Source organism: Strix aluco, chromosome 2 (assembly GCF_031877795.1).
Source record: "Strix aluco isolate bStrAlu1 chromosome 2, bStrAlu1.hap1, whole genome shotgun sequence".
Taxonomy (NCBI): domain Eukaryota; kingdom Metazoa; phylum Chordata; class Aves; order Strigiformes; family Strigidae; genus Strix; species Strix aluco.
In genome coordinates, this window is record NC_133932.1 from 71,601,757 (window position 1) to 71,745,935 (window position 144,179).

A 144,179-nucleotide genomic window follows, 5' to 3' on the forward strand; every position below is an offset into this window, starting at 1 on the left:
TATTACTGGAGGTATTAAAAAACATGTTAGACTGGCGTCTGTTAAAAAGGAATTGGGATGCTTGAGCTTGCTTGGGCATAGAGTACAGGGGTATAACTGGGATCCCACCAGTCCTGTGGTTTTATGACTGTAGAAATAGTCCATAGAGATAACGGGAATCAACACCAGACTAGAAGGTAGGTCCAACCTTACCATTCTTCATGAAATAAGCAAGGAAAGAGGTGCTTTACTTTTCCCCCACCCCCACCCCTTAAAAGGCATTGGTGATTGGAGTATTTGAAAGCTCTACTCTAACTTGCAAAGGCAGAATTTGCTTTCCTGCTGCTTTCATAGACACTATGTGATGGTGCAAATGTATTTCTGAGTTTCTATGTAAAAGCATACAGGATAAAAATAAAATTACATTATATCTGGATCCATGAAAGCTCTGGGTGGGTGGGAAGGCTGCTGCCAAAGCCCTGATTTTAAGCTTCATGGGAGAATTGGGGAGAAATTGCTGCTCCTCAGTGAGATTGATTCCATGACTGCTCAGCTTGATAAGCTCAGCAGAAGATCAGCAGGAAAAAAAAATCCTAAAAGCTGTAGGGGTTTTTTGTTTGAATAAAAGCCCATGTTATGAAACTGTAGTACTGCTTGTTAGTAGCTTTGCTGTTTAACACAAACATTACCCATCAAGTGATAGTGTTAGTGATTATTTAGTATTTCAGCCTCTAATTAACAAATGTAATGATAAATTCCTGCAGAAAATAACATTGTACTTTGCACTGGATACTTTTTAAAACTTGTTTTATGTTTTCTAGTTAGGCATATAAATAGGATTCAGTAATAGAAAGGTTTTTCTGTGTGGTTGGGGTAGAAAAAAGGGTTGTGTACATTTACTTCATAGTTTGAGAATTCAAGAGAACAGAGGAGGTTTTGGCATGTACATCTTGGCTTTAAAGAGAACTGGGAAAGCTACACCAGGCTTCGTTGTGTTTTTCCTGTAGATCTCCATTCCCTTTGCCATCTCTCCTCCCTCTTTTCAGACGGGCTTTGAAACTCCTTACGGACCTGATACAGCATTGCTCTAGGAGTTTCCTCATAACTAAATCCTGTCACATGAGGATACTGCTAAGAGGAAAAAAAGCCCTAACAAGTTCTAGCAATGCCAAATTACATTCAGTTCTTGTATTTTCACTTGGCATGGTAACACTTCCAAAGAGCAATTGTTTCACAATCAGAACTTCTGCAGCCTGTTCATTTCCTTTCTCTTACTTAGCTGTTTAGAGACCATCAGACATCAGGCAAGCCAATAAATGTCCATCCGAGCAATTATATAGCATAAACATCAAGTGAGACAAATTATTTTTTTCTTGCAAGTACAAAGAGACAAAACTGATAGCATCACTAGAAATAATTCATTTGCATGGCAACTCTTTTCCCTTTCATGAGCTTCAGGTATTAATTAAGTTTAAAATTCTGTTTTTAAGAAAGCTTTTCTCCTAAAATAATCCCTCTGTCATGACAGATATGGGACACAATTCTCTTAAAGAAAACTCAGTACTTGCAGCCATGATTCATGCGACCTTTTCAGCAAAGTACTCAAGAATATGCTAGTTATTCCTAGGCTGCTTGGACTTAAACTTATGCTAAAAGTTGTATTTATAAATCAGGAGCTCGTGTGTGCATCAGTTGGAATAGAAGCAAGTCTCTTTTTAGGCCAGTCTCTGGAAGAAACACTGCTATGCATAGGGATTTCAATGGCTCTTCCATTAGGGATCACCGGTAACACCATTTAAGATGCTCTTAATAAAGAGATTGTGTGGTTTACAGCTCTGGCTTTTCATTGACATTTAAAGAAAAGAAATTCCTTTACGCAGCACAACACTGATGTTAAATATCCATGCTGATAGCCATGTTACCCACAGGAAAGTCCTGAGCAAGAGGGATTTCTGAATCACAGAGCTCCGAGGGAGAAGGAAACCTGATTTGCTAAGAAATTGGGTTTGGTAGGATAGTTGCTAAAGAGGTCAAAAACAGCTGGGTCTGGTTAGCATGTCTTGCAGTGAATTGCAGAGATCTGCAGGCTCTGTCCTTTGTTTCAGGGTCTGTGTGCAATATGGAAGTGAGCAAATGATATTAAGTGAATATTATTTGGAGTCTCAGACTAATTGCTGTCTTTAACAGGACACTGACATTCAGTCATTCTCATCCCAGTAAACTCCAGGTGTTCAGCAAAGGGGTCTATGCTGATGAGCCACAAAGGCTAAAACTCATATCTACTATCTTTAGATATCTGCACTATAAATGTCTTTGTGTACTAGTATCCCTAGGCTCCCTTTATATTAATCGGAAGAGAATTTGACCTGATTTTTGGCTTCTACTTCAAGATGGCATGAATCACACCTTCAAACACTTCTTTGTCTTTTTTGATTAGAAAAGCAACCAGTGATGACTAGCTCAGTAACAGACATTTAACAGACGGATCTATGAAGTTAGAAGAGATGAATCCCAGACAAAAACACAAATATACAGAGTATGCCTGGACACACATCCCTTTTGTCATGGTCCTCTGCTGATGCCAAGTAACATCTGGCTGGGCAGTGACATGGGGCACTCCTGGGCTCTATGTCTGCCTTTCACCATGAAAACGGAGAAGAGGAAGGTAGGAGAGGGACTGACTGCTGCCCAGCTCTAGTCCCAGTATGGAGCAGGGATGTGGCTGCAGAACCCACCAGGCCCGAGAACTGACACATATTTTGGGGTCCCCACAGTGCAGAAATAGACAATGTGCCTGTTATGAAATAGCTGTCATTCAATTCCCGAGACTCCAATTAAGCACTAGATCAGGACCCCTCAGTTTCCTCCTTACATGGTGCTTGTCATAGAAAAAGAAGTTAAAGGCATCAAAGTTGAAAATCAGAGCACCAGGTTTCTTCCTGTTTTAATTTTCAGGTGTAGGAAAGTATTGCTCAGCAAGGGAGGCAGTATTAAAACAAAACCTCCACTTAAAGGCCCAAGTATCTTCTCTTGTTGCAGATCTATCACCACATTACCACTGGCAGTCTGGTAATGCACAAGGTGTTGCTCCAGCTGAGGTTGTTTGGTGGGGGTGGCAATAACAAGGCAGGTCATGCTTCTTCGTTGTGCTTTGACTTTGCTTTCAGGTTATTTCAAAAAGAGGTTAATAAAGACTATTTTTCTTTGAGCTAGGCTTGCTTTCTGTGATCATTTTCTGATAATATCATTTGTTTTCAACTTGGCAGTAGGGTTGTGTAATGGGGTCCCTCTGGACCTCCATGACTTTGTATTTTACCTGGCAATAAACATCTCATCTCCTTCCCTTGCCACTTGATCTGGAATAAAAGAAATCTACCCCTTTCTTAAGGACAAACAAAAAACAAAACCAAGAAAAAATTCCTGAAGGAAGGAATGATTATAGGGAAGATGGGATGTATAATGTACTGGGTGGTCATTTTCTGGCAAAGCAAATCAAGCCCTGAACTCCAACTCTGTTTATTAAGCAAACAAAATGTTTCACCATGTGCAGTGTGCCCGATTCTGCAGCAAATGGAAAAAACAACCTTGAAATAACCCTGTGTGTCAGGCAAGGGGTGAGATAGCATTACAGTTCTTCAAGCTCTAAAAAGAAACCTTTGTGCCAGCTTTGGTGGAATATTTGGTTTGCTTGTAAAAAATCCAGTCTTCTATAATTTATTGTAGGTGTAATGAAATATGTTTAATTTGATAGAAAGTCCTTGATAAGATACCAGCATTGGCAATCTGTGGGTGTTTCCTAACTGGCATTTGAGAAAGCCAACATGATTTAATCAGGGCTCATTTTAAGTTGACTTGTAATTGCCTGCACAGGAAAGGTAAAAAGTGAGTTCCTCTGTAACTATGAGATTCTGTTCTCCACATCCAGCTGGAATATAATATTGCTGCATTGGCTTGTAGGCCTGTGGGGTTTAAATAGTGCCTGCAATCTGGTGCCATGCTGATTTACTAATCCTTGATCTTAGTTGAACATGATCACAGTCCCTGCTTCTGTTCATAAGGGATAGGCTTACTGTTAATTGACAGGCTTTGGCATCCTACCAAAAGAACTGCTATGTAGAGAAGGAACTAAAACTGAGCAAAGGATGTATCAGACAAGCCAACTGGGGGGGGGAAATCTATTTAGTAGATCTTTATGCCAAAAAGTATTTTCTATTTTATTGTTTCATTAAAACTACAGCATGTGATTTGCATTTTAACATGAAACTAATAAAAACAGAGTAATCTGAAATGTGTTTGCAGGGTGATTAAGTAACTAAGACGTGGCATTTGGAATCTTCCCAGCTGCTCTGCTTTCCACTTATTTAATTATTGTGTGAACTTTCATGTTTGTGCTCACAGAAACTTGTGTGCAATTGTACATGCTATGCATACCCAATTTCATATTTGTGATATTTCTCACAGATTTCAAACAGATTGTATCCAGGGGTTGGGGACAGCATACCATTTTATCTAGCATGTTTGAAATTCAATGGAAAAATGTTAGTACACTGTAGTTTCTTTTCCAGTAACTCCCCAGAAGTTTCAGGCTGTCTTCTTTTTATTCAGAACTATGTGTGCCCCAAGTTTTGATTCCTTTCTCTAGCTTTCTAAACTTGAGAAACTTGAGAGAAAAATTATTGTGAGGGTAGACTGAAATCCTTTTAGATACATCTGCCTACATTTCTGCACTGCTGGCCTTGCAGTCCTCAGACATGCTAAATTGAAGGGCAATATTTAGATGTCCGTGGTACTCTAGGAGAAGACAAACTTTTGCCAAACCATTTTGTAGCCTTCAGGATGGCTGAACTTGCTAATGTAGGTGTGCTTGTTTAATAACTTTAAACCTTTCTTGGGTTTTGCATGTGTCACTCATGTTAACTTTGAGCCCACCTACCTACAGCCAAATATAAGTGCTTTGAATTCCCTTGAATCTAGTTTTTACACAGTAAGCCAAACTCTGGGGAGTTTCTGCCTAGTTTCAAAATTTCATCTAACCAAGGGAAAAGACAGGTGCTGGTTTGGGGTTTTGGGGATCAGTTGTAACAGACCTTTCACTGCTGTACAAATGAGGAGCAAACTAGGAGCCTTCATTCTTGTTAGGTAATTTTTTTAGGTTTAACGAAGGGGAGTGTAAGACTGAAAGCTGAACAAATTTTTTCATGCTGAACCAGGGCTAAACTGTGGAGCAGGGCAGCGTGTGGCATCTCTAAAAGTCTCAGACCAAACTCAAGACAGGTGAAACTAACAGTGACCTGGAGTCAACTCTGAGCCTTCCCAGTTCTTGACTGCTTTGGATGTTCAAGTATCCCTCAGATAACCAAAATTACTCTGGGTCATGTCTACTAATAGCCTTCCAGTTTTGTCCAACTGATTTGACCACTATGCGGTATTTCAGCAACATCATCTTTTGCTTCTTCCATGCGAACCATCAGCTGGTGTATTCTCCACACTAGGCATGCAGAAGATTCCTTCAAAAGTGACTGTATAACTACCTTGAAATCCTGATGCCAAATAATTCATCCCTGACTATGTCATTACATAGGGTATTTGGAGAAGACTGTGATGTCAACTGTCATCTCATGAGTGTATGTATAACCCACCTGTGAAGCCTGTGGATAATGGGCAGATTTGTCCACATCAACATGAGATTTTTGCTCTCAAGATACATCAGTCCCATAGAAAAATCAAAGCTTCCTCCAAGGCATTCCATGGCCTCTGTGGTGGTCCTAGGCCTCAGTATACACAACAGGCTACCAGAGCTATTGTCATATAACTGCAGGTCCATGTAAACCTCTGTCTTAATGACTGGGGTCAGTTTATACTTCCAAGTGTGCCTATGGATGAAGGGTTAATGTTCACTCTCATGCATTTTCCCAAGTCCTGTCAAGGCCTTCCAAACTCTGAGGTCAAAACCTCACTATCTCAGGGTTAGTTAGCAGTGCCACAACAATTGTTCCCTTGTCATCTGACCAGCTGAGTGATGTCACTGTCTTGGTGTCTGCAGGGTCACTGTATGCTTCACTTGCTATTGGCCTAGCTGGTTTTAGTAAAACCTCATTCTCATCCCTGTCATCTCTGCCAGACATAACCTTATGGAAAGGATGGCTCTCTTTGTCCACCTCCTGTGAAGGGTTTTTACAAATGTGCTCTCTCATGCCTGGGGCCTTGGTCTTCTATGGAACCTGACTTTGGTGTCAATCAGAATCAGAGAAGTCCTTCTTCAGCTTACCTGTGGTGGTGTCCAGGACTTTGCCCCAGTTATTCTGCTGCATATCTTTTTCTCTGGCACACCGACTGTCTGGATTATGCTGGAATGCGGCACAGCTCTTTCCGGTCTGTGAGCCCTTGTTTTTGTCCATGAAGACAAGTGCACTGAAGTGAGGAACTGGGGAGAGGGAATGATGTACACCTGATCCTCACCCTATCCTGGATTTGGATGCAGCTGAGGTGCACAGCTAAACGCAGGAGCTGGGAAACATTCTTGGATTCAACAGCAGAGAAATGAGCTGGACCATTTTTCTTACCCTCTAATTATTCTTAAGCAGGTTAAAATCAACGAAGACATAAGCATTTCCAGTTGTGACAAATCAATTTACACAACACTTCATAAAGTGATACTTAGATAGCAGTGCAACTTCAAGACAGAAAAGCATAATATTTTTGCATCAGACAATTGCCAGTGGTTTTACTGGGCATCCTGTAGTTGTGACAATACAGGTATTAAAAGACTTTTGGCTTCTAATGAGAGAGGCATGTGCTATGGAAAGACCAGATGAACTGTTTCTGGAGCTATAAAAGAAGCTGGAGCCTCCCAACTTGTATTAAGGCTACCAGACTGTCCATTTAACTCTGAACTGATAATAACAGTTGTGGATTTTTGAATAATCTAAGAATAATCTTGTTGTGATCACTCAGAAGAGATCATCTGAATTAATAGAGGTATGAAATTGAAGTGGATTAGCTAAATCACATTAAACCTCTATGTGTACATTCCCATTCAAAATTAAAATGGCTTAGTTCCTAGTTTCATTTATTTCCTGCTGTGATGGTTGAAAAGTGTTTCAAATCAGGGCAACTTTAATTCTGAATAGGAAAGCCCACAGGGGAGGTGAATATGTTTTACCTAAGGTGTATTAAAAAGTTAACTTGAATTAACTTTTTTAAGAACATCTCTTATCTTGAATGAGAGAATAACATATTTGCTTGATGCTAAAAGTTGAAAAATGGTTTGTCATGAGAGGAACATAAAAATGTGAGGTGAAAAATAAGGTCTATTCTCAAAAAGTTATTTTTTAAAAATCCCTATAAAATTTAGGAGAGTTTCTAATTAAATAAATTGCCTGGAAAATTCAGCTATCCCCTAAAGAGTCGTTGTGTTCAATTTGAAGACAACACTCTGCCATTACAGTGTGAAACAGATTTGCTTTAATTGCCAATCTCAGAGCAGTCTCCTCCAGGAAGTTGCTTCCCACCTTTCATTAATAAGACTTGACTGTGAGGGGTACCTGCAAACAGCTGACAACTGCCTTGTTATAAATATTTTATTAAAAGTACTTATTTTATAAATAGCTTTGTGTATCAGCAGCGACTTTTGACTAATGTTGGTAAATGTTAGCTACCATTAAGTAGCTAACTAATAATTCAAAGCTGAGGAAAGTTACCAGAAGGATGTTTAAGAAAAAAATCTCGAGTTAGAAATGAGGACATGTATGTTTAAAGACAGCCCTGGGGAAAAAAAAAAAAAAAAAAAAGTATTGTGGTGAGAATGTAATGTATTTATAGAGCTCAAAAGGGTGTGCTCTGTGAAGGTATTGATAGGCAGTCTGTCCTTTTTTCAAGTCTTATCTTCAGGGTAGCAGAGCTCAAATGTGCCAAACACTTCTCATGTTCAACTCTGATTGCATCTGTGCAATTTTCTCTGAGATTTATGTCTGGTGCCAATGAAAGCAGTGGGCATTCGATCTCATTGTCTCACTATATTTAACATATTTGTTAGATTAACCGATTGCTTAAATGTTTTTATTCTTATCGCATCTTCAGTGCCAAAACTTCACTGATCAACAAAAGGATGCTGGCTGGACGGATAACAAAGTGACTGCTGCTCCAGGCAAGAAACGCAGGCTCAGAAGTGTGACTGCCCCAGCCAGGAAAGAAAAGAGCCCATGTGCCTACTGAAGTCACATTCCTGGTATTGAGAGGGAGGGACAAATATTGTTTTAAGATTTTTCTAAGGATTTTTGGGTATTCATCCCCTCACACACATGTTTTGCTTCTTCATTTAGGAGAGACTGTAGAAAAGACGAAGTCATCTAGAGCAGGGAAGGCAAAAGAAGCAGTAATGGAGCAAAAATATTCACACTTTGACTTTTGCTGGTGCTCTCTCAGTTAAAATGTTCTTGCAGAATATTTCAGTACCACACTACTTGCATGTGTTCTGCTACCCCAGCTACACATCCAAGTTAACTGAATCTAGTCATCAATCACGGATATAGGAAATCAATTGTTGTTGCTGTCTTTGTTTTACAGTTTCTAATTTTACAGGCTGCAGCAGTTTGCTTAAAGTCAGGCTTCTTTAGCTTTCTGATGTGGCTTGTGGGGTCTGGTGTTCTCAAGGCACACATCTGGGTCAGAAGAAATGATGCCTGCTGTTTGCTGGGTGCTCCTCAATCTGATGCAAGTTGGTGCTCCAGGACACTGTGCTGCTGGTGTTTCAGAAGAGCTAAGTAATTTACTCCTTGGCTATGCTTGGTCATAAAAAACCTTTCAGCATTGCATAGCATGACTCTATGCTCTGGACTATTGGGTGACTGAGGTGATCTTTATTTATGTATTTGCTATATTGCATTTGCCAGGGTACTGTGAGACTGGATGAAATACTGCATTTACATGTCAGGTTCTGCTCTGAGAAGTGAGTTGTAAATGGTGGATGTGGGAGATAGAAAGCAACAATATACATTCCTATACACTTTTGTCTAGTTTCAGTTATCAAGTGCCCCTTATCCCTAGCATTAACCACTAGTTCATTTCTTGTAACTGCTGTGGTAGAGAGGGGCTTGATAGGGGTTTGAAAGAGAAGTAAACGTAAGCCTTATGAATCAGCTCACTCTGAGACCTTCTAGAGCAAAAAAACAGTTACTGTGGTAGAAGGTCAAACCAAGGCTGTCATCCCAGCCAGCAAGGGGATGAGATCAATGGGATGAGAGGAGCAAGAGGGAGTAAACAGAGGAAGACACAATTAGGAAGGATAAGACAAAAGCATTGAGCTTGACAGAGTGAAAGAAAGGTAACTGGTAAATTGGTTATGGGGCAGAACATCTGCCAAGGGAAAGGACATTAGCCATATTACCTGTTAAACTGCAGTTTAAGGCAATTATTCTAACTTCACGTTTAGTAATTTTAGCAAAAATTTTTTGCCTAGGTTGTCCCAGATTTTACACTACGCTCTTCATGTTCAGGATGACCAAGGATTTCCATTCCCTCTAGACTTCAAAATATGTTTTTCTATTCATGTGAACAAGAGAAGTTTATGGAGACATAACAGGTATCATTGATGCAGTGGCACAGGACCAGAGGCAATCTGTTCCAGTATCGGGCTCTGTGTGGCTAATATTGAGCTGCATGGCTGCAACCTTCAGTGGCCTGACTGCACTTCTTTCAAAATACATGAAGAGTGTGGAGTCTGATTATTGGAAAGCCTCAGTAATTTAAAATCTGCTTTTCATCCAACTTGAATGTCATTGTTTAGATTGTGTGGGCCTCCTTTATGTTCCTACATAAGATGTACTTTCTTACCCCCAAAAAAACTGATAAACTTTGAAACCATATACATGTCATAATGCCTACAAAATTCACACAAAATGGACATCTCATAATGCCCAAATATGCTCATTTAAAAGTTGGTGGGGGAATTGCCCAGGATGAACAATATCACACCAAGGTTTTGTTCAGAGCAAATTTTTTTTAATGAGGCTTTTGTTGTTGTTGTTGTTTTTGTTTTAAATCTTTGAAAAGAGGATTTGATGCTGATCTACTGAAAGACTTTATCCAGCAGTACTGCTGGCACTAAGTCACAGTGTAAACACAGCCTGGCGGTACAAGTCACAATGGACCACAGCTTGAAAATTATTGGCCCAGCAGCCTGGGAGCAGGAGCTCTCAAAGCTCTGCCTTTGAATCTCTTTTCTATTTCCTTTCTGAATTTCATCATGAACGGTACTAACCAGCATTTCTGCTTCTTGCTTTTGCCTGTGTAAAGGGAAAAGTGCAAGCACAGAAATGTATTACTTTTTTCCCCCCCATAAAGTCTTTATTCAGATGCTCGTCAACCTAATTTTTCCACCCTTCTTCTCTTTGCTCGCGGGCTTTCAACTCTCCTTCACCATATCCCCCTGCTTCTGTTAGCATTGCTCCTTTGTGCCTCACGTTGTTTCTCTTCTCAGCGTGGCCCGCTGATGTGCTGTCATGCTGAGCAGAGGGGCTGGAGTGAGCAAGAGCCCTGCCAGCAGTGGAAGAGGCAATGCTGTGCCTCAATTCAATGCCACACTTATGTTCACTGATTATCAAGATGTGCTGGATCCAGCCGAGCCACTTCAGCTTGGTGTGACAGCATATCAGCAGGGTAAGGAGGGAGCCTGAAGCCCTGGCGCACCTTGATTCAGGAAAGCATCCCACAGCAGACATAGGCTTTCTTTCCTTCTGGTCAAAGGGGACTTGATTCCCCTTGTGTCTGTCCAGAGAGACACTTCTGAGATGATGTGTTTGTACTGCATCATTTGTCCACCTGGTAGCACACAGAAGATGGGGCTAAGGGTTTGATCTCCTGTATTAGTTCCTTGGATGCCCTCCAAAACTCATCAGCTTAGGCTTTTGGTTGAGAACTTCACCCTGCAGCAAGCATCCCCTGTCCTGCTGAAGACCGGAGCATTTCACCTTCCTTTCGGGTGCTGTGCCAGATGCTGTGTCTCAACTGGGAGACACTGACTTGTTAAGCTGCTGTAACCTTTTTTACATTTGGCTATGACTGTACAGCCTTGAGAGAGGTGATGCTCTCCATCTCCAGCTGTTGCTCCAGTGTTGCCTATTTTCACCAGCAGTTTGCGGCTGCTGAGACTGCGTTTGCCATGAGGCTGGCTTTACTGTGCCACCGCGGTCACCTGCAAGGGTGGCAGTTCTGTGATGGGCTTTCAGTCACTCTGATCATTTGTACCCCATTTGTATGACACTTTAGTATCTTGATTGTTCCTTGGGTTTGTGTAACATTTATATTCTCACTCAAAATTCAAAAGTTTGTGTTATTTAGCCTATTGAGACTGCTAAGAGTACACAGAATTTTCATTTGAATTTTTGTTTGGGATGTTAATGTTTTCCCATAAAGGAAGTAATTTGTTACAATTTGTTGCTTTGGTTGATTTGGCACGTGGTGTTGAGCTATCTTTGCATGTTTATTGCTGGGCAGATGCGCATAGTTCTGTCCCGCAGTTGATGATGCCACAAACCTTGTCTTCAGCTTCTCTGAAGACTGCTGCAACACTTCAAATTCCATGCTGATCAGAAAGACATGGTAAGCCAGACCTCAGCTTTATGCATGCATGGTATAACTGTTTGGATTGTAATCTGTCAAATAGTTTCCTACCTTTTTTTCCTTGGCATAGTATGTTGTACACTTTCATAGATAGCCTCAAACTCCCAGAAACCTTTATTGAGAGGCATGTGATTTTGCATGTTCCTAGTCTCTGTATCATTTTTACTATGATTACTTTTGATGTGATTGGTTCAAAGTTTTTTCTCCCAGAGTCCATCTTTTCAGATGTGTGTATCTTTGGCAGCCATTTCACAGAAACAGTAGAAAAGTCGGATCACTGATACCAAATGGACATTTTGTCTTCGAATTAGTAAATGGAAATGTTAGGTCTCCAAGCCTTCCAAAGGATTAGGAGAACTATGACAGAAATGTAAGACAGAACCGAGGAAAAATTGCAGTCTCTTTTCTTGCATGACAACTTCATATTTCATCACAGAATCTCTTCTGCTGACTTTCAAGATTCTGTTTTAGTTTCCAGACCAAATCTAATCCAATAGTCTTTTCTTAAATTTTGGGCTAGGCAAATGTATTGAGGACCACTGGTAATACAAGGGTTTAGGATCTTGTTCTCACCTCAAGGAGGAATGGTGTTTGTTTTAATGGATTATTTTGTGGCTGGTCAGATGCCATTTTTATTCACAGGTGATTCTGCAAAACATTTACTTAGTGCAACAGAGAGCTCCCAGCTTGTGCGCAGATAATCCACTGACTCACAGACATACTGGCTGAAGCAGAAGGTCAGACCCAACCCTACAAGGGTTAAATTGTCAGGTTTGCCCAGCAGTACCAAAGAGTGAGGGGGGCAGGAGGTGTTAGCAATGAAGAAGAGTAAAAGGGCTTGATGGTCAGTCAATCTCAAATGCTTCTGAATCAATTGGACTGTCTAAGGTGCCAGCTCAGGGATAGCAATACCTGTGATGGGATGGGAGCGCATGAGCATGCAATTCTCCTTCCAGGTATGATAATACAGTTTCCTTCTGTGGACAACTGCCAGTGCCTGGAGAGAGCAAGGAAGAGCTGTTAGTTCTTGAGGACCTTGTTCGGGGTGGGATTTCTAGGGCAAAGGCTGTCTGCAAACTCCCTAGTGTTCCCAGGAGAAGCCATCTACCCTTCCCCTGACTCAGCCCAGCGTGGTCTTCTATTCTCTGCTGGTACTGCCCTTAACAGGGTTTTTAAGTTAGGAGGCCCTTTTTGATAACACAGGTAAATCTAAAAAAAATCCATTAGCATTGATATAGGTTTTTCATTTTGATGTGGAGTCTGCCACAGAGCAAGAGAGAGAAAGATAAAAGTAGAAGAAAAGAACAGAAGGAAAGCAAGAAAACCTGACCAGATCTGACACCAGAGACTGACTCCACTCACCTCAAAACTTAAGGACAGGTGTAATTCCCCTCACTTTACCTCAAGTAAAGTTTGCTTGCTCTCACACACTCTCTCACACTCTTTCTTCTCTTTTCCTAACACTCTCCATGACTTCTGTCTTTAGTCAGTCATCCTTGCTGTAAGTTTCCACAAATTGTAATTGGACAATCTTCCAGATGCTGGCGGACACCTTTTTCAGAGATGTTCCTGGAGATATAGCTCCTATTTGATGAGATTGAGATCTACAAAATTAACAAAAGACTAGTAAAGATATGATTATTTGCTTGTAGGAGAAAACCTGTTTTACCAGCATCTATTTTTAAAGAACCCTATCACAAAATATATCTGCTTGTCCATTCATGTTCTTGTATTTTATTTTCTGTATGAATTTATGAATGTCGTGATCTGCCTGTGTGTCTTTCTGGGAATTTGGCATTAGCCTGCATGCTTACTACCCTTGATCTGAAAGATTCCAAGTGTGTAGGCACAATTTGAACTCATTCCCCCAAATCAGTTTCGTTTTTGCACTCTCTGTGTGTGTACAGGAGGCTCTTAGTAACATGCAAAAGCCCTACATGTAACAGTGTTGAGCCAAAACCAAATATCATTGTAATTTGAGCTTCAGGTATTCCACTTTTATGTATCGTAATTACTTCACCAGTTCTTATCTCAGTAACCTTATTCATTCCTACCTCGTCATCTTGCTTGCTACAGGTTTTTGGCTGCAAAAAACTCTTCTGGGGGGTCTTCCTTCACATTCAGTATTATCACATGGATATTTGTGGACTTTAATAATTTTTTCAGCTGTAATATTTTCCTCATTATGTTATGGTATTCCCATGCTGAATTTCTGTGGTGCATTCCTTTATAAATGTCCTGGAAGAGCTTCTTTCCCTTTCAGTATTACTGGGTTTTGTTTCTATTTGTTTGCCTTAATTTTTACGTTTTTTTTTTTTCTTTCTGGCACTGCAAGTAGAAAATGGTGTCTATCTTATCTTCAGTTTGCTAATTTTTTTCTTCACATGCTGTGACTCTTTCTGCTAGAGCACTGATTTGTCATGGTAAATTATACATAGCTCAGTGTCATGTGGATTTCTGTGCTTTAAGTTGCAGAGTTCCTTCATTATTTTCCTTAGTCTGGCACCTTTCATCAAACACTTTTCTTTTGCAGCTCAAAAAAGAGTAAATACTGCTCTGCGTTTTCCTTAGCTGCTTTGTTGCAGACCCTACAGAAGATTTTTGCAGCAACATCTGTGCAAACTACTGTTTATCCAGAGCGTGTGCTGAGAAATATCACAAATCAGTATTCAGTGAGAAGTGGGAATTTGAGAAGTACTGTTATATTCTCCTTTTGACTCTTGACCCTGGCTATATTTCTCAATTACTCTCTGAGGATTTTGTGGTGTGATTAATGTTATTGGGTATGATTTATTTTGGCTTCAGGCTGGTGAGCTGTGGGCTGCTTGGATGGTTCAAAGCCACTGAAGCCTTGCCTGGTGGAATGGAGCCATTCACAGGACTGCTCTTTGCTGAGTTACAAGAGCTTTGCCCATACTGTGCTGTGTAACTGAGCCCATGTTGTGCTGAGCAAATGGTGGAAGTGTCATCTTGTTCCCATTGAGATGAAATTGCATGTGGGGAAATTTGCTATTGGGAAAGGACGGATGAGGAAGGAAATCATGTTGGTCTGTTTTTTCCCTTAGAGTGTGGAAAATGCATTTCTTTTGATAGGTAAGTCAACCTTTTGGCCAGGCCAAGAGAGGAACCAAGCCAATGTTTGCTGGTGTAGGTACATGGTAAGGAAGGCTCATAAAGAGCCTCACCATAGCCCTTGTGATACTGGAATGGCTCTGAGTATAATTCCGTTAGGTGTTGCAGATAGTGCTTCTTGAGCCCTTGCTGCTGCAAGAGGGAGATGGGCTCTTGGTCCTTTTCTGCCCTAACTGCAGACTACGGGAGGCAGAGGGGATGGGGAAGAGGAGGCTGTGCCCATTTCAGAAGAGGTGAAGTTCCATCCCCAGGAAAACTGAGTTGCTGAAGAATGGAGTGATGTTCCTGCAAAGCTACATTGGCCCTTCATGCTGCCCTCCACCCATCCCCTGACTACAAAAGCTGAAGCCAACTCTCTCTCGTATCCAAAACAACCAATTCAAGGATTATTTTATACATGAGATAATTGAACAGGTGAGCTGAAGAAAATAATTTTTCATGGATTTCCTAGCTCTGAGTTATAATCGCTGCCTTGTAACCAAGCAGTTCTTGCAGTGGCAGAGGGAGGAGCAGATAAATACCAAGTAAATAGTATGTACATCTCCCTAGTTTAGTGTAGTAGGACAAAAGACGAAGTAGGAGCTGCGTATTGAAAAGCTGTAGCACCATGATTAAAAGTGTCCTGATTTGCTTTAAAGTGAGGGTATAAGCTTTGGTCCTAACTCTCAGAAGGGGGTGCTATTACCTCATCTGATTTCTTTGTATTTTATATGTATATCTATATGTTTTACATGCATATGTATGTATACAGAAACCCGCTGAGGCTTTAAAAGTAAGCTAAAACATTTGTTTTCCTTTGCCCTCTGCTTTAGTTCAAGTTTTTTGGAACAATGATAATAAAGTTGCTGCTTTTTTCGTTTTAATGACTCACTAAAAAAATTTATTAGATTTCCAGCAATATGGGATTCTTTTGAAAAGTATGAAAATCCTTGAAAAAGGAAAACCAGAGGAACAAAAGGAAGAAAAGGCACAGAAAAGTGGGGCATTTATTTCATATTATACAGTGCTTATCTACTGTCTTGTGCAAGAAGTGAAAAAACTGTATTCATACTAAGTGTGTATGAGAAACGCTGTGTTGAAATCAATGTATTTTACTAAGCAAAAAATGTGATATTTTAGATTATGCAAACTGAAAATTTAAAAAGTCTGGATATTGTTGTAGTATTTCCACTATTTTTTAACTTCTGAATTTCATTGTTCCAGTATTAAAATGGACTTGTTAATTTCTTACATCATTTGATCATTTATTTAATTTACACCTCTAAATTAAAAAACAACAGTTGCATATATCCGTCCTGGACACATTGCTAATGAATGTGACTGGCTTGCTTTCTTTCTCTCACACCTGCCTACCCATGTCACACTTCTTCCCTACTGAAGCCCTGCTTTGGAAACTGATACCTGGATCAGGAACTTCTCTCTCTTCATTGGGCAAGACGGAGCTCAGGTACTCCATACCCCAGTTAGACTGGGCACAGCAAACAATGAAAGCTGTACAAGCAAAGGATCCTGCTTAATCTGCAAAATTCCCTCAGTATCCTTGGCAGATACTGGAGCAGGAAAGCCATGCTCCCTGGCAGGTATTCACCACCATCCATGAGGGAACTCGACACAACTTGTTTATGGGCTGCAGCTGTACATTTGAAGAACATGCTGCTGGTTTGCAGGGCTGTGAACTGCCTCGTATATGACTAGGTCACAATCCTGACATAGGGGCCGAAATACAGCCTTTGTATTAACTGATAATAATTAAAAGCCATATCCTGTGGTGATTAGCATCAGGATTTCTGTTTATTTGAGATTAAGGCCATAGTCATGTTCTGGGTCTTATGGGTGAACACAGGTCCTCCTAATCTTTCCAGAGTTTGGTGCACCACTTCCCACAGATGTCTACAATTCAGACTTCCTGCAAAAAACAACCATTGGGTTCAGTGGGTCTTTTGAAAAGAAGAATTTTCAAGATGACCCTTATGTAAAATCTTCTTTTGCAGATATTTGGCTGTGTGCTGAGGATTGTGCCTTCTACGTTTCTTATGCCCTATCTCTATTGTGGTAATTTCATGGAAATGATGACATAGAAAGGGGTATGAAGACAGTTGTTAAAATGGCATGAAGACAACAACTTTGCCTTTTATTCCTCACTTATCCAGAGGCCACGGTTGAAGTTTGGATGCAGAAGAAATTGAATGTGGAACTTCAGAACAGTAGCAGCTCCTTGTATTTCCCAAATCCTAGTCTTGTAGGTCTGTGTATTGTTTCTTCTCACCAGGGATAGAAGATCACAACCTTAGATACCTGAGTGTGAGATGAAGTGCCTCTGGATATGCATATTTCTTTTCAGGATGATAAAGGAACCCTAATTTTAGATCTAGACAGATGACTTTTAAATGCTAAACCGGATTAATCCTACTGCATCTGAGACCTCTGTGAAGACAGTCTGGCAAGTTTCAAGTGATTTTAAAAAGTGTCTTAGTCTGGTCCCAGAGAACTGGCTAGCACCATGCTGACTATTCAATTTTTTTCTATATGCTTCCTAAGTGACCTCTGTATGTTGGAACTAAGATAGGACAATAACTATACACACACTTTATATATGTATTTAAGCAAACACTCAAGTGTAAGCAAGGGACTACTCACATACAGTTAAACCCATTTTTGCAGGGCCAAGACCTGAGGGGGTTAGTTTTTATGCTCAGGCAGTAAACTGATTTCTTCATGTCTGGGATGTGGCTGGGATTCTGGACATTCCTGAAAATGCACAAGATGAACATAAAATGGCCTTCTTCAAGGACACAGTGTCTAGAGAGAGTCAAAGGTGGGTTTCACTACACAAGCTCCTTGAATTTCTCCCTGTGGAAGAAGTGGGGTTTTAAGGAGATGAATAAGAGAAGGCTTTGTTGTGCCTTCAGAATAGTTGCAGGAAGACTGAGGGGGAATAAAGAAAAATGGTTCAGTTTGATAGCTTTATTTTCTTTTACTTTGTGTATATATATTTCAAAAAACAGTGACTGTTTTTTAGGGTCTAAAAGATCATCCTGTGACGTCTGTCACAATCTCATCTAGAATTGTCCACTATTAAGATTTTTGTGATTTGTTCCAGGTAACAATGACCTTGCTTGCACTTTGTTAGTAACTTCTAAATACAGAGGTTAAAATCCTTGGGAAGTTTTAGAAATTTGATGGCCTGTTGTCTGAAAGAATTACTCCATCTTGCATTACTGAAAAAAGCTGCTCATGAGAAGGGCGTTCAGACTGTGTGTGCAAGCCTCTCTAGGTGCTGGAGACTCACCACTGGCTGGATGCTCATCATCCTTGGAGCACAGCATGTGTGCTCCTCTGCCTTGTGCTTTGTGCCGTGCTGTGAAGACTCACTTTATGTCTTCATGTCCGGGAGCTGGGTGAAGCTAAGCCCAGCTCCTATCCTGCACAGGGAGAAAGGCTCTAAGAGATGCTGGGCTAGGCCATGCCTCTTGAAGTACAGAGGGGGTGCTTGCTGGGGAGCAATGCAGCCCTCTCAGTTTACACTTGGCTGTGCCAAAAACACATAGTCCAGTCCTCAATGTGTGCATGAATGGCACCCTCTCCTGTTTGATCATCAAGGTACTAATAAGCAGGTTAAGATGAGACTTTATGCTAATGAGATAGTTAGTTAATAAAGAGGATGTGATAAAATCAATGTGAAACAGAACGTGCAATCTCCTTCTCTCTTTTGCTAATGCCAGCAGACTACACAGTAGTTGCTCAGCTTGAACACCTGAGGGTGGAGAGCTCTGCTTCTCATCACTGACAGCATTGGAGGATGCAGGAACAAAACCTTACGGGAGTCCCTGACTGATAGGTAGGGTGGCAGGAAAAGTAGGTGAGTCCATGTTGGACAAATCCTCATAGATACCTGAGTGCAACACAATGATGCCTTCTTACTGCTTTTGTCGCTTCTTATAGCCATGTGATAGTCTTGGGCATAATCACCTTGGTGTTCTGGTACAGGCCACACAACTCAGCTCATAAAGCTGGTACAGCATCTGTTTTTCTCTCTGACACTTATTTGTACTTTTTTTCTTAGCTCCAGCTGCAACCCACATCAGATGGAATAATCAGGCCCTTCATGTCTGATGTTTCTTTACTACAAGGCTGAGTTCTCCAGTATAGGTTGATAAGACCGTGTTATAGAACAGTCCATGAAACTTAGTGTAAAGTGATTTCAGATACCTTCCAGCATTTTGCCAGCACATAAACAGTTAGCTGCTGTTGGAAATCTTAGGCTACAGACAATGGGAGATGGTAACCTCTTGTGCACAGGATTTAAAACTATAGGATCATTGACCTTGAATCATGCATGTAGCCTGGGAAATCTAGAGTTAAGCAGCTTGCAAAACCATAAAAGCCAGCCACCAGTCTGAAGAATAGAAGCCTTCTTCTAGTTTTCCTGCTGATATTCAATGTTGTTTCAATCAAAGTACAGGTAGCACTTGAAGAATGACAGATCTTGTGAGCTTTATATACCAGTATAATGAGATTATGCTTCATGACCTTACTGCATTTGACTTTTACATTAGAGATTATGATTCAAGAATTCATTTGAACAATCCACAAAAATATAAATGAAAAGATTTTTTTTTTAAATTGCTGGTTTCTCATTAATTGCACATTGTAACTGACTCACAGGAAAGGAAGAATCATAATGAAGAAAATCAGAAATAAAAAGGGAACCACAATCTTAATGTGTATCAGTACTGAAAAAATTACAAAAAAATATAATGAAAAGCATAGAAAACTATATTTCTCTTCCTAGCTTTATTCTTATAGTATTATCACATTTAAAAAATACAATTTTAGAAAAAAAAATGAACTATAGCTTTTTGCAGTGATAGGCGACAGGTCAGAAAAGCATTTCAGAATAATTTTACACCTTTTAACCTTAAAAAATACTTTGCTGACAATTGAGAAAGGGCCTTAAAAGAAGCGCTGATAGGCATTCTCACAGCAGGGTTGCCATGTCCCATCACATAGCAGAGGGTTTCTGCATAATGTATCCTGTAATAAGAAGTGTACTGCAAATCACAAGGCTTGAGTAGCAGTTTTAAGAAAGTAATCCTTGGCATGAACTGCTATTAGTGATGACACTGAAAGTTTGTTACATAAAACTCTTTAGAAGACACAAAGAAGGTAAACTGTTTAAAATTTTGATTCAAGCCTTGAAAGAACTACTCTGTCATAGAAATTTGTCTGCATTTAAATATATATTTAGTGTCCTCTGTTTTTTAATTTTTGCTTATGATTGGACAGGCTTGTTAAACGAAAACTGCAGAGTTTAGTTAAATGAATGTCACTTTTCTCACATTCTGTGCTACAAATGGTAATTGTTCAAAAAGTGTCTTAACAATTACTGCTGTTAATTATGAATGCTAATACAATCAACGATCACTGAGAGTCCCCGTGTTGCAAACCCTTTACAAATGGGATAAAAACTAAAAAAAAAATAAAAATTTTCCACTATAACAAAGAGTAAATCAGTCCATCAAAGCACAGCAAGCTATATTCATGTTTTAATAGCTAGACTAATCAAAATGGGATATGAATCTAGAAGAAATCTTCTTGTTGAAATTAATTTTATTTTTGTCTGGAAATGTAAATAAAAGAAAACGTGAAGGGGCCATTTCCAGGCAAGTTCTTTTCAGTGTTAATGATGCAAATCAGTGAAGTTTCTCAATCCCTGGGGAATCTTTTTGTCTTTCTCATTTCCATAAGAATGATTTTAGGTGATTAAAATAAAAATCTAATGGAAATAAAAATTCTTTATACTTTTCTCACAATACAGTTTAGTAGATACCTGAAAAAAACAGAGCTGGAATTGACTTTAGAACTATAATAAACCTTCCTAAGAGAGGATTGGTCACAAAATGCTTTTGTATTTCTAATGGAGACATTTTTGGTTGTCTTTAATAGTATTTGAGAGAAGTTGCAGTCATCTGAAAGCTTGATGTTTCAATGTGTCTCCAGCATTTTCTCAGCAGCTAGTAATGGGGAATGAAACGTTTCATTGTATTGTTTTCTAAGTAAGCAGTATGAGAAATGGGCATCCATATAATAATTAAAAATTTGGCTTGCAATGTTTTTTGGAAAATAGTTTTTTTCAGAGCTAGATTCTTGTCGAATATCAAGGACTGGCCTGATAGTGAAATACTGGAGAAGCATTGATAATTTTAAATTACTTTTAATCCCATCCTTCCTCCAGAAACTACTTGTGTGACTCATTAAAGGGCTGTTATTAAACTGTGGCTTTGCTATAAGCTCCATTTAAGGCAGGATACACCACATAGTGGGTTAACGTTGGTTTTACTTTCCCTCTTTTTCCAGGGAACAGGGAATGGCAAAAATGGAGATTAATGTAGTCCATGTCAGTCCCATGTCCAGCACAGATAACATCTATGCCAGTATGTAGGGGAAGGACTGAATGATGCCCTGCCCTATCCTGACCCACTCTGCACAGAGAGAGCAGCAATGTCACAGACTCTACTCGTACACCCACACATGCACACATGTGCACACACACTCCTTCTCCTTGTACAACAGAAGAAAGTGATAGCCTGTAGAGGAGGTGGAAGAGCACCAGCCCTGCCACCTGTTTCCCAGCACGCAGCATAGCTCACCCCCACGCTGGTGGGAGAGGGCAGATAACAGTAATAGCCGTAGAGGGAGCTTGGGGTGCCTTTCGCTCATGCAGGAGCTGCTGCTGGGCTGCACGGCCAGGAGTAGATAAGATGACACAGGAGGGAGTATGTTCTCGTTTTCCAGGCAGTGCTCAGCAAAAGCTCTCCATCCTCACATTCACTAGTTGCTATAAACTGCCTGGGTCCAAGCAAAGAAACAAGACAGTGTCTTTGGCGTGCTTGCAGCCACAGTCTCCTGGAGAGTAGAGGAGGGATGGGGAAGACGAGCTGCTTTCATCCCACCAACAGCTTTGTGAGGGTTCAGGGCTGCACAGGGACGCTGGAGGCAGGAGACACAACAGGGAACCAAGTCTCCCTGCTAGCCTCAGTCCATGCAATCTTGTAGGTTTGACACCAATAATTAGGGAGGCTGCAGCCCTTCAGGAGTTTCACATAAAAATGGAGCTGGACATTACTGTGGCTTGTGACTGGACTGCTTCCCTCTGGGTCCCCTCTTCAGCTGCTAATGAGCCACCAAGGAGACTCAAGTTGTCCCCAGGGCTGCTTGGGTCCTGAGTCTGAGTTGTGGAGGAAAGAACAGAACTCTAGGGCTGGGGAAGACGGGGAAAAACTGTCCAGGGCAAATACACAGGTGTCTGATGCCTCTGTGACTCTGGGAGGTGATTTTCCCGTTGACCTTCCCATAGATCTTGACTCAAGACTTCCACCCCTGCCCCCGTCTTCCCAGGCCCTGAAGGGACCCTCCCCCATTGCCAAAGGGGGAAACCCATGAAATGTTCCTGGCCATGGTGAAGTGAAAAGATTCCCAAGTTCTGCCATTCAGCAGCTGTGAGTAAAAGGCCACAAAACCTAAGATGGGATCTAAAATCTAAAAACGAAACAAAAAAAATAGTTCTTTATAATGTTTTTTAATCAACAGTACTTTTAAGTACTTTTTGATGTTGACTTATTACCTGTTGTTTGCTATCTGATATTATGCTAGAAAGGTGGCGGTCTCCAAGGAGTTCTCTAGATCCTGAGGACACTTCATTTTTTGTTTCCTTAATATTGAGAGTCCCACTAATTCATCTGAATCCAAGAGCCCAAGCTTTAAGAAGAAGTACTGTATACCTGATGAAATCATGAGTTGTGGCCACACCATCAGTCTGTAAGGTTAATGTTATTCTTCCTCTCTGTGTTTGAGTGAGGTGAGGACCAAATTCCAGGAAAGCTCTTTGAAACTTTTAAGGGAAGAAACAGACTCTATGGGGAACTCCTTCCTACCACCCACTCCTCATAGCAGGGTTCTGAGCCTTATTGCCATGCCCCTATGTCCCCACGCAGTGTATGGGACACCCTGAAACGGCCCACACTGCCTGCCATATCCAGCAGGGAGAGAGGAAGATTGGAGTGAGGTGCTTCCCAAGGCATTCTCCTGACCCCTGGGGGGGTCATCCCTGCCTGCCTGTGTGCACACCCTTGCTCACCTCTCTCATCGTGGGAGACAAAAAGACCTTATTCCAAAAAACTAAATAGCATACATTCCTAAATGTGGGACACAGCCAGTGTTTTATATAATCCTTTATAGACATCTACTTTCCCAGGATCTAATTTGCCCAGGATTTAGGAAGCTCTGGTCCCTCCCCTTTCTGGGAAGACATCCTCCCGTTACCAGGGTGTGCTTACTGCCTAGCTAGGTGCTTGCTTGCTGGAGCATTGCCACAGGGCATCCAGACATCCATTTTTGGTGGCATGCCAGAGAGAAGGAACATGACCCTGTAGCCTAGGAGCTGAGTGGGGAAACCTGGGATCTAATCATGTTTCAAGGAGAGATCTGGGGGGTAAAATCAGTCTTGTTCCCACCTTTCCTGCTGAGGACATACAACTATATAGAGCTTGAGTTCCCCTTCAGGAAGAATAAGACACAAGTTTGATTTATGGATGACATTTGATGACAGAGGAAAGATTGCACCTAAATGCTCCATTTCCTAGGAAAATAGAAGAACATTGTAGATACTGGACAGATACTGATGCTGCATTTTGCAGGGATCCCAATCTGCCCGTGTAAAGAACATCTTACATACCAGGTAGGCAACTTTCTCAGCCTGCTGGATCCCTTTGCCGGATGCGATTCGAACTCTTCTCCCAAAATGGCCTGGGTCTGGAGGCATTACATGGAAGGGGATTTCAGGGGCAACTTGTGAGCATCCCATTTGGTCCAGGACTCACTGTGGCTTGGTGTACTCCTCACGTGACATGTGGCTAAGCGACACTTTGCGATCTGCATCCTGCAGTCTTCCCCTGCCAGCTAGGTACAACTCCAATGCACTTTCACCTTTGTCTTCAAAATGTAGCATTATGGATTGCAGCCTCATAGATGCCAGGCGGGGATGGAGCCTGTTCTGGGAAAAAGGTCCAGCAGACCTGCAGAAAGCGTTACTGAATACCACACAGCTGACATGAGCTGGTGTGGAAATGCTGTCAGCTCATCTACTCAGAAAGCTGTTTCAGACTGTGCCATCTGCACATCTCCCTGACTGCTTCCAGCCGGTGCCCACTGCTGATTGGGACCTGAGACAGGATTGCTTCTCCTGAAGCCCTCTGAGGGGTGATGTCAGGCTGGGGTGAGCTTTCCAATTAGATGCAAGTTGCATGAGCACACATTGCTCAAGACATGAAGAGGCTCACAGTGTCTGCCCTGCCCATTCCCTATATTCATCCCGGCCATTCATTAATTTCTCTATGCTAGTTTTATGGGTGATATCCCTACATCTTTAGTGGGGTCTTTGAGTAGTGAGCCACAGAAAAGACTTTGTTTCCCTTACCCTCTACTCCAAGACTGGATCAAGACTTTCTTCATGTGAACCCCAGGAGTATCTGCAAAGTTAAAAGAGCATTTGCTAAACTACTCCACTTGCGGCAGAAAAGCAAGTGGCCTGGCATCTTTTAGAGCAAAATTGGAGAATTCTGCAAACATTGATGTTTCCCCAGGGCTAGGCAGCCTCTAGGCAGGAATTACAATTTTGAATTTAGGCATCTTAAAATGCTTTTGTGCTGTTTCAGGGGCCTAAATCCCACCTGACTCTGTCAGGGTATGGAGAATCCTCCTGTGAAGAACTTCAAGGCACAGAGGTAGTGAATTCTCACCAGACTTTATGATATCACAGGAACGAAACATCTCTGGATCCACTGATGACATTCTTATGGTTTTCTAGGATAGATCCTCTCTAAGTTTTCTGGGGCAGTCATTTCCAGCTAGATCCTGCACACATGTTATATCCCCCAAAGAACTGATATGAGCTCAGACAGCTCTGGTAGATGCACTAGGATTGCTGTAAAAGTGTTAAAAAAGTATGTTCAGAAATGTGAAACTTTCTTCATCAACAAAGTAAATCCACCAGGATAAGGAATCCTATTATAATTAATTAGTGTATTAATTGGGAAGGACTATGAAAAGTCTAGCTGATTATCCTAGAAAATAGACTGAAGCCAACACTGCATTTACATTTCAATAAGAACAAAATATATCCTAAAGAACATGAGCAGGAAGAGCAGCCTGTCTCATATTTGCAGAAAGATGTAGCTCTGTTGTTTTCCCTCTGCTCTCAGGTATTCCCAAAAGAGGAATTCTCAAGAGGAAGCCCCTCTTATTTGTGTTTCTCTCTGATGTTACCTTACCACAGTCTTTCATGGAGGAGACTGGAAATGCATCATACATTTACAATGGTTCTAACGGGTGGTTTTGACGTACTTCCCAGGGAAAAATGTAGCTGTTGAACAAGCCATGTTTGTGGTAGAGATGGTCTTTGTTTTTGTTTTAGAAATTTGATTTAAAAACTCAAATAAATCTTTGCATCTTTGGACATGCTTTGCTTTTTTTGTCATTGGCAGTAATACCTCAAGCCACACAGCCCGACTCCTAGAAAATTCACCCACCTCCCTATCTTAAAAACCACACTTGCCTTAGGTCCGCAGCCTCTGAAAAAGTTGTCTTGGGAAAGATACCCCCCTCCCCTCCTCCTCCTCCTCCTCCTCCTCCTCCTCCTCCTCCTCCTCCTCCTCCTCCTCCTCCTCCACCCTGCAGCAGGACCCATTGTCCGTTGGCGGCAAGGCATAAAGGAGTTAACGAAGGAGCCAGCAAGGAGGTATGACGGGGTGATGTCAGAATATTTCCAGGGAAAGAATGTGTTGGGGGCGCTGGCCGGGTGCAGGGGCTGGGGCTGGCGGCCCCCGGCCCCACCCCGACATTCTTCTTGTCCGGTTCCCACAGGCGGAGAGTGGCACGGGGGGTCAGAGTGGACGAGCACAAAGGGAGACCCCCTGCTGCCGGGGCCATCGTGCTGGGCTGTCACTGCTACTAATTCATGACTTCACCTTTAATCTCACTGATCCATTATAGGTTAAAAAGAGACCCATTTTACAGCTGACAAGATTGAAGGGAGCACAACCCAGGAACTGGGGGGGGGGGAGAAAAAAAAATAAGGGAGGGGAGGGGGACAGAGAAATAACCCCCGATAAAGTTGGTACAATTAGGACCCATCTGCTAAAAATAGATTTTGTGCTTTTTGCTTGTCCTTTCCCTTCACTATGAAGCCATGTATTTTAAGAGATAAACTGATAAATGCAGCTAATTCAGAATTTTAGCACACAAGGTTGGAGGAAAAAGGAATGGGAAAGAAAGGGGGGACCAAGAGAGGAAAAAAAGTAAGATTTTTAGGAGCAGGGCTGCACAATGGAAAGGATGGGAAGCATTCAAATGGCTTAGCGCTGCTTTAGAACATGTTTTGTGAGGTCATCATGGGGAAATGACTAAGAAATTTATGAAATGTTGATGTCAAAGGTAAGCTGATCGAATCAACATTGATTCAGCAGAGTAATAAATATACATGTGTGTCACTTACAGCATGTTTATAATGACACAAATACTTAATGAATTCTCAGAAATCATTGGACCTACTGTGCTGTGAGCTGTAGATGAAGCCTCCAGAAGTATCCCGCTTTCTATTTTCACTAGTAGGGTAATCGCTTTCAATTTGTCCTTTAACAAAGATTTTTATGCTATTAGTTTGAGGCAACTAAAATGCATGTTCTCAGTGATTTTCAGAAAAAGGCAAATAGGAAAGAAAAAAGTGTAGTCTCTGAAAAAAACAGAGGGGTAATAATTTACCATAGACCTGTGAAATGCTTGCTAGATTTTTATTTTTTTAGCATATAGCAAAGAATTCAATATTCTTGCATTTCCTGGTTTTGTCCTATGTTAGTGAAGATGCTGTAGGTATCTGTGTGCATTGTTAGTTCAAGGAGTTGGGGTACTGGTCCTTAGGTTTTTTGCTTTCTCTATCTGTTCCTTGATAAAAAACTGTAACGCCAGAAGCAATTCTATTAAGTCCACCAAAGTAGTCTATCCCTCCTTCTACTGCCCTGATGGTATCAAAGAGCATTGAAGCCCATGAAGGAGACTGTTTGCTGGATTCTCCCTGTTTTTTGTCCTTGAACCACTGGAACTGCATCTCACAAGATTTTGCAATGCAAGTATGGAAATTTATACTGGCAGACATGCACAGTTTTTACATGTGCTACAGCACCCTATTCGCTCCTTTCTTCCCTCCCTGCAGAGGAGCTCTGGGAGTCACTGGCATCATGGTTTCGTGGGTGCCTCACTGCCATGAGGCAAGGGTGGAGAGCAGGGAACATTATTGTGAGGATGCAAAGCACTGCCTGAAATTTGCAAAGATTTTTGGGTTTCTGGGATTCCTGGACAAAGTCTGTGAAGGAGATCAGCTGCTGTTGTCTTTTGTGGGCAGATATAAGAGAGAATGGGGACCTTCGCGTGAGGTACTCTGTCAGTTGAGGTCGGTGATGAAAGTCCTATTGAAAAGAGCCTCGAATCAAATCAAAACCCGATTTCTTAAGAGTGACATTGCCTGCAAATGGAGGCAGATTGAGGTCCGTAACTGGCCAGCGCTTTGGACACATTCTGCTTGCTTTAGTCACACAAAATGACGTATTGATGCAAGTTTCCAGGATCCAAACAGGCAGCTCTTTCATAGGCAAAAGCCCTAATGAAGTCACTGGCAAGCAGCCTTGCTGGCCTAAGGCCTGCAGGCTATTTCCCCAGTCAATACACTGGACCTAATCTTATACCCCTTGAGCATCAAACTCCATGTGTATTTTCTGCAAGTATTTGTTCTCTTTCTGCAAAAGCACAAGATTTGTGTGCTGCAGAGAGCAGTGTCAGTGAGCAGCTGCTTATCCTTCAGCTTCAGTTGTTCAGTATATAGACTTCATTTGCTACTAGTTGGGCAAAACCAAACTGCAAAGCTGAGGCACAGAACAGTGAGGACCTAGACTGCCAAATACAAATCTCCTATTTTAATTTGTAAGTGTATGTTTGAAAACAAAAAAAGGGATTAAAGCAGAAGTTTTTAAAAAGGCTTCAGAGGATGTCATGAAAAGATGTATTTTTACCTGGTAATCTTATGACTGCTTCTAATTTAGTGGAACACATTAACTCTTCTTGTAAATCGACTGCACTCAGTGGAGCTGTCTTAACAAAGAGTTAGAGCTATCTTGTAGAGTGGATTTTGTTAGCTTTTTGTAAGCATAGTCCTAGTTTCTGATCAATCAGTGGCATTTATTCCTCCCATTTCTGAGACTGTTAGAAAAATGGATTGGAATGGCAGCTTCACATATTACCTTGGTTCCAAACTGTCATCAAATACTAAGTTAACATGATAAAAATCATAAGGATATTTCCAGGGGATGCTTTGTTTTAGTGAGGTACCTGTATTCTTCCTTTCTGAAATTTTTTAATAAAGTTTTTCCCACAAGCGAAAGTTATAATGCAACATCCAGGTAATAAAGTAAAAAGCAGATTTTAGAGCCAAAAAATTACCATCTCTTTCTCCATATTCCTCAGAAAATCAGAGAAGAAATAAAATCCTTCTCAGCTAAAACATTTTTTCTTCTAAGTTTCATACAGCTTCTGTAATACACCTGCAGGCAGGTGTTCAGAGGGAGCCAGGAAAGCAGCCTCTGTCTGTATTGCCTGAACTGGGGCTGAACTGGACAGCAACAACTTAGCCTGAAAGTAAAAGAAGAGGGAAAGAAGGCGATCCAGATTAACGATTAATTGTGAGTCCTCCCTGTAACTGCGTCCCTTTCACTCAGGAAGATGGGCGCTTGCAGTTCATGCAAAAAACCTCCAAAGGCTCTGCCTCTGGCTGCTCCCACCTCTGGCTGCTCTAGATCTGGTTTAAACCCACAGTTGGGCTTAGAGCTCGAACTTGTACCCAGAGCCAGAAATACAAGCATCTTGGGTGCTATTTATACTTTTACAGGGAAAGGTACACTGTGAAAAATCCTCAGTGGTAGGTCTGTCTCCCTGAGGCTCTCTCAGAAATGGTGCTATAAAAGTAGCACGATGCACCTTTTGAAAGGCAAGATATCCTAGACTAAAGGTAACAGAGACCACGATTTCATGAGAGAGGGTTGGAGACTCAAGCATATTTGAAAATGTGGTCCTTAAATATTTAGCTGTCTTTTTGGGAACTGACTTCCTTTGACAATCTGCATCCATGTCATCTTCATGCTTGATATGCTATAAATATATCCGTGATATTTGATGCCAGTCAACTAATACCAGGTCCTTATCACAACAAGCTCACAGTACTTTGTTCAGTGTACTCAAGGATTTCTCTTTCTATCTCCTTTTTTAAGACGAAACTAATGCATTGTAAACCCCATAACAAGGAGCCACTCACAGGATGAAGGTATAAGCAGTGCAGTTTTTAAATTATATTGTATATGTCTCATGACTCTTGCCATTAAAGCCACAGATATGAAAAGATGCTCTCCGGTTTTATGCGGCACTACTGTGGAGATAGGGTAGGATTTTCCTTGTGCTTGCCACAGGAGTTGTGCATGGTGTAATTAAAATGTATTATTATATTAGGGCTTTTTCTTTTTTTAAAATAAAGTCAAGGACCCTCCTGAAGACAGGGACATTCATGCACCAAAATCTGTATCAGAGTCCTGCTGGCAGTAAGAGCTTTTGCACAAACATCTGATTGCAGAGTCAGAATTCAAAAAGCAAGAAGAAACAGGCTGAAGAGCAACTATCTAAATAGATGCAGTATCATAGAGTGGGAAGTGGAATGGAGAGAACAATAAATGAAGAAACAATGAAAAGGTCAAGCAGTTATTCAAGATTCATAAGTACAAATGTTGTAGTTCAAGCAGTGCATACACAAGGTGAAAAATGTAATTCCTTCTTTTCACTTATTTTTCTCTCCCTATTTCTTTTTTTCCAGCTTATCAATGCCACTGAGAGAAAACTTGCTTGCAGTGGAAAAAAACAAATGTGGGATGAGAATACTGAAGGCACGCAGGGGGCATCAGGATGGGAAGGAGCACCATTTTCTTGACCAGCTTTAAGAGAATACACTGCATTCAAAGAGAGATACATTTTGTGCAAATGGTGTTGAGAATAGTTGATGCAGAAATATGGCCTTCCTCCATCCCTCCTTCCGTATAGTGCTGGCTCGGTCAGGAATAGCTGTATGGGGGAATCCCTACTCGCTGTGTAAATGAGCTGAGGCAATACACACATGGTGATCATGATTCTCCAAACTCCAGAGTTTGCAGAGCAGCTGCAGTGGCAGGAGCAGAGTGTTTCTCACCTCATGGGTGGCTCACAGGTGGCTCGTGTGCCAACCTGTGCACTGAGGCTGTGTGGGTGCAGGAGGCAGGTGTGCCCATGTGTGGGTGAAGAGTCTGTGAGGAGAATGGAGGAAGCAAGTTGTCACATTGGTGGTTGTTTAGTCTAGTACTACTTGAACTACTTTTAACAACCATCAGATCAAGCTCTCTTGAAAAGGATGAAAGCAAGCCAATATGGCACACTGCTGCTGTTGAAAGTCCCGTATGTGGTACCTTCAGCAATTCTCTTCAGCACTGGTGTGCTCCATCACTGCTTCTTACTCGGGAAAATTTATGTCCTTTTCCTGAGACTTGCCCTTTTTTTAAAAAAAAAAAAAAAGTCCCAAACATTCTGCAGTGCTGTTTACATTCTTGTTCTTCTCTATGCTTTTCCTGCTGTGCATATGTTCCTCTACTCTCCGGTGTTTTTTCCTTGGTACATGCTTCTTTGGCACATGGTCCCCTCATTCTCTGGACCTCCTGCCTTGTCACCTTCTCCCACTGGCAGTTCCAGCCCCTGCTGTTTGTCTACTGCTTGTCTAGTGCTTTCTTCATGCTCTGGGAAAAAAACAGTGCAATGGTGTAATGTCAGACAACTCTTAATGAAGAAGCAAGGGATGGATCTGACACCTCCATGCACCTGTAAGTCACCCATGTATGGAATCCTCTTAGCTCTTGCTGGGACTGGTTACAGTAAGTAACAGGGCTGCAGAGACTAGTTTATCCGGGTTTGACAAGGCAGCAAACAGAGTACCACCGCTTTGAGAAAGAAGTGAGATTACACAGTGGCATAATTTCTATTTAAATATAATTCTGAATTGCTTCTGCATTTCTCTGACAACATGCAGGGGAAAAAAATATTTGAATTTGTTTAAAAAAAAAACCCCAAAAAACCCAAGTAAACAAGTTGATAAATTAATCCCCATACTAACTGCATTGCAACTAACAGTTACATCAGGGCTTCCTTTGGGTCAAGATGTTTTTTCGCCTGAAGGCCAAATATGCATTTAAGCATTGCTTAATAACCAAACAGCAAACATAAGCACCGGGCTGACGTGTCATCCATTTCCCACCCTCTCCAGATTGTTTCTGTCTGTCTCATGCTCTTCAAATGGCAATGCAAAGCCCATATGCCACAGTGTCAGGGAAAAATTCCCAACACAGCATCTGGCTGTGTGGCAGATCCCAAGGCAGTTGGTGTGTCGGCTTTGGAGCTGCCTCTGCTTTTGTCATGTACAGGGGCTTGGTGATGGGACTGCCTTGTCACCCCACAAACTGCTTTGGATTCCAAGGAATCACTAGGTTTGTGTTTGTCAATAAGCTCCAGCTTAAATCCCTCATGAGATCTCTATACAGGCTTTCTTTATGGTGAAATAATGAGAATTTCTTAATGCGTGTGTGTGTGTTTTCGCCAGAAACATGTGGGTTTAGTTTAAAGTGGACCACGGCCTGGTACGTACAGGTCACTGTGTACTGGGATTTCTTTCTCAGAAAACTCTTGAATGGTCTTTGAAAAGGTCTCTTTTTCTTTTCTCCCTTGCTCATGAGTGTACAAGCCACTTCTTGATGAATAGGATCCATAATGCCTGGAGATATTTGAGATCAAGCATATGGTCCATTGAATATGCATGTAAGTGAGGTGGGAGGGAATTGGTGTGTGGCACCGGGGAAAGCGTGTCTGAAAGTTAAGCAGTGCAGAGTTCGAAGGCAGCCTTTCTGCACATTTTGGGAAATGTAACTTTCTGTTTCCTCTGATAAACTAGTTACTAGAAAGCAGTTTACAGTCAAAAGTGTAGCTGGGGGGAGCTTCAGCACTCAAATGTTTGGTTGTGACTTGTGTTAGACAGAATAATACCATTTCACTTTTGGTTTCCCACAAAATGCTTATTTTTGCAACCAACATGTACAACGATAAAATCTCAAGTTATTCAAAAGTACGTAAAGATAAGAAACTTCTTCAAGTGACATATGACCAATTCTTCACTAGGAGAGAGGCTCAGATGACTCTTCTTCACATTTAAATGAAAAGAGTGCTTGGAGAATACACATTCTGGTAAGTTTTCCTTACCAGTGGAGAGAGAGAAAGGGAGACAGCACTGAATAGAAGCGATTGGGCATGAAGGAGTAACTATGAGGTCCTGGAGGCAGGAGAACAAGAGAGGGAAGGAAGAAAAAAGAGAAGAGAACCCAGTAGAAAGGCAAAGGGGGAGGAGGGGGGAAGGAAAAGATATGTAGCGATTATTTAAGAGATGGCAGGGAAAACTGGGATGCGTGTGTGTTTGAGAAAAAAAGAGACAATCTTGAAATACAGAAATTGAACCAGGAAATATGAAGCTTTACTGGGAATAATCTTGGAGAAATAGTTGCATGTCTAAGATCTGAATAGGTTTTTTTCGGTTTTGGATTTTTTTATATCATTGCCACAGCATATTTTTTCATGCAACAAAATTTAAATTAATCTCTTAATTACAAATATGTTATGGTTAATTTACTTAGTGGGCTAAAATAATACATTGCACTGCATTTAGTTCTTACGGTTGCTGAAAATCCTAGAGAACTGAAGAATTAGAGGATCTTTAAAGAAGCCCCCTCCCTCATGTACATGCTGCAATATTGCAGGAACCACAATTAAGTGCACCATCATCAATATTCCTTCCACAGGAAATACTTTCTTTCTAATAGTAAGAGTGGGTGTGGGAGAAAAGAAAAAATGTTTTGTTGCAGCATGTAATAGGCCTGAATAAATAGCACAAAACTGACCCCTTGTACATCAGAATCTAGTCCTGCAGGTGTACCATTTTGTGAAGGACAGTGTGTGTGTTTGTCTGTGTCTGTGTGTCTGTGAAAAATGTCTGTGGAGGAACATGTTCTGATACAACTTCTGCTTCAAAACCAACATCAGCCTGAAACAAAACCCAGAGGAAAACCTCTGGACCCTCTGCTGTCTGCCAGGGGCAGGACTGACCCTTCGGCTTCCCCTCAGCATTCACCCATTTCTTAAGCCAGATTTAAGATTACAAAGATGAGGTGAAGAAAGGCATTAGCTCCATATACTGTCATTTTTGTCTAGTCAAGTAGGCATTTTCAACAGTGTCCTTGCAAGAACATTTCTTCCCAACCATGGATCTGCCCTGTGTGCATACTGAAGATGCCAGCTTAAAGTCAGACTAGTCAATCTATTACAAACAGTCCCTGCCCTGTGCAAATGTGTCCTGGGAAATGCTCATGTATGTATGAAATGCTTATATTAAGTAGGATAACTTGCTTTCATGTGAGTTTGTTTTATATATTCTTCTGAGGAAAACTATTTGTCTGTCTAAAGCGTTCCTACAGTAGCATGAACAGTCTCATGTAGGTATTTTGTAAGGTAAGCAAGCTAGGTTGTTTTAAAAATAAGTAAAAAGAGAGTAAAATGGTGAGCTCTTTTAAGGCATCTTAGTAGCAGGCTGCAGAATAAGCCCTCTGGCTGAGCTGCTCACTAGCAGTGATTTCTTCCTAGGAAATTCCATAGTGCAATGAAGCCAAATGCATTCAGCCCTTGGCCCAGTTGAATGTGCTGGAAGGGAAATCAGCCTTTAGTTGAAGTTATTCTTCCTAGATCTCTTAAATGACTTTAAATGCTGTGCCTGTGGTGGTGGGAAACCTGGGGCAGGTGCCCCTTGTGAAAGCCATATAGCTGGATAAAGTGGAGTGATCAGCCACTTTCCAAAACAGTGCAGCAATCACTCCAGAGACCTTTTCAAGTTAATTAATATCTCTGGGTATAGTGGTCTCAAGCATAAAATGTAAGGGTTAGTATCTCTTAACCACTCATTAGAAAAGTTTATATCAAGGGAAAAATGTGTAGATGCAGGGCACTTGTTCTCAGAAAATTCAGAACAAAGAAGCATTTTGGATATGTTTTTATTCAAATCCACTTACTGCAGTCCTGTGCCCAAGCAAATTAAGTCCAAGTAAAATATAATCTTCTGGTTATACTCAGGATGTTTTCTGGGGTCCTAATCACTGTGGATCCTGTTTTACAATGTTCTGAAACATGTGCTTGAGTCCAACATGCTTCCATGGAATTTAAGCACAAGCTGTAATGTAGGCCTGGCCTCAAGCAGTTGCTGAATAAGCACAGGAGTGCACACATGCCTAACATCAAGCAGGTGCTCGAGTGGTGCACTGAGTTGTGGCCTCCTTCTAAAACCTGACTTTCTGTCACTAAAGAAGATGCTGCTAAAGCTCTGGTTGCCTCCAGGTGCTCCAGTCCAGGAATGAGACGCCAGGGAGACCATTGTGAGGGGACTTGTACTGAAGGAAGCAGTTCTGTAGAAATACCTTTCTGGAGCGGTAGGAGTGACAGCATCCATGATCACTAAACTCATGCAAAAACCAGCATTTTTTTCTTAAGAAATAGGGAGAAATGTCTACTCCATATCACTCAGCCACTGAAAGCAGCAACGTGCAACTAGCACTCTTTGCAGATAAAAAGATATCATTTTCTGCACAGTATCTAGAACCCAGTGAATAATTGCCTTAATTAAACTAAAGAACATTAGGAATAGTAGGTGTATCTATATAAAACATGTCCCAGATTCTGATAACATCCTTTGTATTGCATGCACGTAGCTTATTCCTGTTTGCTTGCTTTTCTCTTCATTAAGTGCTTTTTACTGTGAGTGCTTTTACCTCCATTTCCCCCATTTTACAATAATCACTATGGGGCTGATGTACACATTGCAACATCTTGTCTTGCTGCTGTAAGTCCTTCAAGGCAGCACCAAGAACATGTGTGACTTGGGAAATTATGCAAGTCTGTACGTAGACATCAGAGATGCACTAAGGTAAGGATGGCAAAGCCAAGATGGTTTGTGCTCCCAGAACACTTTGAGAGAAAATTAAATGCTTGCCAAGTCTAATGGCAGCATATGTTTTGATTTATGGTAAAAGGGGGGCATGTGTACAGTGGCTGAAATGGCAAATGCCTATTAAAAACAGAAGTACAAAGCAAATGACTAGAATAAAACTGACTTCAGCTGGCAACATGTGATATAATTTATGGGTTTAGTTCTGTTGAAAAGTGTGCCTCTGGTTTTCCCTGCTTAGGTCTTTACATTCTTCCTAAAGATTTCATCAACACTGAGTGATTACAGAAGTTGTACTGCTTCATACAACAGTGTTTTGGTTTATATTTGGCTATCACTGATATGCAAGGAACAAGCTATTATCCTGCTCAGGATCACACAGAATAATCATGTGTTGGACACTGGGCAAATACACAGGGCTGGCTGGAAGCCTGCTCAACTGCTGCTGGTGGCCAGCAGCTGCTCTATGGCAATGACTGTAGCCAACAGCAGAGAAAGGCACAGGAAGACTCAAACTGCAGCCATATTTCTGAACTTGTTCCTTCTCTACTTTGTCCTCCCCATGCCCTTACAGCTCTCTTTTTGCCTGCCGTGAAGAGGAAGATGGTTCAGCAGAGCTGATATATTCATGTCATCCAGTGGTCCTAACCACTCAAATTCTTCCCTCGCTGAATCCTGTTGCCCACTTTTCTCATGAAGTGAGGCAACCTTTGTTCCTTTGCAAATGAGGCATCCATAAGGACTGTAACAAGGGCAGGATTTTTCCAAGAAAGAAGAATATGCACTTCTTATGTAAAAATCAGCACAGCCTGGACTTCCATTGTGTGAGATTATTTATGTCAGTAAGTGTTTGTAGAACCCGGGCCGATATCTCTCAGCACTGGTGCTGGATTTCCACTCATTTTGTACTAGGGTCTTCCTGTAAATCCCCTGTGGAAGTAGTTCAGTGGTACTTAAAGGGATGGCATTTCTGTAATTATCTAATTATTGCTCCAAGGTTCTTTCTTGCGCTTGTTAAGCCTTCATTCCAGTGAAAGTGTAACCCCATACTATTGAATTTGGATAAAATGTGATTGAGAAGCAACATTAATTCCCTGGTAGTCTTTGGAGTAGGTACCTTTGGCTTACTTTATTTTTTTCCTGGTCTGAAAACATGGAGTTCAGACCTGGTGATCCTGAATAGAGTGAAAGATTTCAAAAACAGTGCAGTGTGGTAGCGGGCCTGTGATTCCCCATTTGATTCTTTATGTTGGCTTAAAAATTTCATGGGACATCTATTTCTCTAATGAATTCTATAACAATTTTGGGTGATTACTCAATTATCTTAATTTCTGTTAATTGCTATCAATTTCATTCTTAAATTCTGAAATTTTCAATAAGGAATCAACTGTGAATTGGATGATATTCAAATTCAACAACCTTTCAGTTACTTACCCCTTACTTGATGTCAGTTTACACTCTTCTTTAATCCCTTTGTGAGTTCCCTCCCCCTGTGTGAGACACGGGAGTTTAACACATAAAAAAAAAAAAAAAAGAAAAGAAAAATGAAAAGTGAAACCTATCTCAGGTTGCTTTATTCTGGTTCCTACTTTTTAATTCTCTTCACTTTTCACTATCAGCCATGAATATTACATCTTCATTTGAATTTTCAGCTGCTGAATCATGATCAGTTGAAGATCCAGTAGCCCTGTGTTACTGGATATAACTCAAGGGGTTATGCTGTTTTTACTGTTTGGCACATACTCAGGAATGGGAACTTAGCTTAGCAGTTGGAACATATGGCAGGGGGAGATAGGCCAGCATCTTGGATGAAGATGCATATATTTTGTACTCTCATGGTATGATGCATTCTTGTGCTTTGCAGATGGCACCTCAGAATTGTTGCTCTGAAAACTAATTTTGCCCAGCCACGCAGGTCTGCTGACACAAGCACAAGGATCATCTGTTTCTGCGCAGACACTACTGCATGCTGCAGATATCCTAGGCAGGAATTTTTCTGAGAAGCACACCTGCATCTCAGTTGCTGTAGGGAGCAGAAAAAAACTCAGGAACCTATGACTAGCGTTTGGATCCAGAGAGAACAAATCAGCCAGGCACAATCATTATCTTCATGAAATACTTGGTTATTGCTTCTCCTAGAAGTTTATTACAGCACAGTTGTCAGGGCAAGCATAGAGGGAATACATTGATTTTATGACAGCTGGAAAGAGGGGTTTATTCTAATTGACAGAGACTTAACATTGTCTTTGATTTCCTAGCAGCCTCCCTGTGTACAGACAGGCCATCGGTCCTCAGAGAAACTGCTTTTGTGCCACACAGCTCATAGCACTAATAGTGCCACTCTCTGAAACTTGCTTTTGCTCCATCTTTGGCTCTCTGTCCTCCACAAAACAAACATCTTGTTATATGTACAAGTGGACCAAGGGCTTGCTAGAGAGGTGTCAGGCAATAGATTCTGTGCAGCTGACAAAACTGCAGATTGACATATGAGTACTTTCCATTCTCTGTCATAATTTGCATTACTTAAAATCACTTTGGAAATATTTTTTAAATGCACTAGGCTGGGATGCACTTTTTCTCAGAACTGTATCGTTTCCTCTCCAATCTCATTATTTGCTGTACTATGTCAGATATACATCAGGCAGATGTATTTTTAAAGATCAATCTCCTGCATGTGAGGTGGACTTCACACTAGCTACTGTCAGGTCTTCTTAGCTTTCTTTTTTTTCCACACAAATTTCTGTGCTCTCTGTAGGACAGACAGCCCTGAGTACTAGCCTGTGCTTTTTACTAGATATCCTCCTGAAAGAGTTTAGCATGAAATAAAGCCATGGGTGATGGACACAAACAGTTAAATTATATTGTCTACCTGGAACAGGAGAGTTAAAGGAGAAGCAGAAATCTGAATTAAAAACACATCTGTCAAGCAATGAATGGGATACTGTCTGAGGCAATGGGAAAATTACTGCCAACTTATTGTGTACTGAGGGGCTTTTCTGTTTTTTTTGGAAAATGATACCAAAGAACTATTATTTACAGGACCCCTGAGCAATTGTTTCCACATTGGGCTAAGACAAGAGAACAGTTGGTGGCACTACCAATAATATATGTCTGCCTGCTACCAGAAAGCTGGAAAGTTCAAATATCTGCAGTGTAAGGGATGGGTTTTAGGGAGGAACCTCCTCCCATCGGTCAACTTCTGTGGGACACAAAAGACACACAGTTTTTTGACAGCATGCAAGTAGATAAGAGCACTTGCTGCCTGCAAATGAAATGCTAAAACAGCAGAGAGGTGCCATAATCCCATCCTGCATTCAGATGTTGTGTAATTTAGCAAGTGGTTTCAGAAGGTCCCTCTATTACTCACAGCAGAAGAAGAAACCAATATGCTACGTCAGTAGCATAGATTTAAGGCAGATTTGAAGACTTAGAATAGAAAAATATCTGCCCTCTAAATTTATGGTGCTCTGTCTCCCTTATTTTTCCCATTTTTAGACTCCAGCTGACTACCTGGGGTGCCTGATTTAGGCTTTCTGACTATTATTTCATCCAAAATCTTCAGTGATTCAGACTGCTACTGACAAACCCTGGTTCTTTGTACAGTCACTGGAGAGAAGCAGTTTCCATGCCTAAGTGCAGATCTGACTAGGACCCATCATTGTATTTTCTGTTTTGTCTCCACAAGCAGGAAGAGTGAATAATTCTGAAGCACTGAGAAAAATCTTTCCTAACACCCTGGGTCTCATCTGCCATAGTTTCCCTGGGAAGAGACAAGAAGGGGATCACAGATTTTATTTTTTTCTGTGGGTTTTGTTTGCTTCAGATTGGACTGAGTTTTCTTTTTCTTTCTTGTCACAGCTGAGGGGCAGAAGAACATGAGTAGCTCTTCTCTCAAGCCTATTTCCAAAAGTATGTTATGTGCAGGAGCATTGCTGAAGTATTTGTTCATAGCTATCTTCTCAAGTGTATAGAGTTTAAAAATCAGTTCTGAAAGAGAGCACAGCACCAGAAGTAAAAATGTGTCTATGATAAAAACATTTTTAATTGGCTTATTTAAGAGAATCCATTTACTTACTCCTTATCTTGGTGACCAATTTATTTGCATCCAGGGACTTTATCAGAATGTGTTTTTGATAAAAGTCACCTGAGAAGAATTTGAAGTCTTCAGAGCAAATCAAGCTGAGAAACTGCACTGGGAGGCAGGTTCTCTGTTAGATGTAACAGCTCCAAATGGTGGAACAGGAAAAGTCTTGAAAATCATGGACAGTTTTATTGCGAGTTACATGTCTGAAAAAGAACAGTAAAGAAACTGAGAAAGGCTTTGAACTTTACCTTTGCCATAGTGATTTCTAGTTTCCCTGTTACTAAGCATAAGTTTGAACATGTACATTCTGAGGGGAGAGTTTTAATGGTAACTGAAAAGTGTATTGAAAACATTACGGGAGGAAAATGGCATGAATGGAAAGTGAAGCTCCACTTGGTATTTCCTTTACTGGTTGGACTATCTAAAGTGAAAACCTCAGAGATGAAAATAAAAGAAACAGTGAAGGCTTGGAGAAATCAAAACAGAGGATAAACAAAAAATGATATGTTAGCAGATGACTATAACAAGAAAGAGGCTGTTACTGTACTGAAAAATCAGAGGCTGTTTTATAACATTTATCCTCTGACACAGTACCTGAGATCTGTCATATACATGTTATGTACCTTATTTGAATGGTCCCTTGAAATTATTTGTGCTGTTTCATGCTGTAAAAAGTAAAAAAAAGGAAATGAAAAAGGAATGAGATGTCAGCATAGCACTGTGAACTGAAACTTGGTTTTGAGCATATTATGGAGGAGAAGACATGGCACGTGAAGCTGAAAATCTATGAGACAGCGCAAATTAGTTTTGAAATAAGTATCAAGAATAAAATACTTGTTAGACTCTCTGAGCCCTGGAAAGTGAGTCGATTAGTGCTAGCATTGGCACAATGAGGTAATTTTACCAAGTTGATAGACTGTAATGATTATCAAATGTGTTTAAGGAAATGGAATCCTGTATTCAAGTCAATCTCATCCAGAACCTGATTATATTTTAGAGCTCAAGCTTGATTACCTTGACTTGATTAGGTAAAAAACACCAGAAAAGTAACAGACACTTTGAGCCATCAAATGATTTTTTTCCCCAGTGTTCTCAGTTAGGGTGGATATCACATTAGAAAGCAACATAAGACTGCTGTAAACATCAATTCTTCTTCTTGAGATTTGCACAGAACTTGTTGACCATCTCTTGCCTGTGAAAAAGTTGCCAGATACACTTTTTTCTTGAGATTCTATCTATAAGAACATGTGAAAGATGTCAGTATACTCATGGAAATGGTTTAAACATTCTTGATAGATACGAGAGAAGAGTTTGTGCACATAGAACTGCTAGTGGTGCTTCTCACTTAGACTCAGACTGCTTGTAGAAGTTCTTGTTAGACTGTGTGTGATGCCCTTCCAAAGAGATGAAGAAGTGCTACAGTCTAGTGTCAACAGCCTATGTTGTATCTGTCTTTCTCTTATTGCCCCAGGTGAAAATTGTGTTTTGTCTGAGAACATTACGTGGTAAATGGATAATGCCTGCTTACTGCTGCCAGTTGTCGTATTGAATATACATCTAGAAGACTACACAGATTTAGAGGTGAGGAGATATTTTAAAATTATTTATATATAACTAGCTATTCAAAAGCTGTCTGGACATGGTCCTGCTGTAGGTGTCACTGCTTGAGCAGGGGGGTTGAACGAGATGACCCCCGGAGGTACCTTCTAACCTCGACTACTCTGTGATTCTGATAGCATCACAGAACCTTGTCTGATCATTGCCTTTGCTCAGAAAACAATAGTTCATGGCACAGTCTTATGATGAAAATGCTAAAAATGTGAGCCTTAATTTTTAGTGTCAGTTCTCCCTTTTAATATAAAGATATCAAGCTTCTTGCAGATAGTTGCTTGTTGGTGGTTGTCAGTTCAGGTGGCATCAGCAGATACAGTCTGGGCTGATATTACATCCCAATGAAACTTAATGAGCCCATTCCTCATTTATGCCCTGTACATCTGACATGGCTTCACAGAACTTTGTGAAAACATCATATTTACGTTGTGTGCAGACACCCTTTGGGAGCCAACGTGTCTCTGCACTGTGTGTGAGCTTTTGAAAGGGTAAGCAGGTGTTCCTCCTGCATACCACCAGGTCTGCCAGTTTGTGTGGCAACTGTGGAGCTATTGCACTGGAAAGACCAATCTGCCTTTGTACGGCCTTGTTCTACCATCAGTGTGGGGCTGGAGCTCTGCCAGCACCCACATTGCCATGAAGGCCAGCAGGTGCATGAGGAAAGTGGCATCCCTGAGCCTCTCCCACGTAGGTCCTCACAGAGCTGAGCCCTGGCTCTCAAACCGATGCAATTTAAACAATACTCTTTGGATAACCATTTTAGTGCCTGACATTGATAGATATTAATCACAAAAATTCTCTAATAGAGGCAGGCAGCAGGGACTGGAATTGAATCCAATCAGATATATTTTAAGTATACTGCTTCAGTGTCATAGTTTTGCCCATGGTGAGTTCCTCTGTACTTTTACATATCATATTTGCAAGCTGGGAACTGTCATGGCTCAAAAGAGACAACAGAGTTCAAGCAGTTAATGTATCCCTTAAATCAATGTCACCTCTTAATTTTTAAAAAGTACATTTCTTTGAGCTGTCACGTTGCCAGGAAAAGATGGTCATACATTTCACAACCATTCCTGAAAATAATTCTTCCCATTTCTCTGCTACCTTATCATGTTGGTAAAAAATAGTAACATTTCTGATTGGCACTGGGAAAAAAGAGTAGTATTTTAGGAATTTTTTTTAAGTGTTCTATTTTCTCCTACTTCCACTTTTGTGGGGCAAATTAACTTAAATATAATTGGGGTTTAGAACATGAAGATATTTTGATCTGTGAATGTTGGTGCTACACTCAACAATCTTCAGCTTCTCCCAGGTAAGTTCTTCTTGAGGACATTTACCACCCTGGGATATGGGACTTCATCAAATTGCATTAACTGATGAAATTGGAGGTTGCATGTGCCTACACTTTGTCACTTAACCAGAAAGTGGAGAAGACACTTGTGTCTTCTTCCCCTGGCACTCACATTCTCCTTATTTTTGAAATCTGGTACCTCAGAAATACACAGATGTCTGTGCAGTGATGATTGCTGCTGAGTGGTTCTACTGTGTTTAAACACAATATTCTTTTTTTGGTTGTTTGGATTTTTTTATATGAACAAAGAGCTTAGTTTCAGCATGGGCTTAGGAAACCATTGCTTCTAGGAATATTACGGCCTACCCCTGATGTAAAGAATGAAAGAGGAGGATGCAGCAGTGAAGGGTTTTATCACTAACTGCTTTTTATTTATATTTCTGAAGCTTAGCTTACATACTATTTAATGTAGTAGTTGTGATACATCTTCCAACTCCCACGTGGACATAGCTACTCTCCATACAGTTGCACAGAACAGTGAGCTGCCTACACTTACAGAAATGTGAGTTGAACTCATGTTTTCCTGCAGGTTGCTTTTAGCAGGCATGAAGAAATGTGGTATAGACTTGTCATGGGCTTTATGAGAACAATTCTGTATCCTCATGGCTTAGTCTGGGCAGCAAGTGAGGTTGCATCCAGACTGATTTCTTGTAGTTTTGCCACACTTCTCTGACCAGTGGGCAAGGAGGAGCCTTTTACAGACTCTCAGGACATCATTTAAAGTAATTTCTTAGTAACTAGCAATCCATTTCCGGAGCTGGAGGTGGCCTAAACTGAGCTCCAAAGTGACCATTAACTTCTTCTCTTTCAAGTAGAGCCAGTGACTATTTTTTCCTTCTGGGTGCACACTTGCATATCTTTACAAACAGGGCACTGTTAGATTTCTACCCTGCCATAAACTCTGACTGCAGTACCTCATCCGCTACTGACCTGAAGTGAACTCCGAGGAGAGGGAACAGTAATAAAGCAAAACCCAGCAAACAGTGTGAAGCTTTTGTAAGATCTTATATAACTGGATTGGCTATATTGGGAACTTGCCTTTGGTTTTAATTATAGATTTAAGGGTGCACTTATTGGGCTCTGTGCCATTTCTTTGCTCCCTCCCTTCACTCTTGATTTGCTTTATATAATAAGCAGCCACTGCAAAAAGGATGTTTTTCCCCCTTTCTTTCAGAAAGAAGAGAGGCCGACAAAAGTTCACTGGGGGATGGGGAGGTCTAACGTGTTAATTGTCTCGTGTGTCTCTCTGGTCTTGGGCTTTAGCCTGGTCCCTCCAGAAAGTTGCAAAGGCCAGTTGTGACAACCCAGCAAAAATCTGTGGTGTTCTGAAACTGGCCCATGTTTCTTCCCAAAAGCCGGGGTTGAGTGACAAGTACCTCTTTGAACTTCCAGAAAAGTGTCAAGAGAATCGAAATGCTCAGATCTACCCAAATCTCTCTCTTACATCTATTTCCCAGAATACACAAAAATTGCTTTCACAGAAAGAGAGCCAGGGTGGATGCAAAGCAATGAGGTCTTCTGAGGGCCTCTTGAAGCATTAATGAAAACTGAGTAGAGATTTGAGGAAACAGTGTTTGGGATGCTCAAAAATTTAAAATATGACTAAGTCATTTTAAGCTGCTTGAACATCACTTCTCAGTTTAATTTTTACCTTGATTACTACTCATCTTCCTGGTGACTTCTACCTTTCAGAGCATCTGCCATATCAATTGTTACATGTGTATAGTGGAACTGTAAAGCAATAGGGAAGCTGCCCAGAACTATCCTGGCTGTGCCTTAAAGGGTAGACACCTGCTGCCTCATTTGGGGCGTCCTACGCTCAGAAATCAGGTTTCTGAATCTGTTATTCATATCAGAAGTTGGTCTCCTGAATGGCTGACTGGAGCTAACTGCCTTGTCACATCCAAGAAGGTGATGATAAAGTTGGTGTCTCCCCCTGCTCTAGTTTAGATGTCTCCAGCTTTTTTTCCTTCTTGTGAATGGCCAGTGGCTAGCAAAATCAACAAAAGGTGTCACAGTGTGAGCTGAATTCCTTTAAGTCATTGAACTGACCAGTCTTAATCTCCACTATCCATAGTAAGTAGAGGGGGTCTGGGATGTAAGGAAAATAAAGGTTCTGGCGAGGAGAGCAAGGTACCTGGGCGGCTCAACACAAAGGCAGCCCAGATCCACTAAGGCTGGCCCACAACCTAGGGCTAAAAACTCTGCTTGCCTTCCTGCTGCTCTAAAACCTAGGTAAAACATAGCAGGGGAATTAAGACTTCACTGTATTAAAACCTTTTTTGGTCCTAGAAGGTTCAGAACATTGTTCAGTCCATCTCCTATATTACAAATGCAATGGCATATCTCCTGGTTACCCTTTCACCGAGACCAAGGTAGAAATATTGCTAAGAAAGACAGCAAAATTTTGGGAAGATGGTGAACCTAATTCTTCTATTCAGCAGACCACTTCTTAACAGCCCTGTGACCAGGTTTCTGCAGTGAAGCATTTGTCATTCCAGAGAAGTTGTACATTGTGCTGACATGTGAAATCACAAAAAGGACTGCTCCTAATGAAAGTGCTGCTGAACAGACAGAAAGTTTCAATCCTAAAGCCTTACAGAAGCCACTGCAAAACAATAGTCTAGGCTCCTTGGTTTATACAGGTGTGCATCCTCTGTAGCATAGTAGGTGTGTTCATCCTTGCTCCCAACTCTCAACTGATATTGCTGCATCCAGTTTTGCTTTCCTTTTTTATGCTTTTTCCTAGGATGTGACTCAGTGCTTTTCAGAAAGCAGAGCCTTTGTCTGCATCATTCTCCCTGCCAATCCTTTATATCACCTGCTTGATCCAGAGTTGGGAGTGACTCATTTTTCTCATCCAAACACATGTGCACACAATGAGCTGTCTCCCATCTAATGGCCCTTCACAGAAACTTATATGTAAGGTCATGACTGTGTTTTGTTGCAGATGCCCAGTGCCCATCTGTAGAGGACAGTCTCTGTCTGTCTCAGGATTTATATTGTTCTGAATGCTTTAAAAGCTTTGCAAGTGAAAGCAAATGATCTATGTTTTTTTCCCTTCCTCCCTCACTAGCTAATTTTGTATCTATTATTTACTGTGGGAAAGCTATGCCAAACAAGCAATCTCTGCATTTTGTTCTGAGACTGATTTTCATTCTGAACTGTTACAGAAGTGAGCTTGAACCTGTTTGTGGAAAATTTGCACACCTCTCACTCACCACCTTACCTTTGGTGTTTGCCCTGTGTGCAAAGATAAGGTTTTAATGGGTTCTCTTAAACTGCATGGAGATACTTGTTGTGGGGCTAAGTAACTCAATTTTATATATCAATGATATCTACATCTACAGTGCAGGCATCTGAGCTTGTCCACATCTTCTTTTGCCCTGTTAGAGTCAAGGGAAAGATATAAACCCTCCCCAGCAGTAATTTGGCTCATCCTGAATTAAACATCTCCCACAGGCCACATGACTTGCAATTAAGCAAAGTTAAACAGTTTTGATGCAGGTGTCTACATTTTGTAGATGTCTAACATTATGGTGCCTTACATAAACTAAAGGTAGTAAACCAGCTGGTCAATAGAGCAGAGGTGCTGCAAATCAGAGATTCAGGAATTATCAAACAGGCAGATTACAACATTGTCACAAAATGGTAGCATTTTAGATTTTAATTCCTCTGCTTAGAGTTCATTCAACCTTAGCCTTAGATATAGGCATCTCTCTATCTACTTAGTTACACATCCAAGTGTAAAGTTACATACTGTTGTCTCACAGATTCATCCAACAGCTTCTCAGAGCTGCTGGCAGGATCGGGGAAGAGGCGGACAACTGCATTTACCAGTAGCACATGATTGCACTGGAAGAACTGTGTTAGTAGGACTCAGATGAACCAAAGAGACTGAATGCATCTCCATGCACGTATTCTGATATCCTGGCTGGAAGTGGGATAGCAATGAAAGAATCGGACAAGATGAGGGCAAGGGCTTTACTCCTGGGCTCACCAGGATACTGGACGGACAAGTGAGATGGCTGTGACCCTTCCTATCAGGAAACATACCCATACAATCCTATCTCACACATCTTCTCTGTTCATCCTCTGCATCATTGTGAACTAGTGGTAATGTTTGTGATACTGTACTGTGCTCAGGCCCAGTAGAGAGGACCCAACATCTGGACCCTAAAATGTTGGCAGTAAAGAAAAGAAGTCCTGAGGTTTTCAGGACCCCAGAAAACTAACAGAAGAAGGCAAGGTTTTGCAGAAATATTTAAGTGATGCCTCAGAGAGCTGAGGATATCCACTTCCCTCTTCTGTCTCTCAACAACCTGAGGACAATGAGCTGAGAGCCTGTGTGTCGAAAACAAACCTTGACAGTTTATCACACTTAGGTTGAATTTTGATGATGCTCTCAACAAGGCTGAGCCAAACTTCTCACTGCTTGTTGTGTAAAAGAACCTACTTTTCTTGTCTTTGTGCTCTAGGGACCTTGGGAATAGATGGCCTTGGAGGAGCTTATTTTCCAAGAGAAAAAAATTCTAATGCCTTTTGGGGCTCCCTTGAGTGAGCCATTGGCAGCGTGTTTTGGTACTGCTCTAGGAACAGGCCAGAAAGCAGATGGCATTTTAGAGCGTGACAGTCTTGTTGCCTTATTCCAGAAGTGGCACGTCCTGTGCTGGCCTGTTGACAACTCGTCCTCCTGCTGACTCACTAGGATGCAGAAGATGGGCGGAGCCGCTGGTGGGACAAATGTCCTGACCAGCAGGCAGCATGTTCAGCACCTTCCTCTCCCCATCCAGGGTTGACGAGAGGTAGAAAGCACCTTTCATTTCCCCACTGCCCTTTGTGCAAGGCAGACCACAGACTACTGCGTGTGTTACTTAACATTTCAATATCTCCAGGCAATATTTTTTTCTCCTGCTTAGAAGACTGTCTTTTCTTTAATCCTTTTATTCCTGAACTGCCTTTCCCTAGTCCTCACACTCCCTGAACACTGTAACAAATCTGCTCTTATTTATTGTTAAAACAATGTCATTTTTTCACAAGACAAACCAGAAACAGGTGACACAAAGTTATCCAGCTCTTGTTCTACGTCTTTTTTTCAGGAAGCATGAACTATTTCAGAAATTGCTCTATCTGATTAAGAGTAAGCATTAAAGACAGTGCATAGGAGAGCCTCACCTTTTTTACTTTCAGCAAAAGCTTGTTTTCATGGTGGCAGCAAGACAGAGGGACCAGGACTCTCTCAGTAGAGTTGTTCAGAGTACTTAAGGTAGACATGATTGAAATGAGTCAACATAACATGGCCTTTGTTCATATAATGTCACATTTTTCTGCTTCAGGTTTTATCCCTTTTGTGATATGAAAAATTTTACTTTTCTCTTGAGTTTGGATTGTATCTCGATTCCATGCAGATATTTTCAATTATAAAAGAGGATAATGTAAACCCCTGTGAATAAATCTAGTGAGTATTAATATAAAATTGTTTTCCCTTACCTTTTCAAGCAGTAGTCTGAAATTCTATGAGGAGGGAAGATAACAAGAGAGAGACATGAAATGGAGTAATAAAAGATGAATTTTATGAATCTTTGTTCTGTTTCAAGAAATCTTTCAGGTTTGCAATATAACACATCGGTATTGAACTCTCGGGGATATTAAGGGATGAGAAACCACTTCTCTAAGACGCCTTGGAACCGCAATGCTCAGCAGGAAATGTGGCTTCTGTTGCTGCTGCCCTTTTTGGAATTTGCTTCTTGCTAGTAACTTGATTTGTGACAGACCTTTCAGTGCCATTTCTCCAGACTTCAGAAACCTGATCACTGCTGAATAGGACCATATCAATACAGCTGGACACTAATTTTAATGAGCTGTATTAGCAGCTCAGGGCAAGAGAAATTATAGAGTCATAGAATGGTTTGGGTTGGAAGACATCTTTAAAGGTCATCTAGTCCAACCCTCCTGCAATGAGTAGGAATATCTTCAACTCGATCAGGTTGGTCAGAGCCCTCTTCAACCTGACCTTCGATGTTTCAGGGAGGGGGCATCTATCACATCTCTGGGCAACCTGTTCCAGTGTTTCACCACTCCCATCATAAAAAATTTCTTAAATATCTTGGTTCTCTGTCTGTCTTGATATTGGTTTGGTAAGTCTTGTACTTTACAGCCATGCATAAATGTATGTGGTTCTGTTCTGAGAAGACGGCAATGCCTGCGCTCACTGCATGGTTTGGAAGTTAAGTCCCCAAATGGCCATACCATTGAACTCACTTCCACTCCCTGTGACTTTACTACCAGTGAAAGTTTCCCAATTAACCACAAGTTGTAAGAGTGTGAGTCTGCTTTTATAAAGTTGCAAAGAAGAGAGGGGGAAGACAGAACAACTTCTCCAAAGGCCCTGTCAGTGTACCTGGCCCCAGTGAACCCCCTCTGTGGGAGTTCATTCCTGGGATGTGCCCATGGAGTCAGCTGACCACAGCATTGCCACCTGTGGCAGCATGCTGGTGAGGACATCTGTCCTTCAGAAATGGAGCGGGACCACCAACTGTTCCCACAGGTCAGTGAACACAAACCTCAAGATAGCTATAGGTATTCCTCTCCACTGACCTGCATGATTTGGTCTGGTGACCTACTGCTTTTGTTTATTATTTTAGGTTATAAAATATGCTTATCCAGCCTCTGTAAGCAAGTGTGAAAATCTGAGAGTTGCAGTTCAAGAAATCCACTCAAAAATGTCAATTAAAGGACTATGAACCAATGCTCTCTTGCTTTTAAGTACCTGAACCCTTCCAAACATCCTTAGAGGTGTAGGGTTGCACATCCTATTAGGAACCTGCTAAGCTAGCCTGGCATACTAGCTGGATTTTTAAGGTACTCTGTGAAGATTATAATCCTCTTCTTTCTGGGAGCAACTTTATTACCCCAGGGAAGCAGCTGAGTCAAGATTGTGCCAATATTTCCATCACAATGTTAGCTCTCTTTTTTTTAAGTCTTCACGAATAAGAAGTCATTTTGTCCCATAATTAAGAACCAAATAACTTCTCATGGCAGCAGATTTTGTTTATGATTTTCACACAAATATTTTTGACAGCACTGACATTTTTACAAGCATGACTAACTACACATTTACCCAGTTTCATTTTTTTATTTTTTTGGCACTTAAATGTGCTAAAGATAATGTAAGCTAAAGAATTCCTAAGTCTGGCAAGTAGTTTACTACATGCCAGGGACTGTTTTCATTTATTTTAAAAGAAAGTAGATGGCCAAGATACTGAATTTGAAGTGGCACCTGCTGAGCTTGCATTGCAGTGACTGTGACAAAGGATATTCTTGTCACAGAAGACTTTCTCGGGAGCTGGTTTCATTCAAGACTTTGCCCCATGCTTTCTTTGCGCTGTTGGGTATGGCACAAAATTTTCAGCTTTGGTTTCTTTTTCTGCAAAATGAAGTTTATTACCTACTTCACAGGAGTATCTTCAGCTTAAATCATTAGTACTCATGCATTGCTGAGGGAGGAAGGGACTTTATAGCCTGGAAAGGACAGAAGGGGGCCTGCACACAGCATGGGTATGCACAGTGCTCACAAGTCTGTGTGTACATGGTTTTACCTGGCAGTCAGCTAAGAACACAGATACCTTTACTCACCTGAAAATTTATTCATGTACCTTGTATCTCCCTGCGACATCTGTCCTACTCCTTGTGAACACCATTACTTCTCAGGAAGCCATCTCAGACAGCTGAGGAAATACCCTGTGCTGTGCACATCACACAGCAGCACACTTACTAAAGGAATGGTTTCTCAAGACTTTCCTATCCGTGTCCAGTGTGTTTCTCTGGCGGTGATACCATACTTGCAATATGTGTGCTCCAGAGGTAATACCTGCCAGCGCCTCACACACAGCAGTCTCTAAGATATTCATTTATTGTCTGGCTAAGTACTAAGGAGATGAGTAGTGTCTTCGAAACTGTTGTGTGCAAACTGCAGACAAATGCTGCCATTTATGATGGCATCATCTGACAGTTTTAATGAGTGTGATAGCTGTGTATTACTGACCCCACAAACCCTCTCTCACTATACCCTGGTGCCACCTTTAGCTCTCTCTGCCCCCTCCAATATCTTCTGCTTTTTAGTATGCCAGTACTACACTCCTGCCGAGCAGCTGCCTGTTTGGCATGACTCATGCCAGACATTTGGCTATTTTGGACAAATGGGGATATGCTATTTATCCCAAATAGCTGCCTGCCTTGGATAGCACATTGTCCTGAATAATGGAAGTACTATCAGCCTAAAAATCCTTTAGAATTCTTCTGCCTGCACCCACATATCGCAGCAAAGAAACCAGGAAATAACATGCAAATAACTATTAATACAGCAGATGACGAGAGACGCACTTTTGAAATGATAACTTGGTTTGACTTGGTTGCACCCCCACCAAAGTCAAGACCTCCTGTGGGTATGGGTTCTGGCTGGCAGCTCCTCGAGAGTCCTGTGCCCCAGCCCTGGAGGAGCTCTCAGAAAAGGTTCTTCCCTAGAACTATTGCTGGTCCCTGGCTCCCTGCTGGCAGGTTTGCCATGAAAACGTTTCTGAATATGTTTTTCTTAAGCTGTTGATTCACAGACCGGAAAGAACAACTTTGGGTTTGAAAATCTGCAGAAGATTTTCTGCCCAGGAAACAAAAACAAAGCCAGTTTGGGTAGAAACTAGGACTTCTTTTGCCCTGTTTACCTGGGGATGTCTTGTACAGGATGTGAAATCCAAGGGGTGTCCTCAGAGGTCATAGTGTCTCAGGCGCAGATTTTGAGGGGACTTGAAAGAATTTTCTGTCTTGACACAGACCCTCCTGGGAGAGATTCTTTTTTTTTTTGGCTTTTACTTTTTTTTTTAGGTTTCACAATCTTTTAATGGACCCATTGTAATTTATAGTAGATTGTTGCCTAATGATGAATGATGTAGTTTGCTAATGATGGATTTGGTTACAGTGTGTGTGTTGTAGAGTGAGAGGTGATTTTATCTTGTTCTGATGGAGGACTCAGGTTACCAAGAAGTCTTTATAGCTCTTTATCAATCCACCAGTGGAGCCGCCAGTTTAAAACATGGGATTTTTCTACTTTCTTCTCAAAATCTTACTGAATTTTAAAACAGCTTTTAAACCTGATTATTTCAGGACACTACTGCCCTATCAGCCTATTTGTCATCATTTGCATTGGTCAAATTTCCATCGGTTTCAACATGTGGAGGGGAGAGGGTTGGGTATGAAAAGAATATGGAGTCAGACCCAGAAAAGATAGACATATAGATTGTCCTACATCAGGGCTTGTGCCTTTGGTGAATGTAAGGGTGAGCTGGTGATAACTAGTGGTGGTAGCTAGCAGAGGGAATCAGTAGTGAATGGAAGACTCTCACATGGATTAACCTGCCAGCCTTGGTTTTGGAATCTGTTCTGCATTCACTTCAATGACTCATGGGCATCCCTTCCCCCTCCCCATCTCGCTTGAGCAGTTTTCATTTATTTTGCTTGTGTTTGGGAAAATATGTTTCACATTTCTAACATCCTTTATCATTTCCTGAGATTTAGTGTGTTATTTTATGTGTTAACCAGTAGGGTAATTTTTTTTTTGTTGTATTTGTAATCTAATTGGGAACTATGCCAATTTCCTATCAAATTAGATCCATATAATTTGGATACACGTATATGTAACTTATTTACTATTGTTCACTAGCATTATTCTGTCCACTGATTTTTCTTTTGTAATACTTTTTTTAAAGGCAATTTTAATAAAATTAATTAATATTTCTTTTTTTTTTCTTGCTGAGTGATGGAAAAAAAAAATCTTTGCCTGAAAAATCCTTTAAAATTTTCGTCTTAAAATATGAAATTAGTAAAAGAAAGTGTGGCATTCAAAGATACTATTTTGCAAAGGTGTGTGAAATATGTCACAATCATCTGTTTGCCTGAGTTCTATATCTCTCATCACTATCTTTTCCTGCACAAAGGTTACCAGTACACTACACTCAATATAGAATTTTCAAATTTTGAAACATTTTATTATTATAGTAATGGCTATTGCTGTTCCTAACACACACCCTGTCAGAAGGTTTAAAAAATTTATGCCTTGGTTCATGAAAAAAAAAAAAGGGGGGGGGGGGAGGAAAGAAAAAAAAAAAAAAAAACAAAGGTCAAAACTTTTAAAATGTCACTTCTTCTACAGTTTTGCATAGAAAATACATTGAAGCAGTGGGAGGGCTCCTTGCCCATAGAAACAGGCTGTAAGAAAAGAATGTTATCCTGCTGCTGTAGTTTCCACTTTCACTGGCAGCTGCGGGCTGAGCAGAAAAGCACTGTGGGAGCCTATTGTTACCCCAGCTGGGTAATAGTTTTCTTATTTTACAGTCAGCAACCGAGGGGGGTTGGGGTGTCTCAGCAAAGTGCCTGAAAATATAACTCCTACAAACAGATCACTTTCTCCTTCGCTATGAGAAAGAGGGATCCATAAATCTTTTATTTCATTTGGTTCCTCTAGCAAGGTAATTAACTACTTCAAACAAAAGATGGACTTATTTTCCAAACAAATTTACGCTAAGTGGAAATGTTGTTCTGAAGGCTGTAAAAACCCAGATCCCTAAGGGAGCGCTCAATAATATTCATCTCTCTTTCTTTGTATGAAATTTGATTGCTGAAGAGCAGATTTTGCAAGAGTAAACCTGTATGGATGACAACCCAAATTTTCACCAGAACAAAGTTTTGATAGGAAATGGTGGGAGTAGGGAGTAAATTTTGCAAAGCCTTTCTTTTCCTGATAGGGAAAGTGTGAGCACCCCTACAAAAGTAATATATAAGATTTTATGTTGTATGGTTATAGCTCATAAGTTTAACTCTTACAAGATTGTAGATTTTATGTAGTGCTGGTCTATCCAAGCAAGGGCAAGAATTTCCATCACCACAGCAACCTAAGTTTAAAGGGGGGGCAAGGACAAAACCATTTACCTCAGCAGACTTTCCTGATGTCTTTCATTTCCTAACAACTACAATCTGCAAGACCAGCTGCAAAAGGATATGAATCTTGCCTATGGTGGGAAAGTTGACTAGCTGAATGATTTATCACCTCAACTTTTTGATAGCCTCAGGTCTCACCACAGTCCCCGTATGAAGTCCTGCAGAGTACTCCATCAGCAACATGGAAAGACAAAACACTGCCCAGTCAGCTGGACATGAGCAAAGATGTGGGGCCCAGTTGATGGGCAGGTGACTGCTGATAAGAGGACTATTTTGATCAGAGGATTTATCTGTTCCCTGGTGCTTTTTTCTGTTGAAAAGCCTTTGCAGCCCCTTGGATAGAAAGGAGAACCTGCTTCAAAATGGGGTGGGACTTCTTGTAGCTGTGCTCACTAACTAGGAGCACTAAGTCAGGCCTGGGACAAATCTCTCTCTCTAGGAGTGATGCAGGGGGTAGGCAGGAAGAGTATTTCCCTACCACCCCCCCTAGTCTCTGCAAAGGGCTCTTTCTCCATGGGGGGCTCATGCCAGAGGAATGACTGGATCACGTCCAGGCTTCTTACATTGATGTACTTTGCTTTAATCTTGTAGCTTGTGGTGGTGGTGAAGTCACAGCATCACTGGGTTCATGCTGCTGAGCCTCCACTGCTGTCTTCAGTTGGGTAGCTGGATTACCGCTTGCTTGGCTGTGTTTTCCCAAACCTCCAGACATCAGGTCAGACAGAGCTACGGTTTCTCTCCCTAACTTCCCTTATTCTGTCTCTTCTCCATCCATGACACTTAGTTAGTCAAACACTTGCCTGACTAACCTGGTTGTCTGGGTCCATGGGATGAAACGTAGAGGCATATGTGATACAGAAAATTGGGTCTGATGCTCTTTTGTTCCTTGTTTGTCTTCAGTTCATGCATCTATGATTTTGGGGTTGGTGGAGACACTGCTACCCTGTTGTGCAGAGAAACACCCTGGGAAGGACATATACTGAGCATATATGAGGCTGGGACATCCTCAGCTATTTGCATCATGGGAAGATGACGGGATGCTTGGTGGGAGGCCAGGGCTCCCTGGAGACAGCCTCACACTGCCAAGGTGAGAGCTCAAAGCCCCAGGAAATCTGTGGCTTGCTAAACTCACATACATACCCTCTGGTACTCACCACCATGATGGGGGCAAACCTCTCACTCTCCAGAGGGAGGACCTTATAGCAGGCTGTTCTGGCTGCCTATACTGAAGGTGTGCCCAGCACATATTCCTGAATCACACAGCTGAGGTATAGATATAGCTTGTCAGTTGTGGGGGGAGAAGGAGAGGGATGAGGCTTTGAAAGGAAGAGAAGCAAAACTCCACACATATTTTCTGGATTATCTTCGACAAACAACAGGAGGGATATTGCAGGAAAAATTGTTTCATTCTTACCCCAGTTCTATGCTTTTGATACTTTCTCTGCAGATATTTTCAAGGGAAAGAATGAGCAAGCTTAGATTTTGGCATTTAGTCAGACGACAGTAACATTAATAACATGCATTTGTTACACCTGTCAGCATGGAGTCTTAGATCAAGCTTTGGCTTGTATTTACTTTTACAGGCCCAAAGTTCAAGCCCAGTTATTAAAGAAGCATCATTTTGGGAAGGTTTAATATTCATAATAAAGATGGTTGGACCAGAACTGAACAGGTCTTGTTGCAGACCCAAAGAACGGACTTCCAAACCCTTACTCTGTATTTCAAACTAAAGAGATTCTTGTCCTTTTCTCCACAGACTCCTGGTTCAGTTCTAGGTCTGCCAGGCCAACAACCACACTGTGGCATACCATACACAAAAGAAACTCAATTTGGCTTTTATATCAGCCATGCTCTAACCGCCAGAAGCAGAAGCTCAAGGCAGGTTGGTAAGGAGAACTAAGAGTTTTTCTCACCTGAGTGCGCTGGACCAGCTTTCCTACACAAAATCTCCCTCACATATGAAGGAGAAACTAATTGCTGGGAGCTTACAGCTGCAGGTATCCACTTGGTGTTATGGGGTAATAGATCATGCTCTGCTGGAAGGAGATGTAGAGCATCTACCCCAAAGGAAGTTTGGCAGACCTGTTTTTTAGCAACTGCTACCTTTTAATGTCCAGTTTATGTAATGCCCATGAATCCTCCCCAGCAACTTTCATCTGACCCTCTTCTGAACATCTGAAACATTGTTGGAAGACTGCAAGCCTGGACTGTAGTGTGAGAGAAATGAATCTGTTGTAAAATGGTTTGTTATCCTGCTATGGTAAGTGGATTTTAAGATAAGATGGTTCCTAGAACATTTCTGAATAAATAGCTGAGAAGCACAGGATTCCTGTGTATTAAGTACCTATTCGTAGCAGTGCTTCAGATTCCAGTACCGCTGTGACGTTTTCATCCTAGGGAGTAAGCAAGTGAACTCACTAATTTCAAAGACAAGATGGTTGTAGTTCTTGACTGAAACAAAATTTCCTAGTGAGAGCAGGAGAGGGAGAAGGAAAGAGAGGAACAAGGAAGTTTCTTGTTTCATCAATTCAGGAAACAAGGTTAGATATATTGTGGAAATATGCACAGATACATACATAGGTATACACATGTGCAATTTTCCATCTATATTATTAATTTAAATTTGATCTCCATAGTTAATTAAAGCCTGCTTCTGCTCTTTATAAGAAATAAAGAATTAATTAGAAATGTCACCATCCTAAGTGAGCATCTACTCTTACCCCATGGGTGCATGAACCGGGTAGCTACTCAGGTCTACAGACTCACACATGCAGTCAATGCTATTAATCTCTAGGGCAGAGTTTACAGATCCCTTTGTGCTCCATGATCTACATGCACAGAATTAAAAACACAAGATTCCTCCAAGAAGGCATTCACAGTCTATGGATATGCTTACCTCGGCTTGTGTTCTGCTGATGCCACGAGCTCAGCAGAAGCACTGTCACTACAGTTAACAAAGAATGAAGATGGAGCTGAAGAGCCTTTCTAAAGCTCTGGGTATGTTACCTCAGCCTTGGCACCACACCACCTTGGTCATGCCATTTTGGGTCAGGGCATGGAGAGAGCTTGCTTGCATCTGACTGCAAAATGCCCTGTAGCCATTCCCTGCACAGACAAAAGCAGGGTGAAGAAACATATGGTAAAGCAGTTTGCCCAAGGCCACACAGGAGGTCAGCAGGAGAAGCAGGAGTGGAGCAGACATCCCTGTGTCCCGCAACAATGATTCATCTCCTGAGCCCACTGCCCACTAGGGCTTTACTAAGAATAAGCAGATTTAAAGTTTAAGCAAAACTCCATCTGTTTCCTTCACTGCCACCCCTCTGGGAGTAGTCATTGGGTATATGTGCCTGGGAGAACTTGGGGAAGTTGTGTAGAGGGTTTTTTTTATGCATTAAATTTGTAAGAAACTGTCAAAAACATTAAAAAATCAGCATCATCCAAAGAAGTACTGACTTCCACTGAAGATTTTTGAAATTGTTCTCTGCTCACATTACCTTAGTAGCAAATGGTACCCTCAGGGGGAGTAGGCTTCCTCTTATCTGTCTTTGGCCATCTAGACAATGGCTTCAGCAATCTAGATGGCCAGTCTAAGCCAGATATCTATGCCCCTACTATACCCAGTGGAGACAAACAGGACCGTCTATTTTAGACACTGATCTCAGGATGGGGTGAATTGGCCTCCAAGGTCCATTGGTTATAAAAAGAGCTTAGGCAAGTAGTTTAGTCTGGATAGCTTTGGGTGAAGAGTTGCAGATGTTCAGGTTGGGTCAGATGAATACAGCCCACACACAGAGGATAAGATGCTCCCAATAATCTTCCAGAAATCTTGGAAAGATGTTAGCTTCTTGACAAGAAGTTGGATATGTTTTTTGTGTATCACCCTGTTATATTGAAGTGTGGCTGTTCAGAAACATACTTTGATAAAGGCCAAAGACTAGGGGAAATACCTTGAAGCAACACTGTGGGCTTCTGTTTAGAAACTGAATCTTGCGTTTTCTTTTTAGTTTCGTTTGTGGAAATATGTCATTGCGCCTTTTTTAACATCTAATTTTTCCGTTTTCATTATTGTTTTTCTTCAGTAAAATCACATCTTCAGTTTATGTATAATATTGGTTTGTCTCAGATATTTGTCAGTAGAGCTTGCACAGAAACTGGCAAAAGGTATAACTCACAAACACCACTCACATGAAAAGCTCCAGGCATACACATTCTTTTAGCAATTACTAGTGGAAAATGTCTCTTGAGATAACTTCTTCTGCTTGAAGGACACCTGTTTGCAAACTGATGATTAGACAACTGGTAGTAAGGCTATACACTGGCAAGCTGACGGAGTCACTGAACCTTGACACTTGGTGTCCTAGGGGAAGATCTTGCCCACAAGGAATGATATGGAAAGGTCACCACTCTGCCTTTTCTAATGGCTATATTTTGAAGAGAGGTAGCAATGACCTTTAATAGAATAGAATAATATTTTTATAAGAAACATGCCTCACTGTGGGAAGACTCTGGAGACAACAAGGCATCTCCTCTGTAGACCCCAGTAGGATGTCAAAGTTTTACAGAAGACTGAGCCCCAAGATGCGTTCCTTTTTTAGTGTTTCTCTTGGCTAACTATCAGAAGTGCCCTGTCCAGCAGGCTGGCTGTGCTCAATGCCCTTGGCACTGGTTCTTCCCTCTTCTGTGTAAGGGCTTGGGGATTCATCCTAGATTCGTCTTACAAGCCCATATACACAAAATCATTACACTATCTAACTTTTAGGCACTGTTTATTCTTTCTTTCCATTCCTCCATTGTAAAGGACCAATATATTATGAACAGACTGAAATCACCACATTATTTTTCTATGGACATGTCATGACTAACATACACAGTAATGACAAACACACACAGTAGATTTTATAGTCCTAACATTCCTTTGATGACTACTAACTGAGCTAGTAAAGCCCCGTAAGCAGTTCCAGTTGTCATCAAAGATCAGATTTGGGATTGTAAAAAACTAAAGGTGATGAAAGTGTTGTATGAGATTTCTCTGTAAAAAACCCCATCTTTCATTCAAGTCATTTTCTGGCAATACCCCTGTGAACGGCAGTGAGAATTTTGTGTGAGCAAGAATTGGTTGAAGATAGCAAGGCTAGATCTACATCCTGGGCATTTCTACTATGCTGTTGTTGTAAAAAGAAGCACTGGGATTGATCACACCCTTCATTCATAAGAGCTAGTAAATTGAGGTTCTTTCTGGCCTTGGTTTATGTGAAATATTTCTGCTCTGGTCTCTTTTTGCTGTTGGAGTATTGCTGAAAGGGAGAATTTGCCCCTTTGTGGAATGGATAGAATGCTGTGCTAAGGCAGTTCTTGTGTGCAGAGGGCCTTGGCTTCACAAGAACAACTAAGGTCTGGTACAGCCATTGGTGCCATCTGCCCATTGCTCAAGCCCCTCCTGATGGTGCAGGTCCCTGATGGCGCAGACCTACTCCTAAGAGCAGCTTTGCCAAGGCTGCTTCCTCAGAGCCACATCCTCTCACACCTCTCTAGATTTCCCCAGCTTTGGGATGAGTCAGGGCAGAAGACATACTTCTGATGGCTGTGCAGTGTTCTTGGGAAGGATGAAGACAGAGAGTATTGCCTGGGCTTCTGCCACCAGCCTCCTTCCAGAGGGAAATCTGGAGTTTTCTGGGGAGGCTGGAAGTGGCAGCACAGCTGCTGACTGCTCTGCACGCCAACACAGATCTACATGAGTAAGAGACTTCTTGCTTGGTTGCTTCCCTGCTGTAGCTGAGGCTGGTGCAAACACTCTCCTATGCCAGGGAGAACTGCAAACCCTTTCCATCTCATAGATGGGTCCATAAGAGTTTCAAGCGCCTTAAAATTCTGCGTATAATACAGCATCAACTGACATCAGTCGCGTATTTGCGGATGTGTTTTTCCATTCATAGAAAAATTAATTTAACTTTTGTAAAATGTTGCCTTAAAGTACAATGTAAGATACACACCACTTTTCCTGTGACTTCATTTTGTGCTTTTGTAGAAATAAGAAACCAGAAGAATGTTTCCTTGGGAAAAAGCTTTAAAAATATTTCATGTGTTAGTAAGGGCAAAGATGCAGTAAAACAGGACAAGAGAGGAGGGAACAACAAGCAAAACCGACTACGGAACTCCTTCTCCTCTGCAAAGTTAACAATGACTGAATAGTAAATTGGTTTTTAATAAGTTTTGTATTCTCCTGGGATATGGTTAAAGGGTTAATTTAACGCTTGACCCATTAAAACCGTTGAGTGCAGTGAGAACCTTGTAAGGCTGATCAGATGATTATTTCTGGAAGATAAGTGGTTGAAAACCGAGCCTCACTAGTTCAGGTAATCAAGGGAAATCGGCATAAAAGAGAAGATGCGGCTGAGTAAAGACAGAACGGCTACCTGAGATTCTATTACTTGTCGTCTTTCAAGCATAATAATGAGATTATAGTAACCCTAAACTGGCTGAAAACAGAAATCTGGCTGTCTGTCAAGTTCATTGTGTTGAGTTTTACAACACTCCAGATCTGGTTCCTCTGAACCTACAATAATTACACCAGGAAGACGGCCTCAAAGAAACTCTTTTTCAACCTTGGACCTTTGTCGGGTTTTGGCTTATGACCAGAGCACTATTGTTTATGTCATGGGAAGGAAAAGAAAAAAAAAGAAACAAAAAAACAAACAACTTTCTTAATGTTTATTTTATTTTTTCATCATGCAATTCTTAAAAAATATTGGCACAAGTCTTTCCTCACTCCAGCTGTCACACTGCTTTGTGTTTTTCTGAATGAACTTGTTATTGAACCACAAACCTCTTGGCCTCTCTGTGGTTATTCTAGTCAGAGCCTTTTGCTGTAATAATTTTTCACACCTTTAATTGACACATGTCCTCACATCACACACATGTGGAGTAGTACTCCTACTTCCTAAAAAATAAAAAATGTCATGAAGTACAGACACAAGGAGTCCATTACATTAACCTCAAATGTATATGTGTCCAGCCTGAACTAGTCCCAAAATCAGCTTGTTTTGGTGTAGAGAGAATTGTCTAAAACATGGGATGTGAGATCCTGTTTTGAGATTGTTTTGAGATAACAGCTGTAAGGTTGCTGTTCAGGAAGGCTTTTAGGTATGTTTGAAGTCCAGGTGGCTTCAGCTCTGTCAGGCACATCATTCATAGAATCATAGACTGGTTTGGGTTGGAAGGGACCTTAAAGACCACCTCCTTAAAGATCTTCCTTCTGCTTGGTGGGAGGCTCTACCTGCCCTTTCTTCTGTCTTGATTTGCACTTGTATAAATGCTTTTCCAGGCTGATGTAGGCTTGGACTGCTAATATGAAGAGATGTTTGTACCCATGCCTCATTTCAGACTGCGACGAAAATAATCAGGTTAAAAGTTGGTATTTACTGTGCAAAGAGCTGTGTCAGACAAGGGTGTCACCAGCCTGCTCCTGAGGTCACTGTTGTTGCCATTCTGAGGGCAAAGTTGCCTGGGTTAGCCTGGATGAGTTGGGCAGCTGGCATTAACCTGCTTTCTGTCAAAGTGCTTTACAGGAGCTGCTGAAGCAGTAACCTCCCGTGGTGGTCAGGGATCAGCATCACAGCCCAATACCACTTTCACTTAGTACGGCTGGAAGAGGAGATGTCTTACACAGCTTCAAGCCTCCGTGCAAGAGATGCTGGTCTCCTGGCCCTTGATGCTAGCTGAAGAGCTCTTTTGCCTCTATGTGTTTTGTGGTCATGTGAGCTGATTTAATTCAGTCTCTGGAGAACCCCTTCCCCTGCTCTAAACTGTATCTCCCAGAGGGAGCCAGAGCATAGGAATGTCAGTTTACAATTCCAAAAAGTCCTTGAGACACGGATCAGGCCCTAAGCACAAGTGTAGACTTAGAAATGTGACTAAATGCTTTGTTCAACAGAGACCTGCGCTTGTAGCAAGTATATTTCAAGAAGCCACACAGACATTCAGCATTTGTTAAGGGCTGCACCCACTGCAGGCTCTCTCACAATTTTTCATAGACTGGACTTGTGACACTGTTCATAAACTGCCTTTATGCCCATTTTCAACTCCCAGATATCCATGTAGAAAAAGAAACATTGATCACCCTGCAAAGTCAAATTAGAAAATATTTATATATTCTGAGGTTCCTTTAAAATGTATTTTAGTAGCTATAAGCCAGGCCAGTAATCAACATCACTATCATGGGAAAACTCTCCAACACACATCAGTGCTAGAATTGCTACTGACATATCACATACTACTGTTTATGGAATAGAGGTAATGACTATCAATGGGCTGCCTTCCATGGTTGCCATGAAGTAACAAGCACTACTAAATATTTTTTAAGTCGTAAATATTTTTAAGTCCTTAACAATGGACTTAGGAGACTGATTTTAGATGCATATGTTTCTTAAATGTAAGTTTTGTATTTCAGTGCTTTTCCTTGTAAAGGCCACATCCTCTCATGTGAGCAATACAGAATAGTCATATAGGTTTAACCTTAAAATTGAACAGATTTTCTGACAGCAGTGTGTTTGATGAAGTACACAGTGAATGCATTTATTGCAGATATATCTTTCCTGTTTGTTCTAAAAATCAGATTCTGTTCCTCATAACTAATAACCGAGGCCCAGAGAACTACCAAGTTTATGTCAAAGCAAAGATAAATTATTAACAACATTTGCAGTTTCAGGCAGCGCCTGGTTCTCATAAGTTGAAGTCTATTCAATGATGGCTATGTAGTTCATAAATCACTGACTGTGAGAAATGGAAATAAACTGTACTATGGTATTTCTAATTAATACAGGATCGGTGGTGCCAAACTTTCAGAGCCCTCCAAAAGAGCATTTTGGGTTGCTTCTTAATATAGTTCAGTACAGAACTAGCCCAGAAAGGGGGAATACTGAAGTTAAACAGATTGGGGAATTTAACAAAAAATCAGATTTTTTTCACTGCAAAATGATGGTTTATCAAAATGGAACCCTTTTCATGGAAGTGCATGTTTTAGCAAAACTGCCCGGGGAAAGTTTAACAAACCTAAGAGGGGAGGCTGGTCATTGTGGAGAGAGAAAACAGCTTGACCCCAAGGAGTGAGATGAGCTGAATGCCTGTAAACAACTAGTAGTATTGACTTTTTATCTCACTTTACCTTTTTACTTTTTAAAAAAAATAACAGATAAATAAATAAACAAAATAAAAAAGCAGTATTCATAAGAGTTCAGTTACTAAGAAAAAGAAAATAATCCCAGGTGTGAAATCCTAAAGCTTCTTCCCTTCCTGGGCTGTGCAGAGAAAGATCACAGCACAGCCCAAGCTGTCCAGAGGGCATAGGGGTGCAGGATTCGGACAGAAGGCTGCCCAAACGTCCCATGCACAGTGCTCTGGTCTTCCCTCCCCAACTATGTGTCTGACTCTGTATCTACTCTCAAAGGCTCAGGAGTAGCTCACAGAGTCTATACTTCTGTCATCTTCACTGAATATTCCTGGTTACATGAAAGACATTAATGTCCATTTGCATGCAGAATAGCAGGTTCTGCTAAGGTAGAGCTGGGAAACTAATTTTTCATTCTCTGTCCTGTAAATATATATATTCATATGTACCTGAAACAGTTCAATTACTATTTTACCCTAACATGGATTTAGGACCTCATCTTCATATATTTCTTTAAAAAAAAAAAAAAAAAAACCACAACAAAAAAAAACCCCTTGCTTGAATAAGTGAAACAGGAATGTGAAAAGAAACAGGAATACTCAAAGAGCAGACTGAGTCCTGAAAGTGAGGAGTTAAGTACGCTTCACTTCAATTACCTCAGTATTAGCAACTCTAAAAAAAAGAATGTTTGCAATATTTAATGAACCTCTGCAGTGATGTTATGGCCAAATATTATGAAGGAGTTACAAGGAAACTGCAGAGTTAATAGAACTGAATTGAAGCAAGGATATTCAGAAGTGACTTAATCTGAGGCTTGAAAACTGAAAGAACTTTTATCCTTGTTGAAAAACTGCTGGCTCCCTTCACCCAAACATATTTATATAGATATTTAACTGATTGCACTAGTGAACAAGCTAATGTATTCTAGAACAATTTATTTTAAAATGTGAACTGTAAAATTATGCTACAAAGTTTATTAAACTTTCAGGTGTTACATTTTGACATACTCAGATCTTTCCTTTAACAATGACAGAATGCTACACAAAAATACTGCATTTCATCTGGTGTAGGTCTTTATCTTATCTTGACAGATTATTGCTGGTTAAATTGTAGAGCTGACTTAAAGGCAGGACTCTTCAAGGGAGTGAGAAATTAAGGCTTCACCAAATGGTAATAAAGCTATTAAAAATGCAAACAGCAAACAGCTACACTGTACAGGTTAGACAGCTAATCCAAACTAGCAGTTTAAAAAAGCAGAGCAATTACACTTTTATTTAAATGCAAGGAATATGAGCAAGAATAGAATGAGGTGCCTTGTTTAAATGCATTCTTTTGAATATTTATTAGAAATAATACATGTAGTTAAGCCACTTATCTGATTTCAGTGAATAAGTAAAATGCAAAAGATCAATTTTCATAATTATACTAAAGAAGTCTGTCTTTCATAAAAATCTCATTAATAACACCATTATTACTGAAGAAATATCTCAGTATTATTATTGTTATTCTAATTATCAGCAAAATGCTACTGATAATGTTGTCATAAAATTCCTTTTTAATATCCTATTAAGGAAGATAGACTAAGTAGTGGTTTAAGTTAAATCTGGATCCTAAGTGGCATTTAAAAAAAAATCTTCTTTGTGTATTTGGATAAAATACATTATGAGTATAATTACATAAATTACTTCAGGTTTAGCAAACAAGAGATATATAGATAATGCATGCGTGCATATGTATTGTTATATCTATAGAACTATATAGCCAGCTCAGTAAGAAGCTCATTGAGGCATGCAAGCAGAGTAACAAAATGTTGCCCAAGGACAAAAATAGTTTCTCAGCAAAATTTTAACAAACAGCCATTTTCATTTATTTATTACTATCAGACAGCCTGTCAATACTCTATTTTTTTAGTGCACACCTGCATTTATCAAATTGCTAAAGAGCTTGGGGTCCTCTAGAAATTAATATTAGAAAGGGCACATTATCTGACACAGGAAGGAAGTTTTAGCTGCTCACATCCATTATCCAGCATGCTTCAAAACTAGGCCACCGTGGGTTGCAGCACAGAGGAGGAAGCAGGAAGTGTTTTAGGAGTTGGAACCGGACAGTTCTTCATCCTTACAGCAGAGAGAGACCTGGACAGCCAACACACCTAGAGAAGAGAATTTGTTCCTGCCATGTAATTCATAATACATGGGCTGGCATGGTGTCCAGGGGTTCCACGCATGGACCAGAGCCTCGGCATGTGAGTTCCCAGACAAACAGGACTGCTGATTCCCCACCCAAAAAACTGATTAATAAATAATAGTTACAGTAGCCACCAAAGTCAATCAAAAACATGTACACAGGCTCCTTGGGATGTCTGCGGTAATGAACAGCTTTCTGAAGCAGGAGGCACCTGGAGGATGAAGAGACAGTTGGAAAAGTTGCACAAGTTTTCATGGGAAGGCAGTCTGACACCCTGCTGCCCTCTCTGAGCTTTCACACCATAGGAAAAGAAATACGCCACTGGCAGCATAGCAATCTTACAGCCCTTATCTCTGGGAAGATAATGTTGTAAGACACGTTCAAGTTTCTTGAGCAGTAGATTTTCACTGGTTCTGACAGTTTCTGGTTCTGCCTTCATAGCCACAGCGACTTAAATAATAGTGGAAACAAGTTCATTTGATGGTCCAAGAAGCCAGTGTCTGGGAGGCAATGAAAAGAGGAGGCTGAAGGTAACTTTTCTGCCCAGATCTTGATTATTAATGTATACATGTCCTTACATGCATAAAAGCATACAATGGGCAGTGGTTGGGCGAATGGATATTTACCATAGCACTGATTAAGCAATGTCTACAGGCATCATTTCCTGAACAGTGTTAGAAACAAGTACATGCCTAAGTAGGATTTTCTGTTAAGACATCTATTATTTTTTGTTAATTGGTATCATGTTCACAAAAAACTCCTGGCAAGTGAAATTTATTTGCATCTATTCCTTGACTGCCTTCTCCTATCTTAAAACACTTAAAGAAAATTAAGTTATCCTAGTAGAGAGAGCCAGGTAACTTTCAGAAACAACTTTTAGTGTATTGCAATCACTAGATGCAATAGAGATAGTTATACTTATCCTAATGTGTCACAGGTGGCATTTACCACTATGCATGAGTGTTAAAGCAAACAGAAACAGCTTTTATCACAGCAGAATGTCATGATCTGCACTTAGGGTTCAATCTTTTCATCGACTATGTGGGCACAAATTGACATGCCTCAGAGAGTAGGATTGAATTCTCCACTTATTTTAGAAAGTGTTCTAAAAATACAATCAATATAGGGGGTTGTAAAAATAACTTCTTTTTTTTTTTTTTTTTACTTGCTAGGGAGAACTCTGCATAAATTATGGCTTTATTTTCTTCTACTTGAGAATTATGTAAGTTGTACAAAAAGCTCAAAATAATTTAACACAACCATTGTGCTTTTGCATCTGTGTGTCTCTAATGATTTCTTTTTCCTCCTTTTTTCTCTCCCCCTCTTTCTCTTGTTCTCTCTCTTCCACTCTCTGTCTCTTGGTATCTCTCTCCATGACTCACAGGCATGCACACACATACACACACTCTCCGGTAGCAAGGGCATATACAGTAGGCAACCCCCAATTTTCCCACTTGAAAGTGTTCCCGTGGCTTCCAGTATTATTTTTCTCAGCTTTTATGTATAACCACCTACCTCTGCAAGACAAATTGATTTCTGTTGATGTCTCGGTGCACACTTTAGGGCAGGTTTCATTTAGTCAATCTCTGCCTCCATCCCACTGTTTGGATTTATTGTGGATAATTTGTAAGCAGTGGCTAATTTCAAGGAGGAAGAATACAAACAACAGTAAGAGTACATGCTCTTCAAGACAAGAGCTGCCTCTTTTTGTGTAGCACTATTTCTGCTACTGTAACAAAGCAGATCATAATTAATCAGGGACCCAAAAATTCCACACGTTTGGGCTAAATCCTGCAATTTAGCTGTCCAAAAGCCCTCACTGGATTTTCTTAGTGAAACAGTTAAAACTTATATAAAGGTGAAGCTTCTGTCCCCAATCTGCCCAGGAACATGGGGTTCCTCAGGCTACGTGTGCAGTTAAACCTGCCTTCACAAAACCAGCGACAAAACTCATTCTAACCTGAGCGTGCTCACACCCTCACAGTCCTTAATTATGTGATCACAAAGCCCCCCCAAAATCATACAGATTCTGTCTACAAAGTTGGGCACACATGGTGTTTTACAATATTCTTTTAGTCTAATCCAACTACTTTAATTTACATGTCAGAACCTTTATTGCTGTAATCTCTCTTCTCTCCAATGTTCATGTTAACAAATTGATCAGTCTTGATGTGTTATGTACTTACTAAAAGGAAAATCTTGTTTTCTTTTGAAGATGGTACTTTAGAAGTGTAAGCACTTAGAAATGTCTTTTAATGAGTTGAGTGAAATGTCTTTTAACGAGTTGAGTGTCGTTTGTGACTGTATCTTCTACATAAAGCTGTATGTACTTTGTGTTTTCCCTATGACTAGTCCTTAGGCTGTTTTAAGGCTCATATTCACTTTGTGTGTTAGATCTCTTTTTCTTCTTTTTCTTCTCCTTTTCCTTTTCTTCTCCTCACCTGTCCTCTCCTTCCTTCTTTCCCTTTTCATTTTCCTTTTCCTTTTTCATAGGAATTTGCACTTGTTTGTTGCTGATTCATAAGTCAACAGCATCTCAATAAGACAGTAAGAATAATTTGAAAAAAATACTTTCCCAGAAAAATACCTGGAATATATGTGCGCATTCATATGTTACCTTTTCACATCTTAATGAGCACAAACACAGAAATAGTATTTATAGCAGATAATCATCCTGCAGTGAGTTCCTGAAGCATCATCTTTTGTACAAAAGTGCCACAGCTTCTTAAGACTACTTATATGCATGAAAATCAAATTTGGACACTTAGACACTTTTGAAGACTTGAAACAAAACATTAGTGAAATAATTGCTGAATCCAGGAAATTACTGTGAAATGATATGTGACACATAATGTCAGTCAGTGTTACTGCAAGTGAATATGCTTCGGGCCAGATCATGGCCAGCCACTGAGTATTGCAGGAGAGAGCGTAAGCTTCAGCAGCTAGATGGAATTTTTCTTGCTTAACATTATCTTTCACTGCTATACTGCTGTGTCCCTGTTCCCAGGATAGAGGGTCAGGAAAAATAAGATTTTGTCATTACTTTAAGTTGTAAATTCCTGGATGTTAGGCTCAGACCAAAAAAGCTAGTTCAGTCGGTGCAAGTCAGGGCAGACTCATGACTGTTCCTGCTTTGCTCCAGGGAGCAAAACCACCCCTTGGGAATATGAACAGAGCACCTTGGATGCACAAAAAGAAGCATTCACTCTGAAACACACATCAGGGAGTATTTGACAAATCACCCATTGAAAGTCACAGGGAAAGAATGTCCATTAATGCTCTCCAAGCAGTCCTTAGAGGCACCTGTAATCCTTTCTCCACCTGTATTATTATGAACCACAACACTTGTTTCCTTTGATTTCTAAATGTGATGTAACCTTTTAACTCCAAATCTCTTATTTTCTCTGTTATATATTTCAGGTTCTCCACAACAGTTCCTGTAAATATCAACATGGCTCCATATGTAATTTCTCTTCACTCATAGCTGTTGTTAACATAACATTATGCAGAAAAACATATACCCCATCTCTCCAGGCCCTCCGCCCCAATTTCTCTCCTGATATTGGAGGTGTATTATGACTTTTATTTCTGTTTGGCACTTTAGGGGAAAGGTATGTTTATAATTTTGACAATGCATATGCTTATGTTTAAAGTGTATTTTTTGTCTCCAAGTAGGAAGGCAAATAACCATTATCAGTCACTACTTATTAAATAAAATTGTAGCTAGTAAAGAGCCAACTTTAGCCATTTTTAAGTCCAGCCATTCAGTTAGTATGGCATTCCCATCTAGAAGATATTTACCTTTAAGAAAACTTACAAAAATAAAGACTATATGGGAAGGGGAGAGGGGGACAGAATGTTTCATAGGAAGAGCCATGGCTCCTGTGGAGCTTTTCTTTGTTTTGCAACACAATCTGCACTGTAATCCCGTCTGCTCAAAAAACAGTGTAAAAGGATCTGTTATTTCACCCCTCATTTACATGGTAAGAGCATGTTGTGATCCCCAACTGCTGAAGGAAGAAAATACAGTAGCCTGATTTGGCCCTTTTCTTTATGAAAAAGCATGTTACTGTAAACATTAACTCTAGTTAATAGTCCCCAAAAACACTGCTCTTTGTCATTGTTGTGTGAAACATCAACCTGCCTTAGCTGTGAGATTTGCCCTCATTTGATAGTCTATGGCTCTCTTAAAGCTTCCTCTCACCAAGCCAGTGTAGCTGGCTAGCTGACCCAGCACATACGTAACTGTGCTACACAGATGTACTTGTGGCATGTCATCTTCGTTGCCCTGGGGCTTCTCATACCATTAGGACTTCTGGGGGAATGTGATTCTTTCAGCTGCATAAACTTCACAGAATCACAGAATGGTTGATGTTGTAAGGGACCTCCACAGGTCATCTGTTCCAACCCTCCTGCTCAAGCAAGGACACCTACAGCCAGTTGCCCAGGGCAATGCCTGGGCAACCATCATATCTCCAAGGATGGAGACTCCACAACCTCCCTGGGCAACCTGTGCCAGTGCTCAATCATCCTCACACTAAAGTCTTTTTTTACATTTAAAAGAAGCCTTCTGTGTTTCAGGTTGTGCCCATTGTCTCTTGTCCTGTCGCTGGGCACCACTGAAAAGAACCTGGCTCCATCCTCTTTGCACCCTCCCTTCAGATAGTTATATACATTGATAAGATCCTCCCTGAGCCTCCTCTCCTCCAGGCTGGACAATCCCAACTCTCTCAGTCTGTCCTCATATGGGAGGTGCTCCAGTCCCTTAATCATCTTCACTGCCCTTCATTGGAGTTCTTCCAGTACATCCATGTCTCTCTTGTACTGGGGAGCCCAGAACTGGACACAGTACTCCCCTCGTGGTCTTACCAGTGCTGAGTAGAGAAGAATGATCACCTCCTTCCACTTACTGGCAATACTTGCTAACGCAGCCCAAGATACTATTAAACTTCTTTGTGACAAGGACACATTGGTGGCTCAAGTTCAAGTTGGTGTCCACCAGGAACCCCAGGTCCTTTTCTGCAGATCTGCTTTCCAACTGGGCAAGCCCCAGAATGTACTGGTGCCTGGATTTGTTCCTCCCCAAGTGCAGGACTTTGCACTTCCCTTTGTTGAACTTCATGAGCTTCCTGTTAGTTCTTTTTCCAGCTTGTCATGGTCCCTCTGGATGGCAGCACAACCCTCTGGCATATTAGCCACTCTTCACAGTTTTGTGTCATCTGCAAATTTGCTGAGGGTGCACTCTGCCCCATCATCCAGATCATTAATGAAAATGTTACACTGCTAGTTACTGGCCTCCAACTAGACTTCATGAGACTGAACACCATGCTCTGGGCCCAGCCATTCATCCAGTTTTCAATCCACCTCACTGTCTACTCATCCATCCCATAATTCAACAGTATCTCTATGTGTTTTTTATGGGAAACAGTGTCAAAAGCCTTACTGAAATTCAGGTAGACAATATACACTACTCTCCCTTCATCTATCATGCCAGTCATTTCACCACAGAAGGTTGTTAGGTTGGTCAAGTATGACTTTCCTTTGGTGAAGCCATGCTGACTACTCCTGGTGCTTTTCTTGTCCTTTAAGTGCCTGGAAATGGTTTCCAGGATGGTTCCATCACCTTCCAAGGGATCAAGGTGAGGCTGACCAGTCTGTAGTTCCCTGGGTCCTTCTTCTTGAAGGGTCTTTACCCTTCTTGAAGATCAGGGTGATATTTGCTTTTCTTCAGTCATTGGGCACTTCTCCCAATCACCATGATTGATCAAAGATCATTGAAAGTGGCCTCACAATGACAGCTGCCAGCATTCTCAGCACTTGTGGGTGCATCCCATTAGGACCCATGGACTTAAGTATGGCCAGTTTATTTAACTACTGAATGACCTGATCCTCTTTCACCAAGGGACATCTTTCTTGCTTCAACCTTTCCCCCTGGTCTCTGGGATCTGCGATTCCTGAAAGCCAGTCTTGCTAGTAAAGACTGAGGCAAAGAAAGCATGAAGTACCTCATGTCCTGCATAACCAGGTCCCCTATCTCCTCCAGCAGTGGGCCTACATTTTCCTTAGCCTTCCTTTTGCCACCTATGTACTTATAGAAATGATTCTGTTGTCTTTGACATCCCTTACTACACGGAATTCTGGTGAATCTGACTGTGACTCTTTTCCACTGAATCCTGGGAAAACACATTGGATTTCTGCAGCAGGGGTGATAACTGTGATGAAGTGTTAGAAGAACATCAGTGCCCAGGATGGTACTCCCTGTCATCTTCTCTATCTGCAGAACAGGCTGAGCATCAGCTGAAGGAAAAGTGGCTGCTAGCGCTGCTACCCAAACACTGTGGCAGGATTGGCAGCCTGGGTTGAAAGCACCATCAGACTCAGGTGACAGCTTGCTGGGATAGATGGGAGGAATATTAACAGTGTAGGAGCTGGGTTTAGCTCTACAACAAAGGCTGTGTCCACACTACTAATCTAGTCTTACTCCTAGAACATGGTCACCCTGACATCTTTACTGCACACATGGTAGTTCACACACAGATCCCTTCTCCAGTAAGTCAACTGTTTTCCTGTGGAGGGAAATCTGAGCACAGTTGATAGGGCAGCTTCCTGAAGGACACAAAACAAATAAACCACTTGGCTGTGGGATGCACCAACTGGGGCTCATTCAGCCTTGAGTCACTCTGTAAAACCCCCAGATATCCTTGCACGACCTGGCATCCACGTGCCATCATGCCCCCTCCCATGTCACACAGCACACACTGTCAGCACCATACTAGAGAACCACTGTCCAGCAGTGTCTGACCCAGCACCTCATGGTTTCAGTCATTTTACACTGAAAGTCCACAAAAATCTGTGGAGAGTGATGTCTCAGAGACACAGGGAGCCTGGCAGACACCTGGATTAGGCTACCGCAGTCAGCATTATCCCAGGGCAGGGGTGACACCAACCAGCCGTACATCGTTCAAGGGCCACAAGGTCTCTCCCCAGTGCACTTCCCAGAAAGTGTGGGTGTAGTATAAAACGTAGTCTCTGTTTCTATGCATTTTATTTTATCTATTTTTTCTAATTGAAAATAAAAACAACTGTAAGAAGAAGGACAACAAAAACATCGCCAAAGAAAACTCACACATTGTCCTATGGGTACGCAAGGGGCAAGCTCCTACTGTGGAGCACTGTGATTGCAGGCACACAACATTGGAAAAAGAGACATGAACCCACATGGAGGTAAGTGAGCTGACCTCCAAAGACTGCGTGCTGCAAAGGCAGCTGCCCAGAGCTGCTGCAGAAGCTGAGGTCTGCCCAAGCTCTTCAGCACTGCTGCAGGCAGCAGGCCCCAGCTCTACACTGCATATGACCCACCTCAGTCTGCTTGGTTCAAGAGTGCCCAGTCGGTTTTAGTGAAGTGCTATCCAAAAGATAGCGAAAAGTCCTCCCTTGGCTCACACCACACAAACAAAAAATGCAACAACAGACTCAAACAGTATTCAGTCTAAAGCACAGGTGAAAGCACTCTCTCTCCCTTTTCTGCAGTGCTCCTGCAGGGATCAGAGACCCTGACAAGGTCTGAACCTATAGTACCCACAGGTATCCCCCTAATATTAGACCCCTGGGTCACCTCAGTGGGCACATTCTTCATCCATCTTGCTGATGCTGGAAGAGGAGTACAACTACATGGTTCCCAGTGAAAGGGTAGACAAGAAGGTGAAGGACTTCAGATTCATGAGTAGTCTCTCACTGATGAGTAGACACTCCTGTCAAAAATGGTTTTGTTTATTTTTGAGAGAGAAAGAAAATTCTTTTTCCAGGACTTAGGTGGCATTTAGATCCCTTTGAACACATTTAGATCATAAAGTATCCCAGACGAGATTAGTCACCAAAATTTCCAGACTCAGGGTTTCTGAAGGTGTTTGAAAGCTAACTTTGGCCACGTAACAAAACTGGGCTGAACAGTGAGGCACCCAGTGTTTTGGGCAGTTACTGAGAAGTAGAGAAAAAATAACCTTGGACACCCCAGGATGTTTTTTAAAGCATTAGGTGACAGTCACTGGAGACCAGTGCTGTGATCAGTTGTTTAAACTCTGATTAAACAAAGATATCCTTTGTCATTACTTGTTGGCTTCAAGAACTTCATCAAGCATTGCATTCATACCAGTACTTGTGCTGTATTCACAAGTATTTATGATGCCATTACAGAATAGCTGCCATTGTAATAAATGTTCTGAAAGCTGACAACAGGTCTCTAATGAGTAAAAAAACAGTGGCTATGTCCAAATGAGGTAGTACCTGCTTAATATAATAACAATCTGTTGTCAAGCATTTTTTACTTCTCTTAACCTAATATATTTAAGACAGATTTACCTTTTTTTTACACTGAAATCTTGAAGTGGAATTTTGTGATACCATTTGTATTAACATTATACTGTACAGTTTCCCATTTTCATTTCTGTATAAAGAGAGATATTTCCTACTTACGAACTAAAAAAGCTGCATTGATGTTATTGACAAGTTTATACAAATACAGAAGGGAAGATAAATGCACTCTGTATCAAGGTCAAAGTAAGTGGAATCATAATTTCAAAAGTGTTGATGATTTTAAACATGTGCTATAATGTTGCTAAGAAATTTTCCTAAATATGTAGCTCCTACTATTATTGTGCTATACTACTCATGTACAATAATGCCAAAGACCCTATAAAGGTCTAGAAAGAATATAAAAATGTCTTAAATAACCATGAGTCAAATTTTCCACCTATGCAGACCTCTGGATGTTAATGGAGTTTCACAAGCTGTAATGCAGAAGATTATTAGACCTAGTCATATTTACAAGACAGCATCCCAGAAAAAAATACAGTCATTAATGTGAGGCTGCTGGCTAATACATTTCCTTGAAACTTTAAAGTTATACAAATCTGAAAACCAAACTGCTGAGCAGAAATTGAAAACATAATGGGAAGACTCCAGGAGCAACAACTGAGGAAAGCAGAGATTGAATTCTTATCCAAACTCCGATTTAAAATATTTAGATTAATTTTAAATCTAAACTCTCCTTTTCTTCTGGCTTTTCACAAACACTCAGGAAAGAAAACAATCTTTGGTTTTCCTGTATATAATGCAGTCCAGGCTCATAGGTGTAGTATATCTCAGATAGCAAGACTTTATCCTCTCAGTTTTTCCCAGAAGCAGTTTCAGAGTAAGACCTAGTCTGCTGGGCCAAAGAAGTACCCCAATCATCTTTAAATCACAGAAAGCTCAGGAATAGGATCAAGTTTTCTTCTCTTGTACGATATGATATTTAAAGCACCCTCTAAAATCATAAATAAGCTATAAAACGAAGTCATGCTTCATCTGCTAGATGCTCACCAGCTTGTGCATGAATGCAACTTTTGAATACCAGTTTCAGGCTCTGAGGAAGACAGTGGCAGGAAGGTGGCTGCCAGGTTTTAGGTTGGACCTTGTGCACCCTTTCTGGTGTCAGGCTAGCACTGACACTCTAATTCTTGAGGGCTCTGCAAAGGATACTCAACTCTGCACCCCTTTGACTTACTGATGCAGGATTATCACCAGTAAAAGAAGCACAAGTCTACATTTTAGCAAAGGTTATTACTTGTAGATTTTTTTTTTCTTGGACATATATAGGGATATATTGTTATTAGTAGCCCATCTCCTGTTGTTTCCCTGCATGCCCCGATTTTGAAGACCATGACCCGAAAACTCTCCCTATGCCATCTCCATAGAGGGACCAGACATTATTCTTGCTCCCTCAGAAAAAGACACATTACAGGTGTTTTCTACACATAACCACTTTTCCTCTAGTTATGTTGAATTTGTCTCCACTAGCATCCTGTAACAGGTCAACAGATCATATGATATCTTGACTACTTAAAGAAACTTCCTTCTCACCCCAACCATTGCCTCACACAAGCTCACCTATTGCCTTCATTTCTGGGCAGCAGAGAAAGAGAAAGCTGTGCAGACACTACCTATGAGAGGTCCTTGTGACCTTTGGAATTTGTTGCTGCTTCTTGTTCACTTGTCAATACCACAGCAGAAGAGCCTTGTAGAGTTGCTCCTCATAGTCACAGCTAGAACTGTGATGGGAAGGTGCTTGCAGGGACCTAGCTGTGTCTTTTCCGGATGAGAAAATGTAGAGGAACCCACAGTGGGTGGAAAATATTTGTGGCAACCTCAACAGTGCAGCCAGCATCAGGCTTCTGAGGGTCCTTCCAAGGCACAGGTCCTTCCAAAATAGGGTGAATTTTGCTGTGGTCACCTCAACATCTTCTCCTTTCCCTGGCCTGGGATTCCACGCAGTTTTTTCTTTGCTGTCCGTAAATTGGAGACTGGACCCGGTGTAACTCAGTTTGTGAATATATTAATATATGGTTTTAGTTCGGGAGGGAGCGTAGTGAGAAACAGCAACATAGAGAAAAGATCCTACCAAGCACCAAGCAAAACCTTGGTAGCTCTGCATTTATGCAAAATTAACAAAACTGTATGGGCATCATTTTCATAACCATGAATTCCCTCAGTACCCCTCCCAGGAGGCCTGAGGAGCAAACAAAGATCTGGTCATGACATTTAGAGGGAGGACTTACATACAGGTGTCACATGAAATTACTTGCTTTAGTAGATGCCATTGGTGTGATGTTTTATACTTTATATTATATAATTTATAACATTTATTAATATTTTAATGACTAAAAAATGTGAAAGATGTGCCAGAAAAAGCCCAAAGATATGACAATGTGCTCCTTCTCCAGAACAGCATGAAGACTGAATCAAAGGGGAAAAGAATCATTGGGACCATGGATCTAATAAGAAAGCCATATGATGAGTCCTATCAGTGAGACACTGACTGTTTTCTCAGCTGTTCTTCCTTACTTGTTCCTCTTAAAATGGAGGAGAATTAGGAATAGGCACAGAATGAAGTACTTAGAGCATCTGGGAAATAATATTCCTGGTATAAAAGCTGGTCTGGGAGACAGAGTATAGGTATTTATGAAGAAGGACGATAAAATGGATATTGGATCTGACGTTCACTGGGCAGCAGAGAAGGAAGGAGACAACAGGGACAACAGGAGGAAGCAGACATGGCCATTGGCAATGTTTTCATATTCTGACAGTTTCCAAGGTCATAACATTCAGTTTTGTTCTCACTGGCAATAACTCAGCCATCTTCATAAAAAGAAGAACATATTTTCATGAAAAAACCCTTGCGTGACAATCGTGCCTTAGCAGGGAGGCTAGGGAAAAGGAAGGAGCCAAGCAATGCAGATCCTTGAAGGCACAGAGAGAAAAGCTTTGACTTTACAGGCAACAGACATGTCATGGGACAAGATACGCGGACCAAAGAATGGGTCAGATAAGTGAAGCAACTGTGAGAGCGGAGTTTCAGAAAACACAAAATATGTAACTATCCAAGTAATAGGCACGTAATAAATAAAAAAAAAAAATCATAGCATGGAATATATTGCCTTGTTGGAGAAGATTATTTCAGTCTCAGAGAACATAGGTGAGGGGGACTATGAGAAATACAGCAGTGTTTGTTGAAAATCTGAGCCATTAAGAGGTGAATGAGGTGGAGAGACCAAGCCACATTTCTAGGGAGCCCCAGCACATGGCAGAGACACAGAGATGCTTGTATAGCCCGGTAAAACTGACTGATGGGCTATAATATAGACTGCTGGGGGGATGGGGGGTACTCAGCAGAAAAAGATGTCAGCATTCTGTCATGTGGCAGATGTCAGGATAACCAAAGTTGATTCCCAGAATACATTTTAAGATAACAGAAAAAGCAGTGATTATGCAGGTATATTAAAGAATAAGGATAGCAGAAGTTTCTGGACTGTTTTGTTCTTTTTCTACCTGAGAATAGAGCAAAGAAATATTTGAGAATAAGGGGTTTTTGCAATACTAATGAATGAGAATGAATATTAAATTTGTCCTAAGCTTGTGACTTCACGTCACAGAGTTCTAGGAACAGCTCATCAGAAAAAAACTTAAAATCTGAATTATTCGTTATAGGTGTTGGCTTTCAAAAAAATCATCTTCTTTTCCGAGGGAATCAAGGACCCAGGAATCTTATCTTCCAATATCACATATTAAGCTTGAGCTTGATACACTTGTGCTTGCCTACAAAGAAAAGGGAATTCTGTTTCCTGGTGAGAAAACGGAAATCAATTCATAATTCCTCCCCACTATTTATTAGTTCTACTCACCAGTAATGGACAAGAAACAACTCCGTGTGACTTGGGCAACTAGTTACTCTGGGAGAGCAGCAAGCATGAATAGTGAAGGCACAGATCCAACATGCAATAGGCTGAAATTGGCTGAAATATGTTCCCAGCAAGTATTTCTTGAATACTTATAAATAACAACAAAATACAAAAAAAACCCTAAACTGTTCCAATCAGTTTGTTAAATAATAATAGACCATCATTTGGTGAACATACTGTTTGCCATCAACTGTTTGTCCATCCCTCCTGCTGAAGGGAGAGAACTCTGGCTGAGTGGACAGATGTTTCTTTCTGCCAACTTTGACAACACTTGGGTCCGTAGTCCTTGACCAGAGGAACTAATTAAGTAATAAAATCAGCTCTTTGTAAGACAGGAAGAAAGAAAGGGTGGAACCACTGAAGAACTTGAGGCACTGATTAACTCACAAGTGTTTCCTGTATAATGCAAATCATTAATGCTTAATGTTCTCTGAGAATGGTAAACCAGAATTGTAAATATAACAACAATATCACGAATCATATATGAATCCTACAGGATCCTAGGACATTTTTCTTTCTTCACGAATTGTTCAATCTGTAAGAAGAATTGTTTTAACTTCTTACCAATCTTTACATTTTGATTCTATACATTGCAACTGAACTTAGCTGGCAGGTTCTTTGTAGTGTGGGGAATAGAGAAATAAAATTAAGTACCTCAAGTACCAAAATGCATAAAACTTGCCAGAATTAGCACAAATACAGACTATGATCAGCCTAATATTAAATGAACACTCACTGTATCTTTCCCCTGCCTGTTAAACTACTAATTGATGTGCTACTGATGAATAAAAGGGCTGGTATTTCAGCCATGAACTCACTTCACCACTGCAGTTTACTGAGAGCCCCAAGCTGCTGAGCTCATTACAGATCCCTTCGCTGAACTGGCTTTACAGGCAATTTTGTGAAGGGGCAGCATCAGAGCTAGCCCACTGATTGGGACTCCATTGGCTCAGCAGGGCTCCAAGAGTTCAGGGGAGAGAGCACAGCACTGAGCTAAAAATATGTCTTTGCCTCTGTAGTGCCAGGAAGATTGCCTGGCTGTGCTAATTGGGAGGGACCTAGAGATCTGGGTGGTATTTTAGGCTAATCTCGAGGTGGGACCTCTGCAGCATGTATGTGACTCTGAATATAATCTCCTTCAGCGCTGTCATTTATACCATTGCAGGCATTTACAATCAGAACCATCCTTGATTGACTCTTGGCTGTCGCTGCACCCTAGACTCATCTTACAGGAGTGAGGGGGGATGAGGGAAGGTGAAATGGCTGTGCGCTGAACTGACTTATGAAACCATGTCAGAATTTTAGTGCAGCATTGAAGTTGTAAAATGGGAGAACTTACCCTGACAGGACCAGGGTTTAGGGGGACCGCACAGATATATAGTCCTCCCGTAGAAACTGACTGTAGAGTTGCGCAACAGGGAGGGTTTTCTTAAATCCCCTCTTGCCTGGATTTATTTTTCAGTCCTGCCTTCTTTCTCCCTGTAGTCTCATTTTTAGTTCTCTGAACAGACAATGTAGCCCTGATCTCAACCGTTCCCTAGCTTACCTCTCTTTAGAGCACAAACCCCCCCAAGTTCGAAAACCAGGGTGGTCAGAGGAGTCTGGGTTTCTGCTCATCCCGCATGGACGTGGTAAGGCAGAAGGAAATAGAGGAGAGAGAAAAACAGGAGGAGTGTAAGAAACGGTGACAGACTGCAAGCACGAACAAAACCAACAAAAGCAGAAGTAAAAAGCCTGACAGAAAGGCTAGAAGAAAAACTTGATCATGGGAATACTAAGAGACTGAGAATTTTTGCTTAAATAACACGTTGAACTGTTTGTTTGTTTGCTTGTTTGTTTGATGTTTGTTTGTTTTAACATATATACAGTTTTACAGGGGTATTGCTTGCTTTACTGGTAGGACATATTTCAGCAAAACTGAGAGAAGTAGAATATTTCACTCCTCCAAATTTGACAGGTTTTTTTTTTGTTAGAGCAACTTCATCAAATACCAGCATGACTGGGTGAGAAATACCAGATGCTCATTGCGTGAAACATCTGTGTCATAGACCAGTCTACCAACTGTCATTTACTGGCTGAAATACCTAAAATAAGCTTTATAAGCCTCTTGTCATGATATAGCAACATTTTTATGGAGCAGTTGCACTAGACGTCTTATATCAGGTATGAAGTATAACAACATAATTTTCCAAAGAAAATGCAATTACAATAAAGTTTAATGTGCTACTTTTGCCTTGAAGAAAAGTCCTTTATAAATTTTACTGGGATCATTGCTTTGCACAGTATCAGTCCTCCGACCATGTTTCAGCAGTGACCTTAACACTGGACACAAATACTAGGCAACCTCCCAAGAGCAAGATGAAGAATGGTGCCCTCACCCAAAGCAACATGGAAAATTTTAGAATGTTAAATCACATTTACAAATAAATAAAAGGAGTTTTCTAGGTTATGAAACACTGCCTCTTGTCAGGCTCCTACACCTATATTTAGAAACCCAAATGAAGAGGCTGACATTTATAAGTGCTGAAGGCAGAAATACCTTTTATTTTCCCATTAAGGCCCTGTCCCTAAAGCTCTAATCCTGAAGTACCAGCTGATATGTCACCTTTTTTTGTTACAGCTGTTACTATTTATTTCTAATGCCTTTATGACTAATATAATTCTAATAAGAACTTAACACAAGCCACTACTCCAGGTTTAAAATAGTCTTAATTCTGCATAACTGCTTGAGAACACCTTGCTATAAACCTAGAGGATGTTGGAAAGATTTCAGAGGAGAGCAAGTAGCATGGTTAAAAGACTGGAAAGCATTATTGACAGTGTATGTAGAAGAAAGGGAAGGTACTCAGTCTAGATAAATCATATTAAAACCTAGGTTAAGGGGTGACTTGATCACATAAGCATCTATATGGTAGCAGAAGGACTGCTGTAGAGGACTTTTCAGTCTAGTAGACAAAGGAATACATGTTATACCACACCTGGAAGTTCAAGCTAGACAAATTTTGACTGAAAAAAAAGGCTTAAACAGTTAATGGTGATGGCAACTAATCACTGAAATTGTCTACTGAAGGCTGTGGTGGATTTTTCATCCTTGAAAATTCTCCAAATAAAACATGTTTCTAAAGTATACGCCAGTTTAACCACAGGCTTTTGATTTGAAAGAGGAATTAATTCAGAAAAGATCAGAGGTATTCATAGACCTAACACCTATAGTACTTGCTACATCAATAAAATGTAATACATAACACAGCAGCGGGCCAATCGTTCCATTTTACTGCTCAGCTAATTCTACCCTGAGAGTCATTGGCAATACTTTATCCACGGTTTTGCACAAAGCCGTCACTGATGCAGAACAACAGAAGAGAGTGGCAGGTACGTACTGATTTCAGATCTACGGTAGTCAATAGGAAAGAGAACAGTTGACTTCAGTCCAGGGTCTTATTTAGGATTTGAGAAAACAGAAACAATTTTGTTTTCTGGCCTTATGTGTAAGTGGGTAAAAGCTTAGAATATTTATAAAGGCTTAGAATCCTTCTAATTACCATGGGTTTTATTGTTCCAGGCAGGTAAATTTTCTGTGATCTGCCAGGTATAAAGTTGGGGATAAACTTATCTTAGGGATTTCAGCAGAAGAGATTCAGCCCGATCATCAAAGCTAAAAGTTATTTTGTCTCTAGGACAGTATTTCTGGATGAAGTGAACAAAATGAGCCCTAGAATTTATTTTAAAATGTTAAAAATAGTGCTGGGTAGGAAAATCTAGTCATCATTCTTTACCAAATGAGGTACAGAATGTGCACCTGCTTCCATTTCTGCTTTCCTGGTCACATAGGGTAATCCACTGACTTCAAAATTTTGAATATTTTAGACTTTTGATTGAATTTTGTTCTGAACTCCAAGACTCAGATTTCTGGGCTCTGTAAATACATATAATCAATATGTGAAATTAAGGAAAGGGAAAAGAACCCCACACTTAAAAGCAAGATCTCACAAGCACTTTGATTCCACTGAAACTGTAAACTCTCCTTTTACTGACAAACTCAGAATTTTTTTAGATTTCACAGTGTCAACTTTTCCTAGCACAGGGAGACAAGGTGCATTCACACAGTGAATGACCTGATAAATTCTCTTTAAACTTAAATTCATGCTAAAGTGAGATCTGGACAATAAATTCAAAAGATGCCTAGCGTATAGTGGTAGAAAATAGCATCTTGAATGTATTAGCACATACAAAGATTGCTTTTTAAAAGCAGTTCATTGTCTGCTTATGGGCTCCTGGTGGAATCCAGATGCAAGAGGCATCTTTTATTAATGTTTTCTGAAACAATAGAAAATATAAAGCCCGGTATCTGTTTTGCCATTGAGTCTTGCATTTCTCACCCACCTGAAACTCCCACAGCGTATGGAATGCCCAAGAAAGATGGGAAGGAGCCATAAATATTAAGTGATTGTATAATGGTGAGCAGGCTGCAGTTCATCTGCACTGGTGAAGGCAAGACCTGCACATTAAGTTCCCACTCCTGTGAGTTATGGGTCATTTGCTCATTAGTGAAGTGACTAATCCAGTAGTGAAGAGGATGTCTAGTGAAAATAAATTGCATTATACTACTGACTGCTGTGATGGATTCTTTATATGCTCTTTGTGTTATCGTTCAGAGGACCCCTCTTACCCAACCCTTGGTGTTGCAGCCATGTTATAAGGAATTTTATCAGAGCGAACAGGAGTCTTTGTAAGGCAAGCAACAATAGAACAAGCAGGAAATAAATAATAACTAGATAACCAGAAAACAGCACTAACACAATAGATGTTCAGTCATTAGTTTAAACTGTCACATTTGTCCTGAAACGATCAGAACAACCACAGTGAAGCTGCAGCAGCGAAGTTTGCAATAAATCCACGGTTATGCATTTTGAAGGCCACTTCAGGAGAGTTAGAGGAATAAATAGGTAAATCAGGGGCTAAACTTGACATTGAAAGGAGGCGAGCTGGAAAATGTTTTCGAGCATTTAAATTTCTCAAAATTTACAAAGCACTCACCACTGAAAAGAAACATTTCTTCACTTACCCGCCACTTATAATGACCTAACACTAATATGATAATCTAGATGGGACAGTTAATTATGACAGAGTTTCTTTCCCCACATATTGTCTTCCCAGACATGGTTTAATAAGGCAAGTCTGTTCTGCCATTTCAGTTCACATAAGTGTCACGAGATAGTTTCAACATATGGAAATATCATTCTGCTGCTGTTTGATCGCTGTTAAAATTTTACTGATTATAGATCATTTAACAAAACTACCTTGATTCTGGATACTCAAATTAATATTATTTATGAAAACACTGTAAACTCTGAAAACTAAGGTCATTTATGATGAGATTTTGTTATAATTCACCCTGTTCAGTGCATACAGGATGAAGAAAAGTGATCAGTAGATTCAAATTTACTTTGTTACCTGTTAATGCTTACTGACACGTAAGGATTTTGCATTATACTTGTAACATTCTGACTGTCTCTTCCACTTCGATTTCTCTTTCATACCTCTTTCATTGGAGATGCTTAAAAGCAATTCTACCAGTTTGTAAATAAAGCAACCTCTAACAGTAAATGGCAAAGTTCTGCTTGCTGCGCTTTGCAGCTTTCAGAGTTAAAGCTAAGTTTAATTGGAGCTAATCTGAGTCATCACCAAAAAATCACTTTTTTTTTTGCCTGTACACATTGCCCCGTACACAAAGCAGAGAGAGATTTGAGTTTTTAATTGTGGTTGTTTATGACCCTCTTTGGTAGGACTTGCTGAATTTCTAATTATGTGCTTAACAACTGGAACAGGCTCCATATATTACTGCATAAAAAGTCTCCCTTGATCGCTTTCTTCCAAGTTACATAGCAGCCTCGATCAGCCAAGGTGTGGGATTGCTTTCCTGACATTTATTGAATAACCATTATTTAAATTATTTTGCTTGTTTCAATGAATTTGTCATACATTGTATTTTACAATAGATTCTCTTTTCACTTGTTATTTACATAAAAATTGTAATGCTCTGTTGCCAAAAATAAACCAATGAACACATGCATGTAAAAGTAAAGTGTGATTTACCCAAAAATCAAAAATGAGCAGAATTATACTGGAAACTGTAAATTTTTATTTTGCTATCAAATTGTATCTGTAAGAAATATTTAAAATTAAAGTTATTGTCATAAAAAGTAATGCTGGGTATCTCTGTTCAAGCGTTTCAAATCCATTTCAAATTAATCTGATTTCAGAAGAAAAGAAAGATGTAGTAAAAACAGCCTTTCTCAGCCTAGTGGCATGAGGCATAGTGGTGTAAAAGGCCTTGATCCAGAGCCCACTTGAAGTCATTATAGTGACATCACTTAGCCTTGGATCAGGGCTTGAGCAAAGGATACATTGAATTTTAAACAGATGTGAGACCAGAATCGAGCTCAATGTACAGACACTGTATCAATTGCACTGAAATGTCTTTCTCTATTTTAGCAGGATCAGAGAACAGTTTTACCACTCTGCATCTATATCTGTAAAACAACAAGTTTCTTTTCTGAAGAAATCTAAGTAGCTGACAATTTAGTCCCAACAACTATTTTCTTCCACATTTTCATCAAAGCTATTGGTTCCATTTAGAAAAAAACAAAACAAAACAAAACAAAACACAAAAAAACCCAACTACCTCAAACAGGTTTATTTACTAGTATTTTTATAGTTTGGAAATGGCAGAGAATTCTACTCTGAAAAATGAAACAGGAAAAACACAATGCTATATATGCAAACGAAATTAAAATACCTGAAGGTTTGCTTTTCCATGGTGTAGACATTACACAATAACCGACAGTAATTTAAATTTCATCATTATCATGCATTCATAGGGTTTCTTCAAAAGTTAAGTTGATAGTTAATTTAAGATCACTGACTGAGATCACAATACAGTAATTAGACAAAATTAAAGTAAAAATTGACAGAAAATGAATGAAGTAATACAATACATTGTGTAGTACTTTTTCCACGGGCAACTCCACTGATAATCTTACAGTGCATGAATTATCAGGGAAGAAAAATGCTTTGATTATACAAGTCAGCTACGAAACTATCTTTGAATTAAGGCAGAAATATGATAGGTGCTAGCTTTCACTGAAAATACTACGTTGTGTTTTTTACATCTACTCTGCAGATGTATTTTTACATCCATTTTTAATATAGCAGTGAAAATAGCAAAGGTTTCGAGGACTGCAGGGTGACTCGCAGTGCTGTAATGCCTCACAGGAGTGTGATTTGTTACGTATCATTTGCTTAAAATACATGTCTTATAGTAAAATAATTATTTGAAAGACAAGAACAAATCCTGAGTAAAAAGAGTTAACACAAGAATTTTAAAGTAAATCTGTTTTTTTTCTGAGCGTGAGGTGAAATGAAACACAGAAGGAGGAAAAGAAGAAACTGTATTTCAGCAGAGGGAGTGTTCTTGTCTGTTCCTAGCGTCACCGCTCTCCTGTAATTTTTTAATTTAGTAACTGGGGGTTTTGAACATTTCTCATGAGAGTGAATTGCTCAGCTATCCCTCTCACATAATTTTAAACAGAAACTGGAAGAATAAGAAAAAACATGACAAAACAAAACCTAAACCCTGTATGCTCCATTTGCTGAATATATGGTTTTCTTCCCCCTGCGTGTGCATGTGCCAGATGGCACTACACTGGGTTGGATGATAATAAACATGAAAAATACAGTCAGTGCACGAGCAGAGATAACTGTGACTGAATGTACCAGGGCTGGGGCTGGTAGGGGGAAGGGGCAGAAGTTCCAGCTGTGAGAGAAAAGCAAAGTTCAGCTCCTCAAGGGAGGAGATCTCATTGGCAGAGAGACATGGGGCCACTGGGAAAGGAGGTTGTCCCTGGTTATCCCAGCACCCTGCCCAAGGGGCAGATCTGGGGCTGTTTCCCTCCCCACAGAGCTGAGCCCATTAACCTGGGGTGATGGGAACTTGTTTGGTGCTGTGGAGGGACAGCAGGCCTGAGCACAGGGTGGCTAACCCACCTCTGGGCTCTCACCCTTGGGTATGAGGCCGGCAGGCTGCTGAGAAGGGGTAGGGTCCAGCTGGAAACATGGGCTGGGAATAGGGCTGCTGGGAGAGAGGGACATGTCTGGGTTCAAGGGCGGTGGGGTGACATTGTGGGCCCCTGTTCTCCACCCATGGCCTGGGCCCTGAGAACATCATCCATCCCACCATCGAGCGGGAGCTGCGGTGTCCGCAGAGGGGAACCCTGACTCTACGTAGCCCCATGGCAGTGCCTCCAAGGGAGGTGTGAGGAGCAGCTGCTCCTCTTTGAAAGCTGCTGCATCCTCCTCCTTCACAACCTTTTCTGGAAATACTTTAGCAGAGATCCAGATGGAGGTGCACACACTTACAGCAACAGGGCATTCGGCCCCTGGCCACGTGCATTTCTGTTGTCCTCTGTGTAGGAACTGGCTGCACAACATTGCTTTTCCTCTGGGTTTCTGCATTCACATTTGCAAGTGAGGGGCCCGGAGGGTACCTGAAGCATGCCCAAAACCTCCTAGGACATAGACTTTGGGGGATCCGTTTGTCCAGTAGGTAAAGTTTTAAGGTGGTGAACTGGTAGTGGAAAGAGTCTTGGGGACATCCGCTAACAAGTACCTGGCAGGGGTGTTTACAGTGTGTATCATCTCTATTGAAACATTTGCATGAATCAGATAGCAGTCTGAGTTCCTGCTGTTACTCATTTGACCAAGAGGCCAATGTTTTCATTTAACCCAGTACTTGTCCTTGGAGAACTCTCTTCAGTGACGGGAAAGAAACTTCCAGCCAGAAGATGAAATGGCACCTATGCAGTAATTTATCTGCCCTGTTCACTTCGACCTCTCTTTGCTTTTGTTTGTTGCTCTCACCTTTTCCTTCTTACTGACACCCTGCATTCTGAAAGGGTCAAACTTAAACTTTAGAAGCTAATCAAATTGCCGTGGATCCTTTGCTTCCTTTGTAATTTACATGACATTATTACAGAATGCATTACCCAAGCAAAAGGGAAAGAGCCAGTTTAAGGAGCGGGAAAGAAGCACTGAATTATTCTTGGTCCTGCAAAGAATGTAAATAAGAGTTTCTTAGCTCAGCTCTTAGTCCAGTGAAACTTTCTTCTCTGTCCCTGCATGAATGCTAAACATAGTCCACACTCAAGAGTGACCACTAAAATGTGTGACCGCTCCATCTATGAGCTAGGTAGCATCGGAGGCTGGCTATGCATTATCCCTCTCTGTAGGGTCTCTGTAGTAAGTCTGTTGTTGGAGAAGAAGCTTTGAATTGACTAATTCCTGTGAGATAAGAGATGGTGAGGAGGGAAAGGTAACACCCAACATTTTAAGATACCAGTGGCACAGACCTTTGCTCCTTGAGCGCAGGCTCCTGACATGAGGGTGGAAGAGAGGGGAGTTTCCTCTGCTCACCACATGGTGATCACAAATGTCACCTACAGACAAAAGAAAATTAAAAGGAACAATAAGTGAAACATGGGCAATGATTTAGTCCCTTGAAAATGCACATTAATCATCCAACAGCCCTCAGCTTTGCTAAAGTGAAAGTTTGTTTCTCATGGCTAACTTTGGGATCAGTGCTGGGAAGTGGGGCTGGAGCAGGGCTGGCAGCAATACTCAGGAGCAGCAACTGCATGAGTGTATTAAGAAACCGAGAATTCAAAAAAAACCTCCTAACAGACTCGTAAATACCCAGCTTAACTGCCGGTTTAATCAGTCGCAAAGACACTGCCTGACTCTTTTAAAGCCGCACGTATCTGAAGTTTTGGAAGCAATTGTGAATAAATACTTCACTGCCTGCTCACAGCGATGTTTCCTCGGCGTTAGCTCATTAGAGTGCCTGAAAGAGACCCGACAGAAAATAAGTTAAATGCAACTTAAATCATCATCCAATTCGACACTAAAAACAAGAAGAAAGGCGAGGCGTTCACCAAGAGGTTGCAAAAGGCATTTAGCGTCAGCTGCACCTCAGTTATTAGCAGCGCAGGGAAAGGGACTGAGGGATGTGAGTGGGCAATGTGGCTGGGATCCCAGTCCCCAGTTGTTGTGGGGTTGGGGGTTTTTTTTCCTTTTTTTCCTTTTTTTTTTTTTTTTTTTGGTGACTTCGAAAGATGTCACGGCAAAGTGAAATCTTTGCGGAGGGCTGCTCATGCATTCAGACTGTAGAGTTTTCAAAATGTGATGTTTTGCAATGATGACATTAGAGTAGCAACCAAGGGTCCGAGACAGCAACGCCTGCTGCAGCTGGGCTTCGCTTTGAAATGCCCAAGACAATGGGGGCCACTGTTCTCCATCGCTTCGCCTTTCCATTCCATTTGCATAGTCTGTTCTGCCTGATTGACCAGCTTGGGCTGTCCAAGGGACCAGCATTGTTCACAGATCACTTCAAGATGGCACAGATGACAAGATTCAGGTGAGAGATGAAGTGGGATGATTCTCAAATGCCACAAGGAGAAGCTACCCTGGGAACTTTTAGGCAAGAGAAATAGTTTGAGAATTGAAGCAGTTAAAGGATTTTTTTTTTTTTTTTTTAAGAAACTGATCGTATTTGGAAATACGCTGCCTTGACACACAAACTAGTAACAGGAGGTTTGTGTGTTTCGTTGCGGTATTTGGTTTGTGTTTGGTTGTGTTGTGGGTTTGGGGTTTTTTTAGGGGTTGTTTGGGGTTTTTTTCCCCCCATCCCAGACCTCACCTTTCTCCGGCTAAGATGGGAGCCGCGCCATTGGAAACCTTTGTGACTCAAAGTTTTCTTGCTAAAAATCATAAGGCGACAATAAATAAAGCTCATAGTAGAGGCGAGTTTTGAAATTCCTTGGTGCCTGCTTCGTAACTAAGCGCCAGGATCAATTAGTTAATGTTCATAAAGCCCTTCCGACGTGGAAAACCCTCCTAGAACCGCAAAGGGCGGAGGGAGCTGCCAGCCAGCCCCGCACAAGGCGGGCGGGCCGGCGGCGTTTCCCCGCCCGGGCGTCGGGCTGGCAGCGGCGGGGAGCGGGGGGAGGCTGGAGAACGCCTCGCTGGCCCCGGAGAAGTTGCAAACTGCTCTGCTGTCCCAGATTCCCGACTGAAATGTCACGGTTTGGGCTTTTTTTTTTTTTTCCCCTCATCGCCCCCCCCCCCCCCCCCCCCCCCTTCCCACCAGGTACTCGAGTAAACACACACACGGCAGCGCCCCTAAAATGAGTTTCATTTGACACCGATGTTTTGACTTCATCTCAAAAAGACAAAATCTTTGTCATACACGTATGTTTTCCCTGGAGGGGTTTCCAGCACAATTTGCTATAATTTCTTTACACCTAACGGAACTGATGGGATCTGAGCAGTAAAACATATTCCCACAGTAGTTTCGCTCTCTCACACTCTCTGTTACCCTCCTGGGGTTCAGATCACTCTCTAGTATAAATATTGCCAATAATTGTGCTAATACGGTGATTCTCAGAAGGAAGGAAAACTCTCTCCTCCTCGAATAGCAGACCGAAAGCTGTGCGACTTCTGCTTAATCTCTCGGTGTATTCTCTCCTAGCTGCTCGTCTTTCCCCTGCAGCGACTAATACACTTAATTACATGATTTACAAGAATTGCCAGCAAGGTCCCAGGGGCTGCTGAGGAGCTACCCCCGCCCGGCGAGCGGGGCGCAAGGTGCGAGCCTGGCTCTGCAGCACCGACACCTCGGAGGGAAGGCGCCTTGAGCAGGACTCGGCTCTTCAAAATGATCCCAAAGTTCAGGCCCTTCTCCACTGTTTCACACACAAACACACGCACAAACGCACACACAAACACACACACACACACACACACACACACACACCCCTTTTATCTTGTGCTCCCGTCCCAGGTTGGTTTTGGGATTTTTTTCTCCCCCCCCTAGAGAAGGGAGTTAAAAGCTGCCGAGGAAACTTAAGTGGCTCTGGAGTTTGTTTAATTTCCCTCCAGTGTTTACTGATAATTCGAGAGACGCTTATCTCGGGGAATATAACGATTAATACAACCGCAGGTTTCCAGATAAGTGATTGTGATGGAGATTGTTGGCGAGAAAATAGACAATTATCCGCTGTTAGCTTTACATAAAGATCGCATTAACTTGAATTAGTTATCAGACAAAAGAACATCAGAAAGCTGCACCTTTCTGCCAAGGCAACCGCTCGCAGGCGGTGTGCCCCGCACAAGCAAACGCACCGCTGCCTCCCCAGCATCTCGCAAGCATGAAAGGGGCGGCGGGCCCGGGGGGGGGGGAGGCTCCGGGGGGGACCGGGGGGGTGGGTTGGGGATGGGGGGGAGGTTCACGGCATCGACACGCCACGCTCCTGCGAAGGCCCGGCCGCTGCGAGGAGCGGGGAGGGCGAGCCCCGGGGCCGGGGGATCGCTTTAATATCAGCTGCCCGGCCGGGCCGCTGTCATTTCCACAGGGCGACATGAAGACGGGCGTGGGGGCAGGCGCTGGGGCGGGAGGCAGCGCGCCCCGAGGAAGGAGCGACGTGGCCGATCGCCAAGGAAACCTCGCTGAAAGGCGAGGGGAGAGCCTGTGGCTATTAAAACCCCGACACAATAATAACATCATATTAAAAAAAAATAAAAATAAATAAATAAAACCATAATGATAACTTGGAGGCAGCTCGCCATTTGCATATGAAACCGGCGGCCAGAAGCGCGGCGGTCCCCTCGCCGCATTATGTGCTCGGCGGTCCGAGGTGCCCCCCCACCCCCAGACTGAAAAGCCTTTTGATTATTTCTCCTCTCCCTAGGAAAGGCTGATTCCTCCGTAATTGATAGCGGGGAAGGGCCGTAATTAATTTCGCAGCGAAGTAAAGTGCGGCTTCTTCTCCCGGCTGGAGGGGAAGGGCTAGGAGAGAGGAAAGGGGGCGAGGGAGCGGAGGCGAGAGGAAGTCCCCCCGAGAACCCCCAATTAAAGGAAATCACGCCTCACCCTCTCCGGCACAGAGACCCCCCTCGGCTCCACGCCACCGCCTCGCTCCCCGGGGAGGCAGGAGGGGCAGGGACCGTGGGCTGCTTTCACGAAGTCAGAAAGCATTCACCAGGCGTTTGTGTTGCAGGAGGTTTCTGTGGGAATCGGGTGGCTCGGGTAATTGGGGGGGGGGGGGGGGGGGCGGGTGCACTCTCGGCTGGTTTCTCTCTGGAATTAAAGGCAGTCTTCAAAATAGGGTGTTTGTTAGAGAACTTCAGTCGGGAGGAAACCTGCCATTTCGGATCAGTGCCTTTTCTGTGCTGGATTTCCCGACAGACCCTTAAGCACCGTGTTTATATGGGGGAGGGAGGGGGTGTGGGGGCGCGAGGAGGGCTTTTCGTCTGCGAGGGGGCAACAGGGAAAAACCCGGCGAGGTACTTCAGGCGTCGGGCTGAAGCCCAACAGACGCTGGGGTAGAAATCAGCTGGGGGGAGCGGGGGCACCCCAGGTCCACGCATGAGGCAGCCGCGCGGGGAGCAGGGAGGGGATGTCAGGTGAAGCGGCGCCGCTCCCACCCGGCACCGGGAGCACGGGGAGCCGTCCCCAGCCCCGGGACGTGCCGCTGCCGCCGCTGGGTCCCCGCTGAATGGAGCGGATAATGATCCCCGGTTCCCAAGGCAGGCTTGCTGCTGCCTGGTGAGCCTTGGATTTGTGTGGTCCAAGCCTTTCCCAGCTTGTCCCATTCTGTCACCGGGATAAGGGGCTCCCTCGGCTCGTTTGCACCTGCGTCGCTTTTGGCTCCTTCAGGAATGCGCTGAAGCTTGTAATCAGCTTTGTGAAGCCATTGAGTGCACGGCTGAGTGAAACTTCCAAAGCTCGCAGAAAACTGGCCCGCTGAATAGGAGTCAGCATGGGGCTTCTCTCCAAGCCCCTGGCCTGCCAAATTCCAGCAGAGCCCCTCACAATCAGTCCACACAAGCTTTACTGCTCTCCCCGCACTGAGAGAAGCGAGAAAAGAAAAGCTAAAATACCAGTCACCGAGGTTAGCGGTTTGTTCCCAGATTAATGGCAAACGCCTCTCTCCCTGATGCAGCTAACCAATTCACTCGGGAGATGTGTGTGCGTGTGTGTATATATGTGTGTGTATACATATAGATATACATGCATATGAATATGCGTATAACAAGAAAAGGAAGAAGGAAATAAGGGAGCATTATTAATTTTTAACTTTATGTGACCGCAAAGGCTCTTGTGGCAGCAAGCAGGTAGCGGGCTGTCTTGCTATCTCCCACTCTCACGCTTATATCAGCTCAATCTTTTTTTCTGCAACAGTGTGGTTTTAAGGCTCTGGATGAAGGTGGCTCTCAACTGCACTCTGTTTTTTCCCTCTGGAGGTGATTGAGTACCAAGCAAAACTCCGTGGGAGAGAAAGCGAAAAGCAACGGGCAGGTTAAAAAAAAAAATAAATAAATAAATCAACATCACCACCACCAAATAAACCCACTTTATGATAAGATCACTCAGAGGGCCCAGGCGGGAGGTTTTCACAGGGCACTTCGTGCTCTACGGTACTCGCAGGATGGGTTTGCCATACCCGAAGGTCGCGGCCGCCTCGCGGTCCCTAGATCAGGCGGGGGAGCGGGGATGCTCTGCTGCCGCCTGGATCCCTTCCATCCCGGGAAAAAGCGCGCAGGGAAGGTCCCACTCGAGGGATTCCTCTTATTTTGAGCATCCTTAACACTTGCGATATGTACCGGTCCGCTCAAACTTTCCCAGCATCTGATTGCACAGTCAGGAGTGACGCTAAGCAGCTCCGGAATACGCAGCACGACTTCGTCATACTTTTCCTCCGGGTTCTGTATGTGGTTGAAGACTCACGTTTAACAGGAGAAACAATTCCTCGAGTTATACAAACACCTCGCTTTCTAAGGCAGTCCCTTCACGGTAATAAACGCTGTAGAATATCCTTAAATCTGCTAAAATTGTAAGACAAGTGCACTGTGGCATCAAATCTATGAGTACAGACCAACTGAGCCACGTTTTATCTTCAGATCGCGGGACTTTTTCTTCCATTTATGTCCTTCTTTTTCTATACGTATCTAAAACAATGAAAACATTATCAAAACATTAATATTTTTTGCAAATCCTCCTCTTGGGCTTGCATAAGGGAGAAAATTAAGATTTCCAGAGATGATGCCTCCTGAAGGGTTTTGCCATGCCTCTTAATTACGTCACGGAACCCATGTTTTCTTGATGTCCGCATTGAAATAACCGCGGCAGAACGGACAAAACTAACTCCACGGAGTTGGTAGGTGATTCTTGTAAGTTCAGCAGGATTTTGTCTCACTTTGCTGTCATGCTTTTGGCGTCTTCTCAATTACGGCATTTTCAGGAATGGCCCAGAAATGGAAGACGGCAGTAGGTGTTTTCCCCATTGCTGGCTGACGAATTTGTAAGGGCTCAGCGGTGAGAGCTGATCGCCCAGCAGACGATCATGCAAGATAGTTCAGCAGCACCAGCGCACCGTATTCCGACCCCCAAGTCCCTCTAAAAGGATAACGTAACACCCAATGTAAAGAGTCAGGGACTAAAAGCGCAGAGAACCACGTCTGATGTTGAAGTCTTGACCCTTCAAACTGAGGCGGCACAAAAACTTCTCCATATGGCCACAAATGGTTTAAAGCCACATCTCTTTCTATCGGTAAAGTTTCTTTTCTTTTGGGGAGTTTGATGTGCTATTTTCGACCGTGTTGCTTCTTCCAACCATTCTCAGTGACAAGTCATGAGGATATGCAGTAATTCAGAAATTAGTGAAATTTTATTCTTGGTGGGGGCGTTGGATTAAGAGGCTGGGAGAGTGTGAAACAAGTCAACGTGTAATTGTATGATAAGGCTCTCACGAGGAATTTATTGGCCAAGTTGCTATTTCTATTCCTTCCTAATCTCGTTTAGCACATTCATTCTCTGCAATCTGTCTCCATAATCTTCTGTGACAGAATGGCAGCCAATAGAAGCATGCATGTTTGGAGAGAAGAGAAAATATGCAGAGGCGTGATAAACTGATGCTAATTATCCATATTTAGGACACCGAGTGCAGAAGATCAAGGTTTACAAATAACAAACCAGAGCCAATGATGATGGCTTCCTAGTGTGGAATATATTGGAGGGGACAAGATAAGGGTTTCACATGCAGAAGAGATTTATTGGTCAAAGGGTTCACCTTCCACTTTTCCACTTTTATATAGCAGTAAATTATTTGGGCTAAATTCACCAGAACATTACTCTTTTATTTGGCAATGTGCCATGACTTGCTCTTTCTTTGTGTCCTTTCAATGCAAATCCTTGTAGTGTAACATCAGTTGATAAGAAACAAATAATTGAAGTAATAGGTAATTCCCTTTAAATTGTGCATATAGGACAGTAAGGTAATCATCTAGTGTAGAATGAGACCGGAGTCTAGAACAGATAGCTGAAAGTGAAACAACATCTATCTCGGCTATTAAGTTACATTTGTACTAGAGAAAAATAACCTGCAGAAGACTTGTAAGTTGGACAAGAGACAACACTAGTCTAGTCACCTTTAGTCTATTTTCCTACAGACTTCTCAAATTTCTTTCACTTTAAAAGACAGCTTACTACCATTTTTTCTTGCTTTCTATTTTCCCCCTTTTTTCCTCTTTTTTTCCTTTTTTCTTTTTTTTTTTTTTCTTTCTTTTTTTCCCCGTGGAAACTAACATTTAAATTAGGGACGCTGCAAGTGTTAGCTCTGAGAAATAATAAGGGAATTCAGTTTGGCAATATCTGTGTAGTACGGTTGAGGGTCAGTGGAGTGATCTTAGTAGTCTGCAGTTAATTGTATTGTAAAGTTTCCAAAATGAGAATAATATTTGCTGAGTTTATGTTTATTTACATGTTCATAAAGTATTCTGTACAGTGGCGAAATTCTTACTGTTATTTTCTATTAGCATCTTGCTGTCAGGTGGAGATAACCTGTTCTTTGAGAAAGTCACTATTAAATTGTATGTCAACACTCCTTGCTTCTCCAGCTGCATTTTTCCTGTGTCGGTGGCACGACGATACTCAGCAAAACACAGAACCCTGCTGCTGAAGCAGAAAATACACGTCTCAGAGGCACTTCGTTTAGGAAAACTCTTCAAAATATCTCTCATTCGATATAAGGAAAGATATTTCTGGAGCGACTATCGTTTAAGGCGAGAAATTTTTCTGGTCTTTTGTTTTACTGCTGAATGACTCCGGATTTATTCCTCTCCCCCTCTGAGGCATTCCTTTAAATCGGTTCATATTTTGTGTCTTGTGCATGGGCAAAAATACTGCAGTCCCAAGCTTAACATTTTCAAAGGTTTCCTAAAATGGTTTCTAAAAGCAGCCGTGCTTTTTCAAATTCCCAGAAGTCGCTGGCTTCCCTCAAAATGATCCAAAACACATCGTTAGAGGAAGAAGGTAGGCAAGCGGACGGGCTGCAACTTAGGTCATGGAAGTGACCATCTGGTCACTGGTGGCCAAAAAGCGAGGGAAGCAGGAGAGGAGAAAGCCCGTGGAGCACGACGGCCCCTGGGGCAAGGCTGACTCAGGGCTGCCAGGGGCCGTCGGTCCCCCCGCATGAGCCACCTCGGGGGTCCCCGGCCGGGCAACCCCGGGGACCAGGGGCCAGACCCACCTCTCCCACTCGGGAAAGGGCAGCGTGGAGGCCTTCGCAGGCTGGTTGGCTGCCGCCGCTTCCCTGACCTCGGCGCGGGGCACGGTTTTGTCCCCCTCCGAGGGGCAAGAAGCGGTTATCATCTCCGCTGCGACGCGATAGCCTGACCCCGAAGCTGCTCCCCGGGGACGTGGAGCTCCCCGCCCGCCCCGGTGCCACCGCCCGGCCGCCCCCTCTCCCCCTGGCCGGTCCCCGCAGCCTGCTCCCCCCCCCCCGCCCCCCGCCAACGCGGGATGGGGATGGGCGTTGGGGCGGAGACCTGAACCTGCTCAGCGAAGGAGCCACGGGCGTGGGGCGGCTGTCCGCGAGTGGCAGTGCCACAGCGGGGCGGGAAGGGGCCGCTCACACCGTTTTCTGTAAGAAACTCTTCGGCGCTGGCGGGGAGGGACGGGGGTGGGCGCGTGGGACAGCCGGGTCCTGGACTTCATGAAATGACGTTTGGCGACCAGTTTGACTGATCAGGTTGATTTTCAGGGCAAGTAACGGACGCTAAAGCCTGACCCGGTTTTAAGCGGCAGCCCGTTTGGCGGGAGGCACGGCTGACGCTGCCGGCGAGGCGGCGGGGCGGCTCCTCCCCCCCCCAGCTGCCTGCCCCCCGGCTCTCCCTGCAAAATACCTTTCCTCTCTGTCCGCAGGGAAAAGGCAGAAGAGTGTGTACAGTAACATTTCGCAGTTCCGTTTGTCACCCCCAGAGAGAGCCTGGAAATCCCTCTAATCCGGGTGTCCCCGCTAACCGGGGGGTGCGCACCGGCGGAGTGCGACCCTTCAAGCGTTTAGTGGCTGTGCTTACGGGGCGAGGTCCGATGAGGGCAAGGACTCCGTTCCAGATGCTGCCCAGCTCTTTCACGGGATAGGAACGGAGCTTCTGTAATACTTTTCCTGCCCTTCCTTCTAATTTTTATTATTACGCCTCGGACCACAAAAGCCAAACCCGACCCTCTGTGAATTTTAGCTCTGGTTTTCCGCCCCCATACTTTCATTCATGATTCAATTTTCACGTCTGAAGCGAGTCCTCTACCTGTTGGGCAATAGGCGTGTGATATTAAAACTAAAAAGGTACGACAAGACACCTCGGCTCGCCTGTATCTGAACCTGGTGTGCGACCATGTGCATATGGAGAGAGATTTGCATTCTCCAGCAAACGTCAGGAAATCATGATGGGGTCTTCCCAAGTAAACGACGTCATGACATGTATTTTTGAAGCAGTTGCTATCTACACCCTGGCAGATTTTTATTAAAGATTTTTTTTTTTTTAATGTGCATTAGCTTTTGCTGCTTAAAGGAGGCCAGCAAGAATATCCTGAGGAGCAGAGACCGTGTTTTGAGCAAGAGGCTCCGAGTTTGGCCCTTCTCATGAAAATACGTTTACCTTTCAACTGTAGCATCTTCTCTTATTCAGCATCTAAGGCTACTCTACGATAGATGATGAATACAGCTGTCTAAATAGAAACTCCATCGTAACTGTGAATATATGAACACATAATTTAGGCATTACGAAACATTTAAACATGTCTGAGATGCACGAACACATTTAGTTTATCTACCTGGAAGTACCCACTAAATAATACAACTAAACAGCAAGCTCCTACCAAATTGTTCCAAATTTGATCGTCCAAGGATGTCTTTTGTAATAACGCCATTTCATTGCTTTCCTGATCTTAAATATCTGGATCTGTGGCACGCTTATCATGATGAGATTGTCCCACTTATCTAGGGAGCTTTGGTCTGCCACTCCTAAAAGAAGATCTTGCTATATCCGGGAAAATCAAGCAGGGCTTTTCCCTGCAGCTGCCTAGTCAAAGCAAAACGCTTAGGAGACCATTTGTCACTATGTTATGACCCAAAAGTTGGTCTGCTAAGTGGACGTTTTGGATGGAGGGTCAGCAGAAACTTCCTCAGCGTTAGAGTTAGAAGCTGAGCGGAACATTAACAGATTAAGTGTTTTGGGGGGAAAAAATGCATGTTCTGCTCTCATTTCTTTGTTCTTTCACTTACTCCACAAGACACACAAGTAATGATGTGACACCAGAGCATGGAAAGCCCCCGTTTGGAAAATGTCCTGCATGCCTGTATCCATTCCTCTTCACCTTATGGCAGTTCAAGACACACTGCTCAGAAGTTCAGTTCCCTTGTTCGGCTCTTTTTTTTTTTTTTTTTTTTTTTTTTTAAATCTTCCTGATCTATTTTCTGGAACCTGAGATTCACAGTTCTTCTCCAGACCTCTCCGTCCTGAAACATGCAGGCTTCAGCTCCCCTAGAGCTGTGTAATTTAAAAGGCGTTTCCCACCGAGTTTTCTTTTCTTTTGCACTGTCCTCCAAGGTAGGAAGTATACGTGTTCGCAGTGACTTGATTGAACAAGCATCTTGTTTTTCGTATTATTTCCTATAGTCTAACATCGGGGGGGAACCACGCAGCCCTCACCTGCCCTGTGACTGAAAAGCAATTTAGAGGAAGGCAGGACTGATAATGCAGGAAGGCACAGATAATGAAAAACCCCCCAAACAAACCCTTAACCAAAACAAAGTCCCTTTCTCTCTTCTGCTACGTACAGGTAAAACGAATAGTACTACAATACAGAAAGCTAACCAGATCCTTTGATCAAGTGATTACTCAAGATTTTTCCAAAAGATGGAGATATTAACCTGTGTGTAAGGCAGGAGGGGAGGGACTATGGTTGGGTTGTATGTAACTCCGAGGCACCGTAGATGGTTTCAGAGCCCCAGCTTTCCTCACTGGAAAACCGTGTTTTCGTGTCCATACTTGGTTTTGAATTCCCGTGCCTGGAGTTTTAGGTCTCTCCTCCAGTTTTGGGCTGCTTGTGTTTGCAGCTCCAAACCTGAGGAGCCTGTTACTTCAATCTGATAATCTGATTAGGATTGAGCTATCAACTCTTCAACAGTTTTAGCAAGACAATCTTCCTATACACTTTTCCTGCATTGGAGTAAAAAAAAAAAAAAAAAAAAAAATACGAGCTGAATTCAATGCTTCTGAAATGTGTGCTGAGACAATTTTGGGGTAGGAAATAAACATCTCCCTACTCCCCCCGCACCCCTCCCGCACCCTCACACATACAACCCCCCCGTGGATAAATTACACTGCCCAAAATGTATGGTGCCTTTGTTCACCGCTAGTTCCTAGTTGCTATGGAGTTTTCCGCCTTGGTAAACTATATTTCACCTCCTCCCGGTGAAAGCTATTCTTTTCCTAAACGCACACTTTGCAGACTCCGGTCCTTCCCCCCCGTGTCGGCTGCACTTCCTCAGCCCACGCTGGTCTGCCCCGAGCTGAAGCCGCGTTTTCCCACTCCTCGGAGCTCAGCTCGCCCTCTAGCACTTGCCTAATTCTTTGACCACCGCCAGATGCTCTCCTGCTTCTCCTCGGTTCCATTGTCCCTTTTTTTTGAAGGTTTCTGAAGGATAGTCCCTCTATCTGGGAGCTGCAGTTAACCGTGGCACACGTCTTCTCCAAATCAATGAGAGGTGCCCGAGCTGAAAGCGTGGACAATGGGATTTTACCGAGCATGAAGCATATTACCCCCAAACCCGTCCTGACAGGCCATGCTAAAGCACTTGAATGACTTTCTTGAAACGAGACCTTTCTGAAGGCTGCTCCCGTCAGGGAATTACACCGTCCAGGAAAGATAGGCATGAAACTGCACGGGGGCACCCCAAGGCTTTGTAAACTTGGGACAAAGAACCCCCCCAGCACATTCCCTGGGCGGCCACTCCTTACTCTACACCAGCTCTGGGCGGTTTAAAGGCTGAGGTTTTCTCTGGCCCTTTCCCTTTGGTACCTCCAGACTTTTTTTTTGGTGGTGCATACAGCAGCACGGCTCAGGTCAGCCAACTCCTACTGACTTCTGGCACATCCTACACAGGCATCGCCAGGGGGTCCGGATTTTAGGCATGAGGACTAGGAAGGACTTCCACGTCTCCCACTAGCACCCCTCGCCACGTCGGGCATGCGGTGTATGCAGGCCCCATACACTGCACTGCTGTTCCAGCAGAGCTCCTCGAGAGTCTCCAAACTTTAGTTTGCTACTCTTCACTTTCGCAAAGTTTCCTCCAACAGTAGAATGCCTCGCTGGATGTAAAACTCAACGGGCTTTCCCTTCAAGCTCTGCTAATGAAAACCTCTCATAACATCTGTACCTGCACACCCGGCAAAGGCCTCAGCTCCTCTGCCAGCCGCTCCCGTCTCACTGCTCCGCCTGACATTACTCAGCAGAGGCGCGGCGGGGCCGGAGCCAGCAGGCAGACAGGCAGGCAGGCAGGCAGGCAAATCTCCACTTTCCCTTCGGCCTCCCGGGCAGCGGGGGTCGGCTTCCACCGCTCCCCCACGCCCCCCGCTGCAACCGCTCCCGTTCATATCAGCCCCCCCCCCCCCGCCCCGCCCCGCCCGGCTCGGGGCTCTGCAAGACCGTGTCCTGCCACATTTTCTGTTTCGCCTCCTCCGCCCCTCGTTTGGCCTTGCCTCTCCAGAAGTGACTTTTCAGCCAAGCCAAGCGCTTTGCTGTCCGACTCCTCTCCCCCTCAGCCGTGTGAAACCACATGCCCCAGACCTCAGTTTCCCCCCCGTGGAAGCAGCATCCATCCCCTAACCTCAGCACAAACCCACGGAGACTCGCTTCATCGTGACCCGTCCCTCCCGGTCCCTGCCTGACGTCCCCGGGCTCCCGGATCCTAGTGGGTCCCTGGGGAGATGGAGGGGCAGCGGGGCTGGACGGCGCCGCGTTTCGCAGAGCGGGGCCACGCGTGGCAGCCGGTGCCTGAGGCTTCCCTCCGCACTTTTTGGGGAGGGGGGTGTGTCTCCCCGAGCCAGGCCAGGACCATCTGTTTTAGCTCCCCTTTGGCACACAGGTGCTCAGTGTGGGTCGTGGTGTGGCGCCGAGCCACCGAGCCACCGAGCATCCTCGCTTTGGGGGGTGCTGTGTTTTCTGGAAGAGGAGGAGCCAAAATACCGCGAGGTGGAGGGACCGCTTGCTTTCCTCCCTCCCAAAAAAACCCAGTTAGCGTGTGTCGTCTCCCTCCCGCCCCGTGCAGTGTCTGTGTGCGTGGGGTGTGAGCGGCACGGCGGACCAGCGGCGCCGGTGCCCCGCGGGGTGCGGAGCGGCGGCCGAGGCGCCCACCCGCCGCTGCCGGCCCCGCTCGGCGGCCCGTCGGGGGGCGGCTCCCCGCCCACCCCCGCCCCCGGTAGCCGTGCAGAGCAGATGGCCTGCGGTCCGGGAGGGCGGCCTGCTCCCGCCCGCCGCTCAACGCATGACTGGAGCCGGGTTTTGGTGCCGCCGGGAGCCCCGCGGCCAGGCCCGGGAAGATCCCGTGCGGAGTTCAAGAGCGGCCTTTCCGGCGTGTTTTTCCCAGCTATCTCGGCCAGCACCACCCCCACCCACCCCCATCCCGACTCTCACGTCTGCATCCCTCCAACCCTCCTTTCCTTCCCCCCTGCTCGTTGGTGAGGGGCCAGAAGGCCGCGGCCGAGAGACGGGGCGCACCGCAGCATCCTCCCCACCGCCACCCGCTGCAGCCCCCCGACCTCCCGTTGGGATCTCTCTTCCCACCCCCCCAGGCTGTGGCGTCTTCCTTCTTCCAGGAGCAGGGCCGGGGCCTCCCCCAGAAGCCTCCCGCTCCACGGGGGGCTCTGGTTTCGCTGGCTGCCCGGCAGGCCGCTGGCTTGCAGCGGGAGCCGTCGGTGTTCCGCTGGGTGATTGTAAACGGGTTTGACTGGCCGTTGATCTCGGGGTCAGGACTCTCCTCGCTAATCCCTCGCTCTCCAAACACCGTCCCCCCTTCTCCTCCTCCCCGCGCTCTCCCTCCCTCTCTCTCATCCCCCTCCCCTCCTTCCACCCCCGTCTTCCTCTTGCATCATTCATCTGAAGCCCCTCCGACGGCACCGGGGGCACCTCGCTTCGTGGGGTTGCAGCTCGCAGAGACCCACGCGCGCCCTGCGAACAACACCCCCCAGGCCCACTGTTCCACGACCCCAGGGGGACTTGCTTAGCGAGGAGGGCCGTCCCCGCAAGATCAGCCCCCTGCACACTCCACACAGACACACACGCACTCGGACGCTCCCCGCCCCCACGGGGCTGCCCCTTCCCGGCGCTCCCCCACGTGTTGCTGAGCGTGGGAGGGAAGGGGACACCCAGTGTCTGCCGGGGCGACAGGGCAGAAAAGCGCACGGGGGTGTGTCAATGAGTCCCCGGGAAAGGCGGGGGCACCGCGGGGAGAGGGAGAGGGTCGGTGTCCGGCCCGGGAGCGCATCCCCTCCGGCTAACGCGCCAAACCCACGGGCAGCTGCCAGCTCGCGTGTTTTAGCTGCGTTTCACTCTACGGCAACGCTCAGATTAGCTGTTTGCTTTGGTTTTCGGCGGTGTGGGGGGTGTTGTGTGTGTGTGTGAGAGTAACAGATTTTTTTTCCTCCGTGGCAGTTTACGCATGATAATAAAATGCTGTAACCTCGTCAGGCGTTCAGGTGCCTCCGGCCTGATGCTGCCTGCATGTGGCGCAGCTGGGAGGGAGGATCCTCCCCACCGCCCCCCAGCCCTGCCAAGGGCCATCTCGGGGAGCTTCTTGCCCCGCTGTGCCCCCCCCCTGCCCCCCCGAGTGCGTTGAGGCTGCGTCCTCACGGCGCCCTGCGCAGATTTCTAGAGCCGTCCCTCTTTTTATCTTCATGGGCAATTTCATGTGTGTCCCCCCTCCATCGCTTCGTTGCTCCCAGAAGCCCGGAGCCATCCCATGGGTGCCTTCCCCCCCTCCCCGCCTCCCCCCGGGCTTGCTGCGGTGTGACTCCGGTTGAAGGCGCGGAGGAGTGGAGCTGGAGGGAAAGGCTTTTCCCCGGGGCCCAGCGCCACTCCTACGAGCTCAGCTAGCCACGCACGGGAAAAGAAGGGAGGTGGGGAGGGAAGGAAAAAAGAAAAAAAAAAAAAGAGGGTTAAAAAAAAAAAAAAGAAGAGGGAGAATCGTTGGGAAAAGAGCTGTGGAGTTCAGGCCCTGTCTGCGTTTTGGCTCAAAGTTTGGAGCGGATCAAACCTGTTATCGCACTGTGCCTCCTGTCCTCTTGGCTCCCTGCCACCACCCCCAACCCCCGGAGCAGAGGGACTCGCCGGCAGAGCGGTGGCCCGGAGGGGAGGGGGGGGGTGGTCCGGCCCGCGGGGGGCCCTGACCCCAAGCCCCCCACGCTACACGCAGCAGAGAAGGCACCTCCGCCCCGCTCCCCTTCTCCTTACTCCCTGGATTTTCCTTCCTTTTACTGAAAACGAGATGACTTTTCTTTTCTTTTTTTTTTTTTTTTTAATTCTTCCACATAGGTGATTTTAATAGCTCTGTCAATCATGTTATAGGAGGAACATTTCATACAATTTTAGATGTAATGTACTTAAATCATAAATCGCTTAAACCTATTCTTAGTTTTGCATATTCAATTATTCTCTTATATATAACACGCAAAGCAAAAAGCCCGAAGCCCGAATTATTTTACTGTGCCTAAACCCAACTCGTCGGCCTAGCAAAGTTGTTTTAACTTTGTTTGTATAGCCAAACGTGAACTTTGACTCAAATTAAACTAAACCGCCAAACCAGTAAACCACGAACAGCAAAAAATTCTACCCTTATGGTGTTGGGAGGGGGTGGTTGGGGTGTTTTTGCGGGGGGGTGGGGTGGACGTTCGCTGAGAGGATTGTATTTCTTTGAAAGGCTGGCTGAGAATATTCGAAGCTTATTTGAATATAGCCGAGATTGGGTCTGTTTAATCCCCTTGTGTTGAAAGTGCAGGTATTCCTATTATTCTAGGCATAACGCCATTGAGCCGCTAAATTGTGGGGGGAGGGAAGACTCGTTAAAAGGAGCTCATTTAGAGAGCCGTAATATTTCTCTTTTAAGCACTTCCCCTAGTATTTCTGTTGTTTGGACGCGTACAGATGTTTATTTGCTTTTCTCCCTTGACCGCCCCAATCCGCCTGTTCCATCACTCGTGTTCAGCGATACCGGAGCGTCTCGCCGGGATTTTTCTCTTGCGCATTGTCAGTGAATGTGATTTTCAATAGCTATGACCCTTAAAGAAAAGGCACGTAACAAGGTTGCATCAGATGTATATGCGTCTGCATGTGCACACGTACACACACACACACATACGCGCTTCTCTTCGGTCCCGATGCTGTCTATAGCGTGTGTAGATATGTATGAGTACGTGTACACATGATGGATAACGCGTTTCAAGAAACAGTTCAACAGGTACTCAGCTTATTCTGCATATTTAAAGGTACGCCTATTAATATTTTAAATTATATATAGGACCGTGCTTGGCTGGAGGTAACCAAGGCCACAGAAGGTTTCCCATAAGTTCCTGCTTTCTGTGTGTGCTGTTTGTACGGTGAGAATTTCCAAAACTAGCCTGCTGACTGTCTGAACCCGCACACACCTCGCTTTAGTAAAGGCTCAAATAGGTTGTTTTTTTTTTTTTTTTCTAAAGGGGGGGGGGGGGAAGAGATTTCCGTTTTTAATCAATAGACAGCTTCCATGAATATTTCGCGTTCACTTCAACGAATGAGTGATTTAAACAAAACTACTAAAATTACTCCGAAGAGTTATATATGTTAATTGACATGTCAGCGTTATAAAGTGCAATCTCTAACATGGACCGAAACCGCTCCTCATTAACCAGCTAACACTTCCCCACTCCTGCATGAATGAAGTACTCATTCGCCGGCGCTACAAGATGGTTTAAAAAGCCTGCTGCGACCGACATCACCGCCCTGGAAGTTAAAAGTATTTTTTTTCCTTTTGTTTAAGCAGTTACGACGAATTAAAAAAAAATATTTGCTACAGTATGACGCTTAAATGCAACGCTTAATGCTGTTATTACTACCAGACGAAGTTTACAGCAAACTTTTAATTCCAGCCTATGGAAAGGTACCGATCCCTAGCTGGTGAAAAAAACCCGCCAAACAAACAAAAAACAAGCCCCAACAAATTCAATTCCAAAGCACTGATCAACATTCTGCAATGAACAGACACGGGTCGTTTTGCTCGACAGCTTTCTCACCAGTGGCTGAAACTGGCGCCCCAGTTTGCGCGGGGCGGGAGCGTGTGACCCCGCCGCTCCCCGCTCGCCCCCCGGGATGCCCGGCAGGGACGGGGCTGCTTTTCGGGGCTTGGGGTTTAGAGGTCGCTTTCTTTTCGGGACGCTCAAACCGAAGCGCTTTCGCTTTTTATGGCGTTAATTAGAGGGGAAGTGGCGCGCTCGCCGGTGCCTCGGCGTCCCCCCCGGGGAGGTCGGTGGCCCCCGGGCCGGCGGGGACTCCCGGCCGAGCGGCGGGCAGAGGCGGGCAGGGGCGGGCAGCTTTCCCCCGGGGGAAACCTGCGGCCCTGGGCACGGTCCGGAGCGCCAGCCCAGCCGGAAAATCCACCGAAAGAGAGTCCACGGCCACGAAGAGCCAGGCAGGGAGTCGCCTTCCCTCGCAACACGGAAGGAGCGTTAAAAGCCGTCATCTACCTTCCTCCCTCCTGAGTTACACGGGTGAGGAGACATCGACATTTACTGCGGGATCGCACCTCATTCTCTTTGCCGCTCCTGTTTAAAACTTCCTCCCCGTACTCTAGGATTACCTGCTGTATTGCCAGGCACACCATGGAAACACTACTACGTTCTCAGGTTACGGTTTTGGTTATTTTAAAAAAAAAAAAAAAAAAAAAAACAGGTGACTTTTTCCGCTTTGAAATTTATTTAACTCAAAATTGAACGCATCCTTAGGATTTCTGTTTAGCAGAAAGGCTTTTTAGTAAACTATATACACAATCTGAATTCCCTCGTAACGCCTAAATAAAAATTATTTCACAATGCATTTACAAGAAATGATACAAAAAGAAAATAAAACCCAACAGAAAAAAAAAAGCAAAAAAAAAAATTATCCAGATACAATAAAGTTTTACAAAACCCAGAAAAAAAAAAACATTGCAGCCTCCAAAAGAAAAAAAAGTTTTATAAATAAACAAATAACAAAAAACCCCAAACAAAACAAAAAAACCCCAAACCAAAAACGCGAGAACATCTACAAAAAACTTTTAAGTGTTGTTTTGGATTTGCCTTAGTACATGAGTAATAAATGAGAACTGTTTCCCCATCAACTTCGAGTTAATTAGGCAATAAAAAGCCCTCGCAAGAAGCGATCCGTGACTGAAATCGTAGCGGTTCTGCGCGGTATAAAAGTTGGCATCGCCTACAACTTTTTGTGGTTATTATTGATATTTTTTGTCTTTTCGCCGTCTTTTTTTTTTTTTTTTCTCTCCTTTCTCTTTCTCTCTCTTTCCTCTTTTGCAAATAAACGCTCTATGTCTCTTGGGTGAATGATAAATACTGTACAAAAAGTCTCGATAAAACACAGAAGTTCAGTCTAATAAAACTAGTTTCATAAACTAGTCCTTCTAAAAAAAAAGGTAAGTAAAGCAACCGTTACCTTTTTTCTCTCTCGTTATTATTATTATTATTTATTATTATTATTACAAGAACATCAAAACATTTCTGTACAAAAAGGAAGGAAGAAAGAAAAAAAAAGGGGGGGGAGAGGCGGGGGAAGGCGGGAGGGAAGGGGAGCAAGAGGCAAAAATAAGAGGGGGGACCCGGGAGCGGGGCAGGAGCGGCGCGGGGCCGGGGCCGGGGCCGGGGCACGGCGGGCGGCCGGGGGCTGGGCGGGCGGTGGCAGCGGCGGGCGCGCAGTCCTGCGGGGCGGCCCGCGGCCGGTGGCCGGCGGCCGAGCCGGTGCCGGTGCCCGCGCCCTTGGCCGCCGCTCCCGGCGGCGGTGCCGGCGGGCGGCGGGGGCTCAGATATGCGTCAAGGGGACGGTGCCGTTGACGCCCGTGCTGGCGCTCTGGTAGTGCTGGGGCAGGGAGTGGAGCCGGCTCTGGGCGGCGGCGGCCGCCGGATCCCCGCCTTCCCCGGCCGGTAAGTACATGCTGATCATCTCCCGCAGGTCCCCGGGGCACGGGGCCCGCGAGTGCGAGGTGACGGGCGGGCTCACGCTGGGCTCCGACTTCACCAGCGAGCCCAGGGCGCCCAGAGCCCCCGAGGAGGCGGCCGCCGCCGCCGCCGCCGCCGCCGCCGCCGCCGCCGAGTTCTGGTGGGGCTGGGAGCCGTAGGGCAGGGCGCCGTAGCCCGAGGGCGAGGCGCTCATGTAGCCCTGCGAGTTGGAGATGGGGCTGTACTGCAGGGCGCCCATGTCGTAGCGGTGCATGGGCTGCGGGTTGTGCGGGTGGTGCGGGTGGTGGGGGTGCGGGTGGTGCGGGTGCCCCCCGCTGCCCGGGTGCTGGCTGTAGGCGAGCTGCGCCTCCTGCATCATCGCCGCCGCCGCCGCCGCCGCCGCCACCGAGCCCGGGTAGGCGCCGTTGGCCCAGCCGTTCATGTGCGCGTAGCCGCCGCTGGCCGTGCCGCCGGGGCTCTCCAGCCGCTGCCCGACGCCGCCGGGGCTGACGCCGACGCCCATGCCCACGCCGACACCGGCCGGGCCTCCCCCGGCCGAGCCGGCGCTCAGCAGCCCCCCGGCCAGCGAGTACTTGTCCTTCTTGAGCAGGGTCTTGGTCTTCCGCCGGGGCCGGTATTTATAATCCGGGTGCTCCTTCATGTGCAGCGCCCGCAGCCGCTTCGCCTCGTCGATGAACGGTCTCTTCTCGGCCTCCGACATGACTTTCCACTCGGCCCCCAGGCGCTTGCTGATCTCCGAGTTGTGCATTTTGGGGTTCTCCTGGGCCATCTTCCGCCGCTGGCCCCGCGACCACACCATGAAGGCGTTCATGGGTCTCTTGACCCGGTCCTGGTTCGCTTTGTTCCCCCCGCCGCCGCCGCCGCCGCCGCCGCCGCCGCCGCCTCCCGCTCCGGTCTGCCCCGAGAGGTTCGTGGGGGCCTGGGCTCCGCCGGGGGAGTGCAAGTCCGTCTCCATCATCATGCTGTACATTCAAGTAGCTTTTTTATTTTCCACCGGCGCCAGGCGTGAAAAAAGAATCAAACATAGAGGAGCCCGGGAGGACGGGGAGCGAGCGAGGCAAAACCCGTTGGTATCTCGGTAGCGACCGCCGTGCGGGGAAGAGAAAAAAAAAAAAAAAAAAAAAAAGAGGAGGAGGAGGAGAAGAAAACCTCGAGGAGAGCGATCGGCGACCCCGCCGGCGAAAAACTTTCTCCCTTTTGCAAATCACTTTCGGGGCTCGGCGGCGGCGGGGATTCGAGCTGCTCAAACAGGTGCACGGCAAACTTGCGGCTTCACTTGGCGCGGAGGGAGGAGTGTGCGGAGCCGTCGGCGGTGTCCTCCGCTCGCCGGCTCTCCCCGGCACACGCGCGCACACCCCTCCGCTCCCGCTCTTATCCTTAACGGAGCTATTTTTTTTTTTGTTCTTTGCTAACTTGGAGAGAGAGAGGGAGGGAGGGAGGGAGGGAGCGTGTGTGACTTGCATCCGCTGATCGCAGGTGAACGGAGCAGAAGAGAGAGGAGAACCCACCGCCACGCAAAAAGGAGGCACACACACCCAAAAAAAAAAAAAAGTATTTAAACGTTAATTTAAAAAAAAAAAAAAAAAGCGGGAGGGAGGATCGGGGGAGGGAGGGAGGGAGGGAGGGAGGGAGGGAGGGAGGGAGGGAGGGAGAGAGAGAGGGAGGGAGGGGGTGGGGAAGGAACCCAACCAAAACAAGCGCCGAGCCCGGCCGCCGGGGCACAGTAATTTGCTGGCGGTGGTCTCCCTCCCGCGGCCCGGGCGGGACGGGCCGGGCCGGGCCGGGCCGGGCCGGGCCGGGAGAGGAGGAGTCGCCGGGCGCGCGCGGGCGAGCCGCGCTTGCAGCCATCCGGGGCGCGCGCCGAGCCCGCCTTAAATCGCCTGGCGGCGGCCAATGGGGGCGCGCGGCGGGCGGGCGATTTGCATGGCGCGCGCTGAGCTGTGACGTCCGGCGGGGCGCGCCGCGCCGCGCCCGAGGGGGGGACGGGTGTGGGGTCACGGAGCGCCCCGCCCCCGCCGCGCCCCGGGAGGGGACACACACACACCGGTCCCGGGAGGGGGGGACGGACACACACGGGCCACCGCTCCCCCCGCCCCCCCGCCGGGCATCGCTGGAGGGAGGCCTCGCGCCGCGGGCCGCCCCGTCCCCCCCGGGCGCGCCCGGCACTTAGACGGCCACTGAGGGGTGTTTGGGGAGGCTGAGGCGCCCCAGGGTGTCCGCCCCGGGCCCGGCAGCCCTCGCCGGTACCGCACCGGTGAGAGCGGCGCCAAAACACGTCTCTTCCCCAGGACTTGGACCGTTCTGGAGCTTTCCCCGGGCGGGCGGGGACAGACGGCTCTCTCCAGTGTTAAAACTGGTCCCAGGCCTAAACCCGGGCGCAAGGCAGGCGTTGGATGCGGACGTTCTGCACTTAGTCAGAGGGGAGTTAAAAGCATCTGACACTAATGAAGGTACACGGAAACATGTTATATTTGTATAAAGTACAGGTGTATGACTTTTTTCTTTTTTTTTCCCCTGAAAATATTAAAAGGCTATCTTTGTGCCCTGGCTGTTCTGTGAGCTAGATTGTAGTTACTTTATAGCGGGGACAAAACGCTCCGCACCGACACCCGTGCTGTGATCTCTAATGGCAGCCATAGGAATGGCCGGTCCCTCGCATAAAGGGCCACACACGGAACCCGCCACTCCCATCGTCTTTCGCCAGGTGGAGAAAGGGACACGGGACATCCTTGCTCTTTTCCCAGTCCAGGAGTGTTAATTTCCCTGATGCCAGTGGCCTTCCAAGGCTGGAATCGCGCTGCAGCTCCCCCAATTACTGTTATCACCGCCAGAAGTTTTCTGCAGGAGGAGCACCCTCCGTGCACAAAAGCCCCAGCCTTAAGTGCTGGGCTAGGACTAGACCTTTTTGTTTGTTTGTTTCCCCCCATTTCCAACAACTCGTCATGAAACGGTGATCTCATCACGATAATCTGGGTTTGCTGAGGGGAGCAAAGCGCCTCTCCGTTTCTGATGGCTGGAGGCTCGGCCTGCTTCTGGGCCCTTTGGGCTCAGCCAGAGAGTTGCTGTTTGCTTCGGTGGGGATGCTTGGGGGGGGGGGGGGGGGGCTCTGCTCCCTTCCAGTCGGCCCTAAGGGTGCAAAGAGGGGAGGTCGTGCGGGATCGGGCCCGTGCTGCTCCTGCTGGTATTTTCCCCAGTTGATGGGTTGCCACATCTGCAGGGGAAAAACAAGCGAGGCCGCTGTGATCCCTAAATGATGCATTAAAAACTTAGTTGGTTGGCGTAGGAGAGGTGGGGAAGGGGAGAGAAGGTTACTGAAGAAAAGCAAATTTCCACTCGGATGGCCAAACGAAGATATTAGGAGCAAAATCCGGGAGATAAGCGACATGGCTCGCACATTATCCACCCAAAGCCCTAGCAGTATTTATCCTTGAAATTTGATATAAAGGTACCCGAAGGCCTCCTAACAAATAGGTGGGACGAATCAGTGTGGGGCAACCTCTTCCGGACAAGTCCCGCGCACCTCTGCGAGCCAGCGGACCCCATGGGAACACACGTTCATCCCTGAATATCGGGGATACACCCTGCTTCCTCACCCTCACCCCACACCCCCCCGCGGGGAAACCACGGCCGAGGCTGCCCCTGCCCTTCCCTACCCCAGTGCGGGGGGCAGCCGCCCATCTGCACCCCCCCGAGGGGCTGCCCCCCCTCTCGGTGCGGGGCTTCCCCACCCCCCGGCAAATAAACACCGAGAGCCCCTTCCCTCCCCTAAAAACTGCCAAACCGCCACAAACACGGTCCTTTAGGGTGGGTAAACGCGGGCAGGGAGCGGAGAGTGAGAAGATGCTGCTGGCGTGAGCCCCCTTGCCTCTGCCCCGGGTGCACCCCGCTCCCCGGCGGCCGGAGGGTGTAATATCGACCGGGGAGGGCGAGGTGGGGTGGCGGTAAAAACCAGCTCGGGAGCCAGACAGACAGACAGGGACTTCTCTTCTGTGGTGAGGGTGGGTGCAGATCCCCACTCGTGGGACCCGGACGAAGTCAAGCACTTTTACGAGTGTCACTTGACAGAGGGCCAGGAGTGCTCTGCGGGGTTGGGGTGGTGCAGGCGGGGGCTGCGCCCAGAGATAAGAGGTCCCTGGACTTCCCCCGGAGGAAAACGGCATTGCAAAGTGCCCGGAGTGGTGGGAATAAGGGGGGGTCCGGCGGGGGGTGGGGGTGAGCGGTGTGTGCGTGGGTGAACGCTGAAGGGAAACCAGTGGGGAGGCGTGGGGGAGATCCTGCGCTGGGAGCAGGGCCGGGGAGGGCTAAAGGTCCGGCAGCAGCCCCGGCCGCCCACCCCGGGCCCACGGAGGGGGCAGGCGCCGGCGTGGCCCGCTCGCAGGCCGGCCGAAGTGACGAGTGCCTCCCCCGTCCACCGCTCCCCCCTTCCCCCGGTACCGGCTGCGGCGGGAGGGCCGTCCCCTCGGGGCGGGGGGTCGCCCGCTGCGCCCCAGCCGTGCTCGGCCCCGGGGGCGAGGAGGGGGCGGTGGGGCCGAGCCGGGCGCCCCGGAGCGGGCGGCGATCGCCGTCTGCTGGCTGCCGCCGTGCCTCCCTCGCCCCGGGCCGGGGCCGGCGACCGCCAGCCCTCCCCGGCGAGATGCCGTGGGGAGATGCTCGGGGGAGATGCTGTCTGATGCCTCGCCAGCCCCGTCGGAAACGCGGGGCGGGGGGCGGGGATCCCTTGCAGCTCCTCCGGCCCTTTGCTGCAAAACCCGCAAACGGCTCCCTCGGGCCCGGGGCGCCGGCACCTGGGCCGAGGCGAGCAACCGGGAGGGAGCAGGGAGGGCAGGCAAGGGAGAGGGGGTCAGCCCCTTCCTGCCTCGGTCACTTGGCGATTCGGGGATCACGGTTTTGAACACGAACTGCTGCCCAGCAGGGGTGGGATGGAGGAAAAAAGGGCGCCTGAATAAAGTCCCGCTTTCTTTCCCGGCACTAACAACTGTTCCGGGGGAACATACAGCTCCAGTCCCAAATCAGCTACAGGCTCTCTGTGCGTTTTGTTGTCTTTTCCCAGCTTGCTGGGTAAAAGCGTTTGGAGAATCTCTGGAGCTTTCGAGTAGGGGCTCACCCTGTGAACGGTACTCACACATATAATTCAAATTTCACAGCTGACCTGCTCTGAAAACCTCAATCAGCTTCTAATTGAAGGGAAAACAAAATATTGCTTCCCTACAGCAGAGCTAACGATTTAATCATTATATCAGACATTATAGCTTTTAATTAGGCTAATGCTGATACTGTATGGAAAGAGATAATTCAACACAGTTCTTGATGAATTCTGTAATTGGGTTAACGGAGGAGCAGTTGGGGGAAGAGACGTCAATATTCAAGCTGCGTCTATAGCCACCAGGTTTATGAATGAAAAGGAAGGGGGGAAAAAGGAAAGGGGGGGGGGGGGGGGAGGGAAAAGGCTAAAATTCCCTGACGAGAAATGTCTCCCCCCCCTTCGCCCAGGAGAGCCGTGCCAACCAACGGGAAGCGTGACGAGGGTAAGGGCTGTCCTGCCGCCGCCCCGGCGCGCCCCGCTCCCGGCCAGCCCCGGCTGTCGCGACACCAGCGCGACCCGCGCGGCGGCCCCGCTGCGGGACCTCGCTACGGGACCTCGCTGCGGGACCTCGCTGCGGCTCCCCGGAGCAGCTCGGAGAGGGGGGGCGGGGGCGGCTTGGCTCCCAGGCCGTTTTTTCCTTGTATTTCCCACCCCGAGCCCCCCCCCCAGCCGACGGGTCGCCCACCGCCGCGCTGGGAACACGCGGGAAAGGGGCAGCCCGGCCCACCGGCGCTGAGGCTGTCCTACGGGGGTGCCCCGGAGCAAAGGCGGGGGGCACGACGGGGGGAACACCGAGGGTGGGTAGAAACGGGGCCGGAAGGTTTCTGAAGTCCTAGTGAGAGCAGGCGGGCGCCCTCCTCCGCGCCCGGGGCCGGGGCTCGGCTGCCGGGAGCCGCCCGCCCGGCGGGGAGCGGGCGCGACAGGGAGAGCAGGGGTGTGTGTGCTCAGGGCCAGCCTTCTCTGGACGAAATCAAAGCGTCCGGAGGGCACCCGGCTGCTCCGTGTGGGTACTTTCATTTCTTTATTTGTTGCGTCAGATAAAAGGACGGCTGGAGCCATTTTTCTAAAGGAATTCTGCATCGCCCCCCCACCCCCCCCAGCATCGATAAATCGCTCCTTTCCGAAGAGTTTCTATATCCCAGCCTTTTTGTTTCCGCTCCTTCCTTTCGACTTCTTACTGGCTTTGAAATGAGCTTTATGTTTTCGTTGAGCCTAAAAGAAGTAGTATCGATCTCCCCGCACGTTTGATCCCCGCAGCAGCCGGCGGCCGCCCCGACGCGCCCGCGGGTCCCGGCTGGCGGGTGGGTCGGCGGTGCCGAGTGGGGGTCGCCTCCCGGAACGGCTCCCGGGGCCGACCCCGCGGGAGAAACGGCGGGGCACTCCTCGGTGGGACGGCGGGACGGTCAGCCCCCGCCTAAGAGATTTCCTTCCCCCCTCTCCTCCCCCTTGCCGGATACACCGGGTGCCCCCTCGCCTTGAAACGGGCCCGATCCTCAGCCCGCTGGGAGCTACGAGTCAGTAGAGAAAGCAGAATCGGGTCTTAACGAAGTTTTGCCGGCAGGAGCATTTTCTAAAATGTTTGTTTATGTTACGTATTAGCTCGACTTCCAGCACAATATTGTTCCGAAAGAGGAATATCCCGTATTGTGATCTATCCTTGTCTTATTTTGTCAGTAATTACAGTAAAATTAAACGGGTCATTGAAAACATTCCAATGACACAACCCCCCTGTAATTAACAGGCTGAATACACCTTTTTACGTTACACAAAAGTTGTAATTTTCAAGTCTGTTCAGATTTTTAATTTTTTTTTTTGTTTAAAATTATTACTAAGGCACACGCCGGCAATATGTGCTAATCAGATGGCAAAGCATCAGATGGCAAAGCATCTCGCGGGAGATAGGGGCTTGAGCTGTCTTATTTTCTAGGTTTTGGGTTTTTCATCTAAAGGGATGGCCAGAGCTTTTACTTTTTACAAGATATGTTAATCGTAGACAAAAAGTATCTACCCAGCAATTTACTTTCTATCATAAGGAAAATATTTTGAAAGCATAGTTTTGTAACGGTAAACTTTTAAAGGAAAACGAAGGGCTGCGGGAACGGGGAGCTCGTCGGACTGGTACGACACGAGAGTGATTACGAAGTTAATCTTTAAAATTGCGCCGTTGAAATGTCAGTCACGAAAAAAGAGCTTCACAAGCCAAAGTGCGGAATCCCATTTACAGCAGGGCAACCTGGCTGTCTATGCCTGCGGCGCATCCCTTGGAGAAGTGGGGCTTAGAACACCATAAATGAAATATTACTGGTTTGCATCCTCGTCAGTTATCCCCAAATTGCAGAGGCATCATTCAGGGCAAGTCAGAACGAATTTGTGTAAAAAGTAAACGAGGAAAGAAAGAAATGAAATCATATAGAAGCTTCTTTCTTGCAGGCCATCCCGTTATTGCAAATTAGATTAGCTACACGGGCTTCAATATAAACATGACATGAGGTTCACAGGAGAGCGAAAGTATCATCCACTCCAATCTCTCCTTTCATCGAAACATCCCACACAAATTACATCTTCTCCTTTAATACACTTTTCAATGAGATTAAAACATCACTTTGACACGATTTCAAACCTTTTCAGTCGCATCCAGTGCTTACTTCAGAAAACAGCAAACAAGGGGAAACTAGAAACATCTAAATAATCTCAGACCGCTAGTCTGGAAATTAAAGGTACCCAGAGGAAATACATGATCCTCTTGCTCCATCCAGTGCAGCACTCTGGCCATGGAAAGGCGGATAACCAACCCCAGGGAAGCGAGGAGGAAAAAAACAGTTTCCAGCCCAGCAACCGGAGACACCGGCTAGTTGGCCGGAGTCGGGATCCGGCGCTTATGTGCCCTTTTGGAAAAGGGACGATTTTCACAGATCTGATTTTCACCATATCACTGACTGAGACTTCACCTTTCCCTTACACCGATTCCCTGGTAGTCACCGTAAGGCGGGATAGTAGCCCGGCTACCGACGCCTTTAGCCAATACATCTTTTATAGCGCTATCACTGCCGAACCTGGAAAAAAGGGGGGGCGGGGGGGCAGGCGGTTCGCAGACCGTCCTGTTTAAGGAATCACAGCTCTTGCAACTTCCTAGGGCTACCGTTTTGCTGCACCCCCATCCCGCCCCGGCCCGCAGCCGGTGCAGGGCGGCAGCCCCCGCCCACGGTCCGACCCCTCCTCCCCGGGCGGGTGTCTCCCTGCCCCCGCCACGGGACCCCCCTTTCCCGAGGGGATGCGTCAACTGTGCGAGAGGGGCTGCGCAGCCGGGCGGCCCACGGCGGGCAGGGGGTGGCGGCAGTCCCCCGGGCCCGCGGCGGCCGCCCAGCCCCTCCGCGGAACCGGGCCCGGGAGCAGCCGGGGCGGAGACGAGGCGCGCTGAGGTGCCGGGGCAGCCTGGCTTGGTGGGAAGGCGAACAAAACCCGGTAGTTTGGCATCTTCCTGCCTGCTCGATGCCGTACATTCGGGGACATTTTACCCCCACTCCATCCATCCATCCATCCATCCATCCATCCATCCATCCATCCATCCATCTCCACCCCCCCTTAACAAAGAGGCTTTCAAACCGCAACCTTTTATGGCAGCCTGCGGGAATCAATGCGATAAAACGGGTTTTTAATGGGTTAATTGACTGGAGCCGCTATCATGTTTAAACACCTGTTTCTGAAAAGAGATTCAGCCAAAACCCGTCCCCTCCCTGATCGATAGATGCACAGCCTTGCTCCATTGCCTGTTGATCGACCCTAAACACCACCGGCAAATAAGAAAGGAAAAACCCGTTTCACCTTTTAAACATCCCGATACTTTATGGCAATAGGGGGAAGCTCTACGGCCACCCTGGAGCTGGGGACTGAGGGTACCACACCAGGTCGGACCGCCCCAGGTTGCCCTAATCTCCGGGAGTTTCTTTCCGCCGGGATTCCACTTGGCGAGGCTGGGCACAGCCTCCCCGCCGAAAGGTCCCGGCAGCTGTCACCTTCACGGGGGACGGGATCCGGGGATCCCCCGTTCCCTGGAAGATGGAGCCGGGCTCAGCCCGGCCGCATTAGCAATGCTAAGAGCCCATGTGAATGCTCGCTCCGAGGGGCAGAGATTAAGCAGGCATTAGTTGTAATAGCTGAGGGCTGCTCTGCCTATTGATTTCCCTTTTTTGGCAGTATTCATACAGCCAAGCCCGTCGGTCAGTCACGGCGAAATTGATTCTTTGCCCAAGACACCTTTCACTAAATGGCACCCGCGCACCGACATGTTAATTTTTGAACATGTAACCGGAGCGAGAGCTGCGCGCTCGGGAGGCACCACCGGGCCGCCGCCGCCCCCAGCGCCCTCCCCGCCCCGGCCCGCCCGCAGCCCCCGGCCCCGGCCCCGGCCGCCGCTTCCCTCCCCCGCCTCAAAACCCAGAGAGACGTCTTCCCCGGGAAGGCGGAGGGGGGCAGCCCAAAACACTGTCACCCCCCCCCCCCCCCCCAATCCGTGTCACAGCCGATAACCCAGTGATTGCAAACGGCTCTTCCCTCCTTGCAGCAAAAGTAACTCGGAAGCCCTCCCCTCGCCGGCTTCCCCTCCTCCCTTCCCAAGACAGGGTGAAGACCCCCTCAAAAGTTAGAGGCACACTTACAGTTGCTCTTCCAGCTCCAGCCTCCTCCCAACATATCAGCTCAAGGGCAGCCTTATTATATTATCATTGTTATTATTTTGTTTGCTTTTTTGTTTTTTGGTTTTGGGTTGGTTTTTTTTTTTTCTTTTTTTTTTTTTTTCCCCCTCTAGCCTAGCTCACACCTTCCTCCGGCCGTGCCCGGTCAGGCGCAGGGCAGCACGACCCGGCCGGGTGCGGCGGGGCCGGCGAGCCCTCCGCCGGCGGCTCTCCTCCTTCTCCACCTCCTCCTCCTCCTCCTCCTCCTCCTCGCCCCTCGCCCAGCCGCAGCTCCCAGGCGGCTGTGCCCGAGCCACGAGTGCCCGGCGACACACGCACACTCACCATCCGCGCTCGCTCGCTCGCTCGCTCTCTCTCTCCCTCACACACACACACGCACACACACACGCGCACACACACACACACCCTGCACGGGAGAGGGGGAGAGAGGGAGAGCGGGAGAGAGAGAAGAAAATGAAATTTATTATTGATAGAAAAGACTTTAAAGACAATTTCAAGTTATTGTTTCGGTCTGGAGAGAAAAGGGAGGGAAAAAAAAAGAAAAGGAAAGGGAAGAAAAAAAAGAGAGGGGCTTTTCTCCCACCCCAACATAATGAAACGCCTTTTGTGTGGCACCGAACAATACCAAACAAGTATTCTAATAAATAGCCACTTTTTTGTTCCGTCGCGGCAGTGAATAGAATTGAGCAGTTGGTTTGAGAGCAGCTGGAGCGCCGCGCCGAGCGGGGAGGTGGAGCCCGGCGCCTTCCTCCTCTTTCTCTTCCCTTTCCCTCTCTCACACGCACCCTCTCCTCTAACCTTGCTTTTCTCCCTCCCCGCTCCTCCTGGGCCACTCTCCCTGCCCCGATCTCCGGGGGACAAGTCTCCGGGAAGGGAAGAGGCACCCCAGGTGCTGCTCCCCGCACCTGTGCGGCGCCGTGACCGCCACGGGATCCTCCCGCCCCGGCCCGGGCCGTGTCGTCGCCGCCCCCCCCCCCCCCCCCCCCCTTCCCCGGCCGCCCTGGGACCCCGCTCCCGTCCCCCCCGCCGCGTCCTGCCGGGCCCCGGCACCTCGGGACGGCGGAGGCTCCCAGCCCGGCCAAACCCTCCTTTGTTGACAATAAACTTGTCTTTCCCGGGGAGGCTCAGAGCACCAACTCCTGCCTCTGCCCCCCTCTCCCTGCCTCCCCTCACTTTCCCCGGGATGGAGCCGGGCTTTGTCAGTCGCCCCCTCTCCGCCCGGGCTCGCTGCGGAGGGTCCGCGCCTTCTCCGCCCTGTACCGCTCACGGCGACAACCCCCCCCTTTCCTAGAGCAGTTAGTTTTCTTCCTGCATTCCACCCCCCCACCCCCCCCCCCCGCCCCTCTAATACTCTTTTCCAGTCCCTTTCTATCAACATGACAACCGCTCTAGGAAAGACAGTCGGTAGCGGTTTATTAAAATGGACAGAAATCAGCTAAAGATTTCCAGGTAAAGCGGAGAGTAACCCGTTTTCTGTTCCGCTCCGGCCGTGTGAGGGTGGGGGTGCCTACCCGTGTGTGCAGGGAGGAGGGAGGTGTGCGCCGGTAGGGGGGCTGGGGGAGGAGGCGGGGGGGCACATGGGGATGGTTTCGCCGCTGCCGGAGCCCCGGCGGTACCGGCCGGGCGGGTCGTGGGGACCCGCCGTGCCGGGGCCAGAGCACTTGGGACGGGCAGCGGGGGCGGTCGCCTTCCATCGCCGGAGTGCCGCCGCCTTTTATTGGGGGGGTGGATCTAGTCCTCATTCAAAAAATAAATTAATAATTAACACCCCCCCCCCCCCCCCCCCCCCAACATTAACCTCCGATTCGCTTGACAGCTAGAGCCCCGCTCGCCTCGCAAAGGCTGCGGAAGGCACCCGAGGTTCCACCAAACCCCAGCAACTGCTGCGAAGACTTCTTAGCACGCAGAGGTTACCTCGCCAGCTATTTTGCGTTGCTCGGTCACATATCAGTTCTTTAGAGATGTTGGAATAAAAAGCAGCTGGCTTCTAAGTTTAAACCACCGTTGCCGAGCTCGTACTCGCGCTCGCAGGGGGAGCAGGGGAAGGGACGGGCGCGTCTTCATGCCCCGAGTTAAACGTTTACACCCCCATCAGCAGCGGGAGCCACCTCGGCCAAGGCACAGCGCTCGCCCTCCGCCAGCGCCGGCCCTGGCACGTCCTTCCAGCGCACCCGGGCTGGCGAATGCCCAAGGGGGCCCCTGGGGTGGAGGCAGGAGGGGTCGGCCGCAGGGGTGTAAAGGTGCCCTCGGTGTCCCTTCCCCGGGTCCCCGCCGTTTCCCCGGGGGGTCTTGTTGCGCACTGTGCCCGGGCGCGCTCCTCTGCCTGCGCGGAAACATTTTAGCTCCCCCCCCGCCTTTTTTTTTTTTCTTTTTTTTTTTTTTTTTCTTTTTCCCCTCCCCTCTCTTTTAAGTGGATTTTTGCTCTCACTTCAATAACACGCCGGCTCTAATTAGCTGCAATATTAAGAAACGCTGGTAAATGACAGTTTTATCGGGTTTGTGCAGATAGGAGGAACGCGGGGACCCAGCGAAATACCCATCCAATGCGTTTGGCGCTGGATCCCCGCCAGCAACCACCGCTCGCTCTTTTTATATGGAAAAATGGCAACATTTTGGAAAGCAGCTTTAAAACTTTGACTTGTATTTTACATGCTAAATAACGGGGAGAATGGCGACAGCGTTACAGAAAGCTTCAAACCCTGCAAATATTTGAATGGGGCTTTTTTGTAAAGTAGAGCAGCTGTCAGTCAGCTGGCTTTGACAGCCTGCCACAATTTTGTCATTTAATAGTGGGTGTTAGGCTAAGTGCAAAACACTCTGGCAAACAGATGTCAAACCTACATCTCATATAAATGGGGGTTGTAAAATTGAGTTTTAACCCACATATAGGGTTTTAAAAAGCGGTGCCAGTGTGTAAACTGTATACAAAATAGAGATACTGACAATCTCCCGTGTGGGCTTGTTATTTAAAGTAGGCTTATTTAGAAATCTGACCTCCAAATTATGCTAAATCTTCCTACATTTCAAACAGTGGAATATGAGAACAGTGCTTGGGAAAGTCGAAATTAAGGACAAATATGACGGCTCATTGAAAGGGGCTGATTGCCGTATATACTGAAAAACCAGGGCTCTTCATTTCCTCAACTCGCCGTCGCTCTTCCACATCTGAAGTGCAGGAAGGAAGGGAGGGACGGAGGGAGGGAGGGAAGGAGGGAGGAAGGAAGGAAGGAAGGGAGGGAGGGAGGAGGAAGGAAGGAAGGAAGGAAGGAAGGAAGGAAGGAAGGAAGGAAGGAAGGAAAAGGAGGAAGGAAGGAAGGAAGGAAGGAAGGAAGGAAGGAAGGAAGGAAGGAAGGAAGGAAGGAAGGAAGGAAGGAAGGAAGGAAGGAAAAGGAGGAAGGAAGGAAGGAAGGAAGGAAGGAAGGAAGGAAGGAAGGAAGGAAGGAAAAGGAGGAAGGAAGGAAGGAAGGAAGGAAGGAAGGAAGGAAGGAAGGAAGGAAGGAAAAGGAGGAAGGAAGGAAGGAAGGAAGGAAGGAAGGAAGGAAGGAAGGAAGGAAAAGGAGGAAGGAAGGAAGGAAGGAAGGAAGGAAGGAAGGAAGGAAGGAAGGAAGGAAGGAAGGAAGGAAGGGAGGACGGGCTTGGCAGGGTCCCAGGGAACTGTTTTTTACAGCGGGGATGTAATAGGGGATGGCGGCAGGGGAAGGAAAGACCACGAACACAGCGAGCAGGCAGCTGCACCACCACAGCCTCCACCGGGTGAGCGAAGGGAGGTGGCCAGACCCCCTGCAAAGGGTGGCAGGCACCCGCCTAGGACACGGCAAGAGAGATTAGGAGAGGTAGCAGGAAAAATTACTACTCGCGGTTAATTTCTTCGGAAGTTACTGCTTTTCTTTTTGACCTCACATTTCCAAGACCCGTAGCTTCACCGAGATGTGATTTTCCGCTATGCTTCGAGGGACCCCTCTGACAAATTTCCTTTGAACATTTGAAAAATGTCATAAATATTTATATCAAAAATTGTTCGTTGCTTCAGCTAGCTAGAATGAAGGAAGAAGAGAAAAGATGATAATTCATCACATGAACGATATTATATGGATGATATCAAATTCCCTAGAATAAGCCTGCACTCACATTATCGTTTTGGAAGCTAAACATGTAGCTTCCTAAACAAGTCGACATGAGGGGATTAAGTGAAGCATTTAAGTGAAAAGTATTGTTCATATTAAAAATTAACCAGACTTTAAACACACGCTCAACTGATTTCCTTGTCGAGTACTCAGTTGCAACACTTACACCCTCCTAACTGAGGAGTTAAATGAGTAGAGGAATGGACATGGGATAATTATTGATCATATGCAGTTAGAGCTGTCTGCTATCTTTAAGTCCCATTTGATCTGAACTCTCCCCCCGTTTTCCCCCAAATCCCCAAAGCTCTGCTGCTTGATCACAGCGTTTGCCTCTTCGCAGGTTTTTGTTTGCTTGTTGTTTTGTGGGGGCTCTCAACCCTTACTTTCGCAGAACGACAACGAACGCGGGGACGCTAGCTTCCCCTGCCTCGGGGGCTCGGGAAACAGGGGGATAAGGGGGTGGCCACCGCCCCCTCCCCGCCCCCCCCGCCCCCCGGCGCGGCTGGCGGGTCCCCCCGCTCCGGGAGTGGCGGGCGGCAGCCCCCGATCGCAGATCCGGGGCTGCACAAAGCACCCTCGGGCTCTCGGAGAGGGGCTCGGAGCCGCCCCCAGCCCTCGCCAGGGCTCTTGGGTCAGCACAGCGGACACACTGCTTTCGGGTCTACCCGAAAGTTGCTGCCTCAGAAACCCCAGATTTTTAAAAATATGTAAAAAAGCCCCCAGCGGCGCTCAGAGTGCTCCAGGCTGAGGTTCTTAGGGACTCCCCGGGTCACAGGCACCAGCCCCGCGGTGAGCTTTCTTCCATGCCTTGACAATGCCAACCACAGCTTAGCGTCGGGTAAAATCGCCGAAGAAGAAATCAGGTTTTATTGTGGAACAATTGCCTCCGAGTTGTTAGAAGTCAATTGTAGCTGCAACTTCGGCGTGCAGTAGCTTGTTAAAACACACAGGCTGGCTCTGCGGCCGCTCCCTGGCTCTAGAGTGGAGCCCTGGACAGTCTTTATTCAATTCCCTCACGCAGAAAAACGCCTGGAGCTGTTATCCAGCCCATTTGCTTGCAAAGAAAGGCTGAGGTAAAACCGTGACCCTTATTTACAAACAAGAATCTGGCCAACAAAGCTGGAAAAATATTTATTGATATCCGTGATAGATATTAAAAAACTCCTCTTGCCACCTAAAAATGGACATTCTCTTACCTTTAATGTGATTGCTTTTTTATCAGTATACTTGTACGAGTATTTTATTGCTTTCCAACGCAGACATAGCATTCTCCTTCCTAGCATTCTGCCATGAAACAGTTCCAAGCCTCAGAAGTCAAAATATAATTGACATAGATAAATATTTTTTCCTCAAATGTAGCAGTTTTAAAATTGCTCTGAAATACAGATCTGCATCCCCTCTAACTGCAGTGTCATCAGAAATCCAGACACTCAACTTGTATTTATTCCCATACTTCAAACATTAATATTAGTATGTTTTCAGGGTGGAAATATTACGGCACAAATTCAAATGATAGAGCTGGAAAATGACTAAAATAACATGGGAAATGGAAATAAAGATTACTGTGATTTTACTGTTCAAGAATTAAATGGGGTTTGTTCTGTAGATAGGAAACACAAAGATCACTAAAATCGTGTCTTCCATGGGCTCAGTCCCTGTGACTGCAGTGGAATTATGCCTGATCTACACTGGAGTGAAATCAGAGGGAAGCTACCAGACCTGTAATGTGAAGGCTACAAGTTATAAAAATCAACAGGTGAAACCTAATTGCACTGCTGCACAGAACTCAGTACTTAACTGTTTGTGTTGATTCTCTCATTTCATTGTAGAGCAGCAGATAGTAACTGTTTTCTTAAGTGTTTCTTTTTAGGTCTTAGATTTGTCTCCCCTTTTAATGGGGTCTGAAGTCTGAACCACACTGTTCAAGTGCAGAATATACATTCCAAGACCAAGGGGCAAATCAGTTTTTCAAGTGGCTTGTGAGTAGAAAGTATGAGGTGGAGATCAGGTCATCCCACTGCAACGTGACCCAGTCATTAGAGGAAATCATTAAAGTTGAAGGTAGTGCTGTAAAATGGAGCGTGGCTTAGCACCAGGACTTGTGGCTTATCAGAGAGACTGAAGTAAACTAACACTCCTCATTGATGAATGAAGTGTTTAGATACTCTGTCATCACTGTCATGAGCCCACCAGAGTATGTTACAGCTTTAAGAAGTCAGTTTCTTTCTGAGCATCCAAGTACTTGTACCGAAAGGTCTAACTTTCACTCTGATGGCAAAAATGTTTGCACATATTTTATATACATTTAACATTATATATTTGTATTTCCTGGGGGAGGTGATAGCAGATTGTCCATTTGATGCCCTAGCTGTATATGCAAATAGAGGGTATATATTTTGTTCTGTTAACTCCATAGATGTTCCAGTGCTGGAGAAGTGCCTCCTCAGGTCATCAGGATGAGAAGACCATAACGAGGCTTGCTGAGACCGTGACTGCTATGAAACTATTCAAACCTTTCAGCTCCTCTTCCAGTGGAGCTGGGCTCCTCAGTTACATTACCAGTACTGCCACCGGTTCACCCAGTGGGTTAAATTGCTTTTCTGTTACATTAGGTCCAGCTGTGCTGTCAATTTATTGCCTCAAGCTTCACCCAAGCGTCCTGATGCACTGATTGTCCCCACTGCAGAAATCGTGGGCTTTTGGCTCGATGGACATCTCATATCTTTTGTGAGGAAACCTGGAGGAAGGAGAGAGGACAGTTTGCTCTGGAGCCCTCTCCTCATAGGCAATATGGACATGAGCCAGTCTGAACTGGAAGCCATGGACACACTTCCCACTGCAGACCACAAAAGCAGTTCACAGGATTGAAACAGTGCAATCAACTGAATGTTAACAATGACCGAGAAACAGCCTGAGGTCCTTGGGTAAGTCCTTTAGACTTCAACATTTGTAGGGATCCAGGATATTTAGACACAAAATTCTCACTGAAATGAACAGAAGCGCTGCATCTAAATTCCTAGATTTAAATCTCCTTGAGCTGAAGATGTGAGATACCTGACTTAATCTCCCCGAGTCTTCACTGAACCACAGATACGCTGGCTACCATAACACACAGGAATATCACAGAGGAATTACGAGTATAAATTTACTAATACTTTTAAGGAGAGATGAAGAGCACAACAAATGTGCTAAGGATTATTATTACTATTTACCACCATGACACTCACTGGGATGGGAAAACGGGAAATAATGTTCAGAATATCAGAGAAATGTTGCCTTGTTTGAAAATATCTCTGCTACTAATGTGATGACTGTCTAGTGGAGTTGTGGTTGCTGAGAATTCACACACTGATTTTATGGAGAGATAAAAGAGTGGAGTTTATATGGAATAAACCCCTTTTGAATATAACAATCTGCATAAATGCTTTAAGAAAGCCTATAATTATGATAAAAATGTTGCTCAGAGTTAAAATTATGAAGCAATCAAAATTTATAAACAGTCTCTCATCGACTTTTAATCATACTTTCTCATATACAAACTGTAGAAAACATATAGTAGTAGCAATATATAACAATACACTTTTATTTTCAGTAATTTAGGGTCCCATGCCATGCTCTTTAATCAGACAAAGCTCATCTGCTCTGCAGGACTACCCTTAAATGTCAAAAACTGCATAAAGGCCACTAGTTTTATATACACTTAGCTGAGGCTTTATCCTGCTAGCAGCTGAACACCTCTGGAGAGGTGCTGTGCACACTCTGGGCTAGATCCAAAGCTTTCTGTGGTCATATTCCCACCAAGAGTCTCTGGATCAGGGCCTCTATTCCCACTGCCTCCTCTGGAGATGCTTGCTCAGTGTAACACAGGATCCGACCCACACCTCCCCTGAAATTCCCTTGTAGACATTGCTCTCCATTTGTGATTCATTAAGGAGAACGCTTAAATTATATGCATCATGTAGGACTTGGATGGCAAGAGATATTCAAAAGAAGGAAAATTTGTAACGGGAACCTTGCCAATTTGAATGGTAGCCTACCATGTCTATAAGCTCCATTGTTTTCTTTGAACTGAACTAGCTGAACACATTCAGGACGCATTCTGATAGCAACATGCCTCCCTCGGCAAGTAGTAAAATTCACTGGTATTATTGTGTCATGAAAAATGTTATCACAGATAGGTCAAATTAATGAATATTTGCTTCAAACAATATTGTGGGTTTGGCTTTTTTTAAAAATGGAATATTACTAGATTCTTTTCTGAAACAGAAGAGCATGCAGAGTCTTCCACCTGAATTTCTTATGAAAATGAGATCTTCTATTGAATTGACTGGCACAACTCTTATTGATAGGCTGTTTGACTCTCCTTAATTATGAGAGTAAACAGCCTTTTCCGCTAAAATATTGATTCAACTGCTGCTTTCAGCTAGGCATATTAATAAGGAATAACTGCACTGAGCTTCACAAAGTCTACACCTTTCTAATGGACTGTGAAATAATGCCCATAAATACACTCTTTCAGTGCTCTCAAGGGGAGAGACTCTTGCATGACTTCCTATTGATCCCAGCTATCTTCAGGTCCTTGGGAGCTCACTCACCTTTCCCTGACCAAAAGCCTGAAACAGAAGTCCCCAGGAGGGTAGGTGGCAAGGAGGAGGACTGGAGAAGCTGCCAGACTTCTCCAGTCTGTTGGAGAAGACTCTAGCGGATGTTCATCCTGTTAGTTTGTGGAGCAATACGAGTACTTTGTGGTTCTTTCAAAGAAGTAGTGCTGTATGAATTCTGCATGCTTGAATGGGAATCATATTTTCAGCTTGAGAAAGTGAAATTTCAGCTTGATCCACTGCTATACAATGTAGATGACAGATTTTTGAAGGACAGAGAAGCACCGTGCATGCAGTTTGATGTGCATTCTCTGGCATCGTTGGACTGCTACATAACGGCATTCCTGGATGTGCTTGTCATGCTCCTACCCATGCCCCAATCCCAAGCACAGTGGGACTTACCTTTCCAGCCAAAAAAAAAGACCACTGTGATTTTGGGACTTTGTGATTTTGTGAGAGGCAGATTTTTTTTCTTCCTTTTACAGCCCAGTTTTCTCACTTTTGGCCCTATTGGGGTTTGCCTACAGAAGGATGGGTAGAAGTTATTTTCTGTGATTAATATGATGCTCCATTTAAAGGACTTCTTTGCTATGAAATCTCTATATTTTTCAGTCTATAATCACTGAATGTAAACAAGCCTCACTTTGTATCTATACGTGGGCCTAAAAAATGTGGTTCTGTTTCCTACAACAGCTGAGATAGATTAATGTAATGAGTGCAAAAAAAAGGAGGGCAAAAATACTAGAACAAAACCTAAACAAACCTAAAGCATGAAACCCAACGTTCTGTATACTTACATTAAAATTATACTGAAAATTTGGAGCATGAACTTCCAAACTAGGCTTCCTTCTGTTTTACAAACTGCAACGTTTGTTTAAAAAAAATCTAAAGCATAATTGCAAATTCAAATTTCCTCCCCATTCTTACATCGACATTTGTGTTTTTCTCTTAACATCTCCCACATGTTAATGCAGCAGTTTCCTAGCCCTCTTGTTATATATCGCATTCAATGTAATAGTTTAGCAAATTCTCCAATTGTGTTGGTGTTCGCTTTCACAGACATGGAGAGCAATTTGATGTGTCCTTTTAATGAGTCATTTTCATGCAAGGAGGAAAACAGTGGTTGGGGAAGTTATTAAAGCTTTCTGCTCATTGATTTTAAGACTCTCTACTGAATCTATGTTGCTTAAAACCCAGCTTGTTTTGTTAGAAGCGTTATTCAAACCATCTTTTCTTCTAACTCCCAAGTTTGAAGAACTCCAGCTTCCTTTTACCTCTTTTCACGGGCTGCAGTTCTGTGGCAGAATTGACTCTGCCACAGAACTGTGCAGTGAAATCCAAGATTTCATTTAAAAAGTTTTTAATACTTGGGTTGCTCATGATAACTGTCCAAATGTAAAGAGGATGCAAACCCATCTATGGATGGGAGGGCAGATACAAACCTAGCAGGGGCAGGAGTTCACTTTATCTGTAGCAGGCATTGACTCTAAACCATAAGGGGGAACAACATAAATGACATTTTTTAAGGTGTGCTCCTGCTGGTCATTTCAGTGATGTATCTCATGAATACACAAACCTACTTATCTTGATTGAATGTGGAGGTGGACAAAGGGTGGTATGCCTGAGAGAAAACTACTTACAACAGATGGTTTCTTCAGAGGAACAAGGAACTCAGGGCCCAACAAAATGACCGTGAGAAGAACAGATCTGCCATACTACACTGGCCACTGAAGTCAGCACAGTAGTCATGATAACCCTACCTACAGTCACACGTGTTTTTGCACCATGGTTCTTTAGGGGTTTCACTTATCTGAGAAATCTCTGAGTGATGGCACCTACTGAGCTTTCAAGCAGTAATATAGTGGTTCCCACCCTTTTGTCTATAGCGGGCCATGTGAGCTGTACCACACTGTGGAACATAGGTGTGCTTTCCTAGCCATTTGCTCTGGAGAGATGACTCAGACATGACCTAGCTCCATGATGGAGGTAGATTGAGGTACACACCATCCTGTCCCTGTGTTCAGCTTTTCATCGGATGCACAGGCAAAGAGCTGGGGCATGTATGACAGTGGGTTCCTTGATCTAAAACATCTAGACATATGGCTGCTGGGTGTGCTGCTGAGCATGTGCACCCTATGACAACTGATGCAACTACAGTCACCTAAGGTGGTGGGAGAACGTTCAACAAAAGAACATAAAGGAAGGTGGTCCCTGTACTATGCTGCAGACACACTCACTCCCACGTGTATGCGGCTGTGTGCAGTGTGTGCATGCAAGGGATGAACTTTTGGTCATGTTGTCAGGGCAGCTGTGTGCTGGGGTCCTTGGGAAAGAAGGTTAGAGGACACAAACTGCCAGAACAATTCATCCAGACTACAGTTTCCTCCTGGGGGTAAAGAGGTGGGTCACAGGGAAGAGGCTACAGGTTTGAATGAATGTTTCTCTGGACTGGATCTTGCCTACTGCACACATGCGAAGTGCATCAGTACAACTCAGTCTTGCAAAAGCAAATTTTGTTGGAAAAAGGGACTGTTACAAAGCAAAACCTATACAACTCATGTAAGTCCATTTAAAAGCAAAAACGTAGCTCAAATATGATTTTTTTTAAACTAAAGAAGAGTCTTCTAAAAGCACGGATCGCCCATAATGTAGTTGAAATGTAGGTGAAATTGGTAGCTGAAGCTACTGATGAACATCATTTAGAGAGTGCAACCTAAGAATATATTTTCCAAAATACAGAAATAAAATGCCAATTATTTATTAAAAATCCTAATTCAACAAAAAATTTTTAAGTTTCTTTTTGGGCAAAATGACATTAGCTGTACTTAAAGTCTGTATATTAGAATGACATAGGTCACTGTGAAATTGTAAGTCTTACCAAATTGTGAAACAACTGCAGTACCTGCTGAACTACCTAAACCAGCCATGACTTGTCTAAACAAAATAATTTGATACTGGGTGTTTTCCACATTTTAATTAGCAAGAGCAGACGGCTGTTGCATAATCCTATTTAATGTCTGTGCTTGATACCTCCTGAATAGCTCAGTGATTAAGTTTATACCTTAGTGTGGCTAAATGCATTAGCTGAAAGAAAACCGCTAACACTAAGATTCACTTTATGACATAGATTTAATGCAAGCGTGTTTCCTTCCACTGACTTAACAGAGAAAAAGCTCTATTAACTTATAGCCTGTTAGTTGCAAAGATGCCCTGAGGTATTTTGTATAAATGCATATTGATGTCTCATGCGAATTTTCACTCCCCAGCAGAGTTTCTTTGTAACAGAGATGACGGTGCCCCCATTAGATAATCACCACTCTCAACAACATCCAGCCTAATCATGCAATTGATCACAGTAAATCAAAGATTTGGGAATTCTGTGAACAGCTTTCTGCAGCTCCACCTTTCTGTGCAATGGGCTGTGTTGGCCAGGTCTCCCCCAGAGGCAGGTTTATGAGAGGGGGAGCGAGGACAGGTGTTGAGTCTGCAGCCCACCCCTCTGCAGTGCTGGGTCCCCAGGTACAGCAAGGGTTGTGGTATCTCTCCTCCTCCCTGCCACTCGTGCTGCTGCATCCGACTGATATTTGCCACAAAACAAGAAGCTCTCCAGTTCTGTTAATTAGGGTGGCTAACAAGCTACACGCATACCTGTGTGCAACATGAAAAACACGAATTAAACTCTCATCAGTTAAGACTTTTAGAGTCACAAATAGTGACCGTTCCACCCTGCATACCTACTGGTAACTTGGTTTTTTTTCTCCTTTTTTTTTTTTTTTTCCCCTCCACACAGCCCTGCTGTCTTCACTGAGGTTATGAGATAAAAGCTACAGAGCTGGCATCTCACTCCTGTTTCCTTATTTGAGTCTTAACATTTAAAGAATATTTTGTGTCATGTCCATGTAAAAGGGGAGTGCTTTAAGTGTGTGCCTTACCACATTAGGATATATATTTTAGATGTTTATCTGTTTCTTCACATGAGAAAAGCAACTTGCCTGTTGCTGAACAGGAGCATGAGTAGTTATTGGCAGAGAATGTCTGTACATTTACTTTGACAAATAAAAATTTACATAAACATAATTTTTAGATGTTTTGAAATGTAGAAATGAACATCATAAAAACAAATGATAAGTGATTACACAAGATTTTGAGAATTCTACTATCTCAGCTCAGTTGCTCTCTCTAAAAAACCCACAAAACTACCACAAAGAAAACTAATAATGTTATATTTTATCTCTCCTGGAATGTATTTTATTATAAAAGTGTAGAACATCTATAGTATAGCTTTCTGTGCATTTTAATAATGTATTTTTAAAATTTTTAAAGGGAGGATACATATTTCTGTTTATTAAAATATGTACTGGATGACAGAATGTATGGATCTCAGTGAGATGTGTACATATGTTTTTAAAAGAAAACAGCAGTGGATAGATGGTAGCAGGTTCGTCTTAAAGATGAAAGTTTCTTTCTGTGACTGGCAAAGTTACAAGAGGCTTGATTAACCTCTATTCCCACGGGGCTCTGCAAGTCCTGATTTCCCCTGATTTAATTTTATGAATTGTGGATTCATTGTAGAATGTAAAGATTTCTGGCATTAACTCTTCAGCTGGGCTTTGCTGTAGAAAAACTCTATGTACTGACATTGAGGCTCATCCTTGTTAAGCGTATGATTCCTGTTCTTTTCAAAGGAAATACAGTCTCACAGGTGAGGCCTAGGTGGAAGCACCTTCATCTAGGGCCCACACCTGCTCTGTTTGGGAGCAAGAGACAATATTCTATTTCTTATTGGTGGTGGAATAACAGATATATAATTTCATGCTTGATTTCTATAAGGAAGTCAGTTTTGTGAATGTAGCCACTATGGTTTAGTAATAAAAGGAAGCATCAGCATGGTTTTGTATCAACATTGACATTGTTTGCTTAACCAAAACCACAAACAAACTCATTGAAGTTTTATTGCTGTTGTACATAAATTAATGAGAGTTTATTTCCTTCTGAAGGCCAGCAATGACAACTGCTACATAGATGATCAATGTAACTGAACTTCTAACAAGTCCAAGAGCTATTCCTCATGTCCTCAAGACATTATCTCTACAGTAAATACCACCTCTGGCTGTGTTTGTAAAATGTTGCTACTGCCAGTTTCACCAACTCTGGCTTTCTCCCAGGAGGCAGAGAGAAACACAAGCCCAAACAAATGTTTGTGGACAGGACCTGAGATAGACATCTCAGAAAAAAAGATATCTCCCAAATCCTGAAAGGGATTTTACAGTCCTGATTCACCAGTCCTTTCTTCCACAGACCTCCTGCTGGATTCTAAACAGAGTTCAATGGGAAAAAAACAGCTGTGCGAGTGGATGGTGTGGAGTATACTAGCATACATCTAGAATTAAGTTAATGTTCTCTTGAGGAGAAGGTGAAAAGCAGTACTAGAGATAGTGTAATATACTATTGGTCCACAAGAAGTTTTTTATACTTTTTTTGTTTGTTTTGTCTTTATGCATTTCTGTTTGGGTGCTTTATTTCAGGCAAACTTCATGCAGAAACTTATAAATAAAAATCCCCCTTATTCCATCTATGTCCAACAAATAGCAGAAAAAAATACAATTGCATGCAAGGATATTAGATTCATTTTGGGGAACACTGTGGTTATTAATGTTTGTAATGATATTTATTTAGACTAAAGACACTGAAATAAATGATAACGCTCTTTGCATTGTACTTCTCTGAAGTCCCTGTGACAACAAAAAGTTTGTGATTCCTCCAAGGAGCCAGAAGTAGCTAATCTGGGATGCCTGATATCCAGCACAGAGAAAGGAATCTTGTTCATAATACGGCCATTCTTAACCTCCATCTCTACTTCTTCCATCTCTCTCTCCACTCCGAAAGACAGTTTATGTGCTAAGCTCTGTGTCTCAAAGTGAAACCAGGTATTTCCTAAAGACATGGGTGTACATGGAGAATCTTTAGGAACTCAGAGTCCCTCAAACTGAATGCCTTTTTTTCTGTCAGGCTGGCTTGGAAATAAAAGCTGAAAAGTTATCTTATGAGAATCAATGACATATCTTAGAGAACACAGAAAGTAAAAACACGGTCCAAGTAATGAATGGAATAACTTTAATTATGTTTGGTTTGGGTGTATGGACTCAGTAAATCTCATTTATACAAATGTGTTTTAAAGTTAATTATCTACTATAATTTCCATCTAAATATATTAAAGGGACGTTTTTCTCATTCTTAGTTTTCTGTGAAGTCATTCGAGCGTCCAAATGATTGAGCTCTGGCATAAAACTGTTGACACTAAAATAAGGTGTAATAAAGAGAACATGGTAATTGCTAGAAGGTCAATGAAGAGAAAAGGAAGCAGCCAGGCTTAATTTAACAGTAGCACTGCAAGCAATTGCACTGGGAAGTGAAATAGCTGCCAAAGAATGGCCATTTGGATGACCTGCATTGAAGAAACTGAAAAGTGACATAACATTTTCCTATTTTCAGATAATCAGAATCAAGTTTCAGATGGTTCTGTGACTAAAAATACATACAGACAAATTGAGTGGGATGCACCTTGCCAAAAGTATGTGTTCTCGAAGTCTGTATCTGAACTGGCGATCTGAACCCTCAGTAAAGACAGCTCAAAAGAAAGAGTTTTTTCAAGGGTGTGACTGATTTCTTCCTAAAGTACATGTCTGAAATGTAGTTCTCTAGAATATCACCTATTTTTCTTCACTGGATATGAAGAGACCTGGAGGTAACAAGTTCAGATGTGGACATGTAAAATTAGATGACGTAAATCCCACCAAAGGAAACTCTGATGCTGGAAAACCATCACCAGTATAGGTGGAACAAGGGAAGACCAGGGAATAACAGCCTTGGACACCTGCCAGTTGCTGCTGCACCAGGTTTTCAGCAGGAACTTCAGGAGTGTCCAGCGACACTACATAAACTTAGCAATTGTGCCAGCCCTTGGTTTTGTAGAATATATGCAGGCTATATACTGTGGTCCCAAAGTTAGAAAGAGGATTTTTGTTTCGTGATCTTGTTTCTAGATCAAACCTGCTGTACGAACTACTAAATTGGCAGTACATATCAAAGTAGTCTTGAACAGAGAAATCCTCAGGGAACAATATGCTCTTACATTGCTTAGTGATGCATAAAGCAACCAGAGCAGGACCACAAATCTTTAGCCCTAAGAAGCCTTAGATTTGCTTTTATTGTTGACTCAAAAATATAGACTGAGATGAAGCCATTATCTGTAGCTAGGGCTGGTGATAGGCTTCCTCGAAGAGAAATCTATTTCACAGACTCCCAAATACGTTCAGCTGTTTCTAAGTTAGGTTTTATAGGTGTTTATTTAGAAGTGTATATGTCCTGCTGGTTTTACTGCACTTCTCCTTTTGATGTGGGGAATGCACTGTAATGCTATGCTCTGTAATCAGTACTATTACCAAAATATTTTTCCACTGCAATTTTCCGCTGTTTGGACATTTGAAATGTTCATGTTTTGCACTCACAGTTCAACTCTGGGCACCAGTCTGTTTTCCTGGGTTATGACCATCAGCAAACAGGTAGTTAAAAGTGCAAATGTTCAAATATATATTAATATATTTATTCTGTGATCATAAATTTGAAAAGACTCTTTTGCAAGTACAAAAAAAGGTTAGGCCTCTCTTCAGCTGAACAACATCTCATCCTCTTCCCGTCAGTGCCTCTTTCTTTTCCACATATTTCTAGCTAATGTAAATCTCTAATATTCTGTAATGGCATACCAATTACAGAAAGCACCCCATCAAACCACCAACATGCATGAAGCTTTGATCTCCAGCGTGCAGTATAACCTAACTCTTACCATATTTTCTATCAATTTATTCTCCAGAGCTATCTTGGGGTATGAATACTTCTTATTTTTTATTTTCTCTAGTGAACAAATGTTTATAAATGTCATACTTTTGTATGCTGACAGTCATGTAAGTAAAGGTCCCCCTCTCTGCTACTTAAGTACACAGAGTAGATTCAGTTTTGGCATATGTGTCATCTGTATTACAGTATCTTAACTATATGTCACAGTAGAAGATATCTGGGAGACTTTTGGGAAGCTTGAAGCCCAGCTCTTGAACCATTATCTAGCTCATTTATTGTCTAATTCAGTTAATTTGTTACGTTTATCACACACTAATGCTGTTGCATGATCTAATATTTATTGTCTAATTCAGTTACTTTGTTACGTTTATTATACACTAATGCTGTTGCATGATCTAATGTCACAGAATGGTTATAATACTGTTGCAAATTTAACCACACTGGGAAAGAACGGAGCTCTTGATATAGGCATTGAAATTCTTCCAAGTCTAAGAAATCTGAACTGATTTGACAGTCTGTTTGGGCCAAAGAAGCTTTAAAAAAGTCTTCGGTGTAAAAATGACTGGTTTGTACCTCTTCTTGATATGTCAAATTTACCATTTGATCGACTGAATCTTCACACTCTAGGCATTTATTCCCAAATGGTCTGGCAGCCTAGACTTTGTAAAATGTTGCTGAAAGGCCAACAAGAGTACTGCATGATGCAGTGCTTGTAAAACAAGGGGTCTCAGTTTGCTGATCCTAAAGATCCCCTTCTTTCCATCATGAAAGAGGACCATAAACATACACATGAAACAAGCCATTTCACTGGACAGGTAGAAAAAAGCAAACATGCCTTCTATCTCAAAGATGAGTTTCCAAGAAAGTGTCCTGGTACAGATGAGTTTTTGCAATAGTGATTTCAGTCACATAGAAATATCAGTACTTCAGTGATTTATGCTATGCAGGCCATGGATCTCATTTAGTGTCTAGATTTGTAGATAGAGCAGGTGTCTGTGCTCTTAGGTATAGATTGATACTAATGACAGAGAGGAAGGCAGAAATCTAGGAGTTATGCTCATATTATCAAACACTGATGCTGCAGGTAGTTTCCTCTGGCAGTTCTTTGCAGAGGACCATCTAAATGGGATGGCAAACACAGGAGATGTCAAGGTCCCCACTTTAGAGGGGGAAGTGGTAGAAAGAGAACATAACTGTATTGGTAAGGTATTTGGGCTCCTCTTTAAAAGAGACCACCTGTACAGCAAGGGCAGATTTTTGCCTAACGAAAATGAAACCAGATTACTGGCTTGGAAAACTAATTATTATGTGTGTTTACTTAAACTAGGAGTGGGAAGAAACAGGGGCTGAGAAGCACTGAGGTCCTATTAAGACATCTGTTGGAGATTCAAAGGTAATGGCACCTTTTAGAAATGGTAACACCCAAGGACAAAGGCTGTAACAGTTACAGATAGATTGAGGAATACAAATGTAACTCTCTGAAGCTCATAAAACAACTAAAATGCATGCCATATGGATAAGATCATAGAAGGTTATATAAAAATAATAAATAAAGGAGCTAAATAAACACTGCTAAATAGATAAAGATAAAATTCCTGTAAATATCTATGTACCATTACAGGAGGCCTAAAAACAAAAACCTGGTTGCCAGGCATTGGAGGAGAACCTATAATCTGCATTACTGAAGCACGGTGGAGTCACAAAACAATGGGACATTGTTTGTCACGCACATAGCCCTACCAAGAGAACAGACACTGTGACCGAAGAGGTGTGTGAGTGACTTTGTGCCTGAAAAAAATCCATAGATTATAATAAACTAAAATTTCTGAATAGGAAGTATCACGTGGCTGATCCTGCCTGAGTACAGACGTCTGCCTTCAGAACCGCTATGTGGAATCCACCCCGGCTTTTACATCAGGAGGAAGAGACTTTGGATTAAATCCTGCCACCGAGGAGCACATCAGTGGCTTCAGGATTTTACTGCCTTTCCAGGGATCCTGAGGCTGCCGGCATAACCCTGCCTGCTCTCTAATTTCTGCAACTGCAAGCGCAGCCTTCGGCACAGTGGGAGCAAGCTCTCAGTGCTGCGCAGCATCCTCCCTAGTGCCCGAGCCCACCAGGCCAGGCACTGCTGCTGCTGTCCCCTGGCCATGTGTGGAGCAGCCCTAGGGATGGAAAGCTGGCAGGAGGCCCAGTGCTGGGTGCTTACAGCTGTCCTGGGACAGCATAGGGTAGTGTAGGCTGAGACAATGAGTTTTACGGGATCAGGAGAGCAAAGCTTATTCACAGACATGCAAGAAGGAACGACACCTAAGTACAGTAAAGAAAGCAGTAGAAAGAAACGGTAGTGATTAATAACAACAGTAACAGCAATACTAATAAAGATGAAACCACAGACTGAATTAGCACACAGATTATTAAATTATTGACAACTTCAGTATACTTTTTTGGAATAGGTACTTTTAGAGAGAGAAAGAGTCTCTTCCTGAATTGATCCTATCAGTTAAAATGTAATCTTTTCAGCTCTCCACACAGAAGGTGATGTGTTAATTACTACATAATGTTGGTGAAATAATCTGAAAATTTGTAACAGGAAACAAGAACTGCTAAATGAAATTAAGCATTCCCATAACACACTGGCACAACAAAACAAGGGAAGCTGCCAGAATCTGTAAACAGTCACCCCTAACAGTATGGAAGAGACCTCAAATGAGGGGAAAGCTATGCCCTGGGGGAAAATTCCCCATTTGGACTAGTGTTCACTCTATCTGAGCTTTCTGGCAAGGCTGGTAGATTTAACCTGAAGTTATTAATGTGAATAATTGTTCAAACTCACATTTAAATTAGATAGTACAGGGGACAACACATGAGCACTAGTTTTTTACCGTCATAGTTTTGAAGGGTTTTAAAGGTAACAGAAGAAGGAGGAGGTTTAAGGAAAATGAAAGAGAGTGTCAGTGTCTTCTTTATCATTAAAAGTGGTATCTGTGTTATAGATTAAATAAGTACATCCTTGTTTCTTTCCTAATACTTCCTCTCCAATCAGTGTTACTTATTTTTGGGGTAAAGTCAACTGATACAATGAAATGAGCAGGCAAACACTGTTGCCATGGCTCTTGAGCTGATCAGCAAAAAGGATGGTTCACCTTCAAGTGAATGGTTTGGGGGAAGATATACAGACAGTCAACTCATCTAAATGTTACAAAGGTATATATCATCCTAGGAAAATTTGTTAAAAGCACAACTCCTAAATCCCAAGGCACTAGAGTTGAAAAATCCTCAAATTTTGTGTTCAGACTGTAGTCAAAGTGCTGGTACATGTCAGACTACCTGCAGGGAGACAGTAGCTGTGTCATAGCCATCTCCTCCAGAATCTTCCCTGGGTTGGTTAGGTTATGCATGGTTTACTCCAGATGACAGGATCATTATGGTCATGAAAGATGGTGATGAATACGTGGAGACTATCAGAGAACTCAAGTTACATGACCTTTATTTGGTTCCTCCTAACAGGTTAACATCCCCTTTGAATGAAAAAGGTGAAAAACACTGCACGGAGAGGTATAAATGCTGATGAGCCATTTCTGTGACATTATTACTGAAGCCTTTTCCAAACAAAAATGGTAAGCCTTCTCACTGTCTCTAGTTTGCTGAAGTTGGCTAACCCTGATTCAATACGGTTTTACCATCAACCACCATTTCCCCTACAATTGTTTATTTCCTCTGTTATTTAGGAAAAAGAAAAATACCCCTACATAGCCAGAGTTTCCCTTCAGCTCCACTGGTGGAAGGACAGGCCAATTACACCAGTGGTGAGGACTGAAGACATCTGTGTGATTTAGCAAAGTCTTTTGTTTGGGACAGTATCTAGTTGTATATATTATGGATTATAGCCAGAAAACGTTCCGCCACTCAAAGCTCCTAAAAGGCACATCTCAGAAAAAATGAAAATAATCTATTTTTGGTTTTGCTGTCATTACTATTACAATAATGACATGAGGCCCCAGCCAGAAACAAGGGCTCTTGGAAGCATATAGGATGATTTCGTGGCGGTGTCTGCCACGAAATACATTATGGTCCCAGAATTATCCATGGGGCCAAGTCTGTAATATATTTACACTCTGAAAATGTACAACGTTTTGATAGAGAAGATGCATTTAATGATATAAAAGCAGGTAGATTAGCTGACTGACATTATATTTCAGGACTGACTATGCAGCATATCTTTCCAATGGGATCAGTTCTTGGTGTGCTGGTTTCATGAAAGAGTCAGGGCTTTGCTGTACACAGATTACCTGGGACAAAGGCAAGACTAAAAACCTCACACTGAGCCTGAAAGGCTGGTGCTAGGTAGCAGTCTCAGCACTTAGGTTGTGTCTAGACAATTCCACTGTATCCTTCTCCAGAGGTGCACACCACTCTGAGGTGGACACAAAGGAAGTTAACAGCAATAAACTGCAAAACAACTGGAGAAAGAAATTATATTCCTGTGATTTGGGCATGCTAAATTCAACCCAGAGGCTTATTTGGAGAACACTGTCATCCTAGGCTCTCTTTGTAACCAACAGAGAAGAACAGGCACTTCCAGAACATGATTCAGATGAAGAATGGTCTACTTTTCCTCCAGAGGTTTCTTTTCTCTCTCAATTACCTTTGCAGAAGGCCTTGAACAACTCTGCTCCTAATTAGGTGACTATGCTGCTACAGTCTCAGGCGCTTATCATTGGGTGTGAGAAGTTCAGGGCTTAGGGCAGTATCTGATTCAGGTGTTTTTGGTGCTTAATACAAATTCAGGCAGAATTAAACACTACAGTCTCTACAGTCTGTCAACTGTGGCTGCTCGACTGTATGAGTGGCTGTATTAAAAATTAACAGTAAAGAATACTTAAACAGCAGTGACAGCTGGGACCAAGTCTCAGGACTCTCTCAAGCCTGCCCTCACCAATGGGCTGCAAAATCAAGCTCCCTCTTACCTATTCTCTCTCTGCTCTGTGGCCTCACATAGTGAGCAGAATGAAGAACTTCTCTAGCTTGACAGGTAGGATAAGCTCCGAGGAAAAGGGAATTGCGGTTCAAACCCCTTCAGACTAAGAAAGGCTTAAAATCCATGTTTCCCACTTCTTGTAAGAGTGTTCAAACAATGAAGTTATTCTGAAGTGGCTGCTGCCTCTTCCTCCTCCATCATTAGCTGCTTGCTCTCAAAAGAGGACTCAGTGCTCTGGATTTCAAGTGGATGAAGGTGACTGAGGTTCAACACTTGTTCAGATCTAAACTGAGAGGTTTTCCAGGTGATTGGTAGGTGGGAGTTTCAGTGACCTGCTCAGGCAGTGGAGAGAGATAGGGTCCTAGCTGCTTTGAATGATTTCAGAGGTGGCCACCTTTTCCCACCCATTGTATTTGGAATTGAGATGTCTACCTCAGATGCACTGAATCATCCTGCTGGGCCAGGAGTTGCCTGGATGCACGGCAGCACCCAAGCTGAGCAGTTCTTGTTGGCAGTCCGAATACTGCCTTCATTTCATTACACAGTTTTTAGCCATTTCCCTCTGGCAGGTACCAAAGAAGTGATGCTTCTGTGACAAATATCCCTCACCTTCCATGATCTATCACAGCAGCCTGGAATATAGGAAAGGCTGCTTTAAGCCAAAGACCCCTGAAACATATCCAAGGCAATCAAGATAATTTTTTTTTTCATTTCTCAAGATTTCCCTTCCATAAAGAGTCAGTGTATTTGTAATCATGCTAGACAGCCCACTGGGGAACTGGGAAACATATATTCAGCACATACATCTAGGTCTGTGCTGGATGTTTGCCAGCCTAGGTGTGACATACTCTAGTCCATCCTTTAGTATAGAAATAACAGGTAGAGCAAGTGTGTTCGCTTCACTATAAATAGCTAGTTGCATTAAGTATAACATTTACATTTGCTTGTAGTTGTCTGAATTCAGAACCAAACTCGATGCACTACACTCATGCCAGTAGATCCTATATTCCCCCCCCCCCCACTTAATTGCAGTCTTTTTTGCTAGCTACTTTTCCTCCTTCAGTCCTCAGCATGCAAATTATGCCCACTTTCACATATTTTCTGACCAATTTAGACCTAAAATTTATGCTGCCGTTCACGTCACTGCTGAAATTGTCTCAGAGCTTTCCAAGGGAGTTACACTTGTTGACAGCAGGTATGAATATATTTCTTGGATTTGAATGCCTTTGCATGAAAAAAAATTGCAGAGCACTGTCAAAGCTGTGGCTGATATACTGCATAAATGTATAAAGTAAATAACCATACTTACTATGATGAATTCTAGTCTTAGACCCTAATAACCACCTTTTGCGGGTAATAAAGTTGCTGATCTTTTATGTGGAAAATATAAGCCTGGCACCCTAACATTTATGTACAAAAAAGCAAAGACTGGTTATCAATATGCTCACTTAAATCACAAAATTCAGTACATGGATAGGTGGTTAAAAGATTACCAATTACTGCAATATCATGATGGGCTCCTCCATCGGAAACATGAAGAAGGAAATCCCCCAGGACAGCCTGAGTCTGAGAAGTAAGTTCTGTTTTAGACACTTTGTTAGGCAGAAGGTGCTGCGCCTCCTTTCATAGGATATTGATTTGAAGCTTTGTATGATATATTGACTGGCCTGATATTGACCTTTGTCTGAACTGCAGCTGAACAGTTTCTAAAGCATCTGCTTACCAGAACAAAAGTAAACTGCAAAAGCATATTAGATACAAAACACTGACTTCTCTAGACTGTTTTTTTTCCTTTGCTTACTATTTAAACATGAAATTGTAATCTGAAAGGCAGCTTACTCAGGTTAACAAATTCTCTGAATGAAATGTTAAGGTTTTGGTCATATCAGATAACTTTTTAGAGACATTTTGCACTTTAAAAATTGTAGAGACTTTCTACTTTGCCAGTCAGTTATGCAAGAAATTGTTTCTGCTATACAAGAAGCTGGCAAAGACCAAAATCCTCTACCACTGCAACTTTTTGGAATGAAATATTCAGTACTTTGAGAGGTAAATACTGGGGATGAGAAATCAGTATAAACACCAGCAATACACATGGCACTTTTAGATATTCTGGCAGAATGCAGGTGGGATAGGGAGATGCAGTTACTGTCATTATTCTTTGAATGCAGGTAGTGTACAGTAGCCCTGAAAGCATGTGATTCTCTTTGTTATTTCATAGTGGGTTTTATTAAACATTTAGCTCTGAGCCAGCAAAGTACTTAATAATATATGTGGCTTGGAAAAAATCTGATGGGTCTTCATGGCTGTGGCCACATTGCACGTTGAGGAAATTGTGCCAAGGCATGCTCTGAGCATCACTCTGGGAGCAAGGGCTGTGTGTCAGTACTGCCCCGCTGGGCAGCTTGCGGTTGGACTGGCCCAGAAGCTCAGCTCTGCGATAGAAGGTGTTGAAAGCATGATTACAAAGGCAGAAGTCTGACTGCAACACCCACAAGCACAACAAACTGGCCCTGAGAGAAATGAAGATCTAGTAACATGGTTTGTAATAGAGGGTAATTGTCCAAGTGAAGAGCATGGTCCTGTGCAGTTGCAGCCAGTGTGGCGGCACCTTTGCTGCTGTTGGCATGTGACCTAGACAGCTTAAAGCCTCATCTTAACTCTGAGAGAACTAACTTTAATGTGTAGCACCTGCCTCTATACTTCCCTGAAGCAGCACCTTAGACCTTCAGCAAAACATCAATGCCGAGTCTGTATGGAGGGCTGCGTGGTACCCTCCTTCAAGGCCTGCTCCAAAAGGAAGCTTTGGAGCAGGCCTTGAAGTGGGCTTTGGTGGAGTCAGCAAGACTATTCTTGAAGCATCTTCAAAAACATAACTAAATATTTTTAAAGAGCCATTTCTTCCTGCTGAAACTGTTTATGTGGGGACCTGATGGAACTTGCCATCATTTTAAAGAGAAAGGAGTGTAGAAATGTTTGAAATTAAAAAGATTCCCTTAAATGTGGGTTTTGCTTAAATTGACACTTGTTACAGGAAAAATAAATAGCATTTGAATTTAGAAAAGGAAAATAAAAAAGGAATTTCAAAATAGGAAAATACCCATTGGAAATGGGAAAAGGGAAAAATTTTAGAGATAATGTAAATTTCCCATCAAAACTCTACTTTGAGAACAGAGCGCTTCAGTGAAACACAGAATATAATTCCTGTGAAAACAGAATTGAAAAAACCCAGCAATGAACAGGTTTCACCCAGTCATTGTTTTCCAACAGGTTTTGACAGCTGCCTAGCTGAATGAGCATCTAGAAGGCCCTGGACCCACTCTAGCAGACAGTGTGGTAAATAGGTATGAGTAAGCACAAACACATGGGCTAATGCCACAGCCCTGTTCATTATTCTCTGGTAGGTAGGAAAGAAAGGCAAAAAAAAATCAATTCAAGTGACTGAAGGCATGGGGGCTGGTGCCAGAGACGGCGTTCAAATGCTTGTAGCACTCTCTCCCTGTGCCTTGTGCTGAGCTCGTTTGATTCCTGATTGCTCTTTTCATATCAAGGTTTTCCACAGAGTAGTCAGAGAGCACAATGAATATATTGAATGTTGAGGTCAGAAGCAGGCTTAGAAAAGACCAAGTATCTTTGCACTTGCTACTGGGCAGAACAACCTCCCAGAGCCACAAACGATTGCCCCAGCTCACAGATAATAATGCAGAGACTTCCAGTTGCAGGTTTAAGAGGCTCTATGGCCAACGAATAACCTGTGGTCCTTAGGAAAACCAGCCCCCCAGCTCTTAAGCAAACAACCCAGTTATTTGTTAGCCTAAGTAGCTGGTTTCCATTTTTACTAGGAAGAGTCAGAGTCAGAAAATAGGTTATGGTGGGGGAAGAGGAGGAAAGATGAAGTTAGAACTAGTATTCCAGGTCACTTGGTCTGGGAGGTAAAGTGAGGCACAGAGGTCTCTATGCAGAGGGTGCTGCTGCTGAAGAGGAAGCAGAGCACTCACAAAAGTGTACAGGTGGTAAACCGGTAAGTTTGAAAGTGTACGAAAGTGATGCCAATCCTAACCACAGTGAATGGTCTATGCAGAGCTGTGAGGTTTGTGGGTTACACCCTCTAGCGTTCACTTTATGCAGAAGGAGGAGGGCACAACGTAGGAAGGGGGTATCCAAAGCTTCCTGTGGTTTTGAGAACAAAATTATGCAGAATTATGCAGTGATGCCAGGTTTTGTGCCCCAGAAACCTAGCATAACAGAGACCTTATTAATCCTGAACAAATGCATAAGCAGGCCATTCAGGTGCACATTGGTTCCATCATCTCAGCTGCGGGCATCAAGCCAAACACTGAGTAAATAACATTTGACACTGAGACAAGACTCCTGAAGAACATTGCTGAGGCAGGCCACTTTCCTAGCTCACTCTTCGCAGAAAGTGAGGACCAAATGCATGACAAAGTAATGGACTGATAGTACATGAATAAACTAAACTGACATAAAATAATGAAAAAAGAAGCAGTACAAGTGGGTATGGGTCAGCAAAACTTAGCTGCAAGAAGACAGCAATTTCTTTGCCCAAGTCTCTGACTTCTGTGACACTGATGCTTATACCAGATGAAAAAGGAGATCTGCCTTTGTGTTCAGCTCATTGCGGTTAGCCTCTCATTAGTATGAGCATGAGTAAGAACTTGCTGTGGAGTCTCATCAAAACAAGTCTTTGAAGACATCTTAAAAAAAAATCTGCAGTACAGCACCATAGATAATGATAGCTCACCTGCAGAGGTATGATACCATGCCATATGACAGAACAGAAAATGACAAAATGAGCACTGATCCATTAAACAGATTATTCCTGACAGGGCACGACATTATGGCAGAGTCTTTTAAAGAGCAAATTCATGTAATCATGTCTAATTAATTGGTCTGAAACAAGAGACTGATAAAACTTATGGTCACAGCTAAGCAAGATCCTCAGTTAGCTACACACACAGTTACTCAGAATCTATTATTACTCGTTGGTCAGATAAGACCAAGTGCACCACTCCGGAAAGAGCAAATCAAGGATAATATCTGAGTAATTAGTAGTTGGATCCAGTGTTTCAAGTGACACACATATTCTGTGATCACAGGGAGATGACAGCAAGGATCACCCACTTACAACGTACAGGAACAAGGAAGCATCACATCAGGGAACCGCAGAGGCAGTTAAATCCTGGATGTGCTTACTTATAACTGTGGACACTTCTTTCCTAAATTTAAGAATATCCTTTGTCAATCTACTTTGTCAATCTACTTTGTCGATATATTTTGTCAATCTACTTGCTCTCAGGGCCACATTCAGGACATCTACTTTAAGAAGGTTATTTAAGCATCAAAATGCCAGCTCCTAAGAATGTTGTTCAGGGCACACAAAGCTGTCAGGTGGGAGAGGCTGGCATCTTCAGTGGTGGCCTATGGGCTGATTCGCAGCTCACCGACAGAAAACACAAAGCAGTGGATTGCACCTGAACCAACACACGGTCATGAGCAGGAGCACTGTGGCCTGATTTGGAGCTGTGTGTATACAGCAGGCATAAATTCTACCAACAAACGTATGCCTGATGTTTTCCTGCTGGTATAGGACACCTTCAGAAATGCCAAGGTACTAGGAAAAGACGCAGAGGGAATTCAGATCCCTAATGTGCAGCCTTGTGCTAGGCACCTACGCCTTGATTTTGATGCAATCCAGGGACAGAAACAAGGAAGAGCCATGTTCTGGTTTTGGCTTCCTTCCTAGTAGCTGGTATAGTGAAGTGTTTTGGATTTAGAATGAGAATAATGTTGATAACACATCGAAGTTTTAGTTGTTGCTAAACAGTGTTTATAGTAAGTCAAAGACCTTTCAGCTTCTCACACTGCCTGGCCAGCGGAGGCTGGGGGTGCACAAGAAGCTGGAAGGGGACACAGCCAGGACAGCTGACCCAAATGAGGCAAAGAGGTATTTTGTACCATATGATGTCATGCCCAGTGGGAGTTGGCTGGGGGGGGGCACCACGGCTCGGGAATTGTCTGGGCATCGGCCAGTGGGTGGTGAGCAATTGCATTGTGCATCACTTGTTCTGTATATTATCTTCTTATTTTCCCTCCCTTTTCTGTCCTATTAAACTGTCTTTATCTCACCCCACGAGTTTTACTTTTTTTTTTCTGATTCTCTCCCCCATCCCACTGAGGGGGGAGTGAGTGAGCGGCTGTGTGGTGCTTAGTTGCCGGCTGGGGTTAAACCGCAACAAGCCACAAACTGGTGAGGCTGGCAAGGTGGAAGTGAGATGAAAACTGCAGATGTAAGAGGAAGGTATTCAGAGAGCCAGAGGAGCAATGAATTGGCAAAGCTCCTGCAGGAGGTGTCTGAGGGAGCGAAAGAGATGGCAACAATTAAGGGAGCTGTGGTGGCAGGAGTAGGCAGTGGATTTGTCTTGACGATTTAGGAGACAAAGGAGATGGGAAGGTATTTATAGAGGCAAGCAGGGTTGGAGAAGGTATTTTCAAAATACAGGTTGCAAGAACAAGGTTACTGTGCTTGTGTCTCTGCCACTGAGTCATTGCGACAATTTCCCCATCTGTAAAACTGAGATAATAATACTTACCTATCTTACAGAGGGAGGGGAGTGTGTTGTGAGGATTAATTAGCTAAGGTTTGTACAGCACTTTGAACATGTAGAGAGCGATATAAGTGCTCAGTACTAAGATTATTATTAATATGGAAGAAATAAGCCAGGGTGGGGGTGGAGAATGAGTGAGTAAGCTTTTAGAAGATAAGAGGAAGGAAGTAACAAGAGGATGACAGAGAATAGGAAGGGATGGGATTAAGGGACAGTTTCTTAAATTAGAGGTAAACACAGGGAGACTTTACTGGAAGCTTAAATGAAGGAAGAAAGCACTAGGAGCAGAGCTGTTAGAAGTGCAAGCCTATGAGCTCTGATATTATTCTCCTCTCATTTTCTCGCTTTGTCAGCTTTACACCACACTGTGGGATTTTTTTGTCTTGCCAAAAGTCTTTATCTGGAATATTGACTGCGAGTATGCAAACTGTCAAACTCAAGCTTTAGCTCTGGCACTACAACTCCCACTAAATCAATGAGTTGTGGGTGTGAAACCAGAACTTAAAAAATAAGTAGTTTTCTATTTGTGTTATTTATACAACCCTGTCTCCCCTCACCCCTGGTAAAACCACAAGAAAGAAAATCAACCTCCCTCCCAACACTACTGTTAAAGTTAGGAAACACCGGTATTTTTAGCAGGTCTACAAAACACAAAACTAAGTCCTTTTTAATGTCTTTCTTTCAATGAGGTGAAGCAGATGAGGGTATACTATTGGCCAAGGGTTAGTGACAGGTTGTCCAAGACTGGCAGTTTTAAATAGAGAGGATGTTGATTAAACAGGTAACAATTCCAGGACGTTCTGTAGTCTGCTTTCTCCAAGGCAGTGAGCAACTGCAGTGGTCACTCTGACTTAGTCTCTACTAATTTATAATGGAAAACTGTATTTCCCTCTCTCCAACTCCTGGTTTCTATTTTGTGACAGACAAATTACAAAATAACTTAAATTGTTCTGAATTTTACCTAGAATAATCAGACAAAACA

The 144,179-nt window shown here is 44.0% G+C and overlaps 1 protein-coding gene across 1 annotated transcript; it reads right to left on the bottom strand.

Annotated features, from left to right (window-relative positions):
• Positions 1 to 105,020: 105,020 nt before the first annotated feature.
• SOX1 (SRY-box transcription factor 1) lies at positions 105,021 to 107,112 on the bottom strand. Its single transcript, XM_074816927.1, has one exon. The coding sequence runs from the start codon at positions 106,205 to 106,207 to the stop codon at positions 105,080 to 105,082; it is 1,128 nt and encodes a 375-aa protein (XP_074673028.1). The 5' UTR covers positions 106,208 to 107,112; the 3' UTR covers positions 105,021 to 105,079.
• Positions 107,113 to 144,179: the final 37,067 nt, after the last annotated feature.

Excerpts from the sequence above, each read along its gene's own strand:
- SOX1 (XM_074816927.1), bottom strand. The coding sequence starts at position 106,207 with ATGTACAGCATGATGATGGAGACGGACTTGCACTCCCCCGGCGGAGCC.